The following is a 128,586-nucleotide window of genomic DNA, read 5'->3' as shown; positions in this document are numbered from 1 at the left end:
AATATTCAGACTAAATGAAGATGAAAGCCATTAGTTTTTTAAACTGTACTATTTATATTCCAAGATATTGATGAAAAGACAAGGGGAGGGAGGTTTTTCCATGTGACCGATGTACCATAGCTCATTTTTTGTCCCTAGTCTTGTTTCCCTAGAAACCCTCACCTCTTACAAAAGAGTTGACAGTGGCAGTGCAGAAGTGGAGTCAACATCCTGACAGCTCCACATCAGCATGGCTTCTGGATTAAAAAGGGCCGAGGAGGATGAAGCTTTGCAAATTTCTTGATATGTATTTGTACTGGTCTGAATGTTGCTAAATCAGGTTTATGTTACTGGAAATAAAAACAAAATGCTGGTTAATTATTGATCTCTACCACGGGAGGACTTTAAAGTTTAATCGGCAACATTCATAATTCAAAGCATGACAAGGTGTGAGGAGTCCATTCCTTTTCCTGTCAGCTGTTCTGGTGTATTTTCTCCTCTAGGATGTGCTGTGTGTTATGCATATGCATCTGAGAGGAGCGAGCTCAAAGCAACATCAAGGGACTGCAAATTCTCTTTGTACCAATGACCATGGTTTTAGCCAGTCTCTGTGTTTTTGCATAATTGCAGATAAGGTTGAGTAACCTTTCCAGTTTTCTGCACTCAGCATGTGATGTTTGGCTTTCCAGAGGCTATTGCCTGAAATGGAAATTCTAATCTGAGGGACCTCAGGACATAAAATATAAGTACTTTCATGCCCTGATCAGCGTATTCAAGGTACTTGACATTTTAAAAGAAGATAACAGGGTTCACAGAATTAGGTCAAATTTGAAGTTTAGTCTCTTTAAACTGGCTCACTTTTTCAACATAATTCCAGCAGTCATGTTTTCTTCAAGGAAACACGTAAACATGCATTCAAATGGCTGCAACCAATGAGCTTTTAAAAACAGCTTCCAGGAAATTCAACTCACTGACATAACTTGAGGGAACTGATGCGGGGTTACTGTGTCTCACTCCCTCTGTGTGGCACTGGAATATGAGACAAAATTATTCAAACCTGTCCAATTTCTGCTCTGTGATGATGCTGCTTTCATGCACAAGATGTCCAAACTGATGTATCAACTCACCAGGGATTGTTTTCCCTCCACTCAGCTTCTATAACAGTCTGTAGAGACAACACACAAACCCCAAAGTGCATAAACAGAAAAGACAGTGGCCCCGGGCTTTTATGTTAAATATACCACAGGTAAGCACAGAGGCACAAGTTTAAAGGTACAGAGAACAACCATTTGATGCTGGCCTCGGCAATTATTTTTCTGAACCATGGATGTTTTTGTTTTGTTTTTTTCTATCTTTTTTGGCTGTGGAAATGAATTATTTTGAGGAGAAGTAAATGCCACTGATAAGATATTATGATGTAATTTGAGAGCAGGGATCCGAGTCACTCTTTGGTGTGACTGAAAGTGAATTGCAGCCATAGTGGAAACACCTGCATGTTGTGCTATGATGTGACTATGAGTGGCTTAATCTTGTTTCCATGTACCAAGTAACCTACTGCTTCAAATACTAGGTGTGGGAAGAATTGCTAGGCAACATACAATTATCCAGTGCTTACTCCTTATGTTCAGAAATATCTAATTTGTACAGTTCCATTGTTTGCTACTGTAATTTATGGTCATAGCTGGTGCACAATTACTGTACTGTGCACCGAGCAGTGCACTATCCATAGAATTATCTGTCAAAACCTAATCACATTATAGACTATTGTGAAGTGTGATTACATGCATAGATTATTTCTACTTTTATAGATTTGTAGAGGGTTATTGATTGAATAAAATGTTGTCTTTTTATTGTAGAGTAGCCAACATTTCTCTGGGAATAATCTGGTTTTGTTGGGTTTTTCTTTTCCTTATGTTTCACAACCACTAAGTTCACATTAAATTGGGACTGTGTAGACTGTTTCACTTTTCGAATTAGCCAGCTCTGAGGGTAAATTGACTTTGTCATCTAACAAAGATAAAGGTAATTGGTCGCAAAGAAAAACAGCATATCATTTGACCGGAGCCGATGTATAACAATTACCTTACTGGCAACAGAGGGACAGAGAGTGGCTCTTCTCTTCCTGATGGTATTAGCTGGACTCAGGATGGTTGTTAATGGGCCGTAGATGATAGATGAGTTATAGTCACATGAAAAATATGAAGGGGGATGAAATCAGGCCAGCTGCATTCATTCCATAATTCACTTTTTCCACCGCTATCCATATTTTGCACAGGAAGACGTGTCCTTAAGATACATTTATGAAGAGATTTCATTTTGCGAGAATATATTTGTTCAGGATGTAATTTTGTTTCCTAGGTGGAGGCTATCCATTAAAATCTTTTACACGGATGTCAGTGTCTGGAATTATATACATTGGTTTCCAGCCAGCATGGTTAGAGAAACTGCTATTAAACTGTTGCTAATGTTTCAAACTTAGAAAAAAATCAAACTTTTGGATGCTACCGACAAAGTCACTGCCAGTGATTCAAGTGCATTATTCAGTATTGAACGTGTGGGAGGGGGGAAAGGAATTGCTTGTCACACAGAAAGGAAAATTTGTGATCAATTATATGAGAGTTATCTTCTATCCAATTTGCAGGCTTATGCATGTGAGCAAGGGATAATTGGATGAATGAGAGTATGATTCTACACCTTATAACAATATCTAGATAGGCTACTAATGAGGTGACAGGGGACTGAGGGAGAATGTGAAGAGAAGATAGGGGGCAGTGCGCGCTCATGGCAAATGTATCGATGAATGCAAATAACAATTTGTCCTGTCTCTTTCTCATAAGCAGCTCGAGTTTCAAAACCAGGACTAGCTGGTGGGAGGGCAAATTGATTTGATTTATAACATGTGACGCAGTGGGCATATATAGTGGCCACAGTTATTCGGCTAACCCCTCGCTGCATTTCTTATCAATAGGCTCAGCTCCCATCATTGTGTGCTTGCATTCTGTGTGGCTGGCATAGCCTCAGATACATTGAATCAATTGCCTCCACCCACAGCAGCCATCCGCCCCCATACTCATATGTGTGCCTTGGTGAAATTAATACCTCTGGGACATACACTTCTACCGCTGAGTTTAAGGAGCCTCGGCTCATTGATTGGAGCCCATTGTATTAGCAATGGAAATATATTCAGATAATTAGTAGGCTCATTTGTGTAAAAAGAAACTGGTTATAGTTGCCTTGGTGTTGCTCTGTGAAGGGGGAGATGTTTTTTTCCAGCAGCAGAGGAGAGCCAGTTAGGAGCCTACATTCACTGTCAGGAATATGCTCATCAACCTGCAAAATTAGACAGTATTTCACGGCCCTGTGATGGCGCCATTACTCAGCAAAACTCTTACGCAAAACAGGCAGCGCTGTGATGTTGAAAGTTTTTGGGATTCAAAGTAAGTCTCTCTGCTCTCACGGGCAGATGCGGCTCATGTCCAGCCCGCTACAGTAAACCAACGATGGGAGATAAGGAATCCTGAGCCTGCCTCCGACATGCCTTCCCATCCTCTGCTGCCTATCAGCAACAACCACAGGCACAGTGGCGTCTTCAACCATGAAGATGAAGTTAAACAAAACACCATAAAAATCAATAGACTCTTACCCTGAGCAGCTGAAAAAGAAAAATCCATTAAACACAAACATCTAACTCCATCCTCGTACCTCACTTCACTCGGTCACATTTCACAAATAACCCACTTTATTCTCACATGGTCGTAAGTGCTTGGTCATGCTTGTTGTCTGACACTGTTAAGGTCATGGTTTATCTGTGGACGGACCTGCAGGAGACCACTGATCTCATTAACAGTATGCGTGAAGGATATTATAGAATGATGAATACTTCATAGGAGGTCAGCCAAGGATCAATATTAAATCCTATCTCATTTATAATCCTGCTGAGCAGAGAGGTAGCACAGGGCTTAGCTGCTTAAAGAAGACAGCATTTGACAATTTACTTTAATGCTCACATGAATAAACGTGATGGCGTAGAGGAGCTTTGGGATGAAATACCTGAGGGAACTTCAGTACTGTCCATTGGCAACAATTACACTGTGTGTGTGTGTGTGTGTGTGTGTATACCGATGTGTGATAGAGAGGCTTGAATGTTAACCAAACACACAAGAGTTTGACCCATTTATCGGTTTACTGATGTATTGGGCCAATATCTTGAATATTGCATATTGCCATGTCCATGTCTTCCCTCTCCAATATGGAACAGGTTATTCTCTAGTTCTTCCATAAAAGATGTTTAATGATGTTTGATAATATCTCAATCACCTTTTCATTTGCGGCTGTATATTATTTTGTTTATTCCAACACGGTTAAAACCAGATTTACCCTAGTAATACCTTCTTGCTAAGTTTTTTTTTTTTTTTGTTTTGTTTTTTTGCATGCTATTTAATGAGCACAACTACAAGAAAAATAAAATTAGAGTCAGTGCACTTGTATAAATGCTTACAAAAATCATTCATTTTTTTTCTTTTTGTGCAGTAATATTATTTCAGATTTTTTTTTTTTTTTTTTTCAGAAATCGTATCGGCACAACACATGCATGCACACACACACATGTAATCAGCACCTGCACTGACACAGAAGCAACATTATCTCAAAACAACCTTGCTGCAGAAACAATGTCAAACCATTTAGAGTTGCTTGTACAAACTGGGATGAAGCCTGTTAACACATAGCGGCTGTGTGTCTTATTCCCCCGTCCCTCAGCTATCTTTTAAGAAGATTTGGTTGCTCCTATCTACCATCTCCACCCTCTCAGACACAGAATCCTCAGTTCAGGGATTAAGCTACTTATTATACATATCACTTGGAGGATTAACCCTTTCATAAACATTAACTTCACCAAGTTCGGCTTCTGAAAAGTAGCGCATTGGGTTCGATGAGAGTTTATTACACTGATTTTGAGACACAGTTAAAATGCCGGTATCAATGCATCGGCCATGCAGAAAGCGAGGAATGGAGAAAAAAACCTGGGTAGAAACATTTCTCTCACCCCCAAATTTAGGAATTTAACCTTAGATTTTGTATGTTCCTGAGCCAATTAAGCTGTGAGGTTTGTTTGAAGTTCTACACTGAAAGGAAGGCTTGCCAGTCAGGGCCCAAACACTGAAGAGAGACCACAGGGGTCCAGGTTCCCAGAGCCTGCATGTGTAATCCAGTCTAACATGCATGCAAATCTCATCTATGCCCGCACACAATGGCTTGTCTGTGCAGAGGAGAGAGAACCAGAGAGAGAGAGAGAGCGAGAGAGCAATTGAGTGAGAAAAGGGGGAAGAGAGACAGAGAGAGAGGAAAAGCTATAAGTGCATGTCTCTGTGTGCCAGAGTGTGTGCCATGATAGGCCTGGAGAGACAGGGCATGGACAAAGAAAGGTTCACAGACTAGCAACCGAGTCTTTCAGAGGGGTTGATATTCAAACATTTGCATAATTAATCCAATAGTCTTATCTCTGGAGGTCTCCGAGGAAAAAAGATACAGCAGCCGGTGGAAAAGAGAACATTGTAAATTCTTGGCACCGCTCTCAATGTAGTTCTTCTTCTGTGTAGCATAACAACAAAAGTTGGCAACCCAGATCTCAAGGGAAATTAAAATCTTTGTCTTATCCGGCCAATTAAACGAAATACCCCTTTTGTACATGGCTGGAGCTGGCCGCCGGAATCTATTTATGACTGTGTTGTGGTTGCCACTTTTTTTAACGCTCAGTGTAGAAAGCCTTGCTGAGTTTCCCCGCTGAATGGTGTGGGAGTCGGTGGAGAGGTATGGGGATTTTTCCCGATCAGAGCCAGTGACACAGAGAACTTACTTTCCATCTGTCGCTATCATATAGATTTATAGGATTAGACCGAATGCTGTTATAGTACTCAGCGGAGGCTCAGCTCTTTCGTGTGAAACATTGGATTAGATACTCAGTGAGCCTTTGTGCATTTATGTGCATTGTCTCTGCCTCCCCAAATGCCCCTTTTTTTCCAGCATCCATGTCCTCATACCATTATGTGTGTGTGGAGAAAGAGAGACAGAGGGACGGTTTTTGCATGCGTGCCACGCCGTGAACTTTATTGCATTTCGATAACATTGTGTGTGTGTGTCTGTGTGTGTGTGTATTCTCCCAAGCTAGCACCTCTACTCCATTGTGATCCCAGTTGGCAGACCATAGCTCAGCAGGGGGCCTTCACTCCAATTTGCCATCGTTTGTCACCATTTGTTCACCCAACAAACAAAATGTTGGCCCTCCATCCCTCCCACTGGCCACAGCCACACATGGGATCAGCTGCACTCCCCTTCCCATGGCTTTATTTTAGTGGGATCCATTCCTTTTGCAGAGTAATTGTGCTCTCCATGTTAGATAGGCATACATGTGCTTGTAATATTTTCCTCTCTAATTACCTCATTTCATCTGACATTAATATTGTAGCATGTTACCACTGCATTATTGATGGGGTGTTTGTCTTGGTGTATGAGATGTTAATTAAAAGATAAACTGGAGCTAGCTGTGGCTGCATGACAGTTTCTTTGTCTGGGAGTCACTGGGCTTCTGGGGAGTTTTCTCTCGCTCTCTTTTTTTCTCACTGCGTCTGTCGTTCTGTCTCTCGCGCTCTCGCTTTTTTTCTCCCCTTTTTCCGACCCTGTCTCCTTGTCTATTGTTCATTCTCCCAAATGTTCCCTCCCCAGCCGCAGTCAACCAGCATTGTATTTGGTGGATATCTTTATTACCGGCCCTTACATTTCAAGGTAATTGCATTATGCAGCTTGCAAGGTCTTGGTGCATTGTAGTTTTATGATGTACTGTTGCTGTACAGACTTCCACACATGAGAGGCTCGGCCGGGCATGTGCACCGGCGGCACAGTCAAGATTAACTGTTTGGTCTGGCTTTTGCCGGAAAGACATGGCAGCCTTCAGCGTGGCTCGGTGGCCAATGTCGATTTCCACCGGTCAGGTCGTATCACTTCTTACATCTTTGCCGGTGTCGCGGGGAAGCTTAAACATGTTAAATCGCTCCGTGGCTCCATAAAAAACACAGGAAGGTCAGCCAGTTAAAGAGCTTTCTGAGGCTTCCTGGGAGACTGCATATTTCTTTGGATTGCTTGCAAATGGACAGGCAATAAAGTTTAGGGTGCTTTAAGGTGTTAACAGCAAGGAGTGAATCCAGTGAGGGATTTGGTTTCCCCCTCTGCTCCCCTGCTGCTCGCCCTCCTCCTCCACCCCCTTCTCCACTTCTCACTGATGTTCTGTGTCATAATGTTTTAGCTGCGAGTTGTGAGATGAACCGACAGATGACCGTTCCATTAGGCTGAGTGGCTGGCTGTTTCTCTGGTCAGCGAGGCCACAGTGACAAATAAGTTGGCACAGGCAGAGAGAGGCTGCTTGGCATCCAGGCGCATGCTGCTCTTCCCCAGCCCAGTGAGGGTCGCAGAACAGATGTCTGCTTTAAAGCCGCAGTGTCTCTCGCGCTGTAAATTTTGCATTGTTTGAAGTGGTGAGCCCTAAAGCATACAATCTCGTTCTCAGCCCCTCGTACCAAATCATAAATGCATACCTTTATTCACATCCCGAAGACACTCATTAGCTGAAATGAGGAGTGTCAGATATGGAGCAAGCTATTAAGGAAGAGCAGCGAGCCCAGTGGTCTGTTGTAATTGGAGACACGAGCGCTGGGATGAGTTTTATATTACCAACTCTACACTAAGCACTGACCTTGCTGTTTTTATGTTTCTTGCTCTAAGAGCGTTTTGCAAAGTTGTGATTCATAAAAAAGTAAAGCATGAATTCGTTTTAAGAGGGGAAAAAACGTTTTTTTTGTTGACTTTGCTGCTACGGAATGAGCAAGTCACACGGTCATTTGGAGGATTTATATAGGGTAAACAAGTTTTAGTTCTTTTCACTAATTTGTCGGAAACTGAATGAGCTTAACGGGTTTCATCTGATATCATTATATTCACCAAATCATGTATTGTAGCATTAATAAGTCCCTAAAGATAAAGCTCAAGGCCTCACTCCTTTCATGTGTTTATAGTTCAAAACATGGATTCTCAAGACACTGACTCCCACAGCGATACAGATTTTTTTTCCTTACAAATAATCATTAGATTTGATTTCCTACAAAAAGCACATTTTCCTTTTTTTTTTTTTTTTGACTCTTCCGCTTTGATTATCCAATTCTTGATTTGAATGACTGCACTGATCTAAGAATGCAGTCTCACAGGACGAGGGAAGCTTAAATTGTGTTTACGGTGTTTTGCGCTGATTTTTTCTCATAGGCATTAAAACTGACCCAACAAACCTAAACAATCCCCACTGAAAAATTCTCTTTTTACTGGCCTCCCTCCACTGGGAGGTCAGAGGTCAAAGCTGGCAACAGAGTAGCAGCCTTGACGTTTATTATTTCCTGAGCATTTCACTCAAGGACGCCTCAGCAGGGTGGATGCTTCTCAGCACCGGGGCTTGAACCCGTGGCCTTCTAGTTGAAGGCCTGTCTGCCTGCTCAATACTTCACACTGCTGCCCCAGAGACTTTATGATAAAGCCTATAAAAGTCAAGGTGATGGCAGTGCTGATAAAAATGATAAAGTGAAGGACTCCAGAAAATCAGTATCTCAAGTTAATGGGTCATTCATATATCTTTCAAACATCCAAAAATGGTTATTTGGATGTAAAGCTGGGAATAATGTGAATAGTGTTCATACTCTGACTTGAACTGAGTATCACAGGTTATTCTCCATGAGTGTACATTATGCATTACTGTCTAATCAAATTGCATTCACACTGTTGGTGAGTATTATTTGTTATTATTCTGTACAGTTGTTTGCTTGTCTGTAACTTTAAAACCATTGAACCAACACATACTGTTCATATATCAAAACATGTGGAATTATGTATGGATTTTTGCCAACTCTTAAAATTTGTATGAATTTTCACATTTAGTGAGTCATTGCGGATTTAAACATTTTTGTCACCTATCTCCTCCTACAATTTTTAAGCTACAAAGACACTCCATACGTCAAACCATGCAAAATTCTTTGTTGATTTAGGCGACATTGTCATTTTGTTTATTGATACTTAATTTGAGTCATTAATGTGTAATAATATCAATAAGATAGGCTTCCATTGTATTTATAAGTCAGCCACTGTGTACAGTAGAAACTCCATTCAAATTTGTAAATGTTCAGTATGGCATACTGATGAACCGTGCACACTCTCATAAGGATGACATGTATAGTTTATGAGTTATGAAATACATGGAAGTCAGTGAAGCCCCATCCTTTCCCATTGTATTTATAAGTCAGCCACTGTGAGAAACTTAATCAAACATGCACACTCCTATAATGAATGCAACACCAAACTAACCAAACTAATCAGCTGAAAGTCAGCCACAAACATTTTCTTCAGGAAGTGCTGCTTTTCCAGTTGGTGTATACTCTCACTGTAATGTGTTAAAATGTGCAAAGTATCCAGGGCGGTTGGAATAACCACAGGGTTTATCTCCGTGTTAAGGAAAATAAAACCACATCAAGTGGTTTAACCAAGAGTAAGGACCAGGCAAAAGGGAAAAAAAAATCTCTTCCCTAATTAAATCAGGTGTGCCCTTCACGTTAACTTTATTTCCGTGACTTCTTGTGATCTCCCAGTGAATGTTGGACTTGTCCTCCGATCAGCACAGAGCACGGTAACCTGCATGGGATGTTTGAAAACATAAAGTCCTGGATTGAGACTTCTGGAATTAGATTAAACCCTGGTCCTTACTGTATTCATCAACTGCTTAGCATCCTTAATGGAAAGCACACCACTCGCATTTTGAAAAAAACATGGGTTTATCATGCAGACAGAGGTTCACAGCCTTGGAAATGACAAACTCCTCATCCTGGAACACTAACTGACAACTGCTGTTAAGAGGTTGGCTCCGGAGAGAGGCTTAGCCAACACAAATCAAAAAGGCTTAAAAAGAAGTTGATTAATCTTTTTCACTGCACTCTTTCCCTCCTCCTCCTTCCATTGAAGAGAAAATGAAATGCTCGGCTTGTGTAAATTCCATTATGGTTATGTAATGTATCGCATTATCAAAGGACAAACAATTTCTTTCAATCTGGGGTGCAGAGTACAGTTTCAAGGTTTTGTCCTGCAAAAGTAGCGGCTGAAAGGTGCATTTAGATAAACACCTGTGAAAACACACTTCACAAATCTCCGTGTCCTCATGCAGACCAGCAGAGAGGGAATTTGCTTGTTGCAATCGCTAAAGTATCACATTATTATTATTAAACTTGTCCAATTTGCTGGTTGAAACATGTCAGTCAATCATGATCAGCAATTATTTAGCAAGTGGGAAACACTTCCATTTTTTCCATTTTTATCCCTTCCACCGTCTTTTCCTTGACACACATCCACACACACACACACACACACACACACACACACCTGCACAGAAACATGATCTGTTGCTTTCTTTCTTTCCCCCTCTCAATTCCCTTTTCTCTGCCTCTCCCTGATTGTTTATTTGAACACAGAGAGAAGGTCTTTACAACGGTGCCCCTAAAATCTGATTACAGAGCGCTCACAGGTTTGAATTCCTGCCAGCCGTGTGATGACCGAAACATAAAAAACCCACAAGGAAAATTAGTTTCTTAGAACCTTATGCAAACCCATTTAGCTTGCCGAGTTAAGTTCAGTAAAGAGGTCACTTTATGTTTTCTGCAGCGTCGCCAACAGAAGCACGCCGGCTATCAGCAGCATCAAAAAAGCAGTGCAGATGGCCTTCAGACCGAGCATTTAGTCATTCAGGGGTTTTATGCACGCGATCAAAAGAATGATCAGCAAGCCAAGGAAAAGTCTGCCAGAGTACCATGAATTATACACCAACTAAGAATAATTTATCTAATACAGTTTAATCAGTTTAGATATTTGAACGCACTTCATCTTCAGTTCATCAAGACAGCTTCAGCAGATTTTCTGGCATATCAAATCATCCTGTGGACGTGTGAATTGTGAACGTGTTGCATTTTGAACAGGAGTGCACCAATATATTTTATAAAATATAGTGCAGTTTTATTGGACTGACTGGGTTTTCCATTTGACCTTACTTAAGATATTAGCAAGCAGGCTGTGTGCTGCATATTAAAAGCTGGTTCTTTGCAGAATTATTTTCAGTAGACTTTTGCTTTTAGAAACATTTTTATAATGTAGATTGGTGCTTGGCCAATGTTGAAAGCACAAAATATATGCAACACATTTGTTTTCTCCAAATAAGTACAGATCATATGTGATGTGTTCATAATAAATGCCAATCAATGTCTTTTAGGCAAGTAAAAGACAAAAACAGAGTTGCACTGAGTGTTTTGATTATAATTTTTTTTTTTTTTTTTTGACTTGTTAGAAGACATTTTAAACAGTAAGTCTCAAAGCAGGTCCAAAGGGAAATGTGATGGTTTGATGTGTGTGTTTATATGTCACACACCCCAGCCATATAAATCCATGCCAGATAAAGTCAGAGTGATGGGCGATGACTGGAAACAGCATGAAAAAAGCTGCAGACTCTCACTCAAATGTGATGACTGCGATTATCATGATCACACTGCACAGCATGAAGAGCATCTGTGTGTCTAACAACTTCATGAAAACATTTGACAGTCCCACCTAAAACCGTTTCAAGTTTCTTGAAAATACAAATATATGAAACCTGCAAAATTGAACATTGTAGATTTCTGGCAAAACCGAGGCTGCACCCTCCATCTGACTTCAACTCAGTCCAAAACATTTCATCAGATTTGTGCTCGGCTCAGCTCAGACTTCCAGAGAAAAATGTGAATCTTCCCTGTAGACATACATAGACAAATTAATTGTATTTAACTGTTTATACTGTGCCCTCAAGCTGTATGGTTAACTTGCTCGAAATTAACATTTTCATAAAAATCAAGTGCAGCTCATTTACATGTTTTACTAAAGTTCATTCATTTAGTTGTGGCTGCTGAGTTAATCTGACTGAGAGGCTCACATAACATTTGCTCTGCCGCATTCATTCAGTGAACACGATGAAAAACAAAATTCGCCAATGAAAAAGTCCGGAGCAATGCAAGTCTGGACGAGGAATATTCGACAGACGCATAACTTGAAAAAAAAAATGCATTTTCACAGTTAAAGCTGTCATGAAAATGGGAGTTTTCAGCACCAATCAGAGTCAGCTATTAAGGCACTTGCTGTACAACATGTTGTTTCAGTGAAGAGCAAGACCTGAAATCCCTCCTCTCCACACTGAATCTCCCATCTTTCCCCCATTTTTCATTATCCTTACAAATCTCCCAGTGTGCTAACAAGCCGCTACGCTCTGTGAGTGAACAGAAGGAGCTCAGGGGGGAGAAGAGGATCAGAGAGACTTCGAGCTCTTGGGTGGGTGTGTGCTTAGAGATTCACATCTTTTTACATACAGCTGGGGCTCAATTAGTGTCCATTTTTCCTAATTAAGTACACTCTGCCTGAACCAGTGGTGCAAAAACTAACGTTGTTTGTCAAATCATACTCTGTATCTGGCTTGCTGCCCCTGAGGCAGGCTGGAGGCCCTTCTTGGTTGCTCTCTCTCTCTCTCTCTCTCTCTCTCTCTCTCTCTCTCTCTCTCTCTCTCTCTCTCTCTCTCTGTCTTTCTCTCTGAGTATGTTTGGAGAGAAAGAGAGGAAATGAAGCATTCCCAGCGGTTTTCTGTAGCTAGTAACTTTTTTTTTCGCTCTTGTTTACCCAAAATCCTACTCACAAAGGGTGCAGCCTGAACAAATTAGGGCAGAATGAGAGTCGCTGTTTAATTTGCTGCTTTATGTGATCACCATCCTTTTAAATCTTCCGCTCTTGATGTTTGATTTCGGCTATTTCTGCATGACATCTGTCATTGTAGTGCCGTGTCGAAGCCATGCTAAAGGCGTGGCAGTCTAGTTTTGTGCATATTTTCCTAACAATGTGAGTTAAAGTAAGCTCGGCACGCCAAATAAATCCTAAAGGACTTGAGGAAGAGACCCGCAGTCACAGACATTTACAGTGTGAAAATACCCTCACTAGTGTCTGAAGTTAACACTTTGTTGTATGATACGTGTTAAATTGCTCCCACAGAGAGAAGTGGGTCCGAGACTGTCAATCTCTACACGCCATCTGCGTATGGTATTAATTTCCCATACAAGACTGCGGTCCTTCTGCAGAGGGGTCAGACTTCTCCAAAATGATCTGTCATCCCCTTCATCCCCTGTCGCACTCTTATCAATGCTGCACACTTCCCTTTCCACTGTTGCCATGGCTACGGTTTGGCAGGGATGAGTGGTATCAAAAGCACTCTGGAGTTTAGCGAAGACTCCTCTCCACACTTCCCTCTGTTATGTAGCTCTAATCCCTTCCTTTTGATCTTCTTTTGATGGAGACATTAAACCTGGAGGAATTCAGGATGTACCTTACAAAACCTTATGGTACAGTTGGACTGGATGAGACGCGGCTATTCTCCCCCCGACTACTGGTCTGGCCTGGCCTGAACTGGTCTCTTCCAGCTATCTGATACTACCTCATTATCTGCAGTCGACAGATAGGAAACCTCTAACACTCTCCAAATTATAGCTGGTATTTCTGCTGCTTCTCCCTTTCAAGTGTGAGATGAAAAAAAAATTGGCTTTAAATTTTTGGCTTGACAAACCCTTTAAAAAGCAGTGCTTCTTCCTGTCAAATTACAGCCGGAGGATACTTCGCGGGTTTTAGATCCAATGAAAAGCCATTGTAGTCCAGCATCAAGGTTAAACTTTGGATCTCAATGCCTGCAATCCCAACTCAATATGAAGACGTGATGAGAGGATGTGTATGACTGCATCACACAAATATTTCCTCACTCTCCCTCCTTTCCTTAATCCTGAGCCCTATGGCGGGATGACTACAGTAGCCTTTGGTGAGAAACATCAATATCACTGACAGATGGTAGAAACACAGTGAGTGCAGGGGGAAAAAAAGCACAGCTACAGATTGGCTACTTGGGCTGTGCATGCCTCCTCCTCAACTAGTTTAAATTAAAGCCAAAAAAAAAAAAAAAAAGATTTCTGTATGTGTTAATGGTCAATGAGGCTCTGATTGCTGAAGCTAAATGTCAGTACATTGTTGCTGTACACTATCCTGGCCAACTCGACCTACACGTTGTGATCAGCAGGCTGCATATTAAAGTCGACATCGTCTTTGGAAATTCACATTCAGCAGCACTTGTCACATTTAAACCAGTGGCTGCCAGTGAGCGTGGATGAAACTGCATGATGCAGATGACACATCCACGCATATATTGTGTGTATGCGCTGTGTGTTACCCCCACCCACCCACACACACGCACACACACACTCCCACACACCCACATGCCCCCCTCAGGCGGCCCTATGGGGTGAGCAACACTCAAACATTAACCCAAAGTAAAACTCTAACAACACCTTTTAACCTTCCTGTTACCCTACCATCATTTTAATCACCAGGGGGGCAATTTGACCTTAGTTTGACCCCTTATACATCAAATTTCTGGTGGGAATCATATTTTTCCTCCCCAATCTCACATGAACTTGGCTGGTTCTTGTACTCCAGGTGTGGATATGTTAGGTGAGGGCCCTAACACACAGGGGAGGGTTTTGACGATTATAAATGGCATGTTATAGGTTATAATTCCCTCAGTGTCATCTAAAACAACTAAAACAAAGGTGTGTAAAATGTTGACATTGCTTATATGTTTTATGCAGCTAAAACAGCCTGGAGGTAGAATTGACCCTGATGAATCACCCGTTTCTCCATGTTAATTGTGTGTTTACCCAGTTCTCCCCGTTAAATTAGGGAAAGTCATTCAATGTGATGCAAAAAAAAAATAATAAAAAAAAAATAATATATATATATATATATATATATATATATAAAAATAAAAAAGACATTAATCATGTATGTAGAGATGTTAAATACTGATTGGGAGTCAAATTGACCTCAAAGATAATAGGAAGGTTTAAACACCGAGTCAAGGGGATTTATTAACATAAGGACCTAGAAACGCTACCGTACCAACGCTACAAAAGACACAAAGTGAAAACACAGCAGCGACACAAACCTCTCGCTTCTGCAGACACAGGAGCTTTTGAACGCCTCACTCCCGGGGCCAGGTGCACCTTGTTGAGCAGTCAGATGTAGCACACCTGGGCGGAGCCACAGACAGGACAGGAGAGGAAAAGGGACAGCACAGCACAGGGAACACAGCCGTAACAGTGTGTAAGTAGAAGCACACACGCACACACACACACACACACACACACACACACACACACACACACACACACACACTCAGGAGTCACATGTAGCAATGGTTGTATGTTAACGAGGCGATTTAATTGTAATTGCATCATCATGCTTGGAGAAACTAGGTGGGGTTTCTTGTCAGCGATGGGTATAAAAAGTTAAATGTGTGGCTTGTTGTTGTGAATATGCTGGAGTTTATATGGGCTGCATGATGAATAGCTGGTGTCAGGTGTTACCATGGGGATGATTACTTGAAAGCAGCCAAGGCAGTACAAGTATGTGGGATTTCTAGCCGACCCATCAAATGCTTGGCAGGCCATTTATTTCAAATATACAGGTAGTTTCAGGCGATAAGAATCTGCCACAATGTGTATGTGTGTTTGTGTGTGCATGTGTGTGTGGGTGAGGGAATGTATGTGTGTGGATATTTGAGCCAGTCTTTGTGTGCTTGCATCTTTGTGAAAGAGATAAAGAGAGTTTGTGCACGCTGCAGTCAGTGAGCGTCTCTCCGTTTAATTACAAATCTGCAGCGACACACGCCACCGTCTTGCTCTGTCAACATCTGCACAGTTGACCTCGGTGACAGGATGAGACGTGCTGACATACCGGCTCATCACGTCCCCTCAGTTCTTCAAAAATGGCGAGGAAATGTTTTTGTTCCTTGTCTTGCCTCGTCTTCTCAGTGAACTGTAAAACCCCTCCACATGTAGAGTAGGTCCCTGAAGCCACGCCAGCCTTCTCACTCTCAGCCTTGTTGCTAACATGCCCCACAGGCCACAACAAAAGAGGCTCTGAAAACAACCTCTCAAAACTTTGACTGGCTGCCTGGCGGAGCTATCCGCCCCGGTGCTCCTCAGATACTTTTCAGATTCACAGAGATTCAGTGAGCTAAGCTCGGGATCCACCAATCCCTTTGGTCCTCTTTTCTTTTCTCTCTCAATTTGGGACATCTGCTCTGAGACCCCGGGATCAAATACCCCCACTAAGTTTACTGAAAGGCCTAAAGCCTGTTTCTTCCTCCCCTTCTCTATCCCTGTCCTTTCCCCTCCCTGGCAGGGATTTGTGATTCAAACTGTGGGACCTAAACCCCTCTATCTCATCAGCAAATATACAAATGCATGATCTGTCCTCTCTTCTCAATCCATTCTCATGCATGCTAATTATCTCTGCTGGCCCCTCTTTTGACCAAGTGCTCATTGCTTTGGTGCTTTGAAAGACAAGTTGGCAGCCACATTTGCTCTTCGACTATGCAGCAAGAGAAAGTGTTGACATCATTATACAATACATATCACAACACATGGGTTTGATTTGTCTTACGTTATACTGCAGCTCTCTGGAGAATCGATAGAAAATGTATACACAGAGCTTTAAATGCAACCTATTGCATAACATCTAGGTAGACTTATAAAAAAAAGGTAACATAATACATAAGGAGACAAACGGACTCAAACAGAACTGTTGCACTTACTTAACACAGTACTCTAAAATGTAGATGTCATAAAATCTTAAAATGAACATAAAATGAGCAATTAATATCGATACAAGACACTGGAGAATTGAGAAAAATAATATTGGGCTTGTTAACAGTATTGATTTTTTTTTTCTCTACTATGTTTTAAAGGCCAGATTTAGTGTAAAGCACTTATATATTGTACAGCAATATGCTCACCACCTCTTGTTAGAATAACAGTAGTCATATTGTTTCCTAAAGCATAATAAACTAGTGGCACTCGCACCTTCTTGCCCTGCAGTGGAAAAGTCACATCCTCCCCCCTTCCAGTCATAATTAGCAGCCTCCAGTTAACACAAGAAGCGTCAAAACTACAGGCAAGAGGGATTTATCCTTGATCCCCCATCCCTGTGTTTACACCTCTCCCCCGTCCTCCCCCGCCCCCTCGCCGCTGACCTCATTCGCTGTCCTGTCCAGGCTGATTCTCCTCAAACGGTGGGTGGCTATGACCCAGAGATCAGCCGCCGTGGCAGCAACAGTGTATCGTTAAGAGCACGGGGGGCACAGAGCTAGAAACCAGCAGCCACTTTCCGATGCACAGGACCCCGTCCTTATGGCCCACTGGGTACTGACACCCGTTAATCAATAGTCAAGGCTTAGCTGGCCATTTAGTGGTTCACACACCGTGCTGAGGCCACACAGAAGCCAGGGGAGGCAGGGGCTGATGGGAAGCCTCACCAAGCACAAAGTGCACTGTCATGGTAATCATCAATCCCTGAAACACTAAAGGCATTCATGACAAAAGCAGGGAAGGAGGGAGGGGGGGCAAATCTGAGAAGCACACACATACTGTGAAGATACAGTGTATGTGTATGTGTGTGTGTGTGTGTGTGTGTGTGTGTGTGTGTGTGCTGTGTGTGTGCTGTGTTGCCACTGTTTTAATTAAATGTGAACAAATCATTTGAGGGGAAAATTGACTATTCCTGTAATGAGATGTTTTGCAACTACCCATTTATCTCTTTCATTAGACGTGATATTGCAGAAAAGATTACGTTGCTTTTAGAGGCATTCAGAGCCAGGCTTCAATGAAATGTTTAAATATAGTGCTTGAAAAACAGGGTTAGGGAGTAACGGATTATCTTTAACAAGATTACAATAATCTGGTTACAAAAAAATAGTAAATGTAATCCATTAATTTGGATTATAAAAACACAGTTAAAAGAGAAAAAGATGTCATTAGTGGTTGCGTTGCTCTAAATTGCGAATTAAATTGCAAAATGAGGCACAAACATAATTAAATGCCATTTTTATAGCGGTTATTAATGGTTGCAGATGATGTTAATGACAGTAGCTTAATTACCGTGTGTGACTGGGGAGAAAAAAAAAAAACATAACTTCACATCTCCACTTAGAATGACAGACTAGTTCATTATTTAAAGCAGGTAATCAGTGCAAAATCCCCCCACCCACACACCCACACATGCACACACCCACACATGCACGCACACACATATGCACACACACATGCACACACACACAAAAAAGGAAAAAAGAAATAAATTAAATAACACAGGAACACTGGCTTAGGCAGAACTGTGATCAATTAATGTTTATTGCGATAAGGAGCATCTACAGACTTAAAAGCTGGAGATTCAAGGGCTAATCAGTGTTCACTTCTCTTGTTGTGCTGCATAGTGTTGCATGGTCAGACCCATCCTGTATGGCAAATACACGACAGATATGTGTTCCATGTACCGGATAACATGTCATGCAAATGTGTTTCAGTATTAGAATAACTATCTTGTCTGTAATGTTATGTTTCTGCCATAGAGCAACATCCTAACATGACATTATGCTGTAAGACGAACAGTGCATTCGAATATTCAATTAAAATGAGGCTCATTTTCCATGACATCACTGCTGAAAAGACTGATTTCCATTTGTGCTTGCAGTGCAGAGATGCAGAAACTCCTTCATACATATAGAGAGAGAAAAAGAGCCGGTTCTGTGCCCTTAAAAGCCTGATATTTTTGTGTCTCTCCTTGCAGTTTCAGCTCAGCGCTGCATGCGTTTCACCATAAAGAGGGTAGTTTTCCATTGATGAGCCTGCACAGGCAGCTACAGCACCACCAGCAGCAAATCACTACTCTGTTAAAAGGCCCTGATGCGTAGCAAACTCTCCTGCCAAGCCTCCTCGCTCCAAATCTGCCTGCTTGCAGACCCCCTGTAATTGGAGGCATTAAACTTGCTTTGGACAGGATGGCAAATGAGTGCTTTGAGCTTGGAGGAGAACTGCCTGGTGCATTCAGAAGGGGTACACAAGTAGATGCAGCTAAATCTGACAAATCACTGCCAATCCGCCAGATCTGGGTGTGAGTGTGCATACGCTTTAGGAGTTTGTGTGTGCCGTTATGCGTGTGAGTGTTTGCAGTGTGTGCATGCCTCCAGGCCATGTGCCTTTTTGCTACGTGTCCTTTCTTGGCTGGTATTCGAGTGTGATTATGTACGTCTAGTGTAACAGCATAGTCGCTGTTAATCTCACAGTGATCATAGGGTTCACTCAAGTGATGCGGGGATTTGACGCTGAACTTCCAAATGTCTGGCCATTGACAAGCAACCAGCAACCATGAAATAAACTGCCCTAAAAATTGCCTGTCAGTTTGCCATGACACCCTCAGTTTTTACTCCAGCAGGCATGCTCATTAAAATCTATGGGTGAACTGTCTCAGCTGATTCCTCATCACTTAATGGTCTGTAATAAGATGATGAGAAATCTTCCTGTAGGTTTGCTGCCATTTTTCATTATTTGTAAAGAGATTTTAAACTCTGTTGATTTATTTGCTATTTTTCCTGAGTCCTACCTTCATTATCCACCAAGAGTTCCTAAAAGTCAATAACTGCAGTAAAATTGAGTTTTAGGGGCTGCAGTTGCTACAGTAATGGGCTCCAGCAGGGTTGGGTGGGCATTTGGTCCCCTTGTAGAGTAATAATAATGTGGCAGCCCTGGTAAGGCCAACCAACTGTCTAGCAAAGTGAAAATATCCCGTTTGTTGGAAATGAAATAGCAACAGGTCTTGCAAGCCCTGCAACAATGTTAGCAAATGTTTCCATAGCTAATATTGCCATAACGCTCTCTCGCAATAAAGAAACTTTGGCGGCTTGTGCAGCTGATGTGAGAAAGTCCGTGACTAACGCCACCGGTAGCTAAAGCTCCATATCAGATTGAAGCGCCTTTCTGTCCTGGCCTCTTCTGATACAGACTAAATAATCCTCGGTAAAGTCATCCTTCATTCATTCATCGTCCAAGCCGCTTATCCTAATTAGGGTCGCAGGGCACTGAAGCCTATCGCAGCACTCATTGGGCAGAAGGTGGGGAAACACTCTGGACAGGTCGCCAGTCCGTCGTAGGGCACATACACACAGAGACACATTCACACTGTCCTCGGTAAAATGGTGGATTTATATCCAGAAAGAGTTGCATGTTGTGCCAACAAGCTAACAGTTACTATACTCACCTTGTTTGTTGAAGATAATGGAGGATGGCAGAAAACAGCTTGTTTCTACAACAATGATGACAATAAAAAATATTAAAGTTCTCCTCCAGTCATTTATTAAGCCCCTAAAAAATCATCTCTCTTCATCAATATCACATATTTAGATAAAAGATGCCACAGTGCCTTTAAATGGTCTCTTAACCTTTGCTCCGTTAAAAATGTGCAGCTTTATGAATATGCAAATCGTCTCCGGCCACACCCTCACGCTCACACCGGAGCTCATAAGCAGAGCTCTGTTCACAGAACGAGGAAGCATCGTCCCATGACAGTCATGAGCATTGTTTCATATTTAATAATCTAACCATAACAACATTATTCAGTAAATCTAGTTACACTAATATTGTTCATATGAAGCAGCCATTTGGAGTTGGTTTTGTCATTTTTTTGAAAACAAAGCATGACCAGCAGTCCAGCACCAGTACCGCAGCTGGCAGAGCTCGTGTTAATGATATGCAAAGCACCACCCTGTCAGCTGACGGGATTGGCTGTCAGACTTGTGACGTACCAAATCCAGCTGGCCTGGCCGGGGGTGTGCACAGACACCTCCACCTTCAGTGGAGGAGTGTGAAAACACCTCTCTAGTGACAAACTTTGCACAGATTCAAGCCAGTATAGTTAAGGTCAAACATTTTCAGGGACATAAACATAAGAAAAATACATTTTTGAGAGGAGGGAAACTTTAATAATAATAATAATAATAATAATAATAATAAAATACATGTTTTTACTTTAACCTCTCTTTAAGAAGCAGTGGTGAAAAATCTTTCTACAGGAATGCTGCTGCAATCAGATGTGAGATGGACTGTACATGTTTTGTCTTGTGAACAGTAAAGACTCAGGTATGCGAGACTGACATTGCTTTACCCCTTTATTCAAGGCAGGCTCTGCTTTTTCTCCAAGGTTCATTTAAATACAGTGAAGAGCTTTCACCGGCTGACTTTCCCAGCACTAGCACATCCACATGTACAATACTCCTCTGTCAAGGTCAAGCATTCCGAAATTATTTCTTACGAACGGCATAGAAAACAGGAGCTACAGTATACAACTGAGGCATTCATCTCCTATCCATCTGCGGAGCCCTGACACGCATGATAAATGTCAAGCTTGCTGGATGACCCAGTGGAATTTCACGCAGCGTCTATGTATTGCATGTTTCTGTCTACATGCCTCTGAGGGCCCTGTGTGTTAACCTGGAGTGTACATCCTGTAAAAGCAGCAGAGATGCAGAGCCCACCTCATCAATCTTCCCCTTGGTAGATGATCATACAGCTGCTATCTCAGCATCAAGTCAGAAGTGTTAAGTATCGGACCTCTGCGCCACCAATGGGCGAGTTTCCTTGCAGTCAATAAAAACAGAACATCGCAGGTTACCGGGTGACAGCTTGGCTCATCAATACTGGTAAGGGGAGAGACTGTGGTTGTGTCCTCCTCGCTGCCAGATTAAAGCCAGACAACACTGACATTTGGTGCAAAGCCAGCTTAACTTTGCTTCCTTGAAGCTTTTCCAGCAACAGAGGCTGAAATCCCAGAATAGTCCTGTGGTCTCACTAATTGGCAAGCTGTGTGGACTGGTCTTTGATTAATCTTAAAACTTAATGAGTCCATCCAAAGCTGCTGTGATATTCTGACTGAGGAGGTAAAACATACTTGCTATTCCCTCTTTTCATCCCACGGCTGGATGAGACGAGACCTGGAAATTCAGGCCTGGTGAACCCGCAGAGAAATCAAAGAGAATACCAGATATCCGTTTAATAATTTATTTGCATATGATTATCGTAAAAATACTGAAAGAGAAATGCTTATTTTTGTTCTAATTTTCTGTCTGTCTTTTTTTTTTTTTTTTTTTTTTACAATCTAATACACCTTTAATTGCACAGGAAAAAGTCTGCCCTAACAGACACACAATTTCTTCTTTCATTGTGACATACAGTTTTAGCTAGGTAATGATCATTAAACTGTAATTTACCAGTTGTTTGCTTCTCAACAATAAAACAAACAAACAAGCATATAAACGAGGGTCATGGAGAGGCCAAAGTCAGGTCAAATGGCTGCGAATGCTTAGCAGATTGGTCTAATAGAAATATAGTATATACAGGCAGTCTTTTAAATAGGAACTGCGCTGACAGCTGGCGTGCTTAACAAAATACATGTCAGGAGAAACTAACCAATGAGAGATTTGTACTACATGAATGTTTTGTAGGTCAGGTCCATATTAAGGTCACAAAACTACCATCAGGATAATGATCTTTTTAATTCCGACTGATCTGCAACACATTTTCCAAAGTAAATAATACAACACACCACTACCACGGGCACTTTTCATTTGAAAATCCTGAACAGCAAACTTAACAAAATATCCTCAGTGATTTTATTCTGCCTGGGCAGAATGTCTCCTTCTCGCTCACTCATTCATGTCTGTCTAGTTTGTTTAAGTGTGAAAAAACAAGCATTATAATAAAAAAGATAAGCCCCGATACTTGTAAAAAACACAGAATACTCCTTTTGCAATAATAGGCAATAACTTAGCATTCAAAACAATGCATATATGAATGAAATAAGACTAAGAAAATATGGACAATAAAGTCCATACGGTAAATGCCAACAAAGCAACAGTTATGTGGGATCTATTTCTACGTTTGCTTGTTTTTTCCCATAAAGCTTCCACTTTGGCATGCACGTGATGTGTCCCGCACAGTGTCCAGTCAGTTCCATCTCCAGGTCACAGCCACTGACCACAGAGATTGTGTGAAGACCTCAGATACTTTGTACAGAATTGTTACACAGTAAAATCTCCCAGTCCGTGTGGAAGACGACATTGAAGAGGAAGCAGATGAGAAATTTATTTTTCTCAAAAAAGAAAAAAGAAAAAACAAAAAAACAAAAAGCAAAAGGGAAAAAAAAGAAAGAGCAGAGTTGGAAAAAAATCATGATTGGATTCAACATCTGCAGATGCTGAGCTCTCTCTCTCTCTCTTAGAGTCAGTGTTGAGCAAAAACTTGACTTAATCTTGGCACTGTCGTATCGTCCTAGACGCTTTGCGAGTTCTCCCATCCACAGTCTGACCAGGTGTGCGAGGACTCGGAGGAGGTGAAGGTAAGGAGAGACCGATATCACTGAGGGAGAGGGAGCGCTTCCCAACCAGCAGAAAACACATGCAGACATGCAAACACAACCTGAGAAGGGGCAATAGGAAGTTTGGCTTTATGTCAATAGACATTTTCACAAATCCACAAGTGTCAAGTTATGAACACACATTGCAACGGTAAGTTCTGTTTTAACGCACATTAAATCTCCATTTGCTCGCAGCACGAAATCTCCGAAAAGGTCCTCTCTGTGGTGGTAAATTCCGTCATGTTTTTTTTCTCATTTTTCTTTTTTTATTTTTACATCAAGCTCTTCACGTTAGAGTTTCTAGGTAGTTTGTATGCCTTCTGTGTCCGCCGCTTCGCCTCTTGTTTTCTCCAAGTTAGCTCACACTCGGATGGGGAGAGTTTGGCTCATCTGTTGCCGAACGATTTCCTGACTGCTGTCCGGACTCTTCCTGTGGTGGCCGGGCAGCGTCCCTCCAAGTCGCAGCAGATCCCTGCCAACACACAGACACACAGGTCAGCGGCAAGTTCAGAGACACTTAAAACAAACGACAGAGCACACATCTCATTGCACTTCGGTGTGCGTGCACTGGCACTGTCACACCAGCGGATAAAGGCTGCGCATTCTTAGAAAAAAAACTGTTGGGTGGCAGAGTGAGGTTGTGAATAAATACAAGACAATGAGAATATTTACAAAATTGCTGACGTTGACCCTCCACTGCTATTTACAAAGCCCAGTTCAAACACTAAGCCGGATCAATTCATCACATTGCAGGTTTTAATAAAACTCGAGGACCTATCTGCACCATCTCAGCAAGAGAGTGACAGTGTCAGAGTGTCCTTTGTTCTCCAGCCAGTGTCCTTGTCTTTAAGGCTCTCCTGGCTGGAGATACTTTACAGATAGGGATTCATCTCATATCCTCTCTCCCTCCCATTATCTGCCCCAACATCATTGAGCAGCCAATGGGAGGTGAGCAGCGGCACTGATACGCCTGCATTCAGTAGCTCAAATGCACAGGTTTGCACAGGCAAACACAGGAGACACATGCTAAATCATGCTCTGACAACACGATCCTTTTTCTCTCTCTCTCTTACTCTCTCTTTCTCTTGCTCCCTCTCTATCTATCTCTCGCTGTCGCATACAGATGAGACTATAAATTAATCATTGGCATGTCATCTGCATACGGCGACACATAGCATGTGCACACACAAGCATGCGTGTGCCGAGAAACACACACACCCCCCTCTCCCATTTGCCCATCACAGCACTGGGCGCGCCCTCCCCCGACGCATTAAAAAGCTCATTAGCAACCTAATTAAACACATTCCTCTCTTTTAGCTTCTCCTCAATCTCCCTTATTACTCACACTTCATCACCTCCTGCTTTTCCACATCAGCAGCTCTGGCTGCTGTCTGTCCTATCACCTACATTCCAGGATCCAGCCAAGTGTAGGGGGAATTAAACCTAGGTCAGCCATTACATTTCCACACACAATTAGCTTCACTGAGCCCCAGTCCTGGCATAGGAATCGCCCTTGGGGCATGGTGTTATAGTGAAACTGTGAGCCAAGGAGATGGCAGAGAACCCGGATACTGTATGTATGAATTCTGCTTTTTGTGTCTGAGAAACTGTTGCATAGTCAGGGCCACATGCTTGAAGATGTGCAATTGATGCTTTATACATCAGCGCAGAGCTCAAGATCTACCATCTAACCCAACAGTGATGATACTGTTGACTGGATGGCTGCAAAACAAAATTTAGAACAAATACGTCAGTAAAAATGCTCACTATGTGCAGGACGTGGCTGAAGCAACATTAGGAGCCATTGAAGCTGATCCACAGAGCTTGTTACTTTCTGACTTTGCCACTCCAGCAGCTCCAAACGCATGAAGTTTCACTCGTTCTACCCAGAGGGAGATCTGCCCTCATAACAAAGCTGAAAAACAACTTGTCAGCGCACGGACGATCCATGAATAAGGCAACTTCTTCACTCTGTGACCTCCACAGAAAAAGAAATCTGTGTGAAAGAACCAGACCCCTGACAAGAAAGCCCTTCAGCTCAAAGAGCTAATCTCTTTGTTGACAACAACCAAAAGCAAAAAAAAAAAAAACGAAACACCAGCACCAAGAAGCATGAACCTTTTTGTGCTGCTGTTCAGGCCAAGAATGATGTGTTTTTTTACAGTGACACATTACTCTAACAACCCAGAGCCACAGCTTGGCTTTTCTCTGCACCAGAATCTGTCTTCCACTCCACAGATCATATATAGGCTGCGATACATGGGACAGTTTTACAGAATGAAAGAGAAAGAGGGAATCACACCGACTCTAGGGAAAAGCGCGATGCACATTTTGTTTCCATAACGACTGGCTACAAGCTGTCACTATTAACAACCGGCACGGTAAAACTCACATTATTTACCAGAAACTCCCACAACACAGCCAGCTTCCTCCCAAACGGACTCTTTAATACTGCCAACCTTTCTACTTCTACTTTCCGCATTTCTGCTGTGGTGGTTGTTGTTGTAAACTGCCTACATACTGTGATTTTTCTTCCTTGTGACTGGCTGGCTCGCAAAAAAAAAAAAAAATCCAGTCCAGTGATGTGCACTCCTCCAAAAAGTTGAACTTTTCCCAACTAGAAATTGCTCCGGTGTTGCCAACTGGCCTCCGAGGGAAGCAGCTACTGGATGCTCAAAAAGTCAGTAACAGTCGCCAGATGACATCATGCTAATTTGCATATGAAAATATAAGCGATTCGGTTCAGTCCCCTGCTGTTTGTGGAGGAAAAGGGGGGAGGGGGAGGTACGCTGCGGATGGGAAGGGCTGTGATCATCATATCCCACATATCTACTTGCTTGTACAAGCAAGAAGCGCAAATGTACGTGCACTGGCATCAGCTGTACAAATTTGTTGGAAAATGCTTCAGGAGCCAGCGCATTAACATCGATCCCCAAAAGGAAGCTAGGCAGTCGCTTTTGACAAAATCAAGTCAGCAGGGGGTTTGAAAAGTCACTAAACCAAAAAGAGTCTGTAAGAGTGCTCTGGAAGAGAATCGCTCAAAACACAAATCATAGCACCTTTTACAAAACAGACACTTTCAACCCACCTAGCTGCTGCTCCCTATTCCCTCTATAAAAAGACACTGACAGCAGCACACTGTGACCGCATGCTTTTGCACAAATTATGACAGGCATCTCTCTTAGAGTAAGAAAAGTGAGCGAGGAAACAATCCAACCGAGCGATCAAACATGGGAGTAAAGGCCCGTCCGCTCACCCTGAGTAGGTGCTGGTCACCACCTTGAGGCTGGCCGCGTTTCGGAGCAGCTTGTCCAGGGTGCTGACGATGCGGCAGAACTTGGGCCTCAGGTTCCTCTCCTTCACCCAGCACTCCAGCATCAGCTGATGGAGCACCATGGGACAGTCCATGGGCGGGGGCAGCCTGTAGTCTTGCTCCACTGCTGTCATCACCTGCCGGCCAGGAGAACCGATTGAAAAACACGAAGACAATGCAATGCACATTAAATCGCCCCTTTTGACATTTAGTGCGCAGTGTATATCTTGCATAGAGAAAATAATGGAAATCTCAGATGGATTGTCTGGGCTGGGCTGGATAGAACTGACCTGCAACAACGCTGAATGTGTTTGTGCAGAGCTGACTTTCCCTCAAGAAAAAAATGAAAAAAAAAATAAACATTGCATTTGTATTCTGCTAAGCTTTTGTTAGAGCAGTAGACAACATGAGCCCCAGTTACTGTATTACATCCTGCACGCTACGCTGCCAAACTCTCCTCTCATCTTTCCTGCAACAATCCTTACAATACTATAAAAACAACATTATCATGAAGTATTTCAGCTTGAGACGTGATTCACGGCGAGGACAATGAGTTGATGACGAAATAAAGTGTCCGCTCATTGTGTTTTCCCATGCAACCTGCATTTCCATATGTTATGCGTGTATTTCAATTCCTTGTAACAATGAAAACTGCCATTCAGGAACAATGAAGCATCTCGGTGCTGCTCCTCTTCTCCTGCTGCTTGTCCTTTGATTTTTTTTTATGCTGTGCTTCCAGTCTGCAAGTGCCTCTGTTTATATCCACGTTCTGTTGACTCTGTTGCTTATTGAGCGATGACTGTGGCACAAAAGCTACTGGGAACAATAAAAGACCTCTGACTCAAAGCTTTCATTACTGCGTGTGGATTTTGTCGCTAAAGCTATACATACATTACGGGCATTTTTCATTCTGGCTGCTTGTGCTTTATTGCTATCAGTGTTACAACCCCCTTTTGAAACGCAAGACGGAGCGCATACTCCACAGAGAGTAAAGTGGAGGTGTACACACTGCTGCGCTACTTTGCTAGGGGAGGAGGAACCGAGAGATTTTCCTTTCTTTCCGGCGAGCTCAGTGCTGTAGTTACAATGTCTGTGCAGTGCAGATAGCCTACGGGTAACGACGTCCGTAAAAAAAAAAAAAAAAAAAAAAAAAATGGAAAAAAGCTTCTCCCTGAGCACTATATGCCTCTGTGTGTGTGTGTGTGTGTGTGTGTGTGTGTGTGTGTGTGTGTGTCAGGGCTTTGCAGTATGGATTTGTGGAGGGTGGGCAGGCAGTGGTTGTAAATAAGATGGTAAAAACTAGAACACAGGCACACAGCTGCACTAGCGTCTGCAGTGTGGAGATAAAGATGGCAGACCAGGCCCAGATCCAACATGTCAGGCAGGAAATCACAGAACAACAGCTCAGCTAAAACTCCACAGGTCCCAAACTTACACAAAACCGTCTGGGTGAGGTTGTGTGTGTGTGTGTGTGTGTCAGGGCTGAACGACGTGGTGAAGAAGTCATGCTGCCGTTATTTTGACAGATATTGCGACTGTTGTACGATTTTAGGGGAAATGAAATCTTCTCGTTAATTCAATATTATCTTTCATCGCCAATCAGTAGAATCACGTTGCAATCGAGGAACAACTGTGGTGACGATACCGATGATAACAAGCCTGTTTTGAAATTCACAAACTGATAAGATTATTCGATGAAATATGTGAAGGAATGTTGATTGAAATTATTAAAGGTTTGCTAGACACATCTAACATTTCCATTCCGTTCAGTGCGATAAACAGTTTGATTATTTAACCCATTTTTTTTTAAGTCCTATCAAGATTTACATTGTTATTGGAAGGCAATCCTTATGAGTATCGTTTTATTAATTTAATCTATATCACCCAGCCCAAGTGGGAATGACCTTTGGGCATCATCATTCTTACTTTCACTGAAAAAACTAATAAAAACTGAAAAAACTAATAAAAATGATTTTTATTTAATTAATTTATTTATTTTTTGCTGGGGTCTACACCAAACAAACATATTTTCATTGTCTGGAGAATACAATGTGTAGAACAGAGCTCTGCAGTACTGTTTATAATGGTATTTTAATAACTGCAGCTCCTGCCTTTTGAATGTTGCACTTGGCCATATTGTGCTCATATTTTGATTAATCGTTCAGCCCTGGCTATTCTCTGCTTCTGCGTTTACATGCATGCTGTGAAACCTCCTGCTCTGTCTATTGTGTGAGTCTGGCAGGTGAGCGGGGGACTAACTCACGTCCTGGTTGCTCATGTCCCAGTAAGGCCTCTCCCCGTAGGACACCACCTCCCACATGACGATCCCGTAACTCCACACGTCACTGGCGGAGGTGAACTTCCTGAAGGCGATGGCCTCCGGCGCCGTCCACCGGATGGGAATCTTCCCTCCCTGCTCAAACACACAGAGGGGGGGGGTTGGCGGCACCCTTGGAGACACAGCAGTCATTCTAACCACAAGCACACACACACACACATACACACATGCACACAAAAGGAAGGAGAGACGCAAACAGGCAGCTGCGTGCTTCCACAACCACATAAGGGGGCTTGCACGTGCACCCTCTCATGCACACACACTTGTACACACACACACACACACACACACACACAGAGCTGATGCAAATTTCACAGACGGTCTTGAACACCAACACAAATATTGGCACTCAAGAACAGTCATGTGCAGCACATGTGAAACAAGTGAAGGGGATTAAATTGACAAGCTCAATTAAACATGCTCAGAACACACAAACACAAAGGACTGGCGATGCCCCGATACGACACTGTATCAGCACCAGCACCAGGCTGCTGCGGTGGAGGGTCTGTGTTGACCTTACGCGCCCTGCCAGCTTTCTGCTTTGCTTTGACTTCACAGCAAAGACACAAGCCGGTGTGGATAAATCCAAAATCAAATAAACCACAGTTGTATGGACCAAACAGAGTAGCGAGCTCATCGTCCTTGTTATGACATTAACTGCAGAGAGAACAAAAAATCAAGTGGCTTGTATTTTCTCATTCCAAAGTGATGGACTTGATGATGGAAGTGGAAAGCCAAAAGCAGCGAGACGGTGAGAAGAGTACTGTGGATAGATCACTGAAGTTCCTAAACGACAAAAATGAATGGGATTTCTGGTTCATTCATGCTTTAAATATATTAAACCATCACCTTAGAAAAACCACAGGATTAATGCATTACCTGTTATCTACTTCATCTATTTTTATATAAGTACATGGTGTGGACGGGACACACATCCTGAGATGGTAACTTCAATGTAGTGCTTGCACTACATTGAACTTTTTTTTTTTTTTTTTTCATTGCAGCTTCAAATTTGTTCAACACCTCATCCACAAATAAAGTCATCCATGATAAATCCAAAAATATTAGGCAAAGCAAGGGGCATCGGCTTCAGAGTTGGAAGCGGTAATTTTGTGCTCCAGTGTGTTTCCCATTTCTCCGGTGAGGCAACAGAACTGGAGGCTCTAAATCACTGCGGCGGTCTATTGGAGATTTTAGCCAAGACTAATATCCGCAAGCAAAAGCCCTGACTAACATGTCAGAAATAAAAACAAACTGTCTGGATTTTCTCCATTTGTGGCAGGCAGAAGGCAAAAAGAAATATTTTATATCAATAATTTGTTGGGTGACCTCAAACTAACAGTTCAAACCTAAACAGCTCATGGATTGGATCTGGACTTTGAGTCAATACTCAAACAAGTTTTATATTCAGTATTGATATCAGCATTGGGAAAGTGGCATCGGTGCATCCCTACAGAGGGCCAAACTAAAGTTAGTAAATACACATACACACACACACACACACACACACACACATCTACACAAAACCCATACTGACCAAAGAGCTGGTGTAAGTGGGGTCGGAGGAAGTGTCATCGAGGAAGCGCGACAGGCCGAAGTCTGAAACTTTGCAGACCAAGTTGCTGTTGACCAGGATGTTACGAGCAGCCAAGTCTCTGTGAACGTAGTTCATGTCTGACAGGTACTTCATGCCTGCAGCGATGCCGCGCAGCATCCCAACCAGCTGTGTCATGGTGAAGCGCCCGTCATTCAGCTACAAAGACAGAGCCAGAGCCGGGGTGGGGAGGGAGAGAGAAGGCGGTTAATGAAAGGGAAGATAGAGTGAAAAGTGAATGAGGGTCCAAACAGACAGAGGGAAAGTGATGTGTCAAAGTGAATAGAGAAGAGAAAGCGAGGAGAGGAGAGGAGATAAGAGCGAGGGAGCAGGAGAGACACAGAAAGTGCAGGCGAGGCAGAGACAGCCAATCAGTCACTGAGTCTACATAAACATGACATCTGTCATAATGTTTCATGGCTGCCCCTGTCAACCAGTGACAGCTGACCTTTTCATGCATGCTGTCCAATTAGCTGAATAATTAGACTCCTTACTGCGGCACTAGAGGCATTAAAGGCTTGATATTTAATCCCAACAAAAACAGAAACAGAAAAACAAAAAGCCACAATGCTAAAATTAAAAACAGAGAAGTGGAGTGAAGTGGAGATTTTTTTTTTTTTTTTTTCATGCCGAAAACTGATTGACAAACTAGTTAGAGGGACCGGTAGTGCAGAGTGTTAACATGCGTTCTTTGAAGTAAAAAGCTTTGTTTGCATTTTTAGTTTGGGAACATTAAAGTAAAATTGGTCTGTCAACTGAATTACAATGGTTTGAGAAGGTTGTGCAAAGCTTGTTTTCCATTTCAAAGTCTCTGACTTGCAAAATCTACCCTTTTTATGCTAAAAACTCCGAAGCTTTAAAAACCCAAGATTAGGGCTTTGAGGGTTTCATTTGCTCATTATTGGCCACATTTACCGAGAGAGCCACAGCAGGAACACTAATCTAGGATAAACTTTGTTTTTTAGATTGTAATGAATGAGACAGTCAGGAAACCCTGGTCAGTGATCCTAGGTCAGCACTCCAGCCGGCGGAGGCTTATAAATGAGGCCCATTGTAACTACAAGCCCGATAAGAGTACATTTAATTAATACAAGTCAATGAGACGTCAATCCGCAATTAACTGACAGATAATGAGGAATTTCCTCTAACCCTCTGCGGTGCTGAAACTGCACGCTGAACTTTCTTTCGTGACCTGAAGATCAGCAGAAATGAAAAATAAAAAAAAAAGAAGAAGAAGAAGAAGAAGAAGAAACAGTTTGGGACACAATCAATGCCTTCTTTGAATCCACTAAAGGAAGAAAGCAAAGCAGACATGACAAGCTGAAACCATAAACATTTCTGCTTTGTAGTCTGCACACTCCAATGAAGTCTGACAGAGAAACAAGCTGGAGTGGATGGATGTATAAACAGGCATGATTCATAGCAGGCCTTCAAAGCCATGGTGGCTCTCTCTTCTCTTCACTGGTTCTTGGTTTGTGCGTGTGTGTGTGTGCATTTGTGCGCACAAGTATCTGCACGCACATAAAAGTGTATGTGTGCATCGATATCTCCAGGCATCTGCATAGGAATGCCCGAGTGTGCCACAGTCTGTGTGTGTGTGTGTGTGTGTGTGTGTGTTACTCTATGGGGGCCTCATTAGCTCAGTGCTCAGAGTTACTCAGAGTTGCTCTGAGTCACGGGCTGTGTGACATTGGTGGGAGCGGGGGTGCAGACAGCACAGGCCTTGGACTTTTTTGCGTTATTTGTCGGACAGCTGACTGCGAGGAGTGAGTGAGAAGGAGAGAGAGAGAGAGGCTCGAGCTGAACTCACAGACACAATTCCCCCGCTGGAGTTCAGATAAGACGAGAGGTATCGAGAAAACCCGGCGCTTTCACGCTGCACACCTCAAAGCTCATCGATATCAAATGCTGCCCGGTGTTTTTTTTTTTTTTTTTTTTTATCAGGGATTGGATGGTGTGATCAGGGTTGTGTGTAAGAAGACGGTCAGCCATGTAGCTCTGAAAGATGAGCTGCAGCAGCATCAGTGCCCCTCTAGCGTTAAGTAACCCTTTCCAAGGTAACATCTACAGTAGGAAGGGTTATTCACGGCGTGCTAATGTATGCAGCTGTGCAAGAGAATACTTTGTTAAATGTAAATGACATATAAGAGCCCTCTTGAAGCTGGAAATGTACTGTGTGACCTCTGCTCACATCCTGCCTTTATTTAGCACTGACTTGTGTGTGTAGGTGGTGGCGTCCGGAGCTGAAACTCCAATCAGTAATGTATTCTATAGCGGTACAAAGACTCTCTAATACACCGAAGCGAAACTATCCAGAGGTCTAGAGTGTGACAGTTTTCCACCAGGAGTTGGTACATTGGAAGCCTGTCAGTATCACTCAGTCATGTCAAGCAGAGAGACTATGCCTGTCTCCAGGCGTTATATTACACATTTAATCTCTATCACTCAGCAACTGAGTGCCTCGGGGTGTTTTACAGAGTAAAACTGCGTGTTCCTCCCAGCTTTGATATAAACAGAACAGTAATCTTCTCTGTCAGAGTTGCTGCGAATGTGGCACACACCACCCGCCACGCTTACCCTGAGGAAGGAATCGAGCGCTCCGTTCTCCATAAATTCGGTGATGATAAGGACGGGGCAGCTGCGTGTCAGGACGCCTTCGAGCCGGATCACGTTGGGGTGGTCGAACTGGCCCATGATTGACGCCTCGGCAAGGAAATCCCGCCTCTGGCGCTCGGTGTAGCCGGCTTTCAGAGTCTTGATAGCCACCACCACCTCCCTGCGACCGGGCTGCTTGAGCCGCCCACGGCACACCTCGCCAAATTCACCTGGGATGAGACAACAGGGAGGGGCGCGGGGGGGTGGTGGGGTGATGGGGGAGAAGGGTTGAGTGAGCCGGGGAAAGAAGAGGAATCGTGGAGGAGAACAGGAGGTCAGGGAAAGTGAAGGAGAGGGAATATTACTGGTCTGTACGGAGGAGAAAAGTCGGATTCAGGAGTGAGGGGAGCTGAGCTGAGAGAGCTAAGGGTCAGCTTCGACTGCAGGGAGGGCGAGAGAGACGAGGAGAGGAGAGGAGAGCGACAGACAGGAGGTCAGGGGTCTAACATGTTGAGGAGAGAGGGAGTGACCTGTCTCGAATGCAACCTGGGGGCGGTGGAGGGAGAGAGAGGACGCGTGAGGAACTTGGGGGTTCTGCCTTTGGTGTCTGAGTAAGTGTGTTTATGAAGGAGAGAGAGAGAGAGAGAGGACGAACGAGCAGGAGCAGACTGTCATTTGAGGTGAAGTTAACACACGACATGCTGCTTGGAGAAACAAAACAGACTGGGGGGAGGAAAACCTAAAGAGAAGATATCACTTCAAACCCCTTACACACTCTGAACCCCAACACTTTTTTTTTTTTTGCATACAGAAGACACCACAGCCTTGAGGGCACACTCCTGTTAAAATAAGGAATTACAGAAAAACAAACTGAATTATTCCCAGTAACTGCTGTGGGGGGAGAAAAAGAAATAAATAAATTGAAAAAATAAATTATGGTATTGTTTACCTGCACCGATGACTTCTTCTATTTTCACACAGGAGATGTCTATTTCTTTGGCAAACTCATGGACGGCTTCATTGGGGTCCTCGTACGTAAAAGGGTCGATGTACACTTTGACTCCTGGAGAAACTGAGATGGAAAAGGAAAAGACAGACAAAGTTTTCATACAAATTTAATCATACCTCGGCAGACTAGGTGATACGGACAGAATCAAATATCACAATAGCTTTGACATATCAGTATCTCAATAATGTAACAGCGACAATTGTTGCCTTTATAAGATATTAACCCACAAATTATTTTTGATAAACAGTAATTAGTAATATGGTTATGATAGCCAAACAGATAGAGGAAAATAATTGAACAGTCTAATAAGTTCAGAAAATTGCATTTCTTTACTGTGCTGCAGGCTTTGAAATTTACATGTAACTCAAGCGCATATGAACTGGTCAAAAGGCTGCCATTTTGCTTCTTGTTTGGATTTTGCAGCTCATCTGATGCATCGGGTCATGACTTCCATTCAGGAAACAGAAATGGTTTCCTGCTTCAGTCAGGTGATTGCATAATTGGGATAATTGATTGAATCTTTTGGTTAACTGTGTTGGCATGAGCAAAATACCACAGATGCAACAGTGCCCAAGGATGAGAGACATCTAGAACACACACACACACACACACACACACACAACACAACTTACTGTATTGCTGTAATTTCTCTGTGTACTCCATCTCAGAGCCGCTGCGTTGCTTCCTGTAAACAAGCAGCACACAAACAAAATCACATTCACGTAATGAATCTTCAGGCTTGGCCAATTTCAGGTGCGGGGAATGAAACTAATATCTAACTTAACTAGCATATGATACCACAGACTGCCAGGGAGGAAAATCACAGTGCAATTCTGCTGCTTGTTGATGTTGTTTTTTTTCCTGTTCAGCGCTCCTTTTTGAAGCTCGAGAATAACTTCACACCTTCTGAAAACAGGTTAAATTGAACGCGAGTCTTTGTTGACAACGTATCTAATAAAGTGAAGCGGGTAGTTCGGCGGGGGGTGTGTTGGTAATAAAATCACACACTCACTTAAGGCAGACCACAGCGATAACCACCAGGGCAACGATGACCACCAGACCCGCAGAGGCCGAGCCGATGATGAGAGGCAGCTGGTCCTGCACCGACTTTTGAGGGTCACCTGGGAGGAATAACACACACATCCACACAAATAAGTAAACAACCGCAGAAGCGATGCCTGAGGGATTATATAATGGCGTGCACTGCATGTATAATTACCACCAATCAAGCAATCAGGGCAGCCATGTAACCTATTTATCCTAAACATGCACGAGGAACAGTGTCCCTCCAGAGTATCGACAGCAGGCTCTAAAGCAGGGAGAGGAGCTCCGTACTGTGCAGGCTGGTGCTGAAGTCCATGGGGTTGCTGTAGCGTCCGTACCCGGCAACCGTGCGAGCTCTGACCTGCACCACGTAGGGTGTGGCGGCCCGCAGCCCCTCCACCTTGGCTGAGCTGTGCTGGGACGTCACGGTGTGGGACATCGCCTGGCCCTGTGGAGCAGACTGACAAAATCAAACATCATGATATCTTTGACCGAATACCTCGATAAGCACTGGGACGATATTGCAGGGATGCCTACTGGTGCCTTTATAAGATATTTACACACAAGATATTTTCAATAAACTATGATTAGTAATGTGGATATGATGACCTAGAAGGTCGAGGTAAATAATATCCGAGCTACAACACTGTAAGAAGTTCAAAAAATTGCTTCCCTTTACAGTAATTCAGCCTTTCCAACCAGGAAAAGACAAAACTTATACCATATCATGATATTATGACATCTAAAATCCCAGATGATATCTAGTGTCATATTGCGATATTAATAGAATATCAGTGTTTCACCCAGCCCCAGTCAGCATCTCCGTAGTACTCAGAGGCCCAAGTGAAACATCACCCATAACAAAATCTAGGCTTTCATCATTTAAAAAGAGATTTTCAATAAGCTCTACAGCCATATAAATGAATAAATAAATAACCCTCATCGTACTCAGTCATGTAGTCTCCTATTCAGACCGAAAATCTTGTTTTTCTTCAAGCTTGTTGGAAAGATTTACCAGAGGGATGAGATAATCCCTCTTGTCTCCAATGCTGATCAACTTGTTTTCAGAATTTTCTTGAATCAAGCGTCATTTTCTTGATGCTTGGTGGGTTGATCTGACGTATTCTGCGTTGTTTCAACATGTTTACACTTGTTCCCAGAAAAAAATCATGAAACAAGTGAAACTGAAGAAGAAACGAGTGAGAATATCTCATCCCACAGGCATTTTTTTTTCTCACTTCTTTTCAGAAAAACAAGATTTTAAAACTGAATATGAGATGTAATGACGTGCTGAGATGAAGGTTTTTTGCAGGGCACCGGCTAAGACTTGCTTGTTTTTTTTTGTTTTTTTTTTCAGTGCACTGCTGCATGAGTGTCTGACTAAATGACTTTAAGATGGAGAGTTTTTTTTGCAGCATATGACCTACATTAAGGCAGTGGGTGAACAGCTGTTTCTTACCCTTTCATAGTATTTAATCTCGTAGTCGAGGATGACTCCGTTGGGTTTCTCAGGTGGCAGCCATGACAGGCTGAGTGTGTCTGCAGTCGACCTCATCAGGTGGACGGTGGGCACCGCCGAAGGTGCTGGGGGGTCAGATGACAAAGAAGACGGGTTACAAGTTACTTGAAAATTACCGCATGTGCAGCGAGGCAGCCCGGTGGTTCGAGAGCTTGTCCTTCAACTGGATGACCCAGGTTCAAATCCTGCACTGGCAAACATGCGCTGTGAAATCCTCGCTTTTAAAACACTGACTCACTGCCTGCTCGGGCCAAGGGGAATGACAAATTTCCTTTTTGGGACTCATTAATGCCTCACAGGATTATTAAGACAAATTATTATTCTCAAAACCGAGCAGATTTAGACAACAGCACATGCTTCACCTTGATTGTGTTCCGCGATATATTGATTTGTGAGGCTTGAAATTGACTTAACTGACCGGCACTGTCATGGCTCCAGAGACGGCACTAAAGTGGATTAATTGCAGGTTAACTGAGAGTAATGACGATCTCGGAGAGGTGCTGACCGGTTTGGCCCATGATGACACCGCAAATATTATGTGGTGATGCTGAAAGGTGACATTGTCGGTGAGAAATATAAGAAATTGCCTGGTTGGTAATATGCTGACAATGGGAATATGCAGTGTCCTATACATTTCATCTGCCTTTCCTGTAACTCGCAGTGCCATCCCAGCACAGAGGTCCTGCACGTGCCCCCTCTTGATGAGCTTGTTCACCGATGTTTACTGACAGCGTTAATGCAACTGAGGATACTAACAGCTGACGCTCATTGGCATTGACTGGACTGGGGATCCACTAACCAGCCTGTTTGATAGTGATGTTAAGTGGTATTGATTAAAGCACCACCACCGATCCGCTCGGTTTGTGGACACGTCACAGTGTAATCGACAGAGCTCCCGCTACTAACCGGCCTGGTTGGTGGTGATGTTGACGGTGGAGTAGCTCGGGGCGGAGGGGTTTTTCCCAGAAACCCCGTTGACAGCCTGGACCTCGAAGCTGTAGCGGGTGTGCGCCTGGAGGTTCCTCACCACCACTTTCCTCTGCCGCAGACCCAGCCTGCGCGGCGCGATGTCCACGTTGTCGTCGCAGCGAGTGCACGGGCTCCGGTCTCGCAGGCACTTCTTGCACACCACGTTATACACCAGGTCGGTCCGCCCGCCCGTGTCCTCGGGCTCCTCCCACTCCAAGGACAGCGAGGTTTCATTCACGCTGGAGATAACATTCTGAGGTGCTGAAGGGATAGCTGCACACACACACACACGCCAGCACACGCACGCACAAGCACAAAGGTGTCCAAGACGTCAGGTAGGCAGGCAGAGATAGAAGAGCAAGCATGCACACACACACACACACAAACACAGACACACACACCACCGAGACTTTAGTCTTCTCTCTGCTCGATGATGAAAGCAAAACCTGTTTTTTAATATCTGTGTAAGAGGGTGACACGAGGTTGTATTTCATCTGCAGAAATAGGCTTTACAATAAAATAAATAAATAAATAAATAAAATCCTATTCTCTTTTTGATATAAAGGCATTTTCCACAAAAAAGAGACATGACAGAATGCTTTATAGACCCCCAGACAAAATCCTTGGAATCAAGCAGAGGAGATGGAGTGCATAGAAAAAGATCACAAGAGGAAAAAAAAATCTTGTGGGGGGGAAAAATAAAGTAAATAAATCAACACATTCAGAAATAGGAGGATAAATAGGACATGTCATGCATAGCGAGAACAGCACTGAATTCATTGCTCTTCACTTGGTAATGTACTCTCAGGAAGCACTCATTCCCATGCATAACTACATAAATAGCTATGGTGTATAACCCACGTCCATCCCCATGTGCAACATCTCCATTGCTATTCATAGAAGTTGGATAATCCACAATGATAGAAATTCATATTCTTGTATCAGTATACCCCAAGGCCGCCACTTCTCAATAAGCAGTACGGCGGTTTGAGTAAAAAAGTATTTGAAATCTGGATAAAGTATGATAACCACTGAGGGAGGCAACAAAGATTGGTTCAGCCGACACTCTTTTCATCCTATTACAGCAAAAGAAGAGAACTGCTCTCCCTTAAGCTTCCAGCTGGGGAAAATCTAACCTGTCTCAAAGCAGAGCGGGCGAGGGAGAGCGAGGTAACTAGCGCTGCTGCATGGCACGAGCGAGGAAAAGCTTTCAGGGCATCTTCCCTCGCGTCTGCTTCTCGTAGCCAAAACTGCCAGTCTGCCGCGTTCAGTTCCACATCCAGCTAGCCCCAAGCCGGGTTTCACTTGCCCTGTCTTCTCTAATTAGGCAGGCACAGTTCAGAGTGGAGCCTCTTCTAATTGGGCACCCATCTAAAACACACGCTGAGTCCAAGCTGCCGGCCATTGACTGGCTGGGCCCTCTCTTGTGCAACACACCACTTCCAGCACAAAGCACAGACTGCCTGGCACAAGCTCTGACAGACCATTGGGACAGAACTGTCAGGGCTGTGTGCACGTGCATGCGAGTGTGTGTCTACGCGTGTGCGTCCCGTGCTCATGCTGCCTGCCTGCCTGCGTGCACTGGTCAATGTCACAGTCCAAAGTGTTCCTGTGACGAGAGTCCCGGGAAGACAGTTACGGGCCGTGTGTGTCATTTAACGCAGTGAAGGGCCCCTTGGGGAGGATTTCACACGAGCGAGGCGGCACATGTCGTTCTTCATCAGCGCGACTGCTGGGACTTCTCGGAGAGACCTGTCCACGGAGACGCTGCGGTCAACGCCACAGCCTAGTTATGACACAGCGCACTGTTGTCATGCAGTGGTGCATTGCAAGAAATAAATAAATTAAAAAAAAATCCATCTTAATAAGTCATTTCATCTCATATTCAGCGTTAAAACCTTGTTTTTCTACTGACAAGTGAAAAAAAAAATCTGCCAGAGGGATGAGATAATCCCACTTGTTTCCAATGAGGCTTCAATTGTTTGAGGAATTCAGGCAGATCAGCCCACTACTATCAAGAAATTGACACTTGATTTTCAAATTCTGGAAACAAGGTGATCAGCATTGGAAAATTCAGAGATGTTTCATGTGTTTGCAGAGAAAGACGATTTTTACTACTGAGAACACGCGATTTGTTAAACTGGATTCTTTGCAGAGTGGCTGTGTCCCAACTTCTCCCCGGGACGTTCCCTCCAGCAAATACTCATTTTACTCCAGAAACAGAAAAAAGTCTACACAGAATGACTGAGGCAACCTGGCATAGATAATAAACTTTATGCCCTTTAAGCCTCCATTTGACCTTTGGAAAGAAAGGTTCCACATAAGTAAATTCCAGCGTTCAGTTATTTTATTTTATTTTTTTTAACTCGGTCCACCGTCTGTCTGGCGCAGGGTGACTTACTAGTGCAGGCAGAGTCAGGAGGGTCGCTGTCGGCTCGGTAGAAACCATTCTGGCAGGGGCAGATGTTGGCTCCCCGTGCGCTGGTGCGACTGTTGGAAGGGCACGGGACGCAGGATCCCTCCCCGTATCTGGCTTTGAAGGTCCCGGGGCTGCAAGCTAGACGGGAGGAGAAGAAAACGAAAGGGACAATGAGAAATGAATGCCGCTGCTGTCAGGCTGCTGTAGAAATAAGCCGCTATCATATCTGTCACGGCGCAAAAATCTAAAACAGTCTGGCTTGAGCTGACATTTTAAAAGTACCCTGTAAACCCGGTGTCTACGGGTGAAAATTTCGAGACTCGCGTAAGAAAAAGAGAGCGGTTAAGCCTGGAGTCTTATCTATGCATTCGCGTATGCTCTCCCATTTTCACTGTTTCTAACAGGTGACATTAATCTCCCCGAAAGAGAGCGGCGATGACAGCAAAGTTCCATGTTGAAGAGGAAGAAAGGGAGGAGAGAGATGAAGATAGACTGCTGACAGTAGATTGCTGTTGTCAGACAAACAGGGATTGAGAAAGCTTCTGAGAAAAGGGATACACCCTAAACCCATCAATCAGTGTCTGTTCGGTGCTAAGCTCTCCAAGCCTCACCACTGAATACAAACAAGGCCTCCAGATGCATGCAGAACAGCTCAATAATAAACCAATACATCAATTCAAATGGAGGGACGTCGGGCTAGACATGAATTAGCTGTGGAGATTTATTAGGAAAAATATACAAAGTACCATAATCTTATACGATGTGTCCAAGCGATTAATTCAAATTCCAAGGTGTCAAGCTGAAGGTTGGCTGATATCTAGTCTTAGGGATAAACCAACATAAGCCCGGACTAAAGAAGGATTCAGATAAAGGGGATTAGCAGTAAAGGGTCTGGATATATCAGCCTCTAGAGCCCCACATTTCTCTGTTTGCCACATTCCTAACTGGTGGTGTAAAATTGGGGACTCTGGCAAACATCTGTCCTATCAGCGTGAGGGCTCATAAAACCCAGCCAGCGAGAGAGTGTGATTAACTAGTTAGGCTAAGTGGTCTTTCAGTTTGAACTCAAGTTCCAGCCTAATTCCCAAGAACGCCACTTTTAGGGAAATCAGTGTAGCTAATGGCCTACATTGTAGCTCTAAAAAAAAAAAAAACCCGCAATAAAAAGCCAAGAAAGATAAGATGAAAATGTAGCTGTTTTTTTTTTTTTTTTTTTTTTTTTATGCCGCTTGTAATTCGCCAAGACCTTAGGGCCTTACACACTCTCTGATCTGATTTATTTTTTTTCTATTACACACCGCATCATCATTTTCTTTTGTTTGTTTGTTTTCCCAGCTTCTTTCAAGAGGGTGCTGAATCACCTCACTGTCTTGCTTCAATCCATTAACCTCTTTGGAGGGCATGATGATTTCCCCCTTTTTTTTTTTTTTGATAGTACTCTCTCCCTCCTCCCCTGTCTTCTCTCTCTCCCTCTTGTCTCCCTTCCTCCTCTCCTCCCTGCCTCCTCTCCATCTCATGCAGCGTTTGGCTGTGAGCAGCAGCGGGACGGAGGTAAGAAATGAAATGTCTGAGTGATTAATGTTAGCGTGGCAGTGTTGGCTCACGTTGGTCTGAGTGGTGTTAATGAGCGTGGCCGCCTGTAGATTAACTAACGGGAGGCCGTAGAGGAAATTACACTTCCTCACTGCAACTGCTGGCTAAAGCTCTGGAGAGCTTTTTATCAGGCATTGGCGGCAAGCTTTTAACCTTGAGACGCCAAATGGCAACGAATGAGCTCTCTAGCGCATGTTATACACTATTTCTCACGCCCAGGTGAAACGATGCTTCCGTCGTCTTTGCTTTCTGCGCCCGGCCCCCCCACCGCTCCCCGCGCCCCCCCTCACCACCACCACCACCCCTCCCCCTTTCTTTTCCCTTCCCCGTAGCTGCTTCTTCTGCCCGTGCTTTGGCAATTCACACCTCTTAACTTGCACTATCTTTCTTTCTCTCTTAAATATCTCTCTTCCCTAGCCTTCGAATACCTTTTCCTCCCATTATCTGCTTTTTCCTTGCACAAATCTATTGGCTCTCTATTCCGTGCCTTCCCGCTATCTTTCTCTCCCTCCTGTCCTGCTCTCACAATATTTGTATGCTGCTCCTCTCTGCAACACCTCATTAATTCATACTCTCCTCCACCCTCCTTCACCCCCTTTCAGGAGCCACACAATAAATGCAGAGAAGAGGGCATAGACTGAGGTGACTTGCATTGAGCATATAAAAAAGGTTTAGTTAAATAAAAGTCGAAATGTCTCTTAAATACACTCACCCTGGCACTGAGTATCATCTGCAGATGGTTCAAACCCGGCTATGCAGGTGCAGGAGCCCACAGGAACCATCCACTCCCCGTCGCCATTGCAGTACAGCTTGAGAGGGACGGACTCCTCCATAGCGTTGGACACACAGGCCCCCGGGGCTATCACTAAGGAGGTGGCTTCTGCCCCCGTGGCCGTCTCGGGGAACACAGCGAAATTGGCAATGGTGGTGGAGCACTTCTTAAAGAAAACCCTGACTGAGATGAGAGACATGCAGGCGCCGAGGTCCTGGAATGCCAGGTAGAAGCCGGCTTTGGAAAGCGGGCCGAAGCTGCGCACTTTGGTGTTGATCCTGCCTGCCTCCAGCAAAGAAAAACTCTCGTCCGGGGCGATAGTGTCCACCTTCACGTAGGGGTTCTCCCTCCAGAGAGGGCTGTTGTCTGTGGCTGTATCCCCCTCAGACTCGTAGTAGAACAGATTAAAGGTCTCTTTGCATGAGCCAGGGATGTTGGGGATGCTGGCGCAGTCGCGAACGGAGAACTTGAGCTCCACGTAGACACGCAGCACTCCCTTGCGGGGAATAAAGTCCGTCCTCAGCCAGTTGTTCTGGTTTGGCTGCCGGACGTTACACACCTGGTACGTTCTGATGGGGCTCATGGAGTCATCGTAGCCACTAACCTCCTCCCACTGTGGGAAACAACAGAGAGGCATGGTGATGAAAGGGAAGATGACAGCTGTGATCTGTAAAAGCTATGCAAAATATGCACTAATGAAACACGGATGAAAACAATGGGGCGAGACGAGGGTTAAGTTTAAGTGTAAGATGAGCCATAATAAGTTCTTCTATTTCTGGCACAGAAACAACTGAGGAACAACAGGCGCCCATTTGCTGATATTAATTAATACAAAGCAATATCAAATGCGGCGCAACCTAATCCAAAACTCTCAAGTATGGAGGGCATTCAAATCCACTGCAATGTTCAGATGTCTGAAATAACCTGAGACACACTTGGAGATCAAAATGCAAAACATGCACACTCACGTTCCAAAACGTGTTCTGCATGTGTGCTCTGTGTGGTGCAATTTGCAGATAAAATGCTTCTAATTGGGTGAATCATTCAGAAAATTCCCATCATTACACACTATTAATAGAATATACTTGCCCATTAAGACATATTTCACGCATTATGCCTATTTAACTAACGGCGCCGACTGTGATGATGGATGTCGGCTTTAAAATAAAAGGCTGTGCTGTGGGCCACAAACCATCACAAACGTCATATCTATAGGAAGCAGAGCTGCCGTATAATATCGTTGCAGTTAGTGCAACAGCCTCAGCAGGAATCCCGCTTTCTAAATAACACATAAATTGCTAGTTGTACTGAGAGCGACGAGAGTATGCATTTTAAATGGAAACATTTGCCATACATCCAAGTGGTTATTCTAATGCAAACAGTGTGTTGAGTTATTTATTAAAATGGCCATCTAAATGCAAAGTCATAACTGTGATTGCAGCACGGCTCTGTAGAGCACTTCAGGTTAAAGGGGATATACCGTATATGTATTTTTCAATGTCTACTTCTCGTATATATATTTGCATCCAATCTAGTGAGTATACCGGGGAAAGGGAGCTTCTCAAGGCATGTAGCTTTGAAAATAGCGGTCCGACGACATGGACACAACTTCCTCTCTGTCGATAAATGTGAAATAAATCAAAGACCATTTTGGTTCAAAGCTTAGGTAATAGTTGCCGGTGCATATGGTTAGTAATGTCACAGTCTACTAGCATGATATATTGGTATTCATATTACAAATGGCCACATTGGTCAATAAATTTTGTCCATGAGGAAATAACCTTGTGAGAAGTCAATCCTTTTTGATTTTTTCCCTAATTCCCCCCTGGACTAAATGCTTCATTTCCATAACAAATGAGCTTTCCAGAAATTGATTATTTCCACTGGAAGAAAATAATGCATAACTCAACGCACGTGTCAGAGTTTGTGCGCAATTTATTCCCCGACGATGAGTCCAAGAGTCAGCATTACATGCCGTAAATCACCAGCAACACGTTGATGCACTGCCTGACAAATATGATAATTGCCGGCCCCAAACGTATGGGCTTGTCAGGCACGAGGAGACGGGCTGCCTTGCCTCTCCTGACATATGACTTCATGGATGCTGGGACATTCAGAGCCGGGCCTTGTAGGGAAAGAAGAAGCTGGGCTGCTGGAGATCGTTTCCATGGCAACCCACCGTTTCCATTGACTGACTTTGCGCTCACGTAGCAAAGACAAATTACTCTGGCCGGGAGTGGGGGAGGTCTGTCAGGCTGTTAGCCCCAGGGTCAAATTCATGTTGTTTTATTTTCTCGCCATTTCTATGGGGGACATCAACTGAAAACCTTAATTCCTGCTTGTAATATGCTCTTGGGCCCGCGTCATAAAAGACACACACATGCTTTCAATTATCAAGCCTTCTCTCCCGCAGCGACATGCAAGGTATAGCCCACCTAATACTCTCTACACACTGCAGAGGTTTGGATTGTTTGTTTGCTTTTTTTTGCTTCGGGTAGAGGTACAACAGGCACGTTCTGAGGAGTTACCTATTTTCTGATTTTTCGAGATATTCTAAATATTTGGTTCATTTCCTAAATTGTCGCACAGTGGGTTTCTCATTTGTCCTCAGTAACCAAGAAAGCAAACATACACTGTGTAAACAAAGATATAAAACAGTGGGAGGTGAGTTGTTCAAGGCGGAGTGGGCTCTTTAACAAGCAAATGGAACAAATGCTGTGAAAATAAGGGAACACAAAATGAGCTATAGGTGTGCACACGCTCACACACTCGCTCACACACACACACACACACACACACACACACACACACACACACACGAGCACAAACTCACCCCGCTCTCTGGGAATGTGGTCCAAGCCAGCTCTGTGGTTGCCCATCGACTGTCCATTAGTGTTTCTGCAAATCAAGAGTAGGAGGGTTGACAAGCTATAACTTGCATTAAGTAGCAGGAGGGGGAAAAAAACACAAGCAAAAAAAAAAAAAAGACTCATTACACAACATTAAGGACCACACAGAAGTTCTTTCTGTTTCATAAAGGATCCAGGTAAAATTTTCTCTTTCATAGCCTCCTCCTCCCACTCACACACACACACTCACACACACTCTTTGAAAGCCTCAGTATACTGACAAGCATAACATATCTGTGATGCCGCCTAATTAAAGCTCTCTGTCATCCAAAAACTGTGTGGCACACACAAATGGCAGTTCTTTCTATATTCATTTGTGCTGCTGGCGACGAGAAATCCTCAAAGATTCTGTCAGAAAGAAATATTCCATTTACTAACACAGGTTCAGAGAGGTCAACTCAGCTCGAGGAAATTTAATATTTCCCATTTGGAGGATGCTTTTACCCAAAGAGCTTGACAGTCCCATGAATTTTCTATCTGTTTGCATCGACTGGAAGGCCTAGTTGGTGGAACTATGTGCTCTTTTGTCTTTGTGTGAGAGTCCAGAGCTGGAGGTACGTCGATTCCTAGCAACAGGTGATCGTAGCAGGGTTTTTTTTTTTTTTTCTCACCTAGCTGTTTATACGACTTCACGACGAGGTGAGAGCAAGTCAGACAATCGGAAGAGACACAGAGGGGAAAAAAATACTGGGATCAATGAGCATTGTTGTCAAGCTGTCAATCAGTTGCCACGTGTGTGACGGTTGAGCGAGTTCATTAAACCCAAAAAGCTAGCTCTGTGGAGCCAGCCCTCTTGATTCTCAATCTACATCTGTACTGCGGTTTACTGCCATTGTTCCACTGTTGTTAAAGCATAATTACTGTAACAATTACAGGTTGTTTTTTTTTTTTTTTTCACGAGGACTCAATGACGCAAGGCCTGCTGTGCACCATTTGCTCTCAAGTTGTTGTTAACTGTACTAAAGTCGAGTGTGAGAGGGTCCCCGGAGTAAACAAACAGCATATCGTGTGAAGAGCTACAGGGGGGATGAAATAACTGGTACTAATAAAGCCACGCTGATGTCTTTCTTAGAAATATGCCATGGCGCCGGTGCCACAGCGGCTGTTGTATTATAATCATATATGATTTTAAAATGTTGCTTTCAGTGTAGAAGACTGTACAGTGTGTCCTTGGCTTCTGTGTCCTTTTCTTCACTTGAGTCAACAGACCACATGTGTTTAGCTGTGGCTACAGACGCTGATGGATTTAATCACATGTACACAGTGGCAAGAAAGACACTGAACTATTTGTATTAGAAGCCAAGGAGTTAGGAATATTAGTCTGTGTGCATTCAGCAGGATAGATGGCCTTAGGATTCAGCGATGCAGTTGAATATCACAGTACATGTAGGTATTTTTTTTCCAGTAACAACACTGGGATCAATGAGCACTGTTGTCACAATAGTAACAATATCATGATAGGACTCATGTATGTAAGATCACATGTTAAATGATCAAATCAATGTTCATCCCATTGAACCAAATGGTTTTGTTTGGTGTGATGGTGTAACAAAAACTCTAAAAATTCATTAACCCCTTAAACTTTGATTTTCCTTTAAATTCCCCCTTAAATACCTTCAAAGTTAGATTTTAAAAAGTTCTGTGTTGCATGAGGATTTTCAGTATCTGCTGTTTGCAAATCTTAACTTGAAGCTTCACCACACTTATACTGAGTGAAATATTCCAACCCAAGATGCCGTAGTATGGTGGCTACAGCATTACATCAAACAGAACATATCTACATGCCTTGTGCATCACATTTCCCTGTAATTCAGCAGGCCATATTTGGTATATTTGGAAACTTTGGGATCTCCGCTAGAATTTAAAATGAAGCTATGTGGGTTTGAGCAAACCCACTGACGGGACTGGTAAGGTTGAATTTTGTCAGAGTTTAGAAAAGAAAAGGCTTTCTGTCAGCGTAATTGTGTGTCACAGTATCCAAAAATCAGCATATAATCACAATATGATTCCACTGAAACACAATACATGATAATAGTGAATTATTGTCCAGCCCTGCAGACGACATGGCCGTGCAACTGATCCCCGGGTTCAGCTTGTCTCTTGGGCGTCCGATCCGGTGCGTCTCCTCCACCATCACTTTACTCCAGGAGCCCGGAGGCGACACTGAGACCAAACTCAGCCTCAGCTTTCTGTGACTCTGCACTATCGCTCTCCTAAACAGACTTCACCTGCCGGGTCGCAAATAACACAGAGAGCACATGTCGGGGCAGCAGGGTGACGTAGTGAACAGGGAGACTTCACCCGCGGGACCCCAGTTCAAGTGTCAGCAAGCATCCACCCTGCTGAAGTGTCCTTGAGCAAGACGCAGAATCCCGATGGGCTCCTGGGATGCTGCTGCACAGCCGAGCCTGACCTTTGGCCCAGCTGTGGAGGGAGGTCAGCAAGAGACGTGCCCTTCTTTAATGAAGAATCACAATGTTTTCACAATTAATAGCAATAATTGTGGAAAATAATGTGATTCCTTATCAAAGAAGCCAGCAGGAGACAGTGATAACTGCGAAACTAAAAACACTGATATGGCCATCTTGTTCAAAATTCTGGTATTGACACGGTACATAAGTGTCTCCATCAGTGCCATTCCAAGTAAGGTTTGAGTATTTTACTGATGCACGGCCTGTCATCACCAGAGTATAATATAAGCAGCTCATAAGATCTGCAAAAACAGGTTTGGATCAAAAATCAGCCCATTTGTTCTACATTTTCTCCCTCCTGTTAAAATTTACTATGCCTTTGAGATTCCCTTGCAGCTTTAACTCCAATCTGGCAACTCAACCCACCCACCCCCACCGCACCCACTCCCTCCCGTGTCTCTCATAAAACTACAGCGGCGGTGGAGTCAGTCCACCCCTGCGGTAAGAAAACAACGCTCCGGTGGGAACTTGTCCTCAGAGCATCACCACCCGTGGCATTTACTGTTTTTGATCGCTGGAGCCAAAATGCCACACAACTCTGCCTTCTCTCGGCGCTCAGGGAGCTCACACATGCTAATGTTTTATTCACTTTGTGAGAGTGGGTGCATCATTAAAGGAAGCCCTCTCCTTGTATTACTCTGACATGCACTGCCAACAAGCAAACATATGAAATATTAACAGCTGAACATCATCTTCAGCGATTGGGGCATGATCAAATATGTGGTGTACAAAATTGGTGTTTTGGCTCTAAAAAAATAAAAACAACAACTTCTGGTTGAACTGCTGACAGCTACAGCTGACTAATTCTAAGCAACAGTTAATTTGTAGCTGAGTGCATCATTGTCTCTGCAGAATCACTCCAAATGAGAGTCCAGCATGATGCTCTGTTTGATGCTTGATGAGCAGTTTCTGAGCAAGTCAAGCTGACCTAATTCAGTCCTTCTCCAGGGCTGCTTGCATCTGCCATTACGGGTCAATAAAAAATCATTCATATTTATATTCTGATGTATAGAGAGAAAAGAGATGAGAATGAAGTCATCTATTGATGTGGAAATTCAGCATTGCTTTAAAGAAAAACACAGTCTTGTCTGAAAATTGAGAATTATTGCAGTCTCTTCAATCTGCTAAATACTACTTCTGTAGAATGCCATAATCCATCTATTTTATGAGTCTTAAAAATACTGTAAGGACTCACTGTACAAAGAAGTAACACAACTTAAAAGGGTCACAGTTGCTGGGGATTTTGCTGCAGTCGAGCTAGTGAGAATCTGAGATGTGTGATCACTGTTCATCTTGCACATAAGGATATACTTAAAGTTGCACTCCCGCTCTCATCATCCATCATGCACAAACACTTGACAATCTGAAAAACAATTACGAGATTCAAGCCATGTGTTGAATTCACTGAGTAAGCAGCTAAATAATGGCATGCAACTAAGTGGAAAAGGCCTCGCGACGCCTCCCTACCCACGTTCAAACTCATCGGATCATCTGCCCTTCATGTTTATCCTCAGAGGACAAACATTAGTTAACCTCCGAGTGTTGAGTAACTGTGAGCTGTTGGGTTGGAAACAGGCTGATCATCAGGGCATGAGAGCCCACTGGGACTTGGAGGGTCTGTTGCCGCTGCATTGATTTACTTGCTGACACCAGAATTGATGAGGGATCAAGCTGGCCACGGTCCAGGAGAAGCAGATTGGGCAGGGAGACGGAGGCAGGGGAGAGAAATGTAGCTACAGTATAAAGAGGAGTGGCGTTGCTGGGATGTTTGGTGTGAAGGAAGTCGCTCCGGTGCAGCTGGGTGGGCGGGCAGTCGAGCTTCTACCTCAAGCAACAATCCCCTTGGAGGATAAACAGAACTTCAGGGGTTAAGACGGACTTGTTAAGCCATTGACCTTTAGTTCACACTTGTCATCTAACATGTTTCACATGTGTGTCCTGCAGCGCCTCTGGGGCTGACAGTGATCTGCTGTAGCCTGCGTTAAGCGCACACAGCTCTGTTTGGGCACAGGAACCCGACAGCACCCTCAGCATCCATCATACCGAGGCATCCCAGCCCATTTCTGTGTCAGATTTACAAAATAGAAGCCTGGGGTAAGAAACCACCCTGGATGGATACACAGGCACGGCAGCGGACCGGTGCTGCTGGTGAGGCAAGGTGGGGCAGGTGGGCATCCTCACTCAGCTGGTGGGTGTGACAACAAAAAGGACAATAGCAACAGGGCAGTCCTCCAGCCGCAATGGAAACACAGGGATGACATCGGGGCAGGCGCACACACACACACACACACACACACACACACACACACAGAGGGAGAGAGAGAGAGGGAATGGGGTGTGCTGCGCGCGCTGTTGATACACATTGATTACAGTCATATAGTACAAAGCAAATTGATACTCAGCGGAATGGCCAATTTAAGAGCGGGTCCACACTAACAGCCTTGATTAACCAAAACACGGACAGAACACTGTTTTACACAGACAGGCCATTTCACCAAGCCAAAATACACGGCTGATGCTGATGAAACAGACTATCCCCAAAAAGATTTAACTATCAAATGGCGTGGAGAAATTCTGCGCACTTTTAACTTTACATTTCTGCACATCCTCCCTCTCCTCCTGGCGACGGCAAAGCATCGTGGAGTTTTATTCTCAAAACAGCCCATTGTTTTGTCTGCAGGAAATAAAAGTAGTCATAAATAATATGTATATAAGAGCATAGCCTACCTTCTACACCCAGTACGACGGGGAAAATGAGGCTGCATACCCACAGCAAGTAATCCATTGTCATAAACCAGGGTCTTGCAACATGAATAACGGTGTGCAGACTGGACCCTTCGGATGGAGACTCAAACACAGACCACCGCAGCCGAGCGTTTTGCTACACTCCCAATTCTCATGTCCTCAGTTAACATGGGCTTCTTTCTTTACCGCCCCATTCTCATGAAACCACACGAGTCAGATAACCAGGCGCTTTTTTTTGTCTCTCCCATTCAAATGATCCAGTTTTATTCCACGGGGTTATCAATGCGCTGCCACGGACCGCTACAATGCGCCCTTTCTCTCACTTTACCCACAGCAAACCACTGTCCGGGGGCGCATCTCCCAGCCGCCGCTGTGCTCGCCGAGTGGAAACAAACTGGAAACCGGCTGAAAAATCGTCTCTATCCCAGAAAATCTCAGTAATCCACTTTGCCAACTCCGCGTAGCTGTTGCTCCTCCAGGACTGGATGTGCGTCGGAATGGCAATTCTGGGACAGAGACACAGAGGGGGCTGGGGGCGTCAGCGCCGTCAAGCCAGACGATGCGACGTTTGCGACTTCCGGTCAGGGTTGTCAAAATAATAGTTTTCTTGGCACCCTCAGCCAATGCATCTTGAACAACACGACGCACCGAAATAAAAAGAAATATCAGACTATGAGATGAAGGCGTGGCAGTGTAAATGAAAACGGAACAATGCAATGAAATATCCGTAAGAAAACAACGTGCCATTTTTCTCAGTTGAATTAAATTAATTGACGGTCGTGGACTGTAGATATTAGTCCAAGTTTTCTGATTTTTTTTTTGTATGGCGGAGGTCGGATTGTCTTCTACTCGTAGGCTACTCTCATAGACCACATTGCTAATATTTTTTTAATGATTAATGAAAAGATCAAACATATGAAGTGGCTATTTTTTGCCTAACCTTTAAATTGTTCTTCATTCTTCTTCTTCTTCTTCTTCTTCTTCTTCTTCTTCTTCTTATCATTATCATTATCATTATTATTATTATTATTTTAGCTTTTTTCATTCACCTGTACATTGCCCATACACCATACAATAGCCTACACTATTAGTAGCCTATCATTTTACATTCAGGGACTATTGTGAGGTAAATATGTTTGTTTGTGCACGTACCGCTATTATTTTGAAGGCAATAACATGACTTCCTGTTTTGCTCCGATCGTCTCTGTTGGACTTGACGCAGCTGCCGGGCGCGGGGGCTGGGGGTGGGGGGTCGCGCGGAGGATAGTCGGGGAGGTGTGAGGTGGCTCGTGGACCAGCGGACCGAGGCTGCCACGAGCCCACGGTGTGGCTCCCCTGTGCAGAAACAGCCGCGGGACGCTCCACGGGCGGATCAATTCACCGGAACAAAATTCGGATCAATTTTGGCATTAAATGGACTGTGGCTGCGTTCGGAGGAGGACGTCGATAAGCTTTGATACAGCGCCTCCCGCGGGTTATTGAGTGACTTGTGACACTGATACTGCATTGCCCACTGCGATCTGGATTACACCCGACCCAGGGGGACAATAACGTTTCAACAAAGCTCGGGTCACATGTAACTTTCCCTTAAGAAAATGAACTACACTAGTAGGTACTATAACAAAGTTTACAGGCTTGTTTCAGGATAACCAAAGTCCTTACTGCAGTAGTCTATTATAAGAATATTATTGTGCTGCCAGGGGATATAAAAAGATAAAAACCAGTGTAACCTCACCAGAGAGCCAGACACTCTACAAGCCCCTCTGGCATTAGTGGAAATAGGAGGGTTTTCTTCACTGGAGCTATGAACTGTATCTGGTCAGACTGCCTGCCCTTAAGCTGCCACCTCCACCGCCTATCAGTTCATGTCATATTTGCCCTTTCGCAGCCTCTCTGTTGCTCTGCGGGTCTTTGCTGTTTCGCTTTTTTTTCTGTCTCTTTTTCCGTAGTTTACCACCCACACCCACCCAGTCTTTTGTCCCCCATCGGGGTCCGGTAGGGAGTGTGCTGGCTGGCAGGGCCACAGGCTCACTGTTAGTCTATACAGACAAGGCTTCCCTTCACGCTGCCAATTCATGTGTCTGCTGACACCCCCCGCTGCCCCACATCCACCACCTCACACATACAGACTCCCATCCCCACCACCCACCCCAAAAAACTCCCTCTATGTGCTGCCACAAACTCAAGACACCCCCCCCCCCACCCCAACCCCACCCTTACCCCCAACTCACCAAAGCCCCAGCCTCAAATCCCACCCCCCACCGCCCCACATCCCCCCAAAAGCCTCCGAGCTCCCACCGACCCCCAGTTTCTTTTGTCCGCCCGGCTTTGTGCGCTAATTAACTACAGTTCAGTTCCCAGCAGGCTTGGGTCAACCTCCACCATTGAAACCAGTGATGGACAGCTCTCTTTAACCAGCACAACTGTATCGAAACTAAGGCGAAAGGAAAATATGACAGTGTCCTTCATGGCGGAATCAATAAAGTCTTTGTGAATAGGTCACACAAACAGGGAAACAGAGGGAAGCTGTTATGAACAGTTTTGGCACAGTTCGGGTATCAGCGGGTGCTGTTGCTGTTGCGGGTCTTTTCTATTCGTTAAATGTCCTTCGATAGCTGCAGCTTTCTTGTTTTTGTGTGTGTTTTTCAAAAGAGAGGCTATTAAGATGCTTTAAGAGGGGTTTTTGGCCAAAATAAAGACAACCCGAGAGATATAGCACAGGAAGAATAATTTCTACCATCCTAATAACTTGTAACTATTGCATGTTCCATTTCTGGTTTATGTAAAATATCCTCCATCTAACTACAATTTCAGTGCATAGGGACTGCAGACAAAGTTATCTTCTCCAAATCCTAACTCCAACTTACATTCAGGTCAGACTTTCTTGGCACCTGTGGCGAGAAATAGGTCCATTTGTATCTTTTCCACCGCCAAAGGGTCTGCTGCTAGTTTCTGAAATGATGTTTTTAAGCTCCTTGGTATTTTCAAGTGTTTGAGTACGGCCTTTGACCCCCACCAACACCAACAGACCCGGAGTCAATCCCCAAAGCCTTACAGCTGCTGAGTGTACAGAGACTGTGTGGTTGAGTTGTTGTGGCAGACAGGTAGAATAAAGAATCGGCACACTAGAGACTCTTCCCATCCTACTGCAGATGAGAAATCAGTCCACAGGCTCAGGGGGAAAAATACATATTTTACAGAGCATGGAGAGGAGACAAGAAGAGCCAGGGATAAGATGAGGGAATAAAAAGTAGCTCTGTGGGACAGAGGTGTTAAGTTGACAAGAAGGGAAGACAGAGCATCTCCAACAACCCAGACTGTCTCCTGGAACCTGCAACCGGCATGTGAGCTATGGAGCCGATACAATCCTCTCTCTCTCTCTCTCTCTCTCTCTCTCTCTCTCTCTCTCTCTCTCTCTCTCTCTCTCTCTCTCTCTGTGTGTGTGTGTGTGTGTGTGTGTGTGTGTGTGTATGTGTGTTTTGTGGGCTTGTTTGTGCATGTGCATGTAACTATCAGTCTACCTATCAGTGTTTTTTACATCTATAAACACTTAAGAGCTGGTGCTGCCTATATTTTGCACAATTTCTTTCTTTCTTTTTCTTTCTTTCTTTCTTTCTTTCTTTCTTTCTTTTGCCCATATAAAACAAGGGGGCAAAATGCACAAAATAACATGAAAAACTTCAAAAACCTCATTATGCATACTCATGAAGTATATTCTTCCTAAATGCATAATTTATAAAACAAGTAGAACTAATATCCTAGAGCAGGGAGCAGATGGGTTACATAAGGCAGCCCCTTATAAGAGGATGCTTTCCAATAAACCCTTTTTAATTCTATCCCAGAGTATCAATGGATTCTGGATATTTCTAATGTTAAGTGGCAATTTATCCCACTTCAGTGCCTCTGTATACAAAATGAAACCTCACTGATCATGGACTTGTACCCACAAAAATTAAATTATGCCCGCACCATATAACATACCTAACGAACTTACCAATTCAAGCTAATTATTTATTATTTATGAGCTCCATGAATGAATCATTTTGGATTTCTGCTGCAGCAAGTTTCTATATCAGGACATAAAAATGAGAAGCTGTTTTAAATCAGGCAATAAAACAAAGAGAATACAATCTTTTTACAGCAGCAGCAACAACACCAAAAAGTAGATTCTGTTTTATTTTTGTGGGGTGGGGGTGGGAGGGTTGCTGATATGGGAAAACCAAAATATGATCTGTCGACCTGCACACAGGAACAAAGTTAACGAGTCACACACTGACAGATAATGAGGGAGAAACAATCAGGGAAAGACTTTGCTCAATGAATCCTCACATAATTCTGCATATATTTAAATATCTGTCGTTGCGTGGGTTCCTCATTTGCTAACAAGGTCAAAATAAAGAGTTCAGTCTCTTTGAGAGTGTCACTGAGACGAGACATGAAATACTGCAGTAGTGTCGTTTCACTTCATTGATTGGCAAAGTAATCATACATGATTATGTTCAGAGAGGGAGTTGGTTGCAAACTGGCGCTCGAGGGCATGGAGGCTGCTGGGCTTTTCACAAACTGCTGTCAATGCGCTGTGCTGTGCACCACTGATTGATTAAATATGAATTGGTGTTGGTTTGGCAACCTCGCTGTGTTTGTCTCACTGAAACTGGGCCTGAATCTACAGCACTCATGAAGCTGTCAGTGTCAGCCGCAGCAGCAGGTCGGGTTTGAGCTCAATGAAATGTCAGTCCTCCTTCCTGTGACACCCCAACTTCACAGCTAATCAGTGGAAAGTTGTCAGCCACTTTGCTGCTGTGCCTATAGGGAACTCACTGTGACTTCAGCAGACCAGGTAATCTATACCGCACATGTGCACAGTGAAATAATGAGTCCTTATCCAGAAAATGAAGCAATATACAGCAAAAGCTAATTAAAAACAATTCCATTTCGGTAGGGATGTACAGTTTTTCAGCAGAAGTCTTTCCTTCAGAATTATTCACAGGAGGCGTTATTGATGATTCGCCACATTCGGCAATTTTCCCACCATTCTCCTCCTCCATTATTCATCCCCCTCTACTTTTTAATCTCCTGTGAGCTGACTCAGAACTCCAGTTCCATTTGGAGACTGTTCCTCTCTATGCTCATGTCTGTAGCATTGATTAAATGGACCCCAGTGGGCTAGGGATTACATTGGGGTCTATTTGAAATGGCATTTCTACGGTGTTTTTCCATTACTGAGTGTAGTATTGGAATTTAGATAAACTGGGCCTGGGTAGGCTTTGTTGATTTCTGAGTTTATTTGCCTGGTTCACTGGGGGTCCATTTGCTGCAATTTAACAATTACTGGCTTTGGCTTGTTTGCTAATTTTCTATGTTCACATCCCTCACCAGCCTAGACTGCAAGCCAACTGGGCTCCCACAGGAAGACAGAGGAGAGAAAAAAGGGAGTAGTGGAGGCAGAAAATGAATAGAGACCATTGTGTTTTTCATCAACTGAGATGGAGCAAGGAAATGATCAAATGGAACTGAGACAAATTAGATAACAGAGAATTGAGACTGCAAGACAGCAGGCCTGCAGGTTTTTTTTTTTTCACTGTGTCTGTTGTGTAAATTAACGTACTGTTTTTCTTTAGGCTCAACAACAGGTTCTTAATGAATGAAGGGCAGAGCCTGCATAGTTTCAAGTCTCATGGCGAATTATGTGGAGAGATGGTAATGTTCTATTTTGACTAGCAATGCAAAGCAGATCAGAGTGAAGTTTTATAAAATCGGGAAGTTTCTTATTGCAGCCTGTGGTCATTAAGACTGGTGCTCTCCAGAGGGGTGCAGTTCACGCAGCATATTCACAGTTTATAGCAGCCCTGAATCAGAAATTAGTGGCAATTTCGGATCCTACCGCCATCCTTAGCTTCGTGCATGCAGATGATGATGTTATGTTACTGCATGAATGTCTGACATTCTTATCTTTTCCCACTGGTGTGATGAACACCAAAAAAAAAAAAAAAAAAAAAAAAAAAAAAAAAAAAAAACTGATGGCGTTTCAGTCCTCACCACATATGATCATCCATGATCTCATAGACGGCAGCTCACACAGGTATGTGGGTGTGTGTGTGCAGACCACAGAGCTGATGTGTGAAGTGTCCAGGTAAGTGGTGTCTGCCGCAGGATCCAGCCGTTCTCCTCTTCCCCCACAGGCTGAGTAATTGGTGTCATGCAGATGGTTTTGCTTCTCATACTTCTCATTTTGTAGTCAGGTCTATCTTGTGCTGTGGTATCTCAGCTCAGTTTGGCAGCCGTTCCGGCGAAAGGTCCACACTTTAACGGAGTATTTCCTCACCCTGACAGCCGGCAAAATGACGGGAGTCAGGCTGCATCCTTCACTTCAGGTTCAACTGAAGCAGAAATTATGAGACAGGCCTAGAAAACTGTTGCAGAACCCACTCATGTGCTCCTCTCAGGCTACGTTCCACTGGGAAAAGAAGCCCTGTGCCCCTTCCCATTAATTCCCAGGACACCAGATCACCAGAGGTCAAGCCCAGAGGCTAAGTGGGACAGGACCCTAAAATGTGATGTACTTTTCTTGGTAGCTCTTTTCACACTGGTGCTGATGAGGCATCGGAGTTATATGATGTAAAGTAGCATCAACTATAATGTGTGTTTGTTAATACAGCTGATACAGAATGTTTAAAACCTATTTCCACTCTATCTGAGCCTTTGTCATCAACTCAAACCAGGTAGAATTACGTTTATAGTCTGTCCCACCTACTGTACCTTAAAACCAAACCAAACTTTATTTATATAGCACATTTGGTACAATTAAATACAATACAATTGCTTTACTTTTAAACAAATAGAACATTTAGAGAGAGAGAAATTAAAAAGACAATAAAACACAACATCAAACCTCTATGCCTATAAAACTGGTCACATTTCAGGAGTGAGCTTCTATTCCTAATTTCAATGCATCCATATAGCCCTGTCATAGTAGAGTATAGAATAGAGTATAGCAGTGTACAGGACAGACTCTTTAATTATATGATTTCCTTATTATACAATATAGAAACACTACTATACCTATACTAATTAGAAATCGGGCTCACCATGCCCAGGTATACTGGGTATGTTGAACCACTGAAAAAAACCTCTACATGAATAAATAAAGAGTGGAGATGAAATCAAATAAGATAAAAACTGAACATAGAGTTAAAATAAAAGGAAAACGCAAAGCTAAATTAAAAGAAATAAGTAATGATAAAAATGAGATTAAAAAAAAAAAAGAACTTAAAAAAAGGCTAACCAACTCTAGATTCAATTCTGAGTTTCCACAGAACAAGAGTTCCTGGTTTTGTGGTTCCATTAAAAGAAGATCATTTATTCCCCGGACACCCACCTCGTTTAAACTCATGAGCCTCAGCGTGATGAAAAAGCCAGAGCGGTCAATCTGTGGGTCGAAGTCTCAGTGAAACATTTTCATAATGAGGTCAGGGTGATGCTGTGTGTGTGTGTTTGTGTGTGTGTGTGGGTGTGTGGGTGTGTGTGTGTGCGTGTGTGCCCCCCTTGTGTGTATGAGTCAAGTCCCTTAAGAAAGGTTCATTTCATGTATGAGTGGATTAGCCGGACAAAACCCCCGGGAAGAGTGTGGGCTGTAATAAATTATATGAACCAGACTATGACGTCTATTCCACAGCCAAATTTAAAGGTAGCTTGATGATCAGCGCTTGTGACTGCCGGCTGCTCTGAAGCATCGACTTCTCCTCATCCCTACGACAGGTGACACGGTGGGGGGGATAAGGGGGGTGGGGGGTGGTGGGGGTGGTCGGTTGTTACAGAAACTGAAATTCGGGTTGGGGACTGGGTAATTCAGTCTGGCATGAGGGCATGGGGAGTATTACATCACGTTGCAACCCGCTGTATGCTGTGTGCTCTGACAGGTATGTCCTCTGATGCCTTCAGTGCTGCTTCATTTACTTATGGAGCTGGAGCACCTTCTAGTGTCAGATGGGCTTAGTGCAATAACTAAACACCCAGACACCGACTGTTGAGTCATAGACTGGGGGTGCAAAGAAAATTACTGAAGTGTGTGTGTGTGTGTGTGTGTGTGTGTGTGTTTACCTCCATGTGAGACAGATCTGGCAATTTTCCACATTCAGCCAGCAATGAAAAGACCAGCTGGGAGATACAGTTAAAAATGTGATTTTGTTTTGTTCTGTATAGAGCCAGCCATGGGCTCTAAATAAACTGCTTAGGGTTTCATCCGATGACAACTAGCCCTGTGCAATTTGTCACAGAACATGGGGAAAATATAGGTTTAAATAAAGGTAGTGCATTGTGCCCGGGGCTGTAATGTCAGAAGCCCACAGGAGTCATTTCAGAGGTAAAAACTGGACTTCTCCTAGGTGGCAGGGCAATTAATGTAGCCAGACAGCATCATGATATTAAAAGCAACAATTTCCAGGCTTCACATCATCTCCATATCTAAATCTAACGACAGCTTAAAAATAAATAAATGAATGCAATTTTATTTGTTTATTTATTTTTGTAGCTTTAGTTACATAATTGTTTCGCATTATGATGTAATGTTTTGTGTTATCATGTAGTGTTTACTTGTGTGGACCGCAGGAAGAGAAGTTGCTACCGCAGTAATGACTAATGTGGATCTAAACAAATAAATAAATAAACAATATAAAATGTAATTCTGATGATTTTATGACCAAAACTCTGTTTATTATGCAATGGAAGCATATGCTAACTTCTTAGTCTGGGGCAGGGGGTGAAATCAACAGGATCATGATCCTTCTCTGCAGCCTAAAGGCTTCACGCAGATCGTACAGTGTACACTATTGTTTTTCAGACTATGTAATGCCCTTATTTATTCTGAAACTCCAAACTCAGCAGTCTCAACCCACTGTTTCCATGTTCATAAAACTTCATGGTTGCTCAATGAGTAAGTGGGCATTGTTCACTGGAAGCTATGCTGAGAACTTTCCTGTAAACTTGTAAAGTTGTTGAATCTGAAAACACCAAATTTGGAAAGATTTGCAGCCACTGCTGTCCTCTTCTAAAAAAAAAGTCAGAAGTGAGGACAGTCTTACAACCTCTGCAAAAGAGGGGATAAACATAATTGTGGATTACACAACTTTAAGCCGCTGAAGAGGACCAACAACCGCACCACCAATATGCTGCACTGCGCTCTTTATCTGCACAAACTATCGTTTTACTCAAGGCTCTGTTTTCTTTCGTTTTTAAACTGAGTATGAATATGGGTATTTGATGGCCGTGGGTGATCAGTTTGTCTTCATTTAAAACTTTCGGCTTGCTAAACCCAGCAGGAGCCTGTCAAGAGTTTGACTCCAGCGGTGTGTGTCAGACCAGCATCTATCAGCAGACAGAGCAAAGAAATCCAGATTATATAATATGCATGTCATTGCCTCAGGGTGAAAGCCTTGTAACTTCAAAATGTTGATTTTATAAGCCAGGAATAAATGGGAGAGAACAAAACAACAACCTATAGTATAAAACCTAAAATATAGAAATATGCAAACTATGAAACCTATCAAATTATTAAAGACATGGACATGCACTGTGTTGTTGCATATTGGCCAAAAAATATATATATATAAAAAAATACTGTACAATACTGCCACACAGACAAAAAAATAGAAAAAAAAAATAGAATAAAACCTCAAAATATAAAACCTATCAACCCATACAACCTATTAAAACAGCAACAACCCTACAGTTCTGTATAGAGGACCATGTAATCTTCATTACAAGATGAAAATACACCATAACTGAAATTATGAGGTTTTCACACGACAACAGTGAATTTATTGTATATACACTGTGTGTCGTGATGGAGTGTGTGCGCGTTAATGTATGTGTGTGTGTGTGTAAGCCCTGACACTTTAACTGAACAAAGTACAAGCTGAGCTGTGATGTGTGGGTCTCTCTGAGCCACTTGACCCTGGCCTGACAGAGATCGAACACTATTGAACAAAGACGGGCTCGTGCCGGCTCCTGGACGATCAAAAGCACATCTCACATCACCAAGCACAACGCTCCAAATCAATTTCCTCAGTCTCTCACTTCAGATGAATTACCTGAGTATGCACTTAAGATTTCAATCTATTGCTGATTGCTGTTGTGGGTGTGTGGACTCGTGCATGTGTGTGTGTGTGCATCGGGAGGAAAGAAAGAAAGAACATAGAAGGAAAAAAAGAAAATGAAAGTGAAAATGTGCGTAAGCAATATGAATGTACTTGACCTTTCTTATGGACAGCAGCACCCGTGATTGATTTCTAGCACTGGGCCTAAATTGATTAACTCTATTCCCTTCATCGTTCAGCAAACATCTGTTGCTGTTTGCATGAGCTGCTGTAAGATGTGACCAAAAATCCCATGAAAACCACTTTATGCTGCCACAAATCCCTGAGATCCAACTCTCACTGAGCGTCACTTGACTTTCCAGCCTCGCTGCTCACACCCAGCCAAGAACTCAGCGCCCGTGTCCTTATTCCTTTTGCAGGTCTTGTTCACAGCAGCTCCCCGCTGCACTGAGCTGCACCGGGCAGACGGCCTCTGTACCTGAGGGCTGGACCACAGAGCCTGGAGAGGTCGCGGGCTGCTGCTGAGAAGCTCTGCTGGGACTCTCACTTGTTGGCTCGTGTCTGCCCACATTTCCAATCCACAGCCTGAAGTAGCCACTCGGTCACTCGCTCAAAGCCGATGCTGCTGCCTGTGTTTTGCAAATTACCACAGCCTTTGATTTATGTCAGTCAGTGGTTTATTTATTCTGAACATGTATCACAACTAATAAAATCAAACAAAACCACAGTAATGAATGAATGATTGAATGAATTCATTTAAATAATAAAATAAAATAAAATAAAGCAGCAACACAATATTGCAATTTAAATTAAAGGGAAATTAGTCATGAAAAAATTATAATGGTAAAGAAATCACGTCAAAAAAGGAGTAAGAAGAAGTAAAACTTGGGTAAAACTAATAAAATGAATAAATTAAAAATTAAAAAAAAAAAAAAAAAAAAACTAATCCTACCGCTATTTCAGTATTACCGATGCAGTCCAAAGTGATTTTACTGCTATATGCTTTAATGTGTACATTCAGCATGGATACCTAAGAAATAAATGGGATTCAAACATAATGCATTTTAAAATTACGTTTGTAGCTCCTATCCTTATTATAAAACATTGTTGTGTGTTACCAGGAAGTGCATTATGTCTTGCTTTAAATAATATTTGGACAATTTTATCAAATTAATATGTTCCCATCTTGATTTTGACCTGTTAGTTCTTTTTCAGGATGTGCTGCAAAAATGCTGCATGTCATATTTCTGGAAAATGTCTGGAAACAGTTGGGACACAAATATATATTCTCACTCACACTGCAGTCATATATAATCATATCCATGTACACAGTCACGCTATCTGTCATCTGTATGGGCCTGGTGGAGCTTTAAATGGGTTTGGAAATTTGAATTGGGCAGTATTAAGTTTATTTGTCTTAGCTTGCCTGTTTATTATGTTTTATGAGTTACTGGTGTATGAGCGAAGCAAGTTCAGTCAGGAAACTCTTCAGGTGCTGTAAGATGAAGATGATGGCGGCCTCACTGGCTTGCTTTTTCAGAATTACCCAATCACCTTTCACTTCCTGACTCAAAGCCTTGAAAATATCTGGTCAGCTAAGCGTGACAGGGTGTCTCCAGCCACCTCACCACCTCTGCTGTGTGGACTTACTGTCTTCCTCCCCAGCTGCACAGTTTTTTATGTTCTGTCGGGCGACTGCGTTGCTTATCCCGATGAAATCTGTGCACGTGCAGCAGTGATTTCAGAAATCAAATGTGTGTGCAAAGCAGTTTTAGTCCACCAAAGTCAAACCTCTTATCATGACACATCTGTTACATAAGCTGTCCGGACAGAAATATGTTTCTTCCAAGTATAAGGACTTTAGTTGAAAGTGAAAGTTATCAGTAATTCTTCAGGAATTACTCATCAGTGGAAACATAATTGTAAAGCAGCACGTTATCGTTCATTCATTTCTTCACTTGCTTGTTGTCAGGGGAGGGCGGAGCCTATCCCAGCATGCATTGGGTTGAATTCAGAGAAACACCCTATACAGATTGCTGCTCCACCACAGAGCTCAATATACACTCACATTAACATCTAAAGACAATGGAAAGTCTCCAGTTCACCTGATTTGCATATATTTGGCCTGTGGGAGAAAAGTGGGTTGTCTAATACAAATGTTTCAAAATATAAAAGTGATGCACACCATAATGATGATAAGCCTCTGCTTGCCATCCTTTGTCACAGTATTCATACTCAGATTTTGAGTGGGTAAACTGAAAACAAGAGACGAGGACTTTAATCAAATTAGTCTTTGTACATATCTGGTGGTTTTCCTGTGTTTCCATGGTTCACCTCATGCTCTCCATGATGGATCTGTACATAAAGTGGTTACTCCCTTTGTGGCATGCTGCCCTGTGGTCCGTTTCACCTCCACATCCCTGTCAGGATCCATGCTGCACCAGTCCCACGCCTGGCCCTGCCTTTTTCTTCATCTTAACTATGGCGAGTTCAGTCTGTTTGCACAGCCTGTAGAAGATCCTCCATCTTTGAAATGTGCTGCGTGATTTATTTGTGCTTTGAGTATTAGCTGGCCGAAGATGTACCACATTTTACAAAACACTGCTTTGTGTGTGTGCATTATTACTTTCATAATAATGATAATAATAAAAAAAACTTGTTTGTGAATTTATACTAGGATTATCTTTCCTTTCATTTTCTGCCTTGTTACATTGTGATTATTTGTAGCCTTTTAGAGACTCTCCAGAAAACTGGAACAACCAGAAAAAACCCACGCAAAGGGTGGGAGTGTTCACCACTGAGGCCAAATATTTAATCACCCGACTATATACAAAGCATTTGTTTCTGAGACGACAAGCAGCCACCATATGTTTCAGAATTTATTTCTCGAGAGCACAAAGCGAGCATGTTAATAAATCACATGGTTTGCTATGTTCTCTCCAGCAGATCGCTACAGCATGGAAATGAGCTAACATTTGATATATTTTATGAAGTCTGTAGCCTTTCTGAAGTCATTTCTTATTAAATCAGCAAGCCAACAAGAATAACAGCAGTAAAATGTTGGTTTGTCCAGCTTGGTCGTCCGGGAACAGTCCCCTCCTTGCTCTGTAAGAGGGCTCTCGTCTCTGTCCACACACCAGCTGCACTTCAGAGGGTCCACTGGTGTATTGAAAGGGTCAGTGTGACGCAGGACACACTCCAGCAGTCATGAATGTCTCTCCAACTGTGGCACTGTCTGTAATGGACACTGTGATGGAGGCATGCTGCTGACAGAGTTCACTTGGCAGAGAACATCTCTGCTGGCCTTTTTAATGGACTGTCTCGAACAAAGTCATGCACATATATAAATTCAAAAAGGCATGCTGGCACACACACACACACACCTTTGAAAATGTGTGCAAAATGTACTCAGATACTCAGATAACATTAAAAGAGAAACTTAAATGTCAGTTTTGTTTGGCCGTGTTTGGATTCACAGTTGGGAAAATGCCAATGCTAAGTGCCCGGCTCCCCTGTTATCAGCACTGCATTACTGTGTGTAAATACTGAACATTCATTAACAGCCCTCAGCGGTACAAAAAATAAATAAATAAAAATCGCCATCCATTTTAATGTGCTGACCTATGTATTTCCAAGGTGCAGGTTTTCGTGCTACTGGTGACAAAAGGCCCTCAAATAAGGAGGATGCAATTAAGCTCTCGTGGTGAAACAGCACACAATTACTCACTCTTATAATGAAATTCATTAGCACCCATAAACCACTGAAATACTCCAGATGAATGGGTTTTTCCAGTGGTGTGGCTAGAAAAAGTGTTGAAAAATTGAAAACTGGAAAGTGTTGTGTTTGGAGAGGCAGGGTACCTGTGTAACCTGGTAACGTGGGACTTGTTATTAGATACTAATTTGCTGTTTTGGTACATGTCTATCATCTCAAAAAGAAGATCCGCAGGTGTTCACAGACCGAGCAGCGAGAAGCCGTGGGAGTTGTTCAAAACATTTCACGCAGACACCCGGCAAGAAGCCTCTTCGCTCTGCTGTCAATTTTGCAAACAATACAAACAGACTGCACACACACACACTTACAGTATGTGGAGCTCAGTGAGTCACTTATGAGTGAGAATATTTTCCATGCAATGCAAAAATAGATGGAAGACACAAACAGGGCTATTATTTGGGTGATGCCGGTGCCACAGGTGGGGCTACACTGACTCTCTGCCCTGTGGAGAATCTCTTCAATACCCTTGTATAATCCATGCATTTATTTTCTGTACTCGCTTATCCTAATCAGGGTCACGAGGGGGCTGGAGACTATCCCAGCATACATTGAGCAGATTTTGTATAATCCGAGTAGGTAATTGCTACAAAGATTGTTTATTGTTTATTATAAGATCCCCATTAGCTAATGCGGTAGCAATATCTAGTCTTCCTGGAATTCATGATAAAAATTCACAGCACTACATTGAAAAAATAACACCTTTAAATATATTCATGTCACAGCACATATACAGAGTCTAATGCGACATACATATTCATACTTCCCACAATCAGACGTTTAAATAAAAGAAAGAAAATTATCCACTGCCAGAACATCAGCAACACACTTAAATGGAAGTAATATTCATACAACCGAGTGACTTAGCGGTCGCAATGGCAACCCCATACAAACACTTCAGTGACCAACCAGTGGCAAACATCAACTTTTTCAGTTGTGATAACATTTTTAGTTGTTTAGTATCTTATATGTTTATTGGATGATGAACTCAATTTTTTGGAGAATACCAACAACACTTTTTTAGCAAGAAGACTTTTATACATGAATTTTGTAATAAACTGGAAATGGTCTCTGTTACCCCTGTGGAAAGCAGTCATATTTTCAATATTACAGTCTGGTTTGGGGCTGTAAAGGCTAAGGTAAAAAAAAAAAAAAAAAAAAAAAAAAAAGCTTGGCAGGACTGTCAAAACGGCTGGCAGCCTCGCAGGCAGGCAGCAGAAACAGCTTGATGAGCTGTATAGGGCTGCTGTCCGCGGGAAACTTATTGGAATAGAGCATGTCCCGAGTCAACCTCTTCCCAAAATTTTAGGACATGCATAGCTACAAGAGCTCTTCTCTCCCATTAGCCTCCTAAATTATTCTGAATGTCTTTTTTTCATGTGTTTTTTTTTTTTTTTTTTTAATAATAAAAATGGCTGTATGTTGTTTGCAGTGGTTATGTTAGACCAAAGACAAGTTTCCTAACATAGTTGGACAGTAAAGTTTTATCATATTCTCTTTTGTTCTACTTTGTTCTATTCATTCTTTCCCTGTTACAGCTGTGTTTTTTTTTTGTTTTTTTTTTTAGGAGCTTTTTTGGGAAGCTCCCTGCTTATTGCACACTTGTGGGCATGTAAAGCCCTTTGGGACTGTTAACAGTGATATTGGGCTTGGAGCATAAACTTGAATTTCTGCCCTGTCCTGTCCTGTCCTCTCCTGTACTGTCTGGTTCTGTTTTGTGATTTCTTGTCCTGTCCTGTCTTGTCTTGACCTGTCCTGCCCTGTTCAGTCCTGCCCTGTCCTGTCCTATCATGTCCTCTCCGATCCTGTTCAGTTGTTTCCTGTCCTGTCCAGTCCAGTCCAGTCCAGTCCGGTCTGGTCTGGTCCGATCCAGTCCTGTTCTGTGCCGTTCTGTCTGGTCCAGTTCTGTTCTGCTCTGCTCTGTTCTATCTAAAAGTAAAGTAAAACTGCAAACCGCTGAAGTGAAATAAATAAATAAATAACCTTCAGTGCCGCGGAGATTTGTTGGTGAGGGAGTCGCACTGCTGTCCAGGTCTTGGGTCTCATTTGGGCCAACACAGAGGTCTAATGATTGCACAACTAAATGGAGTCAGCAACCAAAATATGTCACCTCTCTGCCAGGGAAATATTGACTCCCAGCATTGGGATTAAAAGCTGCGATTGAATTGCATACCGCCGGAGAGGAAGGTGTCACAGCGAGACAGGGGAGCCGGAGAGGAAAGGTTTTGGAGGGCGGAGGTCCAAGACACAGGAGAGAATCATTTTGAGCATGTGCAACCAGCCAAAACTATGAATTTTCTGCTCACTGACAAGCTTTGACAAGGATTGATTGCACCTGAAATTCCCTGTTTCCAGTCTTGCCTGTCTGTAAGTACAGTGCATGGAGTGAGTTTCTTCTTGGGCCTACCTGTGCATTCATCAGCCATGCAAAACCAGACGTCAAATATAACTGCCATTCTCCCCTAGGTGGAAACATCCCCCAGCAGAAAGCTAATGCAAACACAAAGATAAAACACCTCCCTCATTATATAGCCATTTGCTGTGCGGTAGGGGAAGGCATTCATCAGCGCTCCAAGGACGACAGTATTTCACAGAAATCCCAACAATCAAGCTGAATGACATGCCCGATGACTCATATGTGTATGACAAAGGTAAAGCCGACTACTATGAGTCACTGGAAGCCAAGACATCTGTTCACATGTTGAGATGTTTTTACCCTTATTTCCACTGTCTGGCAACCGCTAATGACTGCAGATGTGATGTAATAGGATGTAAGATTCTGCTGATCACACAGCACAGCTTAGGCCAGGCTTGATCAAAAAAAAAAGAAAAAAAAAAGAAAAAAAAAAGAAAAAGAAACATGTAAAGAGAGAGGGGAAAAAATCAGCAGAACTTAAACTATTGTACCGAATCTTTATCATCACATAGACATTTCTATTCAATTGATATGGTGCACTGACAGATGAAATAAGGAGGCAGCCAGTGCTAAAAATAAACCATCCAAATATTAAATGTGTTTCTCTCCATATTTTTTATGTATTCACTTCACTCTCACGTGGCACAGCTCTTTTCAATTTTATCAGCGCGTTGGCAATAACAATAACAAAAATAAAAGCCTCAGAATAATGCGACTGATAAAAACAAAGCAACCACTGAATGTAAGTGTAACAAATATGCCACACTTTATTGCTTTATTGCGTTATTCATTGCATCCAGTTATTGATGCCGCTCATTGCCACTTCTCCGAGCAAATGCAAAATGTGAGATGCGATATACCTTTCTACAGCTTCTAAACACTCATATTGCTTTTTTACTTTACATTTTCTTCTTCTTCTTCTTCTTCTTCTTCTTCTTCTTCTTCTTCTTCTTCTTCTTCTTCTTCTTCTTCTTCCCTTTTACATTTTACTTACATTTAACCCTGGAGCCGTCGTATATGGCTCCAGGGTCACAGCAATCTAACTGTAATTTTCACACTAAACCAGTGAAGCCAGTCATAAAATTGGGGGGAAGAAACAGACTGGAGGACACAGATGAACAAGATCCCTTTGGATTCAAAGATGGACATGTTTTACTGTAAAGCACACTGAACTTGCCTTGACATACGCATGATGGGCATACATATAATGAAAGTGTGTGTGTATGCGTGTGAGAGAGAGTGAGAGCGAGGTCGGGGGATGAGGGAAAGTGGAGGAGGCAAAGAGGTAGAAACAGGCTGTTAAATGGGATGCTTCTGTGATGAAGAGAGGGAGAGAGAGAGAGAGAGAGAGAGAGAGAGAGAGAGAGAGGTGGGGTGAGGAGAAGTAGTCTTTGTGGCTCTCAGCTCTCTGGTACACAAAGAGGGGAAGTGGAAGCAGCTCTCATGCACTCTAGCGCCGAAGATCAAGTGCCACATAAACAAACTACCCCGTAAACAAACTGCTGGAGTGAAGGGAAACTTGATGGACATGAACGTTCTCACATTTCCTCTCTCGTTTGCCTTCTGAATAACAAGAGGACGAGGCTTCACGGATTCCTCCACATGCAGGTGCGTTTTCAGCCACAGAAATGAACTTATTCTAATAACCCTCTTGCATGTTGAATGGAGAAATTGTCTCAGTATGGATATCCAAAGCCTTCACAATTTGCTCAGCATTAATTCCTAACAAGGGAACATGTGTCAGTGTTAGTTGTCGCTGAGGTTACGTTAGTTCTGTGAGTCATCTTGATTTATATCTGTGCTGGCCATTCACACCGATGGTTCAATGAACTCGCTGTGCTGCTGCTTGTCTGCATGCGTGCTGCCTACACCAACTCTGAGCGTATATTGAATACTATGGATGATTTAAACCTGTCTGAATAGTTTATTTGGACTCAAACAGTGTGTATTAGGCTACAACCGGATAAAACTATGCAATGCCTTAGTTTGAAGTGTGGGATTTTTCAAAATAAAGATGGACAAAGATTTAAAAATACGCTATTTTTACTATGTACGTAACAGTTGCACAAGTCATTTTCTGACCTTAAGGCTACTCTAATAGGCAGGCGCAGTAGTGAAAAGCCATTGTTTACACTCGTTAGGAGTAAACAGCATGCTTTAGATCCAGTAGAGCACATGATTTTTAGATGATTTTATAAAATGTAGAGGCAAAACAGTTAAAAAAGAGGTGTTGAATTATTATTTAATCCTTCTCCAATTAAGTATTTCAGTCTTGGTTGAAAAACTGTTTTTAATTAAAACTTTTTTCCATATATTCCATCAAAGTGTTTCATCTGATAGTTTGCAGCCACCAAGCTGATTATATTTTAAAATTTATGGCCACATTATTGAGTCTGTTATTGAGTCTCACTGAGTCTCCCTCTCCAAGCTCCCCATTCACATTTGCTGCAAGCAAACATAAACAAGAGCAAACACATCATGCTTTCTGCTGAGCAGGCCGCAGCCTTATTATTTGTCTTCTTCTTATCTTAAAAATCTCTAAAAATCTGATCTCCCATTTTAGGTTTGGTAGCCTCTATCTTTCCCAACAGATATGAAGCCGGCGTCGAACTGCTCCTTTGTGGCTCTTTCCACCACCTCTGCCACCACCTTCTACACTGACATAGGCTGCCCTGAGGCTGCCGTAGTGTGTGGAATGAATATCTCTTGGGTCCGGGCTAATGCTACCGCCCAAGTCCTGGCTGAAATATGCCTAAACGAGACGGAGTATCTGGCTCTTTTCCTGGGACCCCTGACATCCCCCGTATTTCTTCCAGTCTGCGTCACCTTTCTCATCATCTTTGTGGTGGGAGCCATGGGCAACACCCTGACCTGCGCCGTCATTGTGCGCTACAAGGTGATGCAGACACCCACCAACTACTACCTGCTGAGCCTGGCGGTGTCCGACCTGCTGGTGCTGGTGCTGGGCATGCCCTTAGAGCTCTATGAGATGTGGCAGAACTACCCTTTCCTGCTGGGGGAAGGAGGCTGCTACTTCAAAACCTTCCTGTTTGAGACGGTCTGCTTCGCCTCCATCCTCAACGTCACGGCGCTGAGTGTGGAGCGCTATGTGGCCGTGGTGCACCCCCTCAAAGTGAAACATGTCACCACACGTGCCCACGCCAAGCGTGTCATCCTCTCGCTGTGGGTGCTGTCCATGCTGTGTGCCGTGCCCAACACCAGCCTCCATGGGGTGGTGATGCTGCCTCCAAAGTTTGGACGGGAGTTCCCCCAGTCTGCTATATGTGGTGGGTATGGAATGTAACCTTTAATTGTGTAGCATGGTGACAAATAGAGCTACTAATTACCAAGATTTCTACTGCATCACACACAGCTGGTGCACATTGCCCAGGGTGTAAGTGGATATTTTTGTATGTATGACATGGGGTGCCGCGTGAAGCTTAGGCACTTTTTGTTCTGTTGGTGGAGCTTGAGTGGGCCCATCAGTTTTAATTTATGGATGCTGGATATCGTTGTAAAAATGCATCATTCCTCAAAGCTTGATCAAATTTGACCAGGCAGTGTCTGAAAAATTGAGTGTGAAGCTTGGGCCCTGTTGGCCTGGTGGTGGCACTGCGGTGGGCTAATCAAAATTCCAGACCCCAGTGTCAAAATCCATCATTCCCCCAAAGTTACATCCAAAACAGGCCAGGCCAGCAGAGGCTCATAAATTGTGTATGACGGACAAGCAAAAAGGATGGACAGAGCCCCGTAGTCTTTTTCCTGACCTTCGATCGTGGGGGGAAAATGACAAAAAGGGCTCAGAGGTTTGTGTGATGGGAACTCATATAATACCCACGGCGGGCCTGGCTTCATGCTCAACTTAAGCCGGTTTACAGCCCTGCCTCGATACAGTCAACTAAATGCTCTAAAAACACATAAAACAAACAACTCCACATTGTTACACTGCTGCCAATATTTTGTTTTCCACAACAGTAATTAAATCCCCCGTTGCCTCCGTTCTCAGGTCTGGTCAAGCCCACCTGGATGTACAACCTAATCATCCTGGTCACCACAGTGTTCTTCTTCCTGCTTCCCATGCTGATAATTAGCGTCCTGTACCTGCTCATTGGCCTGCGGCTACACAGGGAAAGGGTAATGAGCATGGTGGAGGCCACGTCGAGCTTTGGACCAGAAAGCCTCTCCAATTCAAACAAGCAGAAGCAGAGGACGAGGCACCGGCAAGTCACGAAAATGCTGTGTAAGATGTCATTTGAACTATACTTCCTACAAGCTCGCTAATGAGCAGTAAGCTGAATTTAAATGGACTCTGTGTGTGTGTGTGTGTGTGTGTGTGTGTGTGTGTGTGTGTATGTGAGCATGCTCATACTGTGCCCATAGGCCTTTCTCTGTTCCTTTTTCATCAGTCCATTTTACCATCATTTGACTTGACCATGTTATACCCCATCCTCCTATATGTGATGCGTGCAGCTGGTTGGATTTGATATGTGATGTTACTGAACATCTCTAGGAACGTGGCGTGTGTATGTTCCTACAATCTGGCGTTCTGTTCCTTTTTTTTTAACAACCTATCTGTCCATTTTGTATTCATTCAGCTCCTCTGTTCATGTGACCTGTCTTTCTGATGGCCAGGTGTGCTCGTGGCTGTGTTCGGCCTTTGCTGGGCTCCCTTCCATGTGGACCGCCTGATGTGGAGCTACATTGACACCTGGTCTGTGCAGCACCTCAAGATCTTCGAGCACGTGCACATCATCTCTGGAGTCTTCTTCTACCTCAGCTCTGCCATCAACCCCATCCTCTACAACCTCATGTCCACCAGGTTCAGAGAGATGTTCAGGCACATTACATGTTATTCTGCCACCTGCGGAGTGATGCCCTCGCGCAGTTTACAGTTGACCCCGCGCAGCACCGTGTGTGAGAAAACACACAATGATGGAAGCCCGATTAAAGACTAAAATTGGCTGAATCTAATTCTAAACCCTGCAGAGGCTGTCTGTAGCACAGAAATGAAATGGGTTCAGCTCATTCAGTTTCTATGCACCAAGGCAAGTCACACTTATGGAGGAGAAATATATATATATATATACACATATTGAATCAAAGTGAACGTATGCAACCAAACAAAATGAAATATTACATCAGCAACCTCTCTGAAAAGGTCAAGGCTTTGGCTGAGGAATGAAATTATTAGACAAATATGATATGATGTAATATGATAATATTTTCTCATCCAGTATCTCTAAAGGAAACCTTTTTGTGAAATAGTTGAATGTAGCTATTGTATGAGAGATATAGTTTTCAGATAAGTTTTGTTGGAGCTTTATATCTCCCACTTTTCATATTTACTGCCGCTGCACAGTGCGGCACGTAAACAACGAACATTTGACCAGAGTGTCAAGATTAAATGCATTCATGGCAAACGACTGCAGTTTCCAGTATAAAACCAAGGGCAGGAATATAGCTGATGTCGTAGAGTGTTATACCTCAAGGAATGAATAGGTTTCATTTAAAGCTGACAAGGAGAACAGTCACTGAAGAATAAACATAATTATCATGAATGTCTGCAAAAGGCCTACAGCATGTATTACTTGCGAGAAAGTTAAATAATCTTGGGCATTCAAATACATTCAGAAAATACTCCAGGCATAATGATTTTATATGCCATAATACATGTGCATAATGCATAGTCTATGTGTTACATCCATTCCAGCACATATTGCTTGGATAACTGTGTTGTGTAATGTCATTATTTATATATGCTGAACAGTAATGTGATTTATCTATCTTACAAATTATTATGGTTTGCTTAAAGGTGCACTGTGCAAAATTGCATTGAAGTGGGGACCCTATAGAGGCAGTGTTCATGTTTGTCCAGTGCACCATTAAATATTTTATATATTAGATATTGATCTTCTGATGGGAAAAGATTGTACAGGTTCACTGTTGTTGTCATTTTCACTGTTTTATGTCAGACAATACCAGGAATTAATTTAATAATGCAAAAGATCTGATGTAGTTATATCTTACACTATTTAAATATGCATGTATCTCTATCTCTGTATTCTGTCATTGTACTCTGTGGTAATTCTTGTCGTGTTATGTGTTGCTGGATCCAGTGTTCCAGTTATTAGTAAAACCCCGAAACATGCACAGTGTTTAACGAGTCTCCTTATTTCTTTGCTGCAGCACTCCTCTACCTCCTCACAAATCTCAACCGCAGCTCAGAAATATTTCCCTTTTTAAGTGCTGGGTCCTACCTGTAATGCAGTTTCTGATTAGTGATGAAGAAAGTATTGCACTCAAACAAGCCGATGTGTCTAGTGTGCTGTCTGATTACGGCTGTGGGTGGCACGCAGAGCAGGAGAAAACAAACTTCTGGAGACGGCTGAAATGCTGAGTGGGAGGAGATGGAGGGATGAGGAGGAGAACAGGGAGGAAGACGAGAAGAAGCCAGCAGGTCAAGATAGAATCACGGTACACTTGTGAAGTAGAATGGTTTTCTTAATTTGGATAAATGAAGGCAAATAATGAGAAGAAGATGGGGGAGGACAGACTGATGGAGAGACGGAGATGAGTGACCTGACATGATACAGACAGATGAGTTTGGAATGACTTGGTGTTATCGGTGTGCCGCAGCAGTGCTAATGAAATGCCTTCTACTCACAATTTCCATTACCATAGCAGAATGCAATATTTAGTTTGCACCCCTGGCTCCACAAACAGAAATTCATTTAAAGGGATATATTACTATTTGCCCAAGTAATGGTTTTCAATCATGAGCACGGGTATGATTACCATCGCCGGCACTTCAAGCATGACAGTGTAAAAACAAACAAACAGCGTCATTAAACTTTGAAGAATTACATGAGCAGGATGTCAGTCCAATGAAATTAAAGTAAATATCAACCCAAGTGGCAAATGCCGTTTGCTTTATGTGTCTGACGTTCACTCACTCAAATTCCCATAGATTACAAAATGGATATTGATTCTCAGCTTTTTCAGTGCGGTGTTCTGGAGTTCTCATTCAAAAGAATCACGTCCACGGGTTTACTTTGCTGCCTTCAAGTGGAACAATAAAAAGTAGACGCTCACAAGGAATTGTCGGCTGGAGAAACCGCAAAGTTTTTCATCTCAGGACATGGCAAAATGTTTTTTTAATGTGCTAAAACCCAGCCTACATACGAACTGTGTAAGTATTATATATGCACCATAATGGAGTGTTCTGACTCACAAGATAATGAAATGACTAAATTACATTTAGTAATTTAGGCATTCGGTTAGCGCTCTCGTTCAATTAGTGCAGGAGTAAATTAAGCCTCAACTGATAGATCACCACCATTACATTAACACCAGCGTTATAGTGAGGGATGTGAAGCTCAGAGCTATAGCACTCTGACAATATTCTTATCACCCGGGAGAAATCTTGTGAGACAAGTGCTTGTAAAAGAAATGAGAGAAATAAGAGCAAATGAGCAGTAGAAGGGATGTTACTTAAAGATAAGAACCCATTCGAGAGAGCAGAGGAGGAAGATTTGAGACGGGGGATATGAATCACCGGAGAGGAGGATATGTGAGGTGTTATCTAAAGAAATTAGTTTCAGCGTAGCATGAGGATGATCTGTTGGTCCGACTCAAGCTGGAAGGTAAATTCGACATGGGAGAGGCATTAGAGTCCAGACCTGGTGAGCGAGGACCGGTTGGAGCAGATGGTCGTGACAGAGAGCATGGCACGGGCTGGCGTGTGAGGCCGCTCTGTGGCCTGGAGGTAAAGGAGTGTGGCTCATTAGCAGACCTGGACACTAACACGGGGATTTTGAATTCAATACAAGCATCCACACACAACCAGTGGAGGGAGAGCGGTGCACAACAGCCAACAACACCCTCACCAGGCAGCGGGATACACAAAAATGATGCCACTACTGACACTTAAAACCAGAATGAGCAGGATTTTCCAAAGACTCATACAAAAATAATCCCTCTCAATCATCACTTATGAGCCACCAGCAGTGTGTGTTGGTGTGTGTGTCTGCAGAGAGCCTGCCCTCTGCCTGGAGTTCCTCGTTTTGCTGGGCCCAGGACTCTTCTGGGCGTCGGCCTTTGGGCAGTGGGTGAGTAGCTCCCAGCCAATCACAGCTCACAGTGCCAGATTGATAGCACCACATCCAATAGGAAGCTACAATAATCGGACGATGGACCACAGAAAAAAGGGAATATAGTGAGGTGAAATGTGGACAAAGCCTGTTCCACAACAAGAGTGAATCTGGGGTTGGCTTTCACCCACTAGCAAACACTGAGGGAGAGGATGAGGATGAAGAGGGACATGGCGATGGCCTGTTTTCTGCTGAACAGGACGGTGCCAGCGACTAAAATAGGCCAAACCAGTATAACCATGTTGAAACAAGGCAGAAAAAGTCAGATTAGCCCACTGGTTTATCTCATCCTACTGGCAGATTTTTCACTTGTTTTAAGAAAAACAAGATTGTTACTGTGAATATGAGACTAAATGACTCAATAAGATTTTTGGATGTGAGTGCAACATTGATATTTGCTTCCCTGGATATTTGTAGTCAACATCAGTCTGTTTAAATAATGTACTGTAACACTGATGCAAGCTGCTGTGATAAGGACCCAGGTCATGCCTACGTTTTTGTTAGCTGCACTCTTTCCTGTAGAACCTCAGAAATCAAGGTTTATGTAAAACACCAAATTATTGTGGAAAAAGAAAATCTCAATGGCAATGATTACAGATTCCAGGGCAGCAAACGCTACACATTTAAAATCACATTTTGTTTTAAGATAACCTTGGCAGTAAATGATATTGTTGAAAGAAAAAGAAGCATCGCTGGAGGCTTTTTCTCTCTCTTTCATATTTTATGCTGGCTCTGACCAGAATTGGGGCGTCAAGGTTACCAACACCACAATATCAGGCTAATAAGCAGAGCACCAAGTGCAGCACTCCTGTATTAAAAAAGGACCCAGGATACTACTAAATATTAACACAGACAGTGACTCCAATTCAGGAGAGGTACATATTGCTCGACAATGGGACGGCGCAGAGAGAGCTATCAGCAGCGCATTGACTGGATCTGGCACCACTTCATCATTTTCATTTTCATCTTGTCATATCAGTCTCAGACGAAAGGATTAGCTGTCCAGCCAATTCATGGAAACAGTACTGCACCAGTCCAGTAAATCCCAGAATAAATTAATTCTGCTGTGACTGAGCCTTTCTTATGTCTACTCACTCATGTTGTCATGCTAATATGACTCACGCAACTGCACAGGCGAGAGGGAGCGTGAATGTCCCCTGGAGGGTGGGAGAACGTCATGACTCCTGCACTCTGATGTGTTTCTCCCCACCGAGAAAAGGCCAGTAAACTGTTACTGTGGGTACAAATTAATTTATTAAGAGCCTTTATATTGGAATAGTAGGCAAAACTCTGAGGTAGCCACTACATACACACACCCATATATATATATATATATATATATATATATTTTTTTTTTATCTATTTATTATCATATGTTATTTTTGAGCTGCTGGATACCTGAATTTCTCTGTGGGATGAATAAAGCATCTTCTATTCTATTCTATTCTATTCTATTCTATTCTATTCTATATTACATTATTCTGTGGTTCATCTGTATAGTAATTATTGTGATAAAGCTTGGAAATGTACTCATCAGAAAAATGTTGAGTCCATGTACCGTCTTCAGAGACAAACACTAAGAATAATAGAATAATAAATTGTGTACAGCGAAAACATTCTGCTCAGCCTTTATTTGTTCAATTAGGTGTCAACACTTTTTATCAAGTAAATCATCTCCAGACTGCTTTCTTTGTTCATTATCCCTTAAAAAGAGCTTTTCCCCTGAGTTCTGTATTGATAATTATATGGAAATATGTCATGAAAATTACTCCACACATAGCTCTTGGCTCCTTAGACCCCCTCATTCTTGTACTTCCCAATCTCAGTTTGGTAGATATTACCGAGGCTCCAAAATCTGAAATTTTGTGCCCTTACTTTTCTTAAATTTGTCTCCACAGCAGTTTAAAATCACTTTGAAATCACTTCTCATAACCAATCAATATTTTCCACATGGACTGCCTATTTTAGTTGTGTCAAACAAATATTTTCCAAGTCCAAAGGTCTATTATGAATACCATCATTTTTTTTCTATCTACTTGTTTGTACTTATTTTCTCCTATCGTTGTTCTCTTATGGAAACTCAAAGTCATATCACATGAGTGTATTCTCTTTGTCTGTTAATGATAGGATTTGTGTATTGTGTGTGTTCATGATGTGTAAATACATGTATGGTTGTGTGTGTGTGAGTGTTTTCTGACTATGACTAATTCATTATACTTGTGTAATAGGGTATTTATGGGATGCACTTTTTTTTTTCCTTTTACTTTATTTATAATTACTTGTGAGACACATACAGATAGTTTATACTTCATTGCTGAAATTATTTCCAGTCATATGCTGCCTGGAGAATGTCACTTTTCAAGCCCCTTGAGGGTTTTTAGGCAATTCTCCCTCACATTTCCCTGCTAATTTTATTTTGTATCTGTATGTGTAAATAAACAAGCCAGCCCAGTTTTCAGTGAGGAGAAGCCCCGGCCCAAGCCATTTCGCTGGAGCACTTGCTGATGTGCACAGACACCGCGTTAACATTAGCTGAGATATTTTCTGCCATGGGTGGCTGAATAAATTAACTGTTAAAATTCATGCGAATCCCCATTAGAGCCAGTCAGTTCCCGCCAACCGAGATCACGTATCATCCGCCTCACTTTGTCAGACACCGAGCGTGCCAGCTAGATATTTTCTGAATGTGAGACTCCCTGCTGGCTCAATTGGCCCACACTGTTTCTTTGCAACATTGTGGGGTTTGATTATATCTTCATGTCACTCTCTGCTGCACACTATTTAATAAAGCAGAAGTCCAGACAGTCCAAAAAAACAAACAAGCAAACAGACAAGCAAAACACAGCTGAGCTTGACGATTACAGGACCTGGGATCCTACTAGAGTTTATCCCTGCACCCAGAGCCCATTTCTTCCGAAGGGTTTAAAATAACTTTATAGCACATCTGTTTAATGTCCTGCAGGAAGAATATCTATATAAGGGCATCGTAGTGGGCTCGCACTCTCACACTGGACTCCCATCTGGAAATGAAAGAGACAATTGTTGGACTGGTGTGTTTGACGCACAGAAGAATTACGTAAAGCGGACTAATGTTGCTGAGGAATTGCTGAGAAACTTTTTTTCTTTTCTGTGACGGCATGACCAAGAATATAATTAATATGTGCCAAAGTGAGGTTAAAAAAAAAAAAAAAATTAAAAGATGGCTTTGGGCCTCAAACTCATATCTTGTGTGAGAAAATGGGCTTTTATGCATTAAAATTGCAATTAGTTGCTTTTTGTTGCCATGAACAGTCAGGTTTGCTATTAGATAATGATACATGAATTTGCTGATGATAAAAAGCACAAAATCCTAACTGGGTTATATTAAGGCAGTGGCTCATAATCCTTGTCCTGAGACCAAGAGCACTGCTAATTTTCATTCTACTCATCTAATATTGGCTGATTTACACCTGGGATGTTGGGCGAATGCAATTAAATGTGTGGAAAGCGGTATTTTGGGTCCTGGGGAGCATGGAACCACTCCACTAATGGTTATTTATCACATAGCAATAGTGCTATCTCTGATAACTCCACCACAGGACTGGTTTAGCTAATTAGCACAAAAAAAAGCACTGTCTTGGGAGGCACCATGTCTCCTTCCTCTGGAATCAACTAACTAAACAAAAAAGCCTCAAACACAGACAAAGTTTCATGCTGTAATTGGTGAGATTGACTAAAGCATGTTGTCACCTGCAGGGATTGCTTTCATCTACCAGTACTGAGGCTGCAGTTAATTATGTATGGAAGAAAAAGCTACTGTTTCTATGCTTAATTATATCTATGCTCAATAAAACTACAAATTTGCAGCTGAGGAGTAACTCACTGCTTACAAAATAATTGCACAAACATAACGCACATATTTACCCTTTCAGATCTCATTTTTTTGGAACGGAGGATATGGGGGAAAAAACCTCGGGTTGTCCAAAATGTGTTTTGCCACCCTTGTGTTGATAACATTACAGGCATAGCACAGAAATATGTTTTAAAATACCAACACTGTCTGTGCACGGAAGCAAAGGAAATCGAGGGTTTTGATAAACATAGTAGATTGTGAGCAGAAGAGTAGATTGTGTGAATATATTCTGTTGAGTAAGAAATAACCAGGCTGAATCATCCGTTTAAAGCAACAATTATTTTTTAGTTTTTCAGTTACACACAAAATACAGTGAGAAAAATGATGAGGGAAAAGAGTAACAGAAACAGTGGCAAAGACAAACTGGTCATCAATTTAAGTCTGTGGTAAAAGCAAACTGAGACATTTCCTTTAAATTCCTCTAACAAGGACAGCGAGTGCAATGGAATCTGTAATTGAAAAAATTAAATTAAAAAAAGAAGGAAGGAATATCGTATAAAAAAGATAAAAATGAGTATAGTATTCAATCAAAAAAATACAGCAATGTAAAAAAAAAAAGTATAAGATGTATATAATTTCAAGCATACAGCCTAGGCACCACAGAGATTATAATATCATCTAAATATTAAGTTTACTACTATAGTTCAGTGTATAGTAAATAACCAGAAAACAGCTTATGGTTATCATAAGCATGAAAACCATGTCTGAATATTAAATAACAGGCCACTCACGTCCCCTGAGCATCTGTACACTGAAAACACTTTGTAGAAAAAACAAACAGCAAAAGAAAAGAGAATCTACAACTAGAAAGGCTGCAGAAAACATCTCCTGAGGTAACATGTGTGACACGCAGGCTGTCAGATTTTTTTTTTTGTCATCCCTCTGAACTTTTTTTCTTATGCTTCAAAGGTTTTTGGGACAGTATTTCTTCTCGAACCCGGCCACATCAAACTTGCGAAGGCAGCCTTTGTAGTTCATGTAGCGGATCTTTCCAAAAATAGGCCTCTCTGCCCAGCCCTGGTCATGGATGCCACAGATAGACCACATACAACCTGCGGGAGGGGAACGCAGCAGGGACAAAGCAGACATTAGTGAGAAAAACTACGGTAAATCAGCGCCACCTTTGCAATAATGAGATAAAAACAATTTAGCCTGTGCCTTACCAACAAAACCGTTGGGATCCTGGCCATCCAGCTCATAACGGTCATTTAGGTAAAGGGCAATAGAGAGCGCTTCCTCTGGCGAAGAAGTCCATTCCAAAATCTTTTTCGCCCAGTACATCCTCAGGAAACCATGCATCTTCCCCTCACTGACCATCTGGTACTGAAGGTGAGACAATACATGGTAGGAAGAAAGCTTGTTTACACTACACTCAAACAATACAAAGACTAACTTCCATATGATAAATAAATAAGCAAGATGGTTAAAGGACCATACCAGTGATTTTTCATGTTTAGCCTAACATCTACAAAATGTACACGTCCTGTTTCTGCTGATCTTTATCCCAAAGAAAGCAGACGTGTATTACAACTCCAATGTCATTTTCATTCATTCATTCATTCATTTTCCAAACCGCTTATCCTCATGAGGGTCGCGGAGGGGGGGCTGGGGTTGGGGGGGGGCTGAGGCCTATCCCAGTGCTCACTGGGCGGAAGGCAGGGGAAACATCCTGGACAGTTTGCCATGGACAGTTGGCCAGTCCATTACGGCGTCTGGCAGACAAATAAGCACATTCATGCACACATTCACACCTAGGGACAATTTAGTATGTCCAATTCACCTGACCTGCATGTGTTTGGACTGTAGGGGGAAACCCGAGCTCCCGGCAGAATCCCACGCAGACACGGGGAGAACATGCAAACTCCACACGGAAAGGACCCGCCCCAATATGTGACAATATCATTTTTTCCAACCTTTTATCCAACCATTGGTTTCCATTCATTCCACTACGATATGAAAATGAGCTTTCAGAGACTTCAAACTTTCTTCACACCAGTATGCCATCACAGGAATAAAGTTGTCCATTGTGAATTATTATGAATGTCGATGACTTCTGAAAAATCTTTGTGAAATCTTTAGTATCCCCACATGTTGTGATGGAAAATTTGGGGAAATTATATTAAATGGGGAAAACACTGCAAATGTCCGGGATGGTCCTTTAAGATGCTTTAAATAATAATGTGAGGTGTACTGTGTGTGTTTCGTTTTCGTCAGTGTTGTACCTGGGCTGCATTCCAGAGCTTGTCATGGGTCTTGGCTTTCTCCAGCTGCTCTCGTGTGTAGACGTATGGCCTGGGGTCTTTGGCGTGATCTTTCAAGGTCTTCTGTGCCCACTCATAGGCACCTGAATGCAACACAGATCATAGAGCAACATTAACAAAAAAAAAAAAAAAAAAAAAGACCAATTCATTTGTGTGGCAAATTAATGAGGGTAGATCATCTGAATGCCAAGCTGATGCCATCAGCCAATTTATTAAAAGGAGTATTTCACCCAAAAACTGTACTTTGAATCAGGTAGTCTTAAATGTTTCAGTGTAATCTCATGCCTCACAGAGAACTAAGCTTCCCAAAGTCTTTGTCCCAATAAAAAAAAAGCTAAATAAAACACTTTTGGAAGATGCCTCAAGCATAAGGGCATACTGACCATACAAATAGAGACTTGCCTCATAATGCATGAGGAGTTTGAGAATTTTAAATGGGCTTTTTCTTATCCTTTATACCGGTGCTTGGCGAAATTGGTAATAAACTCCATTTTAACAGAAACAGCTTCAGTTTTTGAAGCCCGGATCTCTGTGAGGCATGCAGATATAATGTTTTTATCAGACATCCAGGACAACTCAGGGTGAGTAAACAATACGAAATATTTAACTGTTGGGTGAAGTTTCCTTTAGGATCTCAACTGACCTTTAACGCTGTCGTAGTTCTTGTTGTAGAAGCAGAAGTTGTCGGTCAGCTCCCTGCGCACCACCAGCTCCTCGATGAAGGAAGAGACAGACTCGCCTGCATTCTTCCCCAAACGCCGAACCTCCAGCGCCACACGCTGGGCTGACAAGTGCCCTGATGCAACGGAGCCCAGAATAGACAAAAAAAGGTGTACAGGGACAGAGGTAGAGAGATAGAGTGGATGAAGAAATTAAGAAAAAATGAAGAGAAGTGGAGAGACAGAATACAGACATTAGTGGGAAACAGGAGATAAAAACGGTAAAAAAAAAAAAAAGAATTTCATTTTAGCAATAATTCTGAGTTTATAAAGATTAGTCAATGGATTTCCATGGTGTCTTGTATGTTTGTCAGGGTTTCTGTGACTGTAAGAAACGTGTTTACCTAAAGAAAACACTACTACAACTATACTGATTGCACTTTTTTTTTTTAGTACTGACCGAAGCGGATCCAGGGGGAGAGCTGGCTGAGGGCAGCACGGTTTGGGTCGTTGCGCTGGGTGCCAAAAAGTTTGAGCCGCACATCAATGAAGGACTCCAACATGGCCATCCCTGCCCTGGTGCCAGGCGTAGCCCAGCTTACCTCTCCCACTGTTTTGTCAACCTGCAGCGAGGCCAGGGTTTTGGTCCAGTCTACCGGCTGCAAGGTGAAGACAGGAGAGGCGAGAACATCAGAAGGGGCCGCTGTCGACAGATGTGACAGATGAGCTACAATATGCTCTGGTGTTACTAAGAAGTCTGAACATCAAAAGAATTGAGGGAAGTCTGGGCGCTTCACCTTCAGCTCGCAGCTCACTGAGAGGCAAGTGAGAGCTCAAAGCAGTGAACAGCATATCAATCACAGCACAGCTGCAAAAGCTCACACCCCCGAGGTGCTAATATGTGGTTTTGGGAAGGAAAAGTCAACTTTTGAACAGTCAAAAAAGTCTACGGTACATCTTCAGTCATCAATAAATAATGTGCCAAAAAAGGAGACCACTGTTTGAAGGTTGAAAGAAACACATTTGTTGTCCTTGGAAATTCACTGACACTTTCCTAAAAGTTGTCTTTTTTCCTCTTGTGTTGAGCTAAGACAACCATTTTAAGCAACCGCTAATAATTATTCTGAGTTAATTATCCTCCTCACAATAGCAAGGCACAATGTCATGAGTGGCAGGTGTTCACAGAAATCTCACTGAGCACTTTGGTATTAATAGAGCACTTACTTTGGCAGTTCTTGTGGCTGTGCAAGGGTGTTTGACCACCGGAGGAAAGTCAGTGAGGAACTCTGGCAAGAGGTTGGTTATCTTTCCTCTTATGGTCCTGGCAGAGTACTCCAGTTTACCAGATGCTACCCAGCAGGGCACAACATTATGGGCATCAACCTGGGGGAAGGAAATTGAAGTGTTTCTCGTGAGAGACAGATACTGTGGTTATACTGACAGTACACAATGGGAAAAAAATCGAGGCATCGTACATAAACAAAGGATGTTTGAGGTCAAAAGCCTCTCTTTTTGGTGCATGTAAACAGAGGATGTATAAGGTCAGTGACAATTATTTTAAATGGTCACAAATAGAGGATGCATGAGAGAGTGAAATTCTTTTTCAGGCTAAAAGCGAATACGTGAAGCAATGTGAGAGAATCTGACAGAGGCCAGAGAACGAGGAGACGATGCTGTCATTAGCTACGACAGATTGATTGGTGGTTAAACTCGCACTCAGCAGCAGGGGAGAAACATCTCCAAGCACGAGTTAACATGTGTGTCTAGGATTTCCAACTACATGGGATTTTTAAAAACTCTTCTTAAGCTTTTTCTCCTCTGTTAATATTGGATTAGAATATCATCTCCAAATATTCACTTTAGCAGCCTCACTTTTGATTGGATAATGGCTCTGCATATGTAAACCAAACCGATACTCACTTCTTTCAAAATATCTTTCAACCACCACACGTCAGGTTCCAGGAACATTCAACTTGTAACGAACATTTTGTGCAATAATGACCCAGACATGAACTGTCTTGCTCAGCTGAAACAGTCTTCTGATGGGATATCCGGCTACTGTGATGAAAGCCAATTTAAATCTTCTGTCTATCAGAGAAGAATGTAAAATGAACTGTCCTTCCATTCCAATATTCGCACCCTTGCCAAAATTACGATATTTTCTACATATATTCATCTCATCTTGATTTTCCTTTCAGTGTTCTATGACTTACTGAAACATGGTTATCCAAAGGCAGCACAGCTTTATTAAGTATAATCATGTGTGCAGGTGCAGGTATGACAGAATGGGTGGGGGTGTATCTCTTTTTCTTAACCTAACTCTGAGCTACAAAGAAAGACCAGACAGGGACAATTACCTCAATTTTTCTGCTGACGCTGTTTTTACTGAAGCTAATTGCACCATCATAAGCTGTATTTATAGAACATCTAGCTGCAGTCTGTCTGAATTTAACTCTGACCTGGTAAATGCTCTTGATCTTATTTATAAGGATAGGAAAAGGTGTTACCTAATGGGTGATTTTAGCTTTGATACTCTGAAATACAAAAGTAATTTAAAACAAGGACTTTATTGATATAATGTACTCTCAGTTGTTTCATGCTATGATTTGATTGCCTTCTATTACACTGACTGATAATGTCTTCACAAATGTGTTGGACAAAAGCATGAAGCCAGGGGCTCTGTGTTGGAAAGGGAAGTTGAGCTTCAATAGTGGGATTATCTGTGGAGTGCTAAACCCAAAGTACATTTACAAAAAAAGGAAATGGTAGTACATCCCAAATTTTCAAGTCAAGGGGGAAAAAATACTCACCTTTCACTTGTTTGTTTGGCTCACATCACAATAGAAATACACAGAGCTCTTCAGAGACAATCTGTGCTGAAACACTATGTACTATATCTGTGTATCTCTAACTATTTATCTGCACAAATAAAAACTGAACTGAATTGTGGATGTCAAAAAGTTAGGAAAATTATAGGAGAAGGAAAGCTGTGCATCCTGGTTGACGCCTCACCACCACATCCCCAGAACAAAATCACCTTTCTGAGTCTTTGAAGTCTTTGAGTCTGTACCTGTATGAAGGGGATGTCCTTGGGAAGCTGCTTCTTGACATCTTCCAGCCACTGCAGAGGCTCTCTGAGAGGGGAGAAGTCTGTCACGACGGCCCCCAGGCCCTGGTCAGACACGAAGCCGGGCAGCACCTGCCCTGCTGTGCCGTGGAGCAAATGGAACTGGATGTCCAGGGTTTTACACTCCTGTCGGGTCGGAGGAGAGGAACAGAGCTAAGCCTCACAGACCAAGACAGACTGGTGCTGAAACAATCAGTCCATCAACACAAAATGACTTGATTATAATTCATGGACACTGAGTAGTTTTGATTGTTTATCAAGTAAAAATACAAAAGATTTTCTGGTAGCAGCTTCACATATACTAAGATTTACTGGCTTTTTTTTTTTTTTTTTTGCTGTTTTTGCTGGCGCTTCATATCTTTATAAATTTAATATGTTCATATATTAATGGCTGCTGATCAGACTAAGTAAACAATTTTAAGACGTAATCTAGACTCTAGTAACTTGACATGGGCATTTCTCATTATTGACACTTTACAGATGAAATGATTAATCAAAAAAATAATCAATAGTTTACTGTACAATAATTTATACCTGCAGGACTTGACAACAATTCAACAGTGCAATATGCCTGAGTATATAGGTACACTTTTTTTTCTTTTTTTTTTTTTTTTTTTTTTTACATATGCTTAATTTCTTATTTCTGTATTTTGTAGAGTTAATGCACATATTTACACATGATGCACTCACTTTTATTTACAACTTTATACATAATGCACATACGTTCATACAAATTTCTAAGACACATATGTTCAAATTTCTTATTTCTTCTTCTATTTCATATAATTTAATTCTTCTCTTGAGAATTTCAACAACTGCAGCTGACCCAATTTCCCCTCAGGGATCAATAAGCTATTTCTAATTCTGATTCTGATTAATCAACAATGAAAGCAGCTGTAGTCCTACCACAGACCAGGGTGTGTGTTCAGCTGAGCCAGTGAATTAATGCCAGAGAATTTGGCTGTCATCTGTGCATTACATTTTACTTGTGCTCCTTCCAGCTGGCCCCCAACCCTTTCCGCAACACACATCTAAAATTAACCGGCTGGGTTTAAAGACCAGTCATGTCTGATCTGTGAATCAGACTAAGGAATTCTGAAGCATGTGGTGAAATCAATGCATTCCTGTGAAAAACAGTCAGAGCTATACCTTTGCAACTTCCTCCAGTCCCTTCAGCATGAAAGTGTAATGCCGCAGAGTGGAAAGCTCAGATTTTGGTACCACCAGACAGACACAGATGTGCAGGGGCAGGTTCTCCGCCACAGCAAGCTTCTGGGCATGGATCAGCGCCCAGTTATCTACAACACACAGGGAAAATGTGTTAGCAGTAGAGGAAATGCAAGCCAAAAAAGAAAATGTCTCTCTTGGCTGTTAATGGTGATGATTTCATTCTTTTTTTTTTTTTTTTTTTTTAATTACCTTGAATTCTGTGGTCTCTTGACATCCAGTACAGGACCCCCTCCGAGCCCTGTTTAATCTTCTGAGTGTCTGATATATACCTCACACGCTTTTTGTTTAATTTCATTTCCTTCTTGTCTCTCCTCTGCTGCAGCACATGCGCCTGCAGCCAGCCCTCCACCCGCTCCTTCTTCTCCTCCTTCTTGTGGGGAGCCAACTTCTGCTGCTTGGCATCTGGACTTTTGGTCGAAGTTGGTGCCTTGCGTTTTACTGCAGACATGGTGGTGGGACTGGTGGACAACTTGGTCAGGGAGGTGAATGGTGAGCAGGAACTCTGTTTGGTCTGGCTAAGGAGCTTCAAGACGTGCCTTGGTACGAGAAAAATGATTAAATGTGAAACAAGTGAAGATAATGAAGCTCAAACTACTTCTGCGCTTCGAATTACTGTCAAAACATGCAAACTTCAGTAAAAAAACACTGCATATGCAACACAGCCCTGTCGACAAGAGGAGTTAGCTAGTTAATAGGTACAGGAAGACGCTAGTAAAGATGTTAACCCCTCATTTGTTGGTGTTACCTACCTTCCGCAAAGCCGAGGCAGCATACAACGAAAAGATTTAAAATAAAAGCTGCCTATTCAAGATTTACAAAAGTATAACGACATTTAGCTGTGCAGCTCTCTCACAAAAACGACATCCACACGACCCTTACACAACCAGTGAACGTTACGTAGACGTGTGAGTGTTTAGGTTTTGTAACCCCGTGTTTCTGTTGGACAAGACTACATTTCCCACAATGCAAACGCGAACGCCTTCACTGCGCAGGCGCGGCGCCGTTTGCGTTGCGGAGGGGGGGCGGTTCCTCCGCCTCGGTTGTGTGTCTGGGGTGTTAGCGTAGCTACTACAGGGACGGTTAGCAAGATTGCTCACAGGTAGAGGCGAAGTGAGGCGTTTCATCGATTTTTTTCCTTTATAGTCCGTGTTGTTTTGTCGTATTTTGGAGGTATGAGTAAAAGTGGGTTCGCCGCAGGTCGGGGGAGGAAGCCAGTGGTGCAAGATAAGGTCGACATGTCATTAGGTAAGGCCGTCGGTGATTAACCAACCGGCTAACGATACTGACACAGTGGAGCTACTATTACACGGCATTAGTAAACTGCTGGGGAGATTAATGTAGCGCTGAGATTCAGTAGCTAGCTTGATATCACGGAGATGTGTGCTGCCTGTCCTCCAGCTATTTATACCTGATGTTTTGCTCATGTGCTGACTTTAACAGATGACATCATTCGTTTAAACAAAAAAGAGCAACAGTCAAAGAGAAGACAGGCCACCGGGACGCGCCGACCAGTAATGAGGAAAGGTCGTTTAGCCCAAGGAAAGGTGGCTCCGCCGAGGACCGGAGGGCCAGTCCAGAGAGGTGAGCTTCAGCCGGCTGTTTCCCAACTTTGGCTAGCAACCACCTTATGCTGTCTGTCAGTCAAAACTGCCTGTACTTCTACTGCAATCTCGTCTTTCCCAGGGGCTGGTATGTCCCGAGGAGGAGTGAATAGGTTGAGAAGCAGAAGAGTACCTCCCCCGTTGGGTCGGCGGCGGGGTCAAGGGGTCATCACAGGACTGGCAGCCAGGAGGCCAGCTGCCCTGCTCAAAGGCAAGGGCTCCCTCAACAGAGCAGCTGTCACGCAGGTATTGACAAGCGCACATGTCAAGATAGGCATGGATTTTTGTGTTGGGGGGGGGGGGGGGGGGGGGGGGGGGGGTCGATTCACTTGGGTATCAGTGTTGTTTTATATGATTTTTGAATACAGTTTTTTCATTACCGAATCGATTTAAAGTAAAGGAAATTTTGGCGAGGGAAATATAAAATTTGGGTATTCAAGGGAGTCCCTTGATCTCTCGCCTCAAAATATCTGAATGAACAATGGGTTCCATGCAGACATGCCCACGTTATGATAATCCAAAAGCCATGTGGGGTTTTTTGCATGCAGTTCAAATATGTTGCATTCACTTATTGTAAAATGGTGTACTTCTGCATAATGAGGCCTAAATAGTCTTGGAATTGCATAAATTTGGTATGACTGGAAGGCTGAGACTCTTTTGGATTCAGTGATGGTGTTCGCCCCCATAGTAGTCATTTCATTGTAGTGAAACCATGTAATTGTAATTGAAATCACTTCATAAAATGATGTATTATGATGTGTAAAATAATCACAGCTTCATGAAGCTTAATATTCACAAACTAGAGGATAACAACATTCGTAATATTGAATCACAGTACATATCAAATGAGCCCCCAAGTATCGTGAAAGTATCAAATTGGAAGATAAGCATATCGTTCCAGCCCTACCTAATGGCATCATTGGAATTCATGGACTGTGCTGGGAGAGTATTCACCATGGCATGAAATGATATAAACAAAGAAACTGAAGTCAATAATTTTTTGCTCTGAATTAAAACTTTGAAGAGTAACCCTAGGAAATGGCATGCTGTCTGTTATTATTTTATCAGTAATTGAAACCTATGCCCTCCCGTGTGTCAAAACCTAATATTTGTCAAGCCTTACTATGCAAATTTACACAGTGTAGTCTTTAGACTGGTTCCATCAGAACTGGTGGAACCAGGTCAGCACTACATAGGTGTGTCCAGTCGCAGCCTTGGGCATGCTGATGTGAACAAAGTCAAAAATCACAACTTTGACTGAAAATCTGTATTGCTATTATAATGATATTGTAGGAATGACTGTTGGTGCTTTTGTGAGATATTTACACACAAGAGATTTTAACTAACAATCATTAGTAATGTGGTTATGAAGACTAGGCATGTCAAGGCAAATAACAAAACAGCTACAACTGTGTAATCCAGTCAGAAAGATGCATCACTTTACTGTAATTCAGCCTCATATATTGCCCAGCACTAGAACAACCATTACTGGGAAAATCTCAAAGCACATACACATATTTGGAACTTTTTTTTTTTTTTTTTTTTTTTTAACATGCACAAAGTAAAGGAAGCATCTGTGGTGGTGTTTCTGAAGGTGTGAGGTGGATTTTGTTTGTTTGGCACTCTGGAGGCCAAAAGGTGTTGAGAAAACTTTGGCACATAGCTAACACCATTTGCCTCATCAAACTGCTGGGTCACCGCTGTGTCTCGCTGATAAGAACAAACACTGCTCCCACTACAAGGAACAGAATAAAAATGAGCATCTTCAGTTAAAAGACATAATTTTAATGCTGTCACTCAGCACAGTTTACCCAGATTCACTCAGGGATAATTTGATATATTTCAGAAACAGAGTTGATAGTCTGGCACAACTTCACCTCTTTACAAGGTGTATGAACAAGTCAGGGAAGTGTTGCATAAAGTTCAGGAACACCAGTTCAGCACCAAATGTGTGTTTTTTGAATGGTTTCTCTTCATTGAACTCTCACTGTAAAATTAAATACAAGTTCCAAGCTCTAATCTAATAGTCCATTGGCTAGGTAAGACAGCAGTAGAAAAGTTGCAACTCAGAAATGGAATTTCATGTGGAAGTAAACAAACCAAAAAATGTTATTTTGTCAAGTCTGATTGACCCCATAGAGTCAGCATCACAGGCCTGTTGTTTGGTTTCTAGGAGGAGAGATTAATCAGGTCGGCAAGTCAAACTGGAACTGGTATTGTAGCATATGTGTGAGTAACTATGCCAAACTGGAACTTGGATAGATGATGCAAGCACCTAGAATAAAGAAGAAAGACAGTCCATCTTTAATAAATACTGTATTTTATTCTCTGTCCACTTTGCCACATGAAACCAATGAATAGTCCGCACATTAGAGATACTGTACGTTGACTTGGTAATCGCTGTCTTGTCTTTGTGCATAGGAGCAAACAAGGTGAAAGCAGACACAAAAAAATCACTTGTAGTTTTTCAAAAATCATACTTTTTATAGTATTGGCATTGAACATCCTCCATTACATGTGAATTTTCAGAAAACGGGACAGAAAACAAGGCCCTTCATTCCGCGCAGTGATGCCCAGTACAGGAAGCCAGAGGCCCCGCGGCGGCCGTACAGGCCAGCAGACCTGCAGAGAGGCCAGAACACAGCACCAGTCAGGAGACCCTTTCAGCTGCGGCGACGGTGAGGATTGAAAGTGTGAATGTGGTGCGATCATCATTTTTCACAAATAACAAAAAACAAACAAACAAACAAATATTTTCAGGTTATGTTCAATCCCACGTTGCATTGGTGACAATGTATATTTTTCTCTGAAAATGCAGAGGATTGTGGGAGTTGTGTGATAATTCATAGCTAAGGTGTGAAGATTTATGATTAGGGATATAATTTATAATTCAGTTCTCAGTAAAGAACACAGGATTTACAGAACATTTTCTAAAGTGCTCTAAACTTCATTAAAGTGGGATAGCACACATAGAGGAGTGCAGACACAGACCTGAAATTGCTATTTAATGTCTGCATGGTTAATACTGGCATTGCATCTGCAGTACATTTAACCACCTCTGTATTGATGCTAAAGCTCAATACTGCTATTGATTACAGTTATCAATACTTAATCATTTTCCCCTCCCTCATGCAGACCACTGCCACCTGTCCAGCAGGCTCAGAGGGAAGCTCGCCAGGCGACATTTCTCTTCCGCAGGGGACTCAAGGTACATTCTATTCCTCATTCCTCAGGGGTTATCACACGCACAGTCAGGTCCATAAGTATTTGGACAGTGACACAATATTTATAATTTTGCCCTTGTACACCACCACAGTGGATCTGAAATGGAGTAATCAAAACGTGATTGAAGTGCAGACTTTCAGCTAGTAACGCAGTTCCATTGGCAGCCATACATGCCTATGCCATAACACTGCTTCCACCGTGCCGGACACATGATGTGCTCTGCTTTGGCTCATGAGCTGCTCCTTTCATTCTTCACACTTTTCTCTTCCCATCATTCTAGTACAAGTTCATCTTCATTTCATCTGTCCAAAGAACCTTGTTCCAGAACTAGACAGGCTTTTTTAGATGTTTTTTTTTTGTAAAGTCTAATCTGGCCTTCCTGCTCTTGAGTGACACCAGTAGTTTGCACTTTGCTGTATACCATGTATTTATTTTCTCACAAACATCTCTTGACTGTAGATTTGGGCAATGATACGCCTACCTCCTCGAGAGTGTTTTTGACTTCCCTAGATATTGTGAATGGATTTTTCTTCACCAGGGAAAGAATTCTTCAATCATCCACTTTAGATGTGTTCTGTCCTCTTCTAGGTCTTTTGGTGTTGCTGAGCTTCCCAGTGCATTTCTTATTTTTCAAGATAAACCAAACTGTTGATCTGGCTACTCCTAAAGTTATTGCTATCTGTCTGAAAGATTTTTTTTTTTTTTTTTTTTTTTTTTTTTTCTTTTTGAGCCTAATGATGGCCTCCTGCATAGACACCTCACATGTTCAAGGTTCTGATAAACAGTGCAAACATTTGGAATGAACTCCAGACCTTTTATTTTCTTAATTTGTCATGGAATAACGAGGGAAAAGGCCACACCTGCCTGTGAAACTACTTTTTAGTCAAGTGTCCAATTACTTTTGAGCCTCTGGAAATGGGGTGACAATGTATAAAACTGGCTGTAATTCCTAAACGGTTAATGCTGTATTTTTGTTCAACCCCTTAGATTAAAGCTGAAAGTCTTCAGTCATATCTTGATTACTCCATTTCAGATCCACTGCGGTGGTGTACACGGACAAAATTATGAATATTGTGTCACTGTCCAAATACTTATGGACCTGACTGTACCTGCAAAATAACTAATCTCTGCTTTCTGTCAGTCTGTTTTGTGGGAATCTCCTCAAGTTATACCTGGACCCCACTTGTATTGATCTATCTTCTGTCGAAGACTCAGATGATGAGGACCAATTATATGGTCCATTTGACCCTTGTGGTGTCTGCTAAATGATTTAGTGTAGTCTCCCACCTGTCAACTCTTCATCGTTGAAGGCAGGCATTTTGTGCATGCATAATCTGTTTATCCAGGTTCTTTGTGACTTAATCTATTGAGAGAGCAAATCCTACCTTCAACGTTTCCTTCTTTTTCATGTTTTGTTTATGCCCCTATGTTGCAGGTACACACCCAGGTGCAGAAGCCAAATCCACGTCCTGCGCCAGTCAGAACTCGCCAGTGAGTATTCCTGCATCTTAAAGGTTGTGTTTTGTTAAAATACCCTGATAACACGTATCACTCTTGACACATCTGTGTGAAGGAGAACAAGATGTTGGGGAGGGCTAAAATGTGAGTGAAGATGTGAACTATATCAAGAGGGTGGATGGGTGACAAGACCGTCGTTTGCTGTTTTTAGGGCCAGTGTCTGTTATGCAATGTTTCTTCTGTATTCATTTAGCAGCGGTGAGCCACTGCCACCGCAAGAACATTATTGTCACTGCAAGAGAAAGTACAAAAGCAAAATAAAAATAAAGATTTTAGTCTTGTGCTTATCTAAAAATGAAATATATAGTACAAATGCACTACACATAATGAATATTTTATAATTTAAAAACATTTTCAGCTGTAGAACGTCAACTTGAAGCATAACTTAGACTCAAACAATGTCAAATACAGGATAAAACCAGAATTATTACCCAAAGCACCAGAGGAAACTGGTTATGTTTATAGTGCACATTCAGCAATAACATATCCTGTCTGTTTATCCACCAGGTGGCGCACTTCAACAACCAGCAGTGGCATCTTGACTGTTTCTATTGACAATCCCACAGCCAGAACGCAGCCCGAGTAAGACCCACCTTCATTTGCATAAGCACATTGAGAGGACATTCTTTAAATTCATATAGAATCACAGCAACATGTATGAGGGGTTTCACATGCTGTCGACTGTGCTCTTCACATCACATGTCACATACAAGACGGCCAAATCCACATACAGTGATATGTGACTGTTTGTGTGAATTCTCCCCAGACCTCCCACTGCTTGGTCCCTGCATCCCCCAGCCGCCAGCTCTGGCCCCGTCAAGATGGAGGTGGTGGAGAAGAAAACACCTAAAGGAGTGCCTCTCCAATTTGACATCAACAGTGTTGCAAAACCGGTGAGTGCATGCTGCTTAGATTTCTATCTGGGCAGATATATGATCTGTGAACAGTGTTAAGATCCCCAAACATACCTGCCAACCCTCCAGATTTTCTTTGGAGACTTCAGATTATCACATCGCTCACCTACTGTTCTCCCCAGTCTTTCATGTCTCTCGGTTTTCTCCAATACTTGGATCAAATGTCAAAGCCTACCCATTTCCTATATTTCTTACAGACAGTAACATAAAAAATCACAGACCTATATTGACTCTGTTATCCTCAAACAGCTAATACAATATGCATCAGAATGCAGTCTCCATGGTTACCTTACTGCTGTTTTTTTTTTTTTTTTTTTTTTTTTTACAAAGAACACTGTTTGGTCAGCTGCCTCTGTATTGCCTGTTGTTTGGCTGATTCGGTATGTCATTTGATTTAGACAAAATAAGTTTTAAGTCATGGATAAGGTCTTGGTACTGATAGCAGTATGAGATCCAGACAGGTCTTTACATTAGTGGAAAACAACTTTATCTGCCCCCCTTTCAAAAATCTCCCCATTTCTGGACTCCAAGTATGTCCTCAAATCCTCAGAGTAAATGCTGTCACTCAGATATCATATTGATAATCAGAAGTCTTTATAAGGCCTTTATATTGTTGTCTAATCCTCCAAATCACAATGTTTGAATGTGAGTGAACAAAATGTGTAACCACATTGCCCCTGCGCCTTTTCTTTTCCTTCGCAGCAGACAGCAATGACTCTGAATGAGCGATTCCGCATCCTGAAAGACAGGCGCACCGCCACGGCACAGAGCAATAAAGGCAGCCGATTCGTCACAGTGGGTTAGCTGGCGAGAGAAGGACAGGAATCTTCCAAACCCCTTTTGGCCCCGCTCAGACCCACATGCTGAACCCCACCTCTCTGGCGGCTGGAGTAGTGCTGACCGGGGTGACGCTGACCCACTGATTGACTTTTACATACAGGAGGGAGGGGGACTGTGGGAGACATGCGAGTACAAAGTGCACAACTACTCAACTATGAGAACTCCAGGGTGCAAGTGTTAATGGGATACAGTGTTTGTTTATTTTTTATTATTATTATTATTTTTTAATTTTTATTCATCATTACTGGTATCATTGTACTCAGCTGTGTGTCTTGTATGTGGAGAGCATGTGCTGGAAAGAGCTCCTTTTCTCCCCTCTGGACTCGGAACTATTGACACTACCATGATGAAGTTTTTCTTTCCACAGAAAGGACTGCTGTGTTGTTGCTAGGCTGGCATGAATGGTCTTGCCACCTTTTTGACATTTTTGAAAGTTGTTTTGTAATGTTTGTTCAAATAAACAAATGCCCCACTGTTTTTCTCTTTGAGACCTTAGTGTCCTTTCGTTGCTTCAAACCAGTCTGTTGGCCAGTGCTACTGTGTTGAGCATGTGTCACATTTCCAGCTTGTTCTGTAATCAAATACTGCCATCTAGTGGTGAAATGAGGACCAGACACATTGTTTGGCATCAGAATTTCTGGTGCAAAATGTTCTACGATGAGGAGTATGGGACAGAAATGAGGTGCATGTTCAGAATATGTTTAGATGCAATCTTTTATCATAGACATTTTGATGTGAAAGAGGTCAGTGACTGAGGATAAAATCCTCATGAAATATTCCCACTGAACACTTGAAGGCTATAAATAACATTCATGACGGTTGAAAATACATTAATACTCTGGTTTCTAGAAGACAAAAGAAATCAAGAGACTTTGGAATCTGAATATTGCTTTTATTTAAATACATTAAAATTTGCAATGTAACAAAACTATTGGCATATGAAATTCAAACACCATTTAAATGAACAAAACATGGCTCACTTCATTTTCTGTGACTAGTGTCTGTAACACTAGGTTATTTTTCTCTCTGCCAACTCCAACTCTTGCTCCATGTCATTTCCCCCATTTACACTGTTCACAGACTACTATCTTACAATAAGAGTGCTGAATAAAAATGAGGTAAGAAAGTGGTTTGAAGATTACAGATCATGCAGAACATGCTGAACAGCAACAAAATGATGTGAAGGAGGAAGTAACAAAAAAATACATGAGTGTGCACTTAAAAATAATAATCAATTTACACAGCTTTGCATCTTTGGTTACAAAGTAGGTTGAATGATTTCACAGCTTTTCCCCCCCATCCCCCTTAGGGAAAACATTGGAAAAAAAATAAACCCATGGAAGCAGGGAGGGGGGTATGGCAATAATAATTCATTTTTAGATAAAGAAACTACCAGAAGAGTTGATGTCTTCATCAAATGCCTACTGCAGATTCATATTAAGATTTGATGTCAACAGGTGATAGTCACCTTGCAAGGCTCTTAATACTTAACACTCCATACAAAAAAATGTACATTCATCCTGGAGCTCGACTTTTAACTATGAATTGGCAATTCCAGAGCAAAATTTCAGTTAGTGTTACACATTTGTCAGATTTTCTTTATCACTGCCTACATTTTTACCTAGTCAATGTAATGCATTGCCCCTGGAAAGTTATGTCCAAACATTTGAACACTGTAAAAGAAAGAGGAAACGCAGAAAAAAAAGGCTATTGTCGATTTTAAAACAGGTTTCATGACATTGTTCATTTACGAAAGTAGCAGCCCTGTAATAAATAAAACATTAACAGTAGAACTCAAAGACTGATGCAAGGATTGGACTCTATGTAAAAGTAATGGCAGCGGTGGCGCTCCGAAAATAGATACTCTCTCTCTCCCACTTCTTACTTTACAACACGAAATAGCAAGGCTAAAAATACACCCCGTCACCCATTCAATTATCTCATTTAAAAATATATCGCTCTCTTTGACAACAATCCCATTCGTCCTTTATGTGAGGTGAAGCCCTCACCATCCACACACGTGATTTGAGCTGGGTTCAGGCCAGGTTGAGGGCCAGTCTGTCCAAGGAGAGGCATCGGGTCAACAGGCTCCAACCCAGCTATCAGCCAGTCTGGGAGCCCAGCACAGAGGCCAAAGTCCAAAAAAACAAAACAAAAACAAAAAACCCTAACCTTCCCTAATACTTTCTCTCTTGATGATTGCATTAACACTGGAAAGGCCCACAGTACACATGCATACACATGTACATTCTAACACCATTTCAGTCACACACTTGCTTACTTGCTCACCTTCACATGGGCACGCACACACACATACATACACACTCATACACACACAAGCACTGTACTTTGTGGTCAAGCTGGTGGCTAAGAAGACAATGTTTTTTTTGTATGTTTTGTTGTTGTTTTTTTTTATTTCACATATACTAATTGTTATAAGTTTGCACAGAAGATGCTCTATTTTTCTCTGCCCTCTAGAAAGCAGGGCGGATGCACTTCAAGCGGAGGTGACGTTGGGTTGCAGTTGTTGGCTGGGGTCGAGCTGTGGCTGAGTCTGGAGCTGCTGGGGCTTGGGGTGGTGTTGGAGCTGGGGATGGGACTGAGGCTGGGGCTGAGCTTGAAGCTGAGGCTGGGTCTGTGCTGGAGCCTGGGCCTGGCTCAGTCCTTGCTGGGGAGGCGTGCTGCTGGAGCTGGCGGCCGACTGGGCGGACAGCTGAGACAGCTGCTCGCTGTTGGCCAGAGATTTCAAAACCGCATTCTCCCTCTCCAGCACCGAGTTCCTCTCACACAGCTCCTTGATCTGCTCCTTTAAGACCTCTACCTCCTCACGCACTGCATACATCAGATGGCTTTTCACCAGATCCTGCAGGAGACAGGCAGAGGGATGGTATGAAATGTGTCGTCAGGTCTCCAACATATAGGACATGACCAGAGGACTTGCAGTCTTGTAAACATGGCATGTGCGTGACTTTCTAATATGGACCATCAAGATGTTTGCAAAGAGAACGTAGTGAAGCTAAAGACTGCAGTTGCGCATGTATCCATCCCAGCCATGCACTGAGTAGACTTGTGTGTTTACGCTTAGAGGCAAAGACTGCAAAGGAAACAAAAAGGCCTTTTGGCAATAAAAAGTCACAAAAATAACAAGCCAAGTGGGGCAAGGGGCAGCTGGATGCAGGAACTACAAATTCCTCCAAAACATATGAAGTCCATCCAAACATTTGATTACTTTAATTTGTCAAAATTTAAATAAACCCTACTTCCTTGCGTACTGCAGTCTTTCCATTTCAAGAATCACCTATTTGTTACTTTTCACAAGAAATAAGAAAATAAGACAAAATATAACATTAATCAGAAAAGTGTACCATCATGAGTGAGCGGATTACTTACCATCGCCTGTTCAATTTTATTATCAATGGCAACAACGTTGGTTCCAGAGGCACTGTAAAAAAAAAAAAAAAAAAAAAAAAAGATGGATAAGGTCATGTTATGTTAAAATTCAAAATTGTTTTTTTTTTTTTTTTTTGCTCTTTTCTCAGTTATTTTCTTCTTTCTTGTCCTTTCCATAGCAGAAGATTGAGGAGCAAACAGCATAAAATTTGAGTGTATGTGAAACAAATAATACACTTCTGGGGAAAAAAACAACAACACAGATTGCTGCACAATTAATCAAATAGGCCCAGCTCACCTCTGGAATCTAGGACAGAGAATATAAAGTGACCTCTCATCATTCTTGGTAATGCCATGTACATTAACACCAATCTAGGTCAGGCCACTGAGTTCACAGGAGAAATGGGAGAAGCTTGGTCGCAGCGCCAACCAAGAGCTCTTCCCAACTAGAGCATCGTTTTGCGAAGGTGTAAAGCTGCAATACCGAGTGCAGATCTGGTCAAGTATTTGGCGACAAATCCCCATCAACTCAGCGCGGAATGCGTAAGGCCAAAGCAGAAACACACGCACACAAAATAAGACTGATTTGGAAAGTTTTATAAATAATCCCATCAGCTCCATCCAATGACAAAATCCAGTTTAGGCATATTTTAAGGCTTTACACCGGTAGAATAAACTCTTCAGGCGCACAAACAACATCAACAGGTGAGCTCTGGCACCGCGGAGGGGCCGAGCGGCTCCGTTACCTGCAGCGTCTCCAGTGAGGAGGCGGGGGCTCGGGGCCCGCCTGGCCGGGTAGCACCCCGCGGCGGCACGCTGGTTTGTAGAGGAATGTGCACCGCATGGTTTGGGTGCGCAAGATAGGGGGGCGAGGGTGCTTCTTCACCGGCAGCGGCGGAAAGAGAGACACCGGAGCGCATAGGCGGCGATGAAGTAGGGCAAGCAGGACCGCATTTAGTGGAACGAAACTCTATCCAGCTGATTGTGTAAGTCGGACATGACAGATAGGGAGGCGGGGAACACGGTCACCCATATGATGTTTTCTGGCTCCGCCCGCTTTGAAATGCGGACTATAAAGGCATATTTTTATTTCATTTATTATTATTTTTAGGAATGATAAGAGTAACATTTCCTAACTTGGAACAGGACTTCTTACCATCCGGCCCTGCCGATACAGGATTTCTTATCATCCAACAGGGTCGGAAAGTAAAAAGTCCTGTTCAAAGTCAGGAAACGTTATTCTGATCAAATACATAAATAAATAAATAAATAAATAGATAGATAAATAAATAAATAAATAAATTAATTAATTAATTAATTAATTAATTAAATAGCAAATACCGTCGTTGTTATTATAAATAATACCAATAACGAATATGTTAAAATACTAAAAAAAAAAAGTTAAAATAAAAAGCTGAAATAAAAAATAAACCAGCTTAAAAAAAAAATCCTTTTTCCTTAACCTTTCCTTAACAAAAAAAAAAAAAAAAAAAAAAAAAAAAACGAAATTAATTTATATGTAAATGTACGACCAATACATCAGCGGTTCTAAACCCAAATGGATCTGCAAATTTCACCATGTGACAAATCGTTAATGGTGTCCAGAAGCAGCTATAACCTCAAGCAGAGGCATTCAGAGACAATTACTGCTCAACAGGTTGTAACATCTAACAAAGTAATGGAGTTTGAAAAGTTCTTTCAGACCCTTCAAACTCACTCTGCTACATAATTACAAAACCATCACTGAAAGCAAAACACCATTTACAGTAAGTGATATTTTAAAGACCTAAAAATCATTACATCATTTCTCAGGAACACATCTGTGGAAAGAATGATGCCCTGTGGGACTCCCTGGGTCTCGAGATGGATTTCTGGAGAGGTAGATATACACTCTGGAAACACTACTTTGCAGTCCGAAAATATAAAACACTGAACATATATATGTCACCATGTTTTAGGAAGATGTGTGCACGTACATGCACCGATTGACAATGGACTCATGAGCACAAGACATTCTGTTCCTCCAATTTATCGGTCCGAGGCTAGCGGAAGCTCTCAGCAGATCACTATCAGCCAGCTCTGCCAGGGAAGGAATGTTCCCCCATACCTCTGCTGCTACGAAACCCTGTCACTCACATCCTCTGTCCTGCAAGTAATCTGTGTTTGATCTCCCTGTCAGCTGATGATGTAAAATGTGGGCTTAATGCACACATATCACATGACGAACACCAACATACCATAGTTAAATAAGATATTAAAGTGCCACTCAGCCAATACAGGCAGGCCGATCCATTACAAAAAATCTAACTCATAAAACATGAATTACCTGTACATATTTACACATGGAGTACTCACTCACTAATACTTCAACACACACATACACACACACACACACACACACAACTTTGTGAGACATCCCTCCCCACTAACCTAATGGTTACATAAGCCAGAAAAATGTCTGAGGGGGGTAGGGGTAAAAAAAAGTGTAAACCTAAACTTCACCCTGAACCAAATGTGTGTTCAATTTAGCTGGGGCGTCATACACAGGGCCTCCTACAGTTTTCCTGCCTACTGGGAGTTTTCAATATGCCTGTACCAGGAGGAATCTCTCACTCCATAAAAGTACAGACTGAATGGGCTCTCGGGGCTAAATAGATGTTCCTTCACCAGTGGGTTAATACATTACAAAAGACAAAAAACATACTTTACTGTCCAGACAATCGCACTCTGTGGACAGACAATATATTGTGCAGTTTTTCCTTCGTGTATCGAACAACTTTCCCTAAAAATACTCATACATACGTACAAGCATAACACTAGTGGTACTTATTACTTGGAGGTAATTATGGGTTTGTTTTCACATCGGGCCCTATTACATTCTCAGTTTTGGCCAGGGTTTAGCACTAAATGTGTCCTAAGGCCCATTCACACTATACAAACTGTCAGCACCTTTCCTTCCCATTAAAGTGAATGAGCCACGAGGCAGAGAGCTGCCGCTTTGGAAAGGCACAGCACCTGATGTCTTTTCAAGCACAGCGAAGTGTTTTCAGAAGTTGCAGACAGTTCGGCTTTTTCAAGAAAAAAATGACAATGACTGCTTTTTTGTGAGCCAACCTTTCACAAGAAAGAGGAGATGGGGTTTCATAGTCCATAACCAGCTGAGAGTTTACAGCATTCACAATGAAAAGGGAAAAAGGACTGGTAGAAAAGTTTGCTTTAGCTGTTACTCTGGTCATAAAGAGTTCGTTTACTTGATTTAATTGGGGTGATGAGAACAATCGATAAGCTAAATCAAGAATGAGAACATTGTTCTGGGCCAGGGGGTATTTTCAGTATTAAAAACACTAGCGTTTTTAATATCGACTGTATCAAGGAAAATCTGTTGGTGCCCTACGTAACTCAGCGTTGTTATTCTAATGCACCTTTAACCTATATGTGTAAATACTGAATCCCTAGCTGTCATGCTTACAGGCCTGTAAATCAAAATGAGAGCACATAATCACACCATTGTATTTGTCGTTACAAAAGGACAGTTCATACAGTTCCTGCAGACTGAAAATAAGCTGGGTTGCTTTGTTTTCTACTTGAAAGCTACAGGCCACTGCTGCACTTTTAACTCCAACTGAATTAAAATGTCACATTTCACAAGAGAATTTTCCTCAGGTGAAAATCACCTGATGACGGTCTGAGGCCCGAAACATAATAATAAAGTTTATTGCAAGCATTAAGACAGTGTGAGGGAATTCTCTCTTGTCTTGCCTATATGGACATTTCCTCCTACACACCCGTCTACGTCATACTGAAGGTGTGCATGGGCCTCCACAGTCACAGGTATCAACTACCAAACTCTGGTATTGTGACACTGCTAATAGGGATCGACCAGTAATCAGTCCCCGGGCCAATATTCAGCATTTTTTAATAATCGGTACTGTAAATTTGATTTACATGATGGTTGATATGAAACCGGCTCAGAGCCACCTCTCCATCTGAAAGACAGCTGAACAAAAGCGAGTCGGCAACATTTTTAATAATATAGTTGTAATTTTCCTTTTCCTTTTCATTGGATTTGTATAAGACAGGCAAAGACACTAAGCTGTAGCGTGTTGCCCTAACTTACCTGCCTCAAAGACAGATGGCTTACAGTTTTCATTTGAGTTTTACTAGATTTAAATGATTATTAAAAGGCATGTGCACAAAAAATCTGATCCATTATCACTTTACTGAATTTCACATATATTGTTGTTTTCTTGTTAAAAAAAAAAAAAAATCCAGATACTCATCTTACTTTATTTTATTTTATTAATTTATTGCTAGTACGCAAGTCTTCCTCTTTCGGATTATCCTTAGCTGGCTTCTTAGAGAAAAGCAACAGTGAGACAGATTGAGACACACGGAAACACTCCTGACATCCAACTAAGGGCTAAAAGCCCAGAAAAGCTGAAAACACTCATTTTCATTGTAACTGGGACATGTGACAAGCTAGTGGTGGGTTTGTAACTATGGTGACAAGCAAAAACAATACAGCAATAATAGTTTTTCCTGAGTGTCCATGTGAGATCCTCACAGTGCCTGGAGCCAAGACTTGGATGATAAGCTGCAGTTTTATTTTCTGGAGTCAAAACACATTAGATGAGAGGCTGATGTTGTTGGTTGGTTTAGGTGGTTACTCTTTACTTCAGCTGCAAATGTACTAGCTACATTGAAACGAGGAAGAATAACAACCTGATGAAAGCCAAGATGGCAGCTTTGATAGCTCATAATGCAAAACCATCTGGTGCTTTGACTAGATCTTCCAAGAACAACTGGCACAGACAAGAAAATTTCAGAAACCACAGCATGAGTGAGTGTTGCTTTCTGGGGCTCAAGTACAAGTTTGCCTGGTTAAGACACCACTTCTGACACACATGATGCTGTTCTAGCCTCTAAGGTCTCATGTAAAAGCCAAGAACTTGTTTGAATCTGAAAAGTCTGCAGAATGCTTGGCAAAGCCTCCTGCTGTGTTTTACCCGAGGAAAAGGCAAACAGTGCATAAACAGAATGCCACAGAGGACCAGAGCTTGCCACTGATTATGCAACATATTAAGTTTACCTTGTGCAATAATAGGGCTTTTATAAGCTTCAGGTAGAATCTGGTGCTCCCCATACAAGATCAGCAATAAAAAGCAAGAATGTTAATAAAAGGTCCATTAGAGGCACACCAGTTTACACAGAGCATGGGCAATGTGAAGCAGTGAGGGTGAAAAACAGAGCTTAGCATTGAATAGCTGTCATTCCTCCCCTCTGGCAAAGCTGTTAGCAGACTTAAATAGGTCTCTTTTGAGGTTACTTCAACCACAGATTAAAAACAAAGCAGTGTCTCTTTAACTTGGCCTGGGATGATGTAGCAAGGTCAAAGCTCAAAAGGCAAGGCTGGACCACATGTCCGAGGATTGCAGGTGGATAAAGCCTCAAACTTCCATAGCGTTCAAGTCTGCTTATAAAGTAGGAAAGTATCAAAGTGTAACTCTGTCCATGTTCAATTCTGGGGACAATTCTGACAAGCTGACAGCCAGCTGACAGCTGAGCTAGCCTACTTAAGTTTCATTTACCTGGGTGCACGACCTTCTAGTGCAGTCCTAAAGGCTATAGGATCAATGGACACTTCAGCAGGGCAGCTCGTTGGCACACAGTAAATAAAGATGTGCTAAAGCAATGCCCAGTGCAGCGATGTAAGTTTTTAAGAAAGGCCTTCTTTCAGCTGACTTTAATTTCCAACTTTTTGTAGAAATGTCTCATTAAAGAGAGAACAATTAATGCGTTAGAAAAGACAGTTTGGGTGCTTTTGGGGTTGAGTTGGGGTTTTGTAAGTGCCCACTGACCCTGTGGCACTGCACTTGAGAGTTGTGCCAAAATGTAGAACAATGCAAGACAAGGATGGCGTAATGAAGAAGGAGCCTGTCCTTCAACTGATGGACCAGGGCTCAAGCCCCCAATGTAATAAAATGTCTTTCTGGAAGAAACTGAATCCCTATCAGCTGCAGTGGTACTGTTCTTTTGCTGACCATGTGCTGGAAAGAGGATTTCCAGATGGAAATCAATAAAGTACCACAGTATTATACCAAAAATGCAGTGGAAATCCTCTTATTTTGCGGAAACCTATAAATATATTTAGCCGGAATTCCACTTCAGGACCCCAAGGCAAAGGAGTACAATAAGCTGCCTCATATGTGATCCTAAATACATCTGAACAATACAGACTGAATGGGTCAGCACCAAGGGGGCATCACAGAGATCTACAATGACTCACAATCAAAGCCCTACTCATCTTTGCTGCCATGGAAACAAAAGCAGCCCTTAGAGGAACATCGTACCCACAACAGCACCACTTAAAACAAGAAGTGAAGCATGGGGCCCACAGCAGAGCTGCTCGTGCCATTTTACTATCTTGCCATCCAGCCACCAGCCGCTGTAAGTGGACACCACCTCCAGCTAGCAAATGGAAACAGCAAAATGTTCAAAGTGGATAAATACAGCATAGCACAACCTAAGTTCTATAATCAAGTAATTACGTAAGAAGGTGAGTAAGTTTCATAATCAAGTAGAGCTGGGGTCTGAGAGAAATCACACCACACAAAGTGCAGTGTAACATTTCACCTAAGATAATGCCCAAGCAGTGTTGATCTACCTGTCTGCACCTCTTAACTGAGGCAGCTGGGGCAGTGAATGAGCTGTGGTATGAAATTACTGTGTGTGAGAGTGTGTGTGTGTGTGTGTGTGTGTGTGTGTGTGTGTGTGTGTGTGCGCGCAGTTCCTCAGTGGCTGGTGATGGTGTGTCAGCTGTACATTTCTCTAAAAACAGTTTCATTTCCTGTCACTCAGATATGGTTTCATATGCTTCCCTTTTCATTTTTCAAAAGGCATCTCAAAAATGTTTTGCTTTTTGGAAGGCACTCTCATTCTAGCTACAGGAGAAGGTGAGAGCTTGAATGTCAGCAAGAGTGTGTATGAGTGCCATGGCAATTAACATGGCAAAAACCCAGGTATTAACAATGTGGTGCATTTTGTTTATTCTTTTATTTAAAATGCAACAGTGACTAGAAGTGATTTGCCCTTTGCAGGGCTCACAGGAAACAGTTAACTCAGCTGATGCACTTGTAACCAGGCTTTGCTCAGGTTGTTGTTAAAACCCTTTAAGTTACTGACAGCATGCACACCTTTCTTCATCCTGTTCGATCCACTTGGAACTAAATGTAGAAAGTCGAGCATGTTAAGTCACACAGAATATATTATGTGCTGTTACTGAAAGAGACACTGGCACAGAAACAGTCAAGGAAAGAGGGTGAGAGAAAAGGAGATGTTGTTGAGAAGTCAGTTGGCCAATACTTCGCTTGCTGCCAGGCTTTGTTTCCAAATTCCATCCATGCACAAGGAAAAAAAGCAAAGCTTGCTGCTGCTGAACACTGCACACAAACGCATGTATATTGTTAGACTCTTCGCAGGCCAGTCCAGTTCAATCCAGTGAAGTACTGTACCTATCAATGTGGGCCTTCGAGTCCCTTAATCTGCTGCCAGACTGGAAGGCCTGGTAGAAAGCCTTCGAGGGGTTCCTGTGCCGACCAGATTCAGAGAAAACATGGAGGACAAAGAGGGAGAGGGAGGGAGATAAGGAAGAGTTGAAAACAGTGAGGGCAGAGTGGAGGTTGCATCAAAAGTCACTCAGTGTGTGCACACCTACAGGTAAACCAATAGCTCACCCAAAAGTGATGAAGTTTGGATGTCAATATAATACAAGAGTTAGCTGGCACACCCCCGTAACAGTCTTCTCCAAAACAACAAGAATGAATGGAGATTGTTTCCAAAAAATGCAAGAAATTACATAAAATTACTCCAAACTGCTTGTACAGCACAAACCATGTTTTCAAACTAGATGACTGCACTGTGGGTCCAAAAGTCTGATATTCACCTCATTATCTACTGGATTTTTTGGCACTTGTTCTGCACCTCTCCAACTGCCATTACAGTAGCAAGCAGATGCTGCCTTCAAGTGCTGTCAGAAACACAGTAATTGCAGCTAGACTGCACTTGAACAACCCAATAAAGTGATAAACAGATGGAAAAGTCACACAAGATGCCAAGATGTGGCATTCTCATTCTTTGTTTAACTTTAAGGTACCACGTATAACAACTAGGCTATCAGCCAATAAACATATTAAAATATACTAACAAAAGTGATGTGATTACTTGAAGTGTGTTACGTTGACATACCAAGTTCACCATCAAAGTTTTCATTTGAACTATTCCTTTAAATTAGCGTGAAAAATGGCTGCTATTATTCGATTAAGACTTGAAGCATTTAACCACAGCGAAGCAAAGAAGGTGAAAGAGAGCCTTGACCTAATCACAGGAATGTATGTTCAAAGGAGGGGACAGCCTCATAAATTTAAAAGGGCCTGCCTGAGGCCATTCATGTAAGTTGGCTATCACTCATTCTGAGGAAGCAAACATTATTATTCACAAATATTAGTACCCTTCCTGTGCACTGAAAAGAACCAAACACACATATTCTGAAAAACAAAAATCTGAGCTCATGTACTCATATAACCTGTGGTCTCTTCCTTAAAATTTCCTAGAAACCGCTGTAACAGTCTAACAACTGTGTTGACGAAGGACTAGCTGGCTCAGATGGTTAACATTAACCTCCTATAAGCCTGGTGATGGGCTTTTCAGGCCTCAAGTACACTGTGTTCCTATGCCAAGGGATGTATGCCGGGAAAGAGAGGGAGGAAATCCCCTCCCCATCCCACCCCCAAGCACACGTGCATGGGCACATACACACATCCACATCCAGTTTGTCCGTTCTCAACTCGTGTCTATCAAAATGAACTGCTTTCTCAGACCAGTTTCCTTTCTCTACAACACACACGCAAATATAAATGCAACCCGACGTGAGCATATTCACACATACATGCCCACAGAGGAGCAAGCCAACACATGCAGAGATACACATACACACACAAACACACATACATGTAAAAGTGCACACACATACACTGCACAAGGGAATGAGGAGTTAATTTGCAGCATGTGTGTGAATATTATAACAGGGCCAAGGCTCTTTTCCTAGAAATTTCTGGCACAAACTCCCTCTGTCACATTACCTCATGACTAAACACTCTCACAAACCTCCTCCTATGCCTCTGCTCAGTTTTACTTCATGAGCAACAGTGCAAATAAAGCCTCAACACACACATACACCTCTACAGACAACCTCTCTTTCTTTATCCCCTACAGCTAAAACCAGAGCTCTGAGCAAGGCAGCTTTTGGTTGAAGAAATCATTGGGCTCAGATGACTTGGACTCCAACAACCTCTTCACAAATGAGGACAGAACTGGAAGTCATCCTCCCCTGTTTTCAAGCAAAGACTCCGCTCTCAATGGCGCTCTTTGTAACGTTAAACTGTAACATGTCAATAACCACTGATGAAAGACTCTCTTTGTAGACTAACTCAAACTTGTCAATGCATTAAGCAGTAGAGGAAGTGCTGTCTTTCCCTTAAAATATGGGTATGGAGCAATGGCAGGAAATAAAGAGAGCAATCTATCAAATATGTAAACAAGCACACACAAATGAGCAAAAGTTGCTTCTCTTATCCTAACCCTCTCTTTTCAACCACATAAACTAACAACACAAGAGTGATGGTTGTATATGCTCAGTCCTAACCCAACAATGCCCCACAGCAAACTGGTGACCCCAGCAGCGGACGAAAATAACCTTTTGGAGTATTCTTGCTGGTTGATGTCAGATGTCTATCTGGAGCATGGCACATGGCTTTCCTTCTGCATGACTGTGCTGCAAGCCAGTGGCTGTGTCAGTGGTTTGGTTTCAGGGTGTTAAACCTCCTAATAACCTTGCTAACTCACAGCCCATGAAAAGCAAGAGCAGCTTTAAGAAGGGAAGAAACAGGAGGGTGGGTACAAGTATGGTGGGGAGAAAGCAGAATGTGAAAAATGAGTAGACAGAAAAATGTGTGTGTGGGGGGGGGCAGGAGTACAGGAAGGAGGGCTGGGGGAAAGGTAACCAAGTAGGAGTGGCAGTGCTCGGGTACTTGGGAGGCAGGGGCGCAGGGCAAGGGGTTAAAGGACGGTGTTGAAAGCTCTCATGGAGCCCCAAGTTCTCGGCGTCATCCATCCATCAGATCCACAGCAGAAGTAGGTCAAAACTATTTAGATTTCAGCTGCCCTGTGGGAGTTTCCTTCAACAAGGTTTAAGGTAGGAGATGTGGGAGACTGAGCACGAGAGGGAGGGACCCTATGCCACTGTAAGCTCCCAAACATGGCCAATGTAAAGAACCAGATGTCAAATGCAATACAACAATTTGATTAATCCATGTTAGGGCTAGTTGACATGCAGCAAATCAAATATCTCAATATTTTTGTCCAAATACCTGGATGTCGATATTGTGACGAAATGGTAGGGATGAATATTGGTGCTTTCATATGATATTTTTACAGTTATTAGCACTGTGGATATTACAATAAAACAGGGGAAATAATAGAACAGCTACAACAGTCTAATTTCAGAAAACTGCTTCCTTTTATTGTAATGCGGCCTTCAAAACCAGGAAGAGACAAAACTTACATCATATCACAATAGCACAAGCTCCAAAATCCAGATAACTCGTCTTATATCACAATATCAATAAAATACCAATATATTGCCCGGCCCTAGTCCATTTTTCCATTTTTTGAAAATTCATAGTCTCTCTGGCAGTCAGAAAATGCACTAGCACAAGTTCCAATGTTGACAGGCGTGACGCATTTAATATCTATAAAATTCATTAAGAGAGCTGCACAAAGATTTTGATTGCTGGCCAATCTGAATTTCTGAGCAGCTTTGTCAGAATAATGAGACTTTATGAAGGTTTGTCTGACTAAATGAAGCTCTTATCACTTTAAATGAAGCCATACAACTTTATTTTTTAAACAACAGAAAGTGTAAATGACTGCATTAAAAAGTGTAGGCTTATGTTCACCATCCTTTCCCCTAGACTTTTTTTTTTTTTTTTTTTGTAACTGCATGTTCTGCGAAGCCCATTTTCAGGAGCAGATGCTACCAAATTACTACTATGAGAAAACTGTCTGTGTGCTTCTGGCCACAAACGCACATTGCAATTTGTCACTTTGATCATGAAGGTGCGTCTCAGCAGAAATAGGCTTCATTTGATCTGTTTTACTGCGGTACTGCAATGCACGCTGAAAAAAAAAAATGCTCAACTCAAACTTCTCAGTCAACTGCAGTGGGACTATGACAGATGATTTGAATCATCAACTTCCAGCAAGCAGCACTAAACACTAGCAGCCAGTGGCAACCAAGCTAAACCCAGGAACCCTGAGAAAAACCTGCTTGTCTCTGACAAACTCCAAAAGCCATTGTCTTCAAACTCATTTTTTATGCAACCCAGTAAGTTAAAAAAAAAAAAAAAAAAAAAAAAAAAGCAACAGTTGCAGTGACAGGACCTACCAAAGTCCTTTAAGATCCACCCGGGATAAGAAAGCGTGGCAAAGGAAAAACATATGTAGGAAAACTCAGGGCACAAAATGGCTACAAATTGTGTTCTAGTGAACCTTCAAGTCAAGAAAAAACTCCTTGCTCTTAACAAGACATAACAAGCATGACCAGAACGAAGCCTATGTACACCATAGTACAGCACGTCCCGAGTTACAAGCACAGCTCAAACAAGCCGTTAAAAGCAGGGCTGAGCTGCCCATCAGAACAACAGAGGGCCTCCATACCTGGGGTGGAGGTGATGACTGAGGAAAAATCTAAATACACACACAGACTAGCAAGAGGCAGTCCAACCGGAACAATACACCTTTCTTTTAGAAAAGTTTTAAATGATGATAGGGGTGGCAGATGATGGAGAGCTTGACATGTGTACACATTCAAAAGTAGGGCTGAATGATATGGCAAGAGAAAACAATCATAGAGCAGTTACTGACAGATATTGTGATATGATTCATAATTTTAATGAGAGTACTAATTTTCATATCATTGTTTTCACTTTCACTAAAAAAAGATTAAAATGATGATGATTTTTTTTCTGGGGTCTGTACCATTAACTGCAAGAAAACAAAGATGTTTTCCAATGACTGGAAAACACTCTGTAGTACCATCAAACCTCATCGCACCTCATCATCATATTTTGTCATACATTTACTTTGACCAAAAAATTGCAGTGTCTGCGATCTGGATATTGCATTTGGCAATATTGCAATTTGGGTAATGTTTAAATAAATCATTAGACCCTACACAAAGAGCAGTTCTATATGTTCGAGCCTTTGAGTATCATGAAAAGAACTTCATGAGTAAATTGCATATTATTACTAATAAAATTATTATTGTTGTTAGTCGTAAGTAGTAATAGTATCATTATAATAAAGAATGGCTTTAACAGTGCCAGGTTCAGTGATCTGAATCCCACTGGGCCATGCATGCTCAAAAAAACCATTATGCACTACTGGCACTAAAAGGCATGTCTGATAAAAAGTGGCCACCAAATGTCATATGATAGGACTAGAGGGCCCCAGTGGGGAAGCAGGGAGTGAGCTAACGAATATTAAATGAATAGAAGGTGGAGAGCTGTCTGAGGGACTGCCCAAACATGCTTTTCATTTCATGTGTCTCCCTGTCAAAATGGGATACAGCAGTAAACCATGTGTCACAGAGGAGAGGGTGAGACCCCAACCCATAATATGTAGACTTGTGTGCATATACACACACAAGTGCACTCAGTCAACTCCTCCCATCTCCAGACACACCCCCTAGTCCATCTACACAGACACAGTATCTCAATTCACGGCGTCAGTAACTGCTTCCCCACGTTGAAGACTCCCACTTCTTCCTCCTTCACCTCCTCCCTTCTCCTTTAAGGAGTCAGATTCTACATGCATTTGCAAATGAGGACAATATACCTCTGCAAGATGAGCTGAACTGCATGCACACTGCTGCAGTGACAAGACAATTTTATGTAAATGATGATGCCACAAAAAGAAAACCTCTATAGGTCTGTCGAGGCAGAATTAATACATCGAGCGAGACAATCAGCTCAAAAACAAATTATTAAACATGAGTGCTGAGTTGTTTTAGCAATCTGGGAATATTAGGCTAAACATATCATATTCTAATTACAAGAACAACTCCATATTCAATGTCTATAGCTCCACTGCTCCACTTTAATTACTTGAAAGGGTAACTGATGGTAAGAAGCAAATAGGGACACATATTATGCCGTAGCAAGTGGGCCAGGAGTTTTTCCAGCTTGTGAAAATTGTAGGAAGTCTAATTCCTATATCTGAAATCAATAATGTATGTGTGTGTGCAGACATAAACCTTGTTATGCGCTACAGTTCTCAAAGCTACAGTCCCTCAAGTTTTTGTTGGAGCTCTGCTCTTGTACACCAGGCCCAATTAACGGCCTGTTGCTGATTGGGTGAGCAGTGCACACAGATCTACCTGAGCTAGCATGAACATGGGTAATTGGATCAGCAGTGCAAGAGCACAGCTGGAAGAAGTTTACAGGATAGGGGGTCCTTCAGGACTGCTATAGACCACTGACTACTCAAGTAGTCCATCTATGGGGAAAAGTGACATATCTCCAGAAATCAAACAACAAAAGTAGAAGACATCTGACGTGTGTCGCTGTTGCCTGTGCACATCATTGGCTAATGTGTGTGAATGGAAAACATACGTAAACAAACAAAATAAACAGAGAAACAGTGCAAGGCAAAGAGAGAAATGAAGCAAGAAAGGGGGGTGGGGGCATAGCTGACATGCCTGCTTAAGGAAGGCACAACGGGTTTCACTCTGCAGCTTCCTCCACCTCTGAGCAGAAGTCACTCAGCACAGCACAGGAATGTCATTCAGCACTTTATCTGTACGTGAACAACTGTTGCGCCTCGCCTGTCAGTCAATCAGTGGGAACGAGGTACAAAGCACCGACTGCATAGATGCTGAAGCCAGTGCAAAACATTAAGAAGCTTCGGCAAAAGATAATGCCAGGTGGCCAGGGCTCGAGACGGAGCGATTTTGTTTAACCTACAGCTCCTACAAAAGGCAATGTCAAGGTCTACTACATGTTGGATGGGTGTTTAAACTAGCCTACATCATCCAAGGCTCTAAATAGAATATACAGTAGTTTAACCCAGTGGTTCTCAATCTGGGGGTCACAAGATAATTTTTGGGAGTTGCAAGATGATTAAGGCACATTTTTAATATGCAAAATTATCATGATTATTTATTGTCATGGTTATTTATATATTTTATTCGTACTCTGTTTTCTTGGGAAGTACTGAGATTAGCTTTAAAAAACAAGGCCTGCTCTGACAATTACGCAAATGAAACCACCAGAACAGGTGGTCATTCCTTAGGTGGACTGTTCACCGATTGGCATACGCAGCCGAGCAGGCATTTGGTTTGTTTTAAGGGGTCACAAAAAAAATTCACAAAGATTTAGAACCACTGCTTTAACCTTTAAGCTAGCATGGCATGGGAGTAGAGCCACAACTTGATGACAAGCACAGTTGGCTGACACACCCCCTTGACAGGTCTCTTATCTGCAGAAAGGGGGCTCAGTGGAAAGACTACTGTTCACTCTCTGATAGGGCCTCAGTGGCGTAAGAGACCCCTGCTCTTATCAGCTGTGGAGCCCTGACTTCTCACAACCAATACACAAGTGTTTCCAAAATATTTGACCTAAAACGGATGGCAGTAATACTGCATCAAACTTAAAACGTTTGTTTTGTATTTGCATAATATGAACGAATACTGTCTGTTGTATTTAAAAAAAAAAACAGCCAAGTGATCTAGCCTTGATATATTCACAAAATTTTTAAGGGAATTATTTCTAAGCATTTAAACTACATTGTTCTTAGCACTTCTTACTTCTTCCTCTGCCCCCAAATGCTTGGCCACCTCTTGCCAAAGTGCTGCGTGATCAGTTCTCCTATTTGGCTTAACGGGGAAAACCCTGGCTATTACAATATCCTATGCATGCTATTAGATGCAAAAAAAAAAAACCCTCCAAAACAAAACATTGAGATAATTCTGCTTTGAGTCCATGAAATGAGCTTTGGCCTGCAAAAAGCAACAGGAACTATGACATTCTCTTTCACATCAACATACACCAACAGTATTAAAATATTAACACAAGCATTGGTGAGCATTTCACTCAGCAGTTTTTAATAAATACAGAAGTGCTTATCATTATCATCAAAGTAGTTGTAAATTCACAGGACGATAGGGGGAATTTATGCCACCTCTTCTGACTTTTAATTTTTCTAACTCCTTCTTGAACAACTACCTTTGTCAATTTTGAAGATACATCTAGGTATACAGTATTTATCAACTCTTCCACTGGCCTAAAGCACCTACCTGCCCCTGTTCCCTGACCCTTGGCTCTTCAATACATGTTGCCAGCCAATCCAACCACTCAAATATCAAAACACACAGTAATGTGGCCCTTGATCTACTGCTGCAGAATGATCACCAAATTTTAACTGGCATTTCATCAACTGGAAAATCCCTGAGCTCACAACAACATACTGAATCACTTGAAAATATTAGGACTAGGGTGATAAACTGACATAAAGCCAACCAGCCAGATGTGAACAAAAAGCAAACCTAATGCTCTGCATACTTAGTCTGGGCTATATTCCGGTATATCTAAAGCCTGTAAGTGGAAACCACCAAGAGATTTGAGGCACTTAACCATTTCCGTTCACGCCTGCCAGCCCCTACGAGTCAAGCAAAGCGCGCAAACGCAGGAATTGAAACAAATATCGCGTATGAAGAGGAAACAAATGTTGTGGCACCATTAACTGTATTATAACAGAAGAATGATAACACAATTTCCCATGCGTCACGTGCACCCATACATGTGGGCCTCTATGCTGAACTGCCACTGTCATATTTTGTTGTTTACTGACATAAGTGGCTGAATAATTAACTGGTAATTAACTAAGTGACCCACCAGGGTTTAATCCCTAAACCTCTAGTGATGTCTGTGCTTTCTTTGACTTTGCAAATTTACAGAACAGTTTGTGAAATCCAATGGATCATTAACAGTAACAAGTAACATAACATCTACAGCATTAGACTAATCAACAGTTAATCCAGCCAGTGCTCTAAAATCCCCTGTAAACGATTTCCTGAGGGGAGCTTGATGGGGCTGTGAGTGGAAAGCATGATATCATAAAATGTAGCAACAAACAGTCAAACAGACTCCACCGTGTTTGTATTAGAAAGTCTTTTCCGGAGCAGGAACTTAGCCAACTTATTAAAAGGTCATGCATGTGTTTACTGTGGCGAGGACTAACCTGAGACTAATGGAATGCTTAGCTAGCTTGATGCACAGTAGCAACTAGAAAAGATATAAGATATTTGAAGTTTACAGCCAAGGCCATCACCTTAGAGACTGTCCAGGAGTGTGATAGCTTAAGAGGGAGGAAAAGGAGGAGGTTAAAAAACAAACAAACTTGGAAACAGCTGAGCTACGTCAAAAGCCAAACTGCATCAAACAGCGCATGATGATTGCATATTACACACACAGTACAAATACAACACCTTACACCTACAGACTCCCCATGACAGGAATTATGTTCTATGTATGCTCAAGCCAGTTGTTTCCTAAGCTGGGGAGGCCATGGGTGTTTTCCTGAAATGGGCGACACTCTACCACTTTTTAGGCCCTCATGAGAAACACCAAACATTATATTTCCTTCCTGTGAGCCCCCTGCTTACTCACCCTGTCTCTCTCTCCCTCTCACTCCCTCCCTCGCCTGGCTAGCAAGGGGGAAAACCCTGTTTTTCTGACAAGCTACACAACCAAAAGCTAAAACACTTTTAATGACATTTCAATGAGATCGACAGGAAACAGGAAAGCAATTCAACATTAGCCCTCTTTGCCCAAGCTATCTTCATTTTACACACAAAGGCCTGACTCCCTGTGATCACAGCAAAAGGTCAGAAGTGCCTGTCATAATTCTCCACAATTATGGTATTTCCTGATCCTGAATAACATGCTTATTGAATTATGTTGCATGGCTGAGAATCAGTGTTTCACAGACTGTGTTACACTGGAGAGGAGCATGATGAGCATGATGATGACGTAAAGCTGACCAAAGCTTAGTATCTCTTAATACCAGGTGCTCAGTGAATTCAAAAATAGTTTCAGCTCTGGGCAGTGTGACAGTAAGGGGGTATATTACCTGTCCTCATCCCCATCTACAGGTATGGGGATTCCAAACAGGCTGTTGACAGTTGGCGTGGCAAGCTGCAGGCTCTCGGGGATCAGGGGCTTCACCACGTCCTTCCCAGAGACAAGAGCAGGCTGGGTGTTGGCTAGACCCTCAGACTTCCTTCCACTGCCAGCCTCCACCTGTCCAAATCCAGTCACTGAGAGGCCCTGCGCCCCCAAGGCCCCCGGGGCCCCAGTGTTGCTGCGGGGCAACTGAGACTGCTGGCCCAGAGGCAAACTGGAGGTCGTCAGGTTTGGCATGGCTGCACTAGAGGCACTGGGCACAGCAGTGGGCACGGTGGTGGGCACACTGGAGCTCACTGTGGTGGCAGGCACATTTTGTACCCCAGAGGGCGTGGGATGGAGGCCGTGGGGCTGAGACTGTCCAGATGCGGCATACTGACCCACAGTCTGCTGCGGCTGCTGCTGTAAAGTCAATCCTCCGACAAGCATAGAGCCCCCAACACCTCCAATCCCTCCGGCAGTCTGCGGCTGCAGAGAGCCCGGAACTGTCTGGCCAGCAGGTACAGATCCTCCCCCTGCTCCGACAAGCTCTCCAGCCTGACTCGGCAGAGAAGTCCCTCCAGAGGCTGCGGTTATGACTGATGAAGGGCCTTGTCCCACAGACAGTGCCCCTGCAGTAATGCTGGACACTGGGAGGGACTGGCCGGCGGAAACCCCTGCCTGCATGGATGCAGACTGTTGCTGTTGATAGTACTCTGTCTGGCTGGTCAGGTGGTGCCCCAGGGGAAGCTGCTGCATTGGCTGCTGGGGAGGGTAAGCTACTGACTGGGCAGCAGAGGGCATGATGGGGGATTTCTGTATATGAATGCCACTTTGAGGCAGTCCATTGTGTCCAACAGGCAGCAGATTCTGAGAAACAGGAACCTGGGGACCCCCCACTGCTGGCTGTGGTTGCTGCTGTGGAGCGGCTGTGTGCTTGGCTGTCCCACTAACACCCTGCTGCCCAGCGCTGTAGCCTTGATGGTGGATCTGCTGCTGAGAAGGTGTGTCCACTGAATGCATGCGGGAGCTAGAGAGTGAAGCATCCGCCATGGAGCCCAAGCCCTGACCCGAATGTGTTGCTGGGCCAACCGCTGAGCCGCCTGTATGCCCAAGTCCACTATCCCTGTCCGTGATGGGGTCCACTGTCGCACTGCCATGCCTAATGCTATCTACAGTCCTACTAACAACAGAGCCCTCAGAGTCTTTCTCATAGAACTCAGTACATGTCCACCTGCCTCTGCGAAAGGGCTCTCCAGTACCATGATCAAGTTTAATGACCCTGAAGCGTGAACTGCAACTCACCGTGGAAGTGGTAGAAGACGGAGTTGAACAAGTCACAGGGGCTGGCTGGGAGGTGCTCACTGCCGCACCAGTAGGCCCACCACCCACTGTCGGTGCAGGCTGAGCCATGAGGGGCAACCCTGTCCCCAGCAGTGGCTGACTACCATGAATGGAGCCTGACACTCCTACCTTTCGAAAGCCCCCGTTGGGATTGCTTGACAGCGCAGACAACTGACCGACTTGAGGTATGTGTGATGGTGCCATAACACCGGGTGCCTCTGTCTCCCCTACGTTGTTAAGGGCTTCTTCAGACGAGCTCCTGTCACACACCGGTTCGTAATCCGCCCGCGACACATCGAAGATCTCCGAGGAAACGTCTTCAGTCCGTGACTCGTCTGGGTCGTCCAGGCTCTCTGTGTCGTCGGTGGCACTAATAGCTGCCACCTGGGCCTGTGTCACACTTGTGATCTGAAAACAGCTCTTTTTCTTGGCCGGCATTTTCGACATATTGACAGCCTGTTTCCAACTCTCGTATGGCTATAGGTTATCCTCCGTCAAAAAAAAAGAAAAATCAACGAGCTGATTTCAGCTTCCGAAAGGCTGGGTTATATCAAACAGCAGACCTGCATCTATTTTTACTTCGTCTAGCTAACTATGATCAAGATGATTCTACGCCATCCTTCTTCCTTTAGGTCTCCTGTTGCATTTTACGAGCTCGAAACGCAATACCACACTACGATTCGTCTTGTCCAGCAATGCAGCTTTTGCAAACAATACCAGTGGCCCCCAGGAGAATGGATCCGAAGCCGTCGGTCAATCCGGACCGGCCTGCTAATGTCCCGGTTCTGCAGTTGTCAGAAGGCCGCTGTCGCAGAATGTGTTGCCCAGCTGCAGGAGCTACTTTAGGCTGAGGCGGGCCCGCAGCCCTCCACTCACGGAGCTAGCTAGCAAGCGAAGCCAACTGGCTGCAACACTCCCCCTACGTCGGGACAAGTATGTAAGACATCTTCCTGAAAGCAGTCTTTTCCACCGACTCACTTTACCGGCTCCAAGTTCTTCGGTAGCGACAGTAGCTTAGACGGTAAATGTGTTAAAGTCGAGAGGGGGAACGGTCTTAAATTTCATACTTTAACACAAGTGAGGTTCTGAACAGCGCCTAATGTTGCCTCCCTCACTCAGTCACTCTTGACAAGATGGCTATGTTGTGTGCGACCGCACTGCATCGTGGGTAGCGTGCGCAACAATATTTACGTAGGAGTGGTTTGAGAATACCGCCCCCACTTCCTCCCCTCCCCTTTCTCCCGTGCTGCCTTTCGGCGCTGTCGGAAAAATTAAAACACGATGCGAGGCGAACGAACGAAACACATGTGGTAGTCTGAACACAAATGACCAAGTGAGAATCCCACACGGCAGCTGGGTTAAATCACCTCCACTGTGATGGAGGAGTATCATTGTTTGTGCAGGCTCTTATGACACAAGAGTCTGCACAAACAAACGCTTCATCATCTGATCTCACTGATTATTTATCCTCTCTCAAGTCTTTGCTAACTGGGGAAACCCTCCACAGTGGCTGGCTGAGAAAAAAAAAAAAAAAAACTTTAATTGTATAGTCTGGAGTCACGATACTCTATCTGTTCAAACCGTGTTTTTTATGATTATGCAAAGTTTAATGATGCTATGACAACAACTGATGACAAAAGTGGTGTGTTTTGTTATTGTGGCCTTGTTGCTGAATGACATTCATTGTAAATAACTTGTAATTACGATTGTTAATTTATTTTTAATATTTACTTGCTGCACATTTATATAAATTCATTAGGATATCAATTATTGAGTATATAAGCGTATATAAGAGTATATAAGCATTATGTACAGTACAGGCCAAAAGTTTGGACACACCTTCTCATTTAATGTGTTTTCTTTATTTTCATGACTATTTACATTGTAGATTCTAACTGAAGGAATCAAAACTATGAATGAACACGTGGAGTTATGTACTTAACAAAAAAAGGTGAAATAACTAAAAACATGTTTTATATTCTAGTTTCTTCAAAATAGCCACCCTTTGCTCTGATTACTGCTTTGCACACTCTTGGCATTCTCTCAATGAGCTTCAAGAGGTAGTCACCTGAAATGGTTTTCCAACAGTCTTGAAGGAGTTCCCAGAGCTGTTTAGCACTTGTTGGCCCCTTTGCCTTCACTCTGCGGTCCAGCTCACCCCAAACCATCTGGATTGGGTTCAGGTCCGGTGACTGTGGAGGCCAGGTCATCTGCCGCAGCACTCCATCACTCTCCTTCTTGGTCAAATAGCCCTTACACAGCCTGGAGGTGTGTTTAGGGTCATTGTCCTGTTGAAAAATAAATGATCGTCCAACTAAACGCAAACCGGATGGGATGGCATGTCGCTGCAGGATGCTGTGGTAGCCATGCTGGTTCAGTGTGCCTTCAATTTTGAATAAATCCCCAACAGTGTCACCAGCAAAACACCCCCACACCATCACACCTCCTCCTCCATGCTTCACAGTGGGAACCAGGCATGTGGAATCCATACGTTCACCTTTTCTGCGTCTCACAAAGACACGGCGGTTGGAACCAAAGATCTCAAATTTGGACTCATCAGACCAAAGCACAGATTTCCACTGGTCTAATGTCCATTCCTTGTGTTTCTTGGCCCAAACAAATCTCTTCTGCTTGTTGCCTCTCCTTAGCAGTGGTTTCCTAGCAGCTATTTGACCATGAAGGCCTGATTGGTGCAGTCTCCTCTTAACAGTTGTTCTAGAGATGGGTCTGCTGCTAGAACTCTGTGTGGCATTTATCTGGTCTCTGATCTGAGCTGCTGTTAACTTGCGATTTCTGAGGCTGGTGACTCGGATGAACTTGTCCTCAGAAGCAGAGGTGACTCTTGGTCTTCCTTTCCTGGGTCGGTGCTCATGTGTGCCAGTTTCGTTGTAGCGCTTGATGGTTTTTGCGACTCCACTTGGGGACACATTTAAAGTTTTTGCAATTTTCCGGACTGACTGACCTTCATTTCTTAAAGTAATGATGGCCACTCGTTTTTCTTTAGTTAGCTGATTGGTTCTTGCTATAATATGAATTTTAACAGTTGTCCAATAGGGCTGTCGGCTGTGTAGTAACCTGACTTCTGCACAACACAACTGATGGTCCCAACCCCATTGATAAAGCAAGAAATTTCACTAATCAACCCTGATAAGGCACACCTGTGAAGTGAAAACCATTTCAGGTGACTACCTCTTGAAGCTCACTGAGAGAATGCCAAGAGTGTGCAAAGCAGTAATCAGAGCAAAGGGTGGCTATTTTGAAGAAACTAGAATATAAAACATGTTTTCAGTTATTTCACCTTTTTTTTTTTAAGTACATAACTCCACATGTGTTCATTCATAGTTTTGATGCCTTCAGTGAGAATCTACAATGTAAATAGTCATGAAAATAAAGAAAACGCATTGAATGAGAAGGTGTGTCCAAACTTTTGGCCTGTACTGTATGTGTGCATATTACCTAAGTACATCTATCTATGTCTATCTATATCTATCTACACCCACACACCCACACACCCACACACACACACACACACACATGCTTTTTATGTTTTGTTTGTCACTATGTATTTTGTTGTTGGTTGTATAAAATACACACTTATAAATTATCAACATAAATTACAAACTACATGCCTGGTGTGCATGTTTTACATCCTCATTTTGCTGTAGCCAAAAGTATCTTTGAACTGCTAAATTTTTAGTATAACATAAAATATCAGAAATAAAAAAAAAAAACCTTCATAGGGCATATTTTGCTATCCCTCCCACAAGCACAAAAATATGTGACTTTATGAGGAGCACTCTAAGGCATCACCATCCTCTCTCGTTCTCTCTCTCTCTCTCTCTCTCTCTCTCTCTCTCTCTCTCTCTCTCTCTCTCTCTCTGCTTGTTTAACAGCCTATCTATTCCTATAATGACCTGATAGTCCCTATCGTTATAGTGGCACGCTCAGTATCGAGTTTCTGATGGTCTTATTATGCTTGGCACTTTATCTTATCTTCTGTTTTTATCTTCTGTTATTTAATATTCCTACAATGTTCTGCTCTTATTGGACTTCTGTTTCAAGACTGAACTCATGCATGTTCAATTTGGCTTGTCAAACAAGGGTGTGAAGATGCTCCCATAAAATTAAACTGCATCATTTTTACTCATGCATGAAATAGAATGAGGGATAGACTGCAACATTTAGGCCTTGTGTTTTAATTTTTTTTTTTAACCCATTACACCAAGGCATTGGAAGAGTAGCTGTTACCCATTGTCAGTTAATTTGGGGTGTGAGTAAACTTTTGCATTTTGAAGACTGAGGTCATCCCAGTGTCCACACTGATGGTTGGCAGCAGCCACCCAAATATAGCAGTTTGTTGTAACCTATAATTTATTTGTTGACTAATGCAAATAGTTTATATCAAACCTTTATTTATTTATTATTTTATTATCTGTATATTACAGCCTAAGTTAATATACACTCACACTGTTTTTCAGACTGGAGGGGAAGTGGATTCCTTAAGAGGCTGAATCAAGGCGGTTAGTTCCTTGTCCCAGTCCCGGGCGTTCAGGTTCTGCCACTTGGTGTGAACACGGCTTTCTCCTTATCTATACAATCTATACAATCATGCATATACTTCAGCGCCATCTGTATATTGTCATACTCATTCCATATGTATATTTTCACATCTCGTATCTCCTTTCCTTAGGTTAGCCCTTATTGTATTTTTTGAGTCTTTAGTCTTTATAGTCTCTATTGTATATTTTTAGCCTTTATTCTTTTTTTAGTTAACTTTATTGTATGTTTCTACTGTTGCTGCTGGAACACCAGAATTTCCCTGGTTGGGATCAATAAAGTATATCTATCTATCTATCTATCTATCTATCTATCTATCTATCTATCTATCTATCTATCTATCTATTTACTACAGCATAGGCTACATACTGTGTATGCTTACTGAAAAAATGGCCATCTGGTTGACTTTCATTCTACAGTGTACTCCAGTTACTCCCTAATTTTCCAAGCTTAATTTGTTTGAATGCATAGCTGCACTTTTTTAAGTTCCATGGCTCTGGTTATGATAGTAGGCAGCATATGTGATGGTCTTATGACAGACCATGCAGTAACCTCTGTGATCACCAGACTAGTTGTTGGTCTTCACCAGTTGGTCATGCTGGATAAAAATATTTTAAGCATGTAGAAAAGTAGAACATGAGCAGCCTGATCTGAGGGACTAAACTCAAGGCTAATTCACTGAGCTGTGGTTGAAGGGAAATGTGTGACTGAGTTATTATTAGGAGGAACTTATAAAATCTGTGTATTTTAAGAGGCTTAAGAGGATGCGACCTTTGTCTAAAAGGAAAAAAAAGGGGCGGGGGTGGGGGGTACTGTGACACCCAGCTCAATCAAAGTCAGAGTGGTGAGGTGAAAACATAAAGTTAAGCTCATCACTGATACATTATTTTTATACTGCAAAAAATACACTGTTCCTCATTTTGCTGAGCAACCCAATTACCCCTGGAGCCCACAAAGAAAAGATGCATGTTGGGCTACATATTCATAAACTATAAGTTATCATTTGCAATCATGAAAAAACAATCTCAGTGTTGCATTTTTATTTTCAGTAGGTCCTGTAAAATAGCCTGAAAAGTCAGACAACAACCTTATGCACAGGTAATTTAAACCTCCAAATGGAAATGCAGAGCAGTCAGAAGTGATCACAAACCACAGCAAATGCTGCCCCTAGTGGATACAGTTCATACTTTTCACACTGGAAAGACATTGAGCTTCCACTGTTGGGTTTCTCAAGGGAAGTCTAAAACTCGAAAAAAAAAAAAAAAAAAAAAAAAAAAAAGGATTTGACTTAGAGCCCTTTCTGCTGCTCCCTATATGCCTGTATGTCCCAAATCAACAGCAAAGGCAATTAACTATCATACTTCTATACATGTTGCACTCACTGATCAACTGTCACTTAAACTTTATTTGATAGACATGGAAGAAACAGTTTTATTTAAGTTTTTGAAGGTGTCTTGTGAAAATCTGCCATACAGTGGGCCTATAGATGCATCCCAGAAATACCATCATGCATTTTCCAGTTGGATACAGCTTTTGTCCTGCACATAATGTCATGCCTTAGAAACAGATTCAATACCGTCTCAGATGCTGACTTTGGTTCTCTTGTGCAAAAATAGATAGGCTTTTGAGAAAAGTATTCATGGGTTTTTTACGACAGCTGGCCTGGTCATGAGGGTCATTAACCCAACAATGCCAACTAAGTCTCTGCAAATTATATTGCTGACAATAGCCTGTTTTTTTGTCTGCTATTGCACATTTTGTTGCACTGAATTTAAGGGCTGTTAAACGCAGGCTTGACCATAATATAATGCATGTGGAAACAACAAAAAGAAATGAGCACAGTTTTCTCAAGTGCTGGATCTTTGAACAATTTGCAGATTTTGATCCATATGGCAAAACACCGTAGATAATTATTTCATGATCTTTACAAAAATATTATTGTGATTTGCATTTTAATCCCTGAATCTTGACCCAGCTTGTTCTTACTCTGGTCTCAAACTCTTTTATCTTACAGGTGTAAGTAAAGAAAAAAATTGGTTTTGCACTTCTTGAACTACTCCTTTTTGCAGTAAAAAGTGTTAATTAAAGCTGCAAGCAGCGTTGGACGGGCCCTCGCACCCGTGCCGCCTCGTGCCCACTTGTGCCCGGTGGCTGTGGCATTAAGCACACACACACACACACATACACACACACACACACACTTTCCCTGCGTTCCAATACTCATACTACCATACTATTTAGTAGGGAAAAAAATAATTAGTATGTCCCAATACATACTAAACTACATACTTTGTAAGGGCAGCTGCAGTACATACTAAAAGTAAAAAGTATAAGTATGCGATTTGGAACGCAGGGACACACAGAGTTGTTACTGCTCCTTCCCAATGAGTGTGCATTGGGAGAAGGCTGCAGGCTGTGAGTCAGAGGAGTGGAGGAGGGGAGGAAGAACAGTGCAGAGCAGAGAAACCAGAATCCAAACCTGTTGAACAACTCTTCAGTGGCCACAAAGTTTTTCCAGTCCACACCATGATATATAGTTTTGTAGGAATATGCGTCCTCTTTCCAGCGGCATAGGTTTGAAAGCTGTCAGACTTTTACTTTAATCACCAGAGGCCTAATTAGTGCCCATTGTCAGGGCAAGTGCCTGTTTATTCACAGCAGACACACCAGGGTCCATAGGAAAAAGTGGAGTTGTGGTTGTGGACACTCAGACTTTGAGGGCTTCTGAAATCCAAACGGTTCGAAGGAATGTAAATTCCTTCAGAACTTTTGTTAAGCACTATGTTCTCTGTCATCTATTAAATTTGCAAGCCGATAAAATTAATGCCCTGGGAGTGTATAGATTTTCTGCAAAGCGAAAATTTGGGCGAAAACGTGACATTCAAATGCAAATTGCGCACTTCCTGTTGGTTTTAGGTGGGGGACACGAGCACGAAAAATGTCGGGCTTGATGAGATCTACGGCGCTGGTTTGGTCTTTCTATGACATTCCTGTGGGCCGCAGAGGCTGCCTTTGCGTCCCTAGGTGGCGCTACCAAGCCTATTTTTGCACTAGGGGGTTCCGATTTTTGATTTTATCGAATTTTTCGCCAGACCCGGGCTGCGTGCCGAATTTGGTGAGTTTTTGAGCATGTTTAGGGGGTCAAATTAAGGCCTAATGACACGTATGTATAATAATAAGAAGAAAGAAACGGTACAAATACATTAGGGCCCTCTTCCAGAGAGGCCAGGGCCCTAATGATGTTAAATCCAAAGCAGAGGATGGTTACATGTCAACATAAAGGATTTTCTTCCTTACTACAGCTTGCCAGGCATTAGGTCTGGCTTACAAGCAAATTCGCTGTGCACACTGACACATCTAATGGGCTCACAATTAGATGACCACTAGTTTTCATCGCTTAATCTCATTTATTGACAGGGTCCTTTCCACTTGTGTGTGGTGAAGTTAATGGGAATCTGGCATCCGTTTGGCCTTTAGGTTAGAGGCTTTGGTCAGTGTCTGAATTTTAATGCCTGAAGAGGCTGTCTTAATGCTCTTAAGCAAGGCACTTAGTTTTTCCTTCTTCACCACCATCCAGTGTAAGGGCTGCTGCAATGCAATAAGAAAAATAAATGTCTTCTTTATACAGTGAAGATAAAATGACATTAGGCAGTCAGAATAGGCAACACTTTGTATATCTTGAAAACTCGACAGTAACTATAACACAGTGTCAGAAATTACCACCACCCAAACTACTGGCAAAGCAGAGCAACCACCAACCAATTTCTGGTCATTTCAAAATTAAATTAGCTATTATAACAGCGGGCATGGGCAGTGAGCCTTGAAATCTATCAGCCACTGGAGTTGCTGGGCAAAAAGTTGAGTTTCCTGCACCCCTAACTTGATCATTATTCTCATAAATGTCATTTGTCATTTGTTAATTTGACTATATTTGTCAGGTTATTTCAACAGCTTGAAATTTAATTGCAGAATGAATGAATGAATGAATGATTGTGAAACCATTCCTATGTGGCTTGCTCGGGCATTCCCCCAGTTTGACCGGTTTTGGCTGTGTGCGACAAATCCCTTTTTATTCCGCCGCCTCCTTGCCATAAAAGCGCCAGGGAGCTCATTGTGCGGAGTGATCTGATACGGACTACACCCAGCCGCTGCCTGCTTGCATTGGCTTTCTTAGCTGCCCGAGCCTTGACGTTGGAGAACGTCGAAGTGTGGGTCAGATTGGAAACACTAAATTCGTCTGTAGGCCTTTCCGTGTCGGCTATCTCTGGCAACCTTATTTTCGAGGCTGTAGGGAGTTTTATATTTCACCAGTTCCTTGAAGATGTCTTGGCAAAACTACATTGATAACCTGATGGCCGATGGCAGCTGTCAGGATAGCGCCATTGTTGGGTACACGGAAGCCAAATATGTTTGGGCAGCACATGCCGGTGGTACTTTTAACAACATAACGGTAAGACGTGAGCGCGAAGTGATTTGGTTTGGGTGTAAAATGTTCCCGGTGGACAGTGGCTTGTTTCACAGTTGTCCACGCCAACAATAACAACAGTGAAGAGCGCTAAAAGCGCTTCCTCGCAGGATCTAACTAGCTATCTAAAGGGCTGCCGGGCTAGCTTGTCGTTAGCCCGTGTCGGCTATTTCCTGGAAAGGAAACGTTTTTGGGATTAGACCTCACGCTGATCACATAAGACATTAACCGTTTTGGCTTGCGCGCAACAAGAACGCGTCAGTAAATTTCTGCTAACAAGTATTTATTTAAAAAAAAAAAATCAAACGGCTCGTAAAAATATTGAGAGACACTGGTTCCAAACCAGCTAATAGTCGGTGTCTGGCTCGAGGGAGCGTGCATGCTTTTGTGTGCGCGGCGGCTTTGATTAGCTAAGCTGCTCATGCACTGGTTAGCTGCTGTTAAGAGGACTAACGATGGGTGACATTTGGTCAGCCAGTGATGAATTAAATTTACTTCTCATGAGGAATCTCACTGTCTGTATGGTGATTGTTGGATGACAGCGGTATTTTATTTATTTTATTTTATTTATTTATTTTTAATTCATTCAAATGGGTGGCATGAGTGCTAGCCTGGTACACAGACGTCACGTTACTTCCGTTATTTACTACAGGCAATGGTAGCAAGCTAACGTTGACACCGGCAGTCAAATGCACAGTCTTTGATCGGTGTCAGGTGTATTGGTAACCATTGCTGGTGTTTGTAATTACTGTTTGCAATGTAACCAGACCTGGAGCGGCTTTTCTCAGTTACAACTTAAAATTCTTGCAGTCGTCTGCTAAATAAGTGCAGTAGATCTTGTAGTGTGCTAAGGCAGCCTCTTACCAAATGGATGAACTATAACGTTCTGCATCCTTACACTTAGCTTGATGTTTCTAGTCATAATTGTTTGATTTCTTCCCCTGATTATTTTTGCACCTATCTGCAAAGGTAACTTCTTGGGCTAAATATGATCTTACCCTCTTTTTTCTGCTGTTGTCTTTCTGTGTATTTCAGTCTCAAGAAATTGATGTCATTGTTGGAAAGGATAGAGAGACCTTCTTCACCAACGGTCTCACTCTGGGCTCAAAGAAGTGCTCAGTCATAAGAGACAGCCTCCAGGTTGACAATGACTGGACAATGGACATCAGGACAAAGAGCCAAGGAGGAGAGCCTACATACAATGTCTCTGTGGGAAGGGCTGGAAAAGGTAAATGTATTTTAGATATATCAAAACTATTGCAACTCATTCTGTATTGAAATGCTGTCATAGGTTTGAATGTTTTTTTGAGATGGTAACACCCATGTCTTTTTTTCCCTTTTGGTGAAAACATCACATGGGTATGAGGAACTACCTCACATGACTTGTGTGGCTTGCAGAGGAAGTGCAAACTGAATATTGAGTCACAGCATCATATGATGCTATCAGGCAAAGCTCATGGATGCAGGTTTCTCAAGTCCAGCTATTGTATATAGAGTATTTTGAGAGTCCCTGGAGGTTTGCATCAAAAGCCTCGTGTAAGCCAAGGTTTGCCTACTCCAGTCTGTCTGCCTTTGTGGTCCTCAGTGACTGATAATTGCATTCAAAACCAGTGTCTTTTCCTTTTCTTTTTTCCTACACTATTCCCCTTTCCATTCAATGCTTTCTTTTTGTCACTCTCTAGTAAGATGCTTTTGAATTTTGGAAAACAATTTTTAAAAAGAGCACAAAATTACCAGTCTCCTGCGGCTGTTGCATATTTCCTACATGCTAACAAATGCACTGAGGATACTGCAAAAACTGAGAGTGCACAGTTTTTACTCTATGGCATGTTTCCCCTTTCAGAGGTCTTGATTTAGCAAAATAAGCCAATCCCTGCTTGAGTAATGTAAGTTCTAACAACAAATGTTATCTTTGCAGTATCCCCTGGCTTGTTATTGGCTATCAGCTAACAGTGATCTGCTGTTAAAAGCAGATATTACAGAGTGTCTTGACCAACCAAGCATGCTCATCTTCCTTGCAGCTTAAAATTGCTAAATGATCAATGACTGTTCACTTGCTGATAATGACATTCCTTACTTTGAATGCCTTTCCTTTACCTCTCACTTCTTAACTTTCCCTTTTCTATCTTCTTCTCTTTCAGTTTTGGTTCTTGTAATGGGCAAAGAAGGGGTCCATGGAGGCGGATTGAATAAGAAGGCATACTCAATGGCAAAATACTTGAGGGATTCGGGGTTTTAATGTCGTCAAGCTCGCTTAGTTAAAATTGAGGGACAAAAAGAAGAGAAAAGAAATATTGCTGTTAAGATTTCTCCTGCAAGCAGTCAAAATGTCTTGGAAACTTTTAATAGCAATGAAGAGGGATGGTGGTAAGATTCTATGTCACCTTTATCCCCCCTCGTTCATAGTGTGTGGGGGGAGACTCTTCAATTTTGTTCATTTCTCTTTTTTTTTTTTTTTTTTCCTTGTGTGCTCCAGTATTGGTTGTAATCATGGGAAAGGAAGGGGTCCATGGCGGACAGCTCAACAAGAAAGCATTTAGCATGGCTGATTACCTGAGGAAGTCTGGATATTAAGCAACCTCTCCACCCATCCATCTACCTAGCAGCTCACTCCCACTCACCCCATTGTGTTGACAGTACTTTTGGGATTAGATACCATGCAATGTTACTTCCTCTCCACAGTTGACTTTTATATACAACCTTGTTTTTGTTTATTTTGTCCCACCACCTTTTTTTTTTTTTTTTTTTTTTTTAAACCTTCCCCACTTTAACATTGTACTTAACACTCACTGTTTTTGGCACTACAGTAATGGCATGTTCATTGAAATGGTTTAAATGTATATTTACCAAAAGAGAAAATGTGCAAAAAAAAAAAAAAAAAAAAAGTTCGAAGGTGTAATAAAAAATGTAAAACAAATTTGGACTCGCCTTGTATAAACATTCACTTAGCAACTGGCAAATGTTCAAAGGGAAGTACACATGTAATGGTGGAGGTAGTTTTGCATATGCTTTTTTGAGCATTACTAAGAAATGCTGGGTTCACATTGTGTTCCTTTTCATCAGCATGTCGGCATTTAAAAGTTGCATGCATACCTTTTTTAGCATACAGAATTCAATCCCTACCCTCTCCTAAGAGTAGATATTCCAGCCAAAACCATGTTT

The 128,586-nt window shown here is 42.5% G+C and overlaps 6 protein-coding genes across 10 annotated transcripts; 3 read left to right on the top strand and 3 right to left on the bottom strand.

The window, feature by feature from the left end:
• Positions 1 to 22,035: 22,035 nt before the first annotated feature.
• Positions 22,036 to 51,126, bottom strand: ephb3a (eph receptor B3a). The gene is made up of 15 exons (XM_030075020.1): positions 50,676 to 51,126; positions 45,402 to 45,466; positions 42,509 to 43,181; positions 40,186 to 40,341; positions 37,722 to 38,057; positions 36,756 to 36,880; positions 35,588 to 35,744; positions 35,265 to 35,373; positions 34,885 to 34,937; positions 34,193 to 34,315; positions 33,226 to 33,473; positions 30,592 to 30,807; positions 28,980 to 29,129; positions 26,660 to 26,853; positions 22,036 to 23,875 (listed from the first exon to the last, which is right to left on the bottom strand). The coding sequence occupies exons 1-15, from the start codon at positions 50,737 to 50,739 to the stop codon at positions 23,764 to 23,766; spliced, it is 2,781 nt and encodes a 926-aa protein (XP_029930880.1). The 5' UTR covers positions 50,740 to 51,126; the 3' UTR covers positions 22,036 to 23,763.
• An 18,442-nt stretch (positions 51,127 to 69,568) lies between these two features.
• Positions 69,569 to 71,930, top strand: LOC115374851 (neuromedin-U receptor 1-like). The gene is made up of 3 exons (XM_030073996.1): positions 69,569 to 70,262; positions 70,982 to 71,215; positions 71,608 to 71,930. The coding sequence occupies exons 1-3, from the start codon at positions 69,569 to 69,571 to the stop codon at positions 71,928 to 71,930; spliced, it is 1,251 nt and encodes a 416-aa protein (XP_029929856.1).
• Positions 71,931 to 79,277: 7,347 nt separating this feature from the next.
• On the bottom strand, positions 79,278 to 87,236 carry cpdp (CPD photolyase). The gene is made up of 10 exons (XM_030074593.1): positions 87,044 to 87,236; positions 86,484 to 86,830; positions 86,214 to 86,362; positions 85,008 to 85,190; positions 83,162 to 83,320; positions 82,398 to 82,596; positions 81,922 to 82,074; positions 81,240 to 81,361; positions 80,181 to 80,340; positions 79,278 to 80,069 (listed from the first exon to the last, which is right to left on the bottom strand). Exons 1-10 carry the CDS (start codon positions 87,064 to 87,066, stop codon positions 79,921 to 79,923), a joined length of 1,644 nt encoding a protein of 547 aa, XP_029930453.1. The 5' UTR covers positions 87,067 to 87,236; the 3' UTR covers positions 79,278 to 79,920.
• LOC115375212 (UAP56-interacting factor) lies at positions 86,669 to 94,880 on the top strand. Of its 3 annotated transcripts, none has more exons than XM_030074596.1 (9): positions 86,669 to 86,783; positions 87,735 to 87,875; positions 87,978 to 88,141; positions 90,425 to 90,573; positions 91,031 to 91,103; positions 92,556 to 92,611; positions 93,146 to 93,220; positions 93,405 to 93,531; positions 94,255 to 94,880. In XM_030074596.1, the coding sequence occupies exons 1-9, from the start codon at positions 86,741 to 86,743 to the stop codon at positions 94,354 to 94,356; spliced, it is 930 nt and encodes a 309-aa protein (XP_029930456.1). In that variant the 5' UTR covers positions 86,669 to 86,740; the 3' UTR covers positions 94,357 to 94,880. The 3 variants fall into 3 exon arrangements, with proteins under 3 accessions (XP_029930456.1, XP_029930455.1, XP_029930454.1); XM_030074595.1 differs by lacking the exon at positions 86,669 to 86,783 and adding an exon at positions 87,308 to 87,539 and having other exon boundaries at positions 94,258 to 94,880; XM_030074594.1 differs by lacking the exon at positions 86,669 to 86,783 and adding an exon at positions 87,311 to 87,539.
• Positions 94,881 to 95,263: 383 nt separating this feature from the next.
• LOC115375083 (TSC22 domain family protein 2-like) lies at positions 95,264 to 117,546 on the bottom strand. Of its 2 annotated transcripts, XM_030074386.1 has the most exons (4): positions 115,027 to 117,546; positions 105,294 to 105,368; positions 97,783 to 97,834; positions 95,264 to 97,255 (listed from the first exon to the last, which is right to left on the bottom strand). In XM_030074386.1, the coding sequence occupies exons 1-4, from the start codon at positions 116,847 to 116,849 to the stop codon at positions 96,890 to 96,892; spliced, it is 2,316 nt and encodes a 771-aa protein (XP_029930246.1). In that variant the 5' UTR covers positions 116,850 to 117,546; the 3' UTR covers positions 95,264 to 96,889. The 2 variants fall into 2 exon arrangements, with proteins under 2 accessions (XP_029930246.1, XP_029930247.1); XM_030074387.1 differs by lacking the exon at positions 105,294 to 105,368 and having other exon boundaries at positions 115,027 to 117,545.
• Positions 117,547 to 125,061: 7,515 nt separating this feature from the next.
• Positions 125,062 to 128,372, top strand: LOC115375055 (profilin-2-like). 2 transcript variants are annotated; one of them, XM_030074321.1, is made up of 3 exons: positions 125,062 to 125,409; positions 126,460 to 126,652; positions 127,566 to 127,880. In XM_030074321.1, exons 1-3 carry the CDS (start codon positions 125,281 to 125,283, stop codon positions 127,661 to 127,663), a joined length of 420 nt encoding a protein of 139 aa, XP_029930181.1. In that variant the 5' UTR covers positions 125,062 to 125,280; the 3' UTR covers positions 127,664 to 127,880. The 2 variants fall into 2 exon arrangements, with proteins under 2 accessions (XP_029930181.1, XP_029930180.1); XM_030074320.1 differs by lacking the exon at positions 127,566 to 127,880 and adding an exon at positions 127,901 to 128,372 and having other exon boundaries at positions 125,065 to 125,409.
• Positions 128,373 to 128,586: the final 214 nt, after the last annotated feature.

The sequence above is a fragment of the Myripristis murdjan genome, chromosome 17, assembly GCF_902150065.1.
Source record: "Myripristis murdjan chromosome 17, fMyrMur1.1, whole genome shotgun sequence".
NCBI lineage: Eukaryota > Metazoa > Chordata > Actinopteri > Holocentriformes > Holocentridae > Myripristis > Myripristis murdjan.
This window is presented reverse-complemented; position numbering and strand designations above follow the sequence as displayed.

Excerpts from the sequence above, each read along its gene's own strand:
- cpdp (XM_030074593.1), bottom strand. The coding sequence starts at position 87,066 with ATGCTGCCTCGGCTTTGCGGAAG. Across the intron at positions 82,597-83,161 it reads CAGCCACAAGAACTGCCAAA|CCGGTAGACTGGACCAAAAC; the intron begins GTAAGTGCTCTA and ends TTCACCTTGCAG. Across the intron at positions 80,341-81,239 it reads AGCTCTGGAATGCAGCCCAG|TACCAGATGGTCAGTGAGGG; the intron begins GTACAACACTGA and ends TCTCACCTTCAG.
- ephb3a (XM_030075020.1), bottom strand. The coding sequence starts at position 50,739 with ATGACAATGGATTACTTGCTGTGGGTATGCAGCCTCATTTTCCCCGTC. Across the intron at positions 29,130-30,591 it reads CCACTTACACCAGCTCTTTG|GGAGGGAAGATTCCCATCCG; the intron begins GTCAGTATGGGT and ends GTGTTTGAGCAG. Across the intron at positions 26,854-28,979 it reads GGGACATGAGCAACCAGGAC|GTGATGACAGCAGTGGAGCA; the intron begins GTGAGTTAGTCC and ends CCTGGCCGGCAG.
- LOC115374851 (XM_030073996.1), top strand. The coding sequence starts at position 69,569 with ATGAAGCCGGCGTCGAACTGCTCCTTTGTGGCTCTTTCCACCACCTCT. Across the intron at positions 70,263-70,981 it reads CCCCCAGTCTGCTATATGTG|GTCTGGTCAAGCCCACCTGG; the intron begins GTGGGTATGGAA and ends CTCCGTTCTCAG. Across the intron at positions 71,216-71,607 it reads GCAAGTCACGAAAATGCTGT|GTGTGCTCGTGGCTGTGTTC; the intron begins GTAAGATGTCAT and ends TCTGATGGCCAG.
- LOC115375083 (XM_030074386.1), bottom strand. The coding sequence starts at position 116,849 with ATGTCGAAAATGCCGGCCAAGAAAAAGAGCTGTTTTCAGATCACAAGT. Across the intron at positions 105,369-115,026 it reads GTAGATGGGGATGAGGACAG|GAACCCCTCGAAGGCTTTCT; the intron begins GTAATATACCCC and ends TGGTCGGCACAG. Across the intron at positions 97,835-105,293 it reads TCGAAGGCCCACATTGATAG|TGCCTCTGGAACCAACGTTG; the intron begins GTACAGTACTTC and ends TTTTTTTTACAG.
- LOC115375212 (XM_030074594.1), top strand. The coding sequence starts at position 87,467 with ATGAGTAAAAGTGGGTTCGCCGCAGGTCGGGGGAGGAAGCCAGTGGTG. Across the intron at positions 88,142-90,424 it reads ACAGAGCAGCTGTCACGCAG|AAAACGGGACAGAAAACAAG; the intron begins GTATTGACAAGC and ends GTGAATTTTCAG. Across the intron at positions 90,574-91,030 it reads CCCTTTCAGCTGCGGCGACG|ACCACTGCCACCTGTCCAGC; the intron begins GTGAGGATTGAA and ends TCCCTCATGCAG.
- LOC115375055 (XM_030074320.1), top strand. The coding sequence starts at position 125,281 with ATGTCTTGGCAAAACTACATTGATAACCTGATGGCCGATGGCAGCTGT. Across the intron at positions 125,410-126,459 it reads GTACTTTTAACAACATAACG|TCTCAAGAAATTGATGTCAT; the intron begins GTAAGACGTGAG and ends TGTGTATTTCAG. Across the intron at positions 126,653-127,900 it reads TGTGGGAAGGGCTGGAAAAG|TATTGGTTGTAATCATGGGA; the intron begins GTAAATGTATTT and ends TGTGTGCTCCAG.